We start from the raw sequence: 144,179 nt of genomic DNA on the forward strand, positions 1-144,179 counted from the left end.
GGAGGCAATTCAAGACGTTACTCGATTGAGTACCCCGATGTTCACAGCATCATTATTCACAATAGTCAAAGGGTAGAAACAAGCCAAGTGCCCATCAAGAGATGAATGGACAAAATGTGATATATACATACAATGGAATATTAGCCGTAAAAAGGAAGGAACTCCTGTTGCAGGCTAAAACGTGGATGAACCTCAAAGACATTATGCTCAGTGAAATAAGCCAGTTGCAAAAGGACAGATAGTGTATGATTCCACTTATAGGAGGCTCCTAGACTAATTCATGGAGACAGAGACAGTAGAAGGGTGGTTACTGGGGGTTAGGAGGAAGGGAGAAATGGGAAGTCATTGTTTACTGAGTACAGAGCTTCCATTTGGGAGGATGAAAAACTTCTGGAGATGGGTGGTGGTGATGGTTCCACAACAATGTAAATGTGCTTAATGCCACTGAATTGTGCACTTAAATAGTTAAGTGGTAAATTTTCTGTTATATTTCACCACAATAAAAAAAAAAAGCTTAAAAATGTTCATTTTAGCTAGGTACGAGAAAAAGAAACAAATAACCAAATTTTGCAAGGGGCAACAGGCTCTTCTTTATTTTTTGTTTTGAAGGTCTCTTCTTCCTACAAATCCAAGAGGAAGAATGTCTGGAGACAGGGAACAACACTTTGTTATGGAAGCTAATTTCATTTTATCTCAGTTCAGGCCAACCATATAAATAACCATTTGTACACTCCGTTGGACCCCAGGTGTCTTCAGTCTCGTTTTCTGTTTTTCAGCTTCCATTCTTGGAAGCCCTTTTTGAAGGTGGAGGAGGGGAGATGGGGGACAAAGGATTCTATGTCTTGCAAGTTCAAGTGCTTAACTATAGGTAAATATAAATGTACTTCATACCTGCATTTCAAAGTTATTTAATCAGGGGCACCTGGGTGGCTCAGTTAAGTGGCCAACTCTTGATTTTAGCTCAGGTCATGATCTCAGGGTTGTGGGATCGAGCCCCTGAGTCGAGCCCTGCGTTGAGCCCCAGGCTCAGCACAGAGTCTGCCTGAGATTCTCTCTGCCCCTCCCCCCAACTCATGCTTGCTCATTCTCTAAAACAAATAAATAAAATCTTTTTAAAAAAAGCATTAATCATCGACATGTGTAAAACACGACATTTGCAGCCTTGAGGAAACTGCCTTAAAGTTAGGTGTGCTTTCCTAGAAGATTCTGCAAGCCTTCCAAGAATGTGATGATTCATGGTTCCCATTTAATCAAAGGCATTTAAACAACCCTGTGACTCATTTGATCAGATAACAAGAATTTTTCTTCATTAAGTAAAGCTATATGAATTCTTAACATTGCTGGGTTTTTGTTTTTGTGTTTTGTAGAATGACTTAGAAGCAGTGTAACCATTTGATTCTGTCCAAGTTATTTTTTTAAATGAGAAAAGCTCAATACCGAGGTCATTGAATGCATCCAATAACTGGCATCTCTTATTATTAATTATGTACATTGTGTATTTTTTCAAAAATCAAAAGAATTTAACATTATGTCTTGAAATTGTTTTATCTCTCAAACACATAATGGTAATTTTCACACAAAGATCTAATTCTTGAAATTCAGTTACCATTTGGGGAAAAAACAATGTGCAAAAATACTCAGTTTATGGGGCGCCTGGGTGGCTCAGATGGTTAAGCATCTGCCTTCGGCTCAGGTCATGATCCCAGAGTCCTGGGATCGAGCCCCACATCGGGCTCCTGGCTCGGCGAGGAGCCTGCGTCTCCCTCTGCCTCTCTCCCTGCTCATGCTTTCTCTCTCTCTCTATCTCTGTGTCTCAAATGAATAAATAAAATCTTAAAAAAAAAAATATTCAGAGTTTTAAAATAATTTTAAATTATAAAAAAATAACTTCCAGTTATCTTTAAATTCTAAATATGCAATCATATATATGCAGAGAAAACTTTACATCACAGCAATATGACTTCATGACAAAAACGTTCCATTTCAGCTTTTCTACACCCAACGTGGGGCTCACACTAACATCCCTGAGATCAAGAGTTGCATGCTCTATGGGCTTGAGCCTGTCAGGTGTCCCTCCTACTTCTCTACATGTTATTTAAAATAACAACTTCCCTACATTTTATTTAAAATAACAATACTTTGAGTTTCCAGAACATGCAAACTAGAATCTTTTTTTTTAAGATTTTATTTATTTATTTGACAGAGCACTAGCTGGGGGAATGGCAGGCAGAGGGAGAGGAAGAAGCAAGCTCCCCACTGAGTAGGGAGCCCAATGTAGGGTTCAATCCCAGGACCCTGCGATCATGACCTGTAGCCAGAAGCTTAACCGACTGAGTCACCCAGGAGCCCTGGAATCTTTTAAAAACAATTGAATTAGGGGAACCTGGCTGGCTCAGTCAGAAGTGCATGCAACTCTTGATCCCAGGGTCACGAGTTTGAGCCCCACACTGGGTATAGAGATTATTTAAAAAATTTTTTAAAAATCTTTAAAAAAAAAAACTAAAAACTAAAAATAATTGAAAGATTCTCTGGTCTTTGGTGGGAGGATTTTTAAAAAAATAAAAGCAATCACAAAAAATTGCTTGAATAAATTGAATAAAATTTTTGAATTTATTATATCATAAAGCATACTGATTGAAGAGCATATATCAAGTTGGGAAATATATTGGCAATAAATACACCAAAGAACTTATGTCTTTAACATTAAAGGTACATAGGGGTGCCTGGGTGGCTCAGTCGTTAAGCATCTGCCTTCGGCTCAGGTCATGATCCCAGAGTCCTGGGATCGAGCCCCGCATCGGGCTCCCTGCTCGGCGGGAAGCCTGCTTCTCCCTCTCCCACTCCCCCTGCTTGTGTTCCCTCTCTCACTGTGTCTTTCTCTGTCAAATAAATAAATAAAATCTTAAAAAAAAAAACATTAAAGGTACATATATATTGTTAGGCTATATATATATATATATACACATATATACACATATGTATATATATATTTAATTTCATGATATCAATTAAAAAATATGTCAATAGAAAACTTGGGAAAAATATAAAGACATCTCACACAAATCTACTCACTAATATCAGAGAAACAAATGAGCATTTTCAATCACATTGGCAAAGAACTTCTAAAAGATAATAGTGCTGGCAAGTGTCTACTGTAAATTAACATAATAATTCTAGAAAGTAATTTGGCAATGTGTATCATGAGTGTTAACATTTTCAGAGTAGTAAATGAAGCCAACTCTTATCAGATTTTAAGATAAAAACTCCAGTAAAATAAGGATTTGGTATGAAAGAAGGGATAGGTCAAATGATCAATTGAACAGACTGGAGTCACCAAAAACAGATTCTTATTCCGAAGGGAATTTAGAATATGAAAAGGCAACATTACAAATCAGGAAAAGAAAGATTATTTTAGTAAGTGATGTTGGACAACTAGCTAGCGATTTGAAAAAGAAAACAAAACCATATAGCTTTCCTTATTCCTTACATCAAAATAAGTTGTAGGGTCGCCTGGGTGGCTCGGTTAAGCCTTCGGCTTAGGTCAGAATCCCAGGGTCCCGGGATCGAGCCCCGCATTGGGCTCCCTGCTCAGCAGGGAGCCTGCTCTCCCTCTGCCTGCCATTCCCCCTGCTTGTGCTCTCTCTATCAAATAAATAAATACATCTTTAAAAAAATGAAAATAAAAATAAAAACAGAACAATCCACAAAGACAAAAGGCAAATGGCAAACACATATGACAAGCTGATTTCCAAAATACAGAAACAGACTGTACAAATTAACACCAAAACATAGAAAAATGGACAAAGGATATAAGCAGTTGACAGGAAAAAAATACAAGTGATTAGTAAAAAAAAAAAAAAAAAATGTACATTTCACCCAAAATTAAAGAGAAACAAAAATTAAAAAGATACATTACTTTTAAACTATCATTTTGGCAAAAATTAAAGACTTTGATAATACCCAGCATCTGAAAATATATAGGGAACCAGCATTCATACAATCATGCATAAAGTAGAGCAACCCTTGTGTAGAACAATTTGGGAGTATATGTCAAAATTAGAAATTGCCTAACCTTTGGGGCACCTGGGTGGCTCAGTTGGTTAAGCCTCTGCCTTCAGCTCAGGTCATGATCCTGGGGTCCTGGGATGGAGCCCCATATCAGGCTCCCTGCTTAGGAGCCTGCTTGTCCCTCTCCCTCTGCCACTCCCCCTGCTTGTGTGCTCTCTCGCTCTCAAATAAATAAATAAGATCTTTAAAAAAAAAATAAATTGCATAATGTTTGACTTGGAAATTACACTGCCAAAATCTTATCTTGAAGATGGAACCAACAAGATATATGTACAAGGATGTAAACTGCAACAAAATTGGAGTCAACCTAAATATATATCACTAGAGAATAATTTAAATAAATTATGGCATATTCAAACAATGGAATACCACATAGCTCCTACAAAAAACAAATTTATGTACCTGGGCTGATAAAGAAAAATGTCCAAAGTATAGTGTGAAGTGGAAAAAATGTTCTAGAACAGTATGGATAATATAATCAGATGTGTGTGGGGGAAATGGCACATACATGTATGCATGCATATTAAATTTTCAGCTAGTAGGGGTGCCTGGGTGGCTCAGTCACTTAAACATCTGCCTTCAGCTCAGGTCATGATTTCAGGGTCCTGGGATCGAGCCCCACATCAGGCTCCCTGCTTACTGGGAAGCCTGCTTCTCCCTCTCCCGCTCGCCCTGCTTGTGTTCCTGCTCTCGCTGTCTCTCTCTCTGTCAAATAAATAAAATCTTAAAAAAAAAAATTAAAAAATTAAAAAAAGAACAAAAATTTGCATATAATGAGGCTTATAAGTTACAGTGCTATTTATAATAGCAAACACTAGAAATAACCTAAATGTTCAATGACACAAGACTAGCTAAAAAATTATTGTATATCCATGTGCTAGAATATTAGACATTAAGCATATTTTCCAAGATTTTTAATGACATGGAAGAAATCCCACATTATCATGTTGAGTGGGGCAATGCAGAATATAAAGAAATTATCCCAATTATGTGAAAAAAATTGCATGTATATCTGCAAAATCCTATTAGAAAATATAATTAGAGTGTTTACCTCTGGGTTCTAAGTTTATAGGTGACACTCATTTTGTTCTTTAAACTTTTTTTTATTTTTCTAATTTTTCTATAATAAATATGTATTTCTCTTCCAATGGAAAAAAAAAATAAGTCAGGGAACCTGAGTTGGGAGTCTGTCTACCTAGAACTTCTAGGCAGGTGGTAGAGTTCAGTAATAAGGTAACTTCTTCTAGCAACAGCCACCCAAAATTTGTAACACCCCATACCCATATCTAAAGGAAAGAGAAAAAAGCAAACTTAAAGAAGCAGAAAGAAAACAAAAGAATTCAATGAACCAATTCCGAAAAACTGGACAGAAGAGGCAGTTGGCAGTAATCTAGACAAAATACTCAGAAAGCTAAGAATCCCAAGTACAAAAGTATCAGTATCACTTACTTTTAAGGAGATTTTAAAATGAAATATCGATGGCAGAAAGCAAAACACACTACTGTTACAACTTTTAAATGTGAAAAAGGAACAAGAAGACTAAGGTAGCTTTAAGAGGCAACATGGATAATCAGAACCAAGAATCAGAGATAATGAAGATAAACCTGCTCCATAAATTCAAATCCCAAGTGACTTACACAATCATGCTAATAAAACAAAGTGAAATATCTAGAAAACAGGTGCTAGAATGTTAGGGAACACCACAAGATCCAGAAACATCCTGTGGGTAAACAAAGAAACAAACATACAGAAGTAGTAATAAGTGGGGAAAAATATATGTATATAATGCATTTTAAAAGCCATCATATCATAAAGACATCACTTAGCAGCAAATCCACCAAAGTGACACACAATGTATAACTGCTCAGGTTTGTGAACACTTGAAAGAGCAGAACAATTTTCCATATTGCATTACCCTATTTACAGCCTCTGTGAACTGAGGGTGGGACCTGCTGCAAAGTTATCTCTTAAGTTCCCAGCCTCTGGCTCAGGGACTGGAACGTTATTAAATGAATAAAAGAATAGTCACTTAAAGACGGAGAGACCAAACTGTATGCTGAAGGAGGAGGAGGAAGAGGGAGAGAAAAAAGTAGAAAGTACACCTGCACAGAAATGTAGATTTTTATCACCTAGCCAAATGTTCCCGCCTTGGTACAGTTTAATGAGTGAGATTTGAAGTCAGAGGAAGTGAGATGCAAGCGTGCCCCCACCACATGCTCTCGGATCTTGGACCCACCACCAGCTTCGCGCAGGTCTCTGTTCCCTCAACTGTAACATTTAACTTGGTTCCAGGCTGACTGTTATAAGTAGGGTCCAGAGTAAAATGTTTTGTTTTGTTTTGTTTTTAAAAAACAGTTCTAATTAGAAGGAAACAAAAAATGGATTTATCCCAGCTAGGGATAGTGAAACTCATATCAGTTAAACTTACATCACCACTGAAATCAGAGGAGACTCCTTAAACATGTTTTTTGCTGAAAGTTAGACTATTTTAAAACATTTTTATGACCAAATATAACCCCCCAAATGGCAAAAGAAATGTGAACAGAATATGAGAGTGTGACAAATGTCACAACAAAGCCTTACTATGTTTCATATACAAAGAATTAATGCAAACTTACAAATCAATAGCTAAATTACATTCAAAAGATTAAAAGAGGTTGCAAATTATATATAAGAAATTAACATCACATAAAAGTCATTGCATAAAAGTACTTTCTTGATGGAATTAAAGAAATATAAATTAAAACACTGTTGAGGTACATGATGCATGAATTGCATCCCTGTACACATGCCTTTTCCCCATTCATTTCTTAGACCCTCAACACACTGAGCGTGGGCTTGGACATGTGGCTTGCTTTGGCCAATGGGACAATAACAAACTTAACACAAAAAGCAGCTTTAAAAATTTCTTGTGCATTCCTGCTCCTCTTTTGGACCTTTGCCATCATCATGAGATTATGCCCAGGCTGGCCCACTGACAGGTAAAGGAGGGATGTGGGAGATGTGGGAAGGAGTGTGAAATCTGCCCATTTAGGGTCCCTAGGCCAGCCAATGCCCAGGCAGCCGGCCAACTAACTACAGACCCTTGGGGAAGCCCAGCTGGGATCAGTGGGGGCTACCTAGTCCAGGTCAGCCAAGCTGCCTGTCAACTGTTGTGTCATGAAAATTAATAAATGGTTGGGTTACTGTTTGCTTCTGGCCTTTGAAAAACGGCTTTACAATAAACCAAACTCATTTCATGTATATAATTTGTTAAGGTTTAAAACGTGTATGCACCCATGAAACCATCACCACGATCAAAATAATGTCCATTACCTGCAGGACTCCCCGATGGTCTTCCCAAGTGGCTGTACCATTTTGCATCCCCCCCACCCCCCAACAGCAATGAATAAGAGTTCTTGCTGTACTTCCTTACTGACATTTAGTGTTGTTACTGTTTTAGATATTAGGAGTAAAGTGGGGTCCCATAGTTGTTTAGCACATTCCTTTTTACCTCTGAGTAGAATTCCACTGTATGAATGTATCATTGTTTATAACTGAACACTTGGGGGGCGCCTGGGTGGCTCAGTCGGTTAAGCGCCTGCCTGCCGCTCAGGTCATGATCCCGGGGTCCTGGGATCAAGCCCCAAGTTAGGCTCCCTGCTCCACGGGGAGCCTGCTTCTCCCTCTCCTGCTGCCCTTCCCCTTGCTCATGCTCTCTTTCTCTTTCTCAAATAAATAAAATCTTAAAACTGAACACTTGTTTTTTTTTTTTTCCAGTTTTTTACTAAGATAAATAAAACTGCTATGAACAATCACATACAGGTCTTTGTAAGGATATGGCTTTCTTTTCTTTTGGGTAAGTACCTAGGAGCGGGATAGCTGGGTCATACGGGAGGTGTATGTTTAACCTTTTAAGGAACCACCAAACTGTCTCAGAAAGTGGCTGCACCATTTTATATTACCCTTAGCAGTATATGAGAGCCCCAGTTCCTGCATATCCTTGCCAGCACTTGAAATGTTCACTAGGTCTCATTTTAGTGATTCTAGCAGGTAGGGAGTGATATTTCATTGTGATTTTGATTTGTACATCCCTAATTACTAATGATCTTGAGTATCTTTTCAGGGCTTACTTGCCATCCATCTAGCTTTTTGGTGAAGTTGATGCTGGCCATCAGCCAGGGGGGTTCAGTTCTCTCCATGTGGTCTTTCCATATGGGCTACTTCAGGCTTCCTCATAGCATTCTGGCTCAGTCTCATATGTGAGGGTCCCATCCAAAGAAAGAAAGCAAGGCAGCAACTCCATGCTTTTTGGCACCAGCCTCAGAAGTAAGCCCCTTTGGACTGTCCTGTATGTACCAAGCCCAGAGTCCACGTGTGAAGTTCTGGGGCAAAGGACATGGATACAGGGAAGCCATTACCTGGGATATTAATGTAATTAATCTTATCACGCGCTGAACGTTTTTTTCAATGGTGATGAAAAAACACGTAAGATATGCCGTCTTAACATTTTTTTTTTTTAAGATTTTATTTATTTATTTGACAGAGAGAGACACAGCGAGAGGGGGAACACAAGCAGGGGGAGTGAGAGAGGGAGAAACAGGCTTCCAGAGGAGCAAGGAGCCTGATGCGGGGCTCGATCCCAGGACCCTGGGATCATGACCTGAGCTGAAGGCAGACACTTAACGACTGAGCCACCCAGGCACCCCCGTCTTAACATTTTTAAGTGCATGGTTCTGTAGTGTTAAGTATATTACCATTGTTGTGAAACCGATCTCCAGAAATTGTTTCATCTTGCAAGTCTGAAGCTTTAACACACCCATTAAACAACTTTTCTACCACCACCCCCCTCAGCCCTTGGTAACCACCATTCTATTTTCTGTCTCCATGAATGGGACCACTCTTGGTACCTCATAGAAATGGAATCACACAGTAGTTGTCTTTTTGTGACTGGCTTATTTCTCTTGGGATAATGTCCTTGAGGTCCATCCATGGTGTAGCCTGGGTCAGAATCTCCTTCCCTTTTTAAAACTGAATGATATCCCATTGCACATAACACCACATTTTGCTTATCCGTTCACCTGTCAGATCTTTGGGCTGCTTCCATTTTTTGAGTATTGTGAAGGCTAGCCTTACGAATGTGGTTGTGCAAATATGTCTTCAAGAGCCTACTTTTAGTTTTTGTGGATCTGTACCCAGATGTGGGATTGTTGGATCATATGGGATTCCAGTTGTAATTTTTTGAGGAAACTCCATACTGCTTTCCATTGCGGCTGCACCGGTATATGATCTCACCAGCAGCGCCCAGGGGATCCAGTTCCTCCACACCCTTGCCAATGCTCATTATTTTCTGTTTTGTTTTATTTTTATAGTAGCCATCCTAATGGATGTGAGGTGATATTTTATTTTGTTTTTTATTTTTTTAAAGATTTTATTTACTTATTTGATAGAGAGTGAGAGAGGGAACACAAGCAGGGGGAGTGGGAGAGGGAGAAGCAGGCTTCCTGCCGAGCAGGGAGCCCGATGCGGGGCTCGATCCCAGGACCCTGGGATCATGACCTGAGCCGAAGGCAGACGCTTAACGACTGAGCCACCCAGGCGCCCCTGTGAGCTGACATTTTATTGTGGTTTTGATTTGTTTTCCTGATGGTTATTCAGCATCTTTTTCATATGCTTGCTGGCATTTGTGTATCATCTTTGGAGAAAAGTCTCTTCAAGTCCTTTGCCCCTTTTTTAATCAGGGTATTTGATTTTTTTGCTGTTGAGTTGTAACAATGTTTAATTTGTATTCCCAACAGGCACTTACAGGGCCAGGTGCAGCCCTGAGCTGGTGCTTCAACCTGATGAAAGCCATGTTTCCGTGTATCTCAGGCCCAAATTTGTGACAATCATGGCCAGGGGATCTCGGTGGCTATGCTCAACCCAGAGCAACTGCTATTAATAGTAATACTTTGCCCCTGTGCCTTCCTGGTGGCCTATCCTCCAGACATGAAAAAACAACAGACACACAAACAAAAAAAGCATAATAATGTCCTTATGTGACATCACAGTGTAATGGGTTGATTTATAAAATGTTTGAACCTTAGGGTGTCTCAATGCTTTCCTGCTTAAAGACAGTTCTCAAAAAAAAAAAAAAAAAAAAGTCCAGAATCACAAAAGAAATAATGACCCATAATATCTGGTCTTTAACAAAGTTCTATTGAAAAAGGTCACCCAAGAGTTAAATGCCAAGATCCCTATCCTGTGACAAATACTTCAAATTCAGATACACTGAGCTGCTCCGGAAAACCTATAATTATCAGCACCGGTAGACACTGTCCTGCCACAAAGGGTCTTGCTCCAAATTCAAAGAGCATGAATCAAGAGCTACCATCATCTGAGAACATTGTGTGTTAGAACTTCACTGGGACACAAATGCCATTCTCTGCAATTTAAAGCTGGGGAAATGTGGTTGTTGGTACTGAGTGAGTCCCTCCACTCCCAGGCCAAACCCAGTATTCTGGGAATGGGTGGGGCTCTATGTCGCCCTGATCCTTAATGGACCCTCTTTAGCGAGGCCTGACTTAAAGCCAGGAAATACTCAGCACGGCTTTGGGCACTGGATCAGGGTCTCTGAGAACATAGATCAGAGGACAAAGTGCTGGTACAGGTAGAAAAGAGAGAAAACATGTCATACTTTAAGGAAATGGCTTTACCCATGGCTAGGCATATACATAAACCCATTGTGAATGTGTCCCTTTAAAATAAAGCCCACTGAACATGCACAATCTGTCAGACCATTGACCTTCTCAATAGCCCGGGTACTGAGACGCTGTAGCTCCCAGTGGCTTCTCACTATAAAGAGAACAAAGTCCACATATCTTGGCCTTGAAGTCTAAGCTTCAGTCTATGCCCACTTTATGTTCCAATCTTATTTCTCTCTTAATATCTCCAAATCAGGCCCTCTGCTCCAGTCAACCTGTTCCCTCCCCACGGACTCTGAACACCTCGTTCTGGACATTTTTTTCTCCTGAGGCCCTGCTCCAACTGCCTTCCTCCCCCCACCCCCCCAACATCAATATCACTCCCGTGGACACTCATCTAGCCCCCCCAGGACCCCCTACTCATTTGTATATTCATCCTCATAATTTCGGCTGCTTTAATATATGATTTTATCTGGCCTTCCCACTCTGATGACTGAGCATGGTACCTGTTACCACGGTGAGCAGACCAGGGCTCCGCCAGTGGTCAATGTTCCGAATCTTGCTGGGAAAGGAGCTTGGGGATCATTGTGGGCAAGGCTCGGCAATCTTTAATCTGCGTAGGAATCTTCTGCAGATCTTGTCAAAATGTAGATTCTGATTTGGTGGGTTTGGGTGGAGCCTGAGCTTCTGCCTTTCTCACCACCTCCCAGGTGAGGCCAGTGCTGTGGTCCAGGTCCCACACTGCAGGAGGTTGCAAGGGCCAAGGCCCACAGGACTGAGATGACACCCATGGGTGAACAGGCAACACGGGGCACAGCAGAAAGAACAGGGTGGTGGCAGATTAGAAGGGTTCGGGGTAGTGGCCACTCAGCTCCAGCAACAACGAAGAGCTGAAATTGATAGGTCCAATTTCCAGAGAAGCTGAAAATCTGCATTCATCTGTAGAATTCCCCAAATTTTATATGTGGGCAATTAATTCAAATCCATGTTTGAGAGGACTTGTACAGCATCCCCCTGATCTCTTTAAAGGGCCCTCTCTGTGACCGAATACTAGTCTCAGTCTTTGCTCTGTTGGAAGTTTTAGCTTTCTTTCAATAATAGGCTTTATGTATAGACCAGATTTTTCAAACTGAAAATCATGTTTTAATGAAACAAAAAAAAAATCTGTAGCCCTAACAAAGCCCTAACAATCAATATTCGACTTACTAGTTTGTGTGTAATTAGAACAATGATTCCCAAACTTCGGGATTTTATAGGCAAAAGAAAAAAAAAACAACCAAAAAAAAACCCAAACAAAATGGGGGGAGACCAAAACTAAAGTACCAACATTTCACTTTGTTCAATAAGGATATTAAAAAAGATGGGGCGCCTGGGCTCAGTCGTTGAGCGTCTGCCTTCGGTTCAGGTTATGATCTCAGGGTCCTGGGACTGAGCCTCACATTGGGCTTTCCGGCTCTGCGGGAAGCCTGCTTCTCCTTCTGCCTGTCGCTCCCCCTGCTTGTGTTCTTAAGCTCTCTTGCTCTCTCTCTCTCTCTCTGGCAAATAAATAAATAAAATCTTAAAAAAAAAAGTCTACTCCCAGTATCTTATTATATGAAGGACATTATAACACCAAAACATGTAGGAAGAACATAACTCTTAGATCAAAGGAAAATTATTTAAGAGGAATGAATTGTAGCTCCAAGGGAAAGCTACACTGTCCTTGTTTTTCTAACTTTGTGATGGACGAGTGCAAACTTTGATTCAAGTTCTGGTTTGGGGGAATCATTGATTATTAATCCCTTCTGTTTATAAGAGATGAAACAGAGATGCCCAACAACCATATGACTTGCTCAGTGCCACCTGCCACTGGGCTTTGCGCTCCACAGTTCCTGCTGGTGGGGTTACAATTTCGTGACAGTTCATCTCCATTCAGCATGGTGAGATGGCAAAGTGTTGAGACCAGTTTGAATCCCAGATCGGCAACTTATAAGCTCCATGGTCTTGGGTCAATTATTCAAACTCTGTGGTTGGATCTCAGCTTTTTCATTTGTTATACTTACTTCAGGGTTGTTATGCAGATTAAGCAAAATACATTTAAGTCTTTTAATACATTTTAGCTAAATTTAAATAAAACTTAATTAAATAAAAAAATTAAAAATTAAATTAAATAGCATATACAAACTACCTATCGGTGTTAAGAGGCTCCTGTTATGAAAATTGGTCAGCTTCCTCCCCAGCAAAGAGTTTTGCATGGTGAGGCCTATGTCATTGATACAAGTTACTGTTAACATTATAACAATTACCGTTAAGCATTAAGTATCAGAACAATGGAGTCTACTCACTACATTTATAGAACTAAAGGGAATGTCTCAAATTATTCTATACAAAACAAGAATGATCTGCTTGGGGGGTAATTTTTCTATCCTCAGTTATCCCAAGAGGCAGCTAGAAACTTCTCTCACTAAGTAAGAGATAAATATTATTTTTTTTTTAAGTAAAAACACCCAATTTGAACCCATTACCCTGAGATCAAGAGTTGCCCGCTCCACCAACTGAGCCAGCCAGGCGCCCCTGTCTTGTTTCCACTTGTTAAAATATATTTGTTTAACTTGAATGATAAGACCCTGAGGGCAAGGACTCAGCTCTTCTAAATTTTACTGAATGATGGTACCTTTACTTGAATCATCATGGATCATTTGGAAGTCCTTAATTAGTAACTTGCTTTAAATCAGGAGAAATGATCTGATTTTAAGGAGCACCTCAAATTTTATAAATTCCAGTCATGGATGTTGGTCGTGTCCTTACCTTCTACTACTCACAACCCAAAATGGAAAATTGTGAGACTAAATCTTCAACAGGAGTTCATTTGGTTTGTTGGAATGTTTTAACAAGAATAATGGTCATCTTTCATTACTTGTTCAAATATAAAAAAATGTGTAATCTTTTTTTTTTTTTAAAGATTTTATTTATTTGACAGAGAGAGACACAGCGAGAGAGGGAACACAAGCAGGGGGAGCGGGAGAGGGAGAAGCAGGCTTCCCGCTGAGCAGGGAGCCCGATGCGGGGCTCAATCCCAGGACCCTGGGATCACGACCTGAGCCGAAGGCAGACGCTTAACAACTGAGCCACCCAGGTGCCCCCAAAATGTGTAATCTTATAGCAGGGTAACCAAAGTAAAAGTAATACCTACTATTTGAATTTCACATTTGTTACTAAGGTTACTTTTGTTAACTAAGGTACACTTTACCAAGCAAAGTCAAAATCAACTATGTGAAATATTTTGTAAACCAACTTGAACAAATATCTTCATATTTTCTAGAAATTAGATTTTTGTATACCAGTTAATCATATAGAGTCCCAGAATATGCATACCCTGATTTACTGATCTGGAGACTTTCTGACGAACATTTCATTATTGTAAGGGAGGAAAATATCTTTTTCCTCTACCTTTTTAAGGTTTCGACTGAGACCCCCTGTAACAAAAGACAAATTAATAAGAGAAAAGCATACATATATATTTAATATAAGTTTTATGTGATGGGGGTGCCTTCATAAGGAAATGAAGACCTGAAGAAACAGCTAAGCCTGAGTGTTTTCATGCTAGGTCTGATAAAGAGTGGAAAGTCGTGGGAAGATATGAGAGGGCAAAGAATATGAGGGAAGTGTGGTAATGCGGGGAAACCCAGCAAAGCTAAATTTTTTTTTTTTTTTTTTTTTGCAAAGCTAAAATTTATTCAGATTCCTCTCTGTGTCCCTTTGCCTTGCAAAGATAAGGATGTTCCTTTTCTCCGGATATGGTGGGGTGGGGGAGCACTTCTCACAAGAGGGTCTTTTTTTTTTTTTTTTAAGATTTTATTTATTTATTTATTTGAGAGAGAGAGAGCATGTGCAGGGGGAGGGGTAGAGGGAGAAGCCGACTCCCCGTTGAGCAAGGAGCCCAGTGTGGGACTCCATCCCAGGACCCTGGGATCATGACCTGATCCAAAGGCAGATGCTTAACGACTGAGCCACCCAGGCGCCCCTCACAAGAGGGTCTTACTTTACTTTTTAGGTAATCTCTACACCCAACATGGGGCTTGAACTCACAACCCCAAGATCGAAAGTTGCATGCTTTACCAACTGTCATGGAAGGGTTTTATGACCTGCTTCAGAGGAAGGTCAGAAAGTCTTTCCTGAACATGCCATTTCTTAAATTCCTCCAGCTTGAAATATGCAATATGCCAACCTGCCATATTTTGGGGTAGCATTTCCCGAGTCCCACTGTTATCATTCAGTATTAGTTTTCTTCATAGAAGTACCTAGGTTATTTGACTATATAAACTCTTTGTCACAACAAGTAACAGATTTATTTTGGGGGGTATTTATCATCTACAGCCAGGGTTGGCAAACTCTGTCTCAGGTCAAACCCAGCCCAATACATGTTTTTGTAAATAAAATTTTATTAAAACACAGCTGCTGTCATTTGTTTGTTATCTGTGGCTGCTTGCCACAGCAGAGGAGCTGAGAGATAGAGACCATGTGGCCCTCAAGCCTAAAATATTTATTCTCCGGCCCTTTACAAAGTTTGTCAACCCTAGACCTATCGAATAAAGACAAATAACTAAATATGTGAAGGGATCATTAGAAGAAAAGTTATCACTCCAAAAGCTTCAAAGGATGCCACCCTCAGCTTATACACCTTTGTACCAGCGAGGCTGGTCTTTGCTTAAAAAGTAGACTTGCCCTTTCCTAAGCACGAGTAGATGTCAAAATGAAAGTCATAATTACAAAGGAGACACTCTATTTTTGTGAGTAGTAAATGAAAGGGGTTTTGGTTTTGGCAATGTTGCATTCGTGAGGATGCCATGCAAAAGGAACCACTCTAAACTGTTACAAAACCATGGCTCTTGAAGAGAGAAAATCAACCATGGTGTCTTCTATAGCTGCATTTCAATATGATCTTAATTCCTTTTATAACATTTTATCTTATTATTATTTTGTAATACAAACTCTATGCCCAACATGGAGCTTGAACTCATGACCCAGAGAAATGAGCAGCATGTTCCACTGACTGAGCCAGACAGGGGACCCTACAATTTTTTTTTTTTTTAAGATTTTATTTATCTATCTGTCAGAGAGAGAGAATGGGCACAAGCAGGGGGAGCGGCAGGCAGAGGCAGAGGGAGAAGCAGGCTCCCCACTGAGCAAGGAGCCTAACATGGGACTCGATCCCAGGACCCTGGGATCATGACCTGAGCTGAAGGCAGACGCTTAACTCACTGAGCCACCCTGGCATCCAGCCCCTACAACATTTTAAAGTTATGTTCTATTGATAAGTCTTCCTGATTGTTGAGGGAGGCAGCAGATGGGATTATACAATAAAATGGCCTTCATCAATTTATATTTATTGATATCATATAATTCGGCCCATATGAATGGATTACCTAGCAAAGCTTCCTCCTCATTCCAACCCTACCCTCATTCCCGTAGCTGCTTAAGAAAACCATTAAGTAAAAATCAGATAGTAAGTACATTCATATATACATATAAGTACTATATAAATATATAAATAGCAAATCCCTGTTGCTACTTACCCTAAGCAGGTCACTTGGAGGGACCCCTTGTGAACAATAACTTGGGCCATAAAATTTGGAGTATTCTTCTCTGGTGAATTTCATCTCAAGTTTGTATCTTTTAAAAAACGTTAAAATGAAAATAATGGAACATAAAACAGATTTGAAAAAATTTTACAGTGAATACCCACAAATCCAAATCTACATTTTTTTCTTTTAGTCAGATTAATGGGGTATAGAATCCATACTTACCACTTTTAGATGTGTAATTTGATGAGATTTGACAAATGTATAGTTATGTAACCACCACCACAATCATGAGCTAGAACTGTCCCATCATTCCAGAAAGCTCCCCACGTCCCTCTGCAGTCAATCCCCAGCCCCTGGCAACAACTGACCTGTTGTTACTATAATTCTGCCTTTTCTTGAACTTCAGATAAACGGAATCATACCGTATGTAGTCCTTTGTGTCTTCTTTCATTCAGCAGAATGCCTTTGAGATTCACCCATGTTGTTGCATGAATTAGTAGTTTGTTCCTTTTCCTGTGAAACAGCATTCATTTGTTTGCATGTGGTTTATCCTTTACACCAGTTGATGGAATTTGGGGGTGTTTCTAATTTTGGAGTATTATAAATGAAGCTCTTGTAAACATTCCTGTACAGATTTTCATGTGGACATATGTTTTCACTTCTCTTGGGTAAATACCGAGGAGTGGAATTGCTGGGTCATAGGGTTAGTATAATATTTAAGCTTAGAAGGGAGGTGGTTTGTTGGAATGTCTGAACCAGAACAGTCAGAGCAACTTTGATAGAGGAAGATTAAGTTGGAAGATTCATACTACCTGATTGCAAGAATTACTATGAAGCTACAGTAATTAAAATAATGTGCCAAACTGTTCTCTAAAGTGGTTGGACCTTTTTACTTTCCCATGGGCAATGCGTGAGCTTTCCATTTGCTCCCCATTATCACTGACAATGGGTGATGCCAGTCTTTGTAACTTCATTCTAGTGAGTTGTAGTGGTATTACAATTTTCATTTCCTTGATGACTAATAACTGTGCATTGGTGCTTACTAGCCACTTGTTATATCTTCCTTGGTGTAATGCTTGTTCAATTTTTCAATTATCTTACCCATTTAAAAAGTTTGTTTATTATAAACATGAGTCCTTTATCAGTTAGGTTTTGCCTAAGGCTTGCCCATTCATTTTCTTAACAGTGTCTCTTGAAGAGTTTTTTTGTTTGTTTTTAAGTAAGCTCTCTGCTCATCATGGGGCTTAAGCTCACAACCCCGAGATCAAGAGTCGTATGCTCCATCAACTGAGCCAGTCAGCCACCCCTCATTTTTTTTTTTGATGCTGTTGTAAATTTTTTTTCATTTCAATTTTCAATTGCTTGCTCCTAGCATATAAAAATAGAAATATTCTAGTACATTGACCTTGTATCCTGCGGCCTTACTAACTTAATAGTTGTATTATTTATAGGTTCCTTATCAGTTTCTACTTACACAATCGTATCATCTTCAAATAGACAGTTTTATGTGTCTTTCCCCCCAATCTGTATGTTTCTTGTCTTGTTGCACTGGCTTAAACCTCCAGTCACTATGAATACAAGAGGTGAGAGCAGACATTCTTGCCTTGATCGATGTATTAGAGGGAAAGTATCAGTCTTCTACTATTAAAGATGTTAAGTTTAGGTGTTACATAGTTACCCTTTGTCAGGTTGAAAATAGGTTCTGAATTTTGTCAAATGCTTTTTCTGAATGTTATGAAATATGGTTTTCTTTTCTCCCTCTCAATGTTGAATCACATTCGTTTTCAAATGTTTCCTCCATTTCATAGGCATAAAATTCTTCACAATATTCCTTTTTATAAAAGTCTGTAGGATTGGTGTTCTCCCCTTTCATTTCTCATACTGACAATTTCTGTCTCTGTTTTCTGATTAGTTTATCAATTTTATTCATATTTTCAAGAGCTAGTTTTTTATTTGATTTTTCCGTTTTTTCTTTTACAGTTCACTGACTTCTGTTCCTATCCTTCCTTCCTTGCACTTGTAGTTACGGCTTAGTTTGGAAATTTAAAGTTAATTAGAGAGCTTACATTCTTTTCCATATAAGTGTTTAAAGCTATGCGTTTCCCACTAAGCATTGCGCCTCAGCTGCAGCCCCAACATTTTGGTATGTTGCGATTTTCATTTTCATTCTGTTCAAGGTATTTTCTAGTTTTCCTTATAACTTATTCTTTGGCATGTGGATTATTTAGAAGTGTGTTGTTCTTCTGTTACTGATTTCTAAGCTAATTCCTTTGTGGTCAGAGAATATGTCTTCTATGATATCAATTCCTCATACTTAGTGAGACTTTTAAGAAGTAGGGGAACCTTTTCCTTGCTCACTTTCCCCTTCTGCTGACTGGATACAGAGGAGCACAAGACTCTGGGGGGTGATGTAGCCACAAGATGGAAAAGGTCTCAGACTTGAATCACCATGCGGGAGAGAGCGGCTCACTCACCGGGAACGCTTGTTCTGGTGTGCGCATAAGCAAGAAATGAACTTCTAGTATTTGAACCATTACAGGTTTGGTTCTGTTTATTGTAGCAGTTCTGCTCACCCTGATTACAATACTGCTTATCTTTTTAAGGCTCCGCTTTCTCCCCAATACCCTGAAAGTGAATTTTTCACAAAACATATTATATTTTAGTTCATACCACCCAAAGCATATCCAACCCATCTATTCAACTATTTTCATATGTTCCCATTAACAGACAAAAACTTCATATAAACATAAATATATATGAAGTTTATTGGATCAGCCAAGGTTCCTTTTTTAAAAATAAATTTTTATTGAAGTATTAGCATACATACATATATGCACACAAATACACTATCTCGATCAACATTCTACAGGATCCATAGAGCTGCTGAGATTTACAAAGCTGTCTACACGTGGGCCGTTCTCTTCCTTCCCATCACGTCTTGCTGTTTTCACAGCCCTGGTCACAGAGGAAGTCAAGAAAGCAAGAGAGAAGAGGCACCCTGCGGCGGAGCATGCCACAGAGACACCCTTCCAAGAGGACCCAACTCAAGGCTCAAAGTCACAGCTAGTCCGTTCCCGTCACCTGCCTGCAGCTGAGTTCCTCTGCCACAGAAGAGGAGAAGCTACGCTGTGCTCCTTCCCCAGAGTGAACGCAAGACTCCAGCCAGGGCCGCTGCTAGACCATTTACTTGCACCTATCAGATACTGATTGCGATGTAATGGTACTAATTTTATTTAGTAAGAACGCTTTCCTGCATCTTGACCCGTGGCCTGAAATGTAAGCATCCTTTTGGACACTGCACTGTTCTGCTCTGTCCCATCTCTAGGCTGTACTTGGCCTCAGGCTGTCAGCCTAGTGATAGTTTTGACTTTTTTTTTTTTTTAATGTATTAGGGTTATTTTTTATAAAAATGCTTTTTAAGAATCACATACATACAGGATGAATAAGGGAGATGTACCTAAAAAGAGTAAGACAACCAAATAAACAAAAACAAGAAACCACCAGTTTTCACAGACAGAAATGTAACAAGTTCAGAATTTCAAAAATGCATAAATGATACAAGAAACACCATAAGCAAAACCCCCACCAGAAATCTGCATGTACGCGTAGGAATGGGGTCAAAGTAAAAACTTAAATTAGCCGAGTTATACACAAGTGATTGGGCCAATATGAACTTTCTTTCCTATTTTACGCTGATGGAAAACAAGAAAATGATACTGAAAATCTAAGAATATTTCTGAGTGGTCCACTGTTTTACGTTAGAGACAAGTGTGGAGTAGGGACCGGCTACAACATCAGAAAGGGAAAAGGTCATTCCAATTTTGGGGAAAGGTAAAAAAATGATGGCAACTTGACACTAACCTCAGGGAAGACCCCAAAATAGATCCTTCCAGTGTTTTCTAATTCTTCAGGAAAGAGAACATCTCTATGAATCAACAGGCGTGACTTCGTGAACTTTTAGGGGCAGTTGCCTGCCTAACATTTGGGAAATGCAGGACTTCTACAAGGAATGTAAGCTCCCCCAATATCCTTTATAACCTTGAAGAGCTATGGGCTCATCAGTAAGTCGCTGCATCCTTACCTAATGGGTGTTGACTGATACCTTGGTCAATTTGTATCCCACTGAAAAGTTTTGGAGGCCTACTATAGGCCCTTATCCTCAGACTTGTTTCATTCAATGGACAAGGTTTACATACGAAACTCTAGAGTGATCAGAAAAAGACAGCAAATAGATCTTACATGAATCCAAAAACATCTCAAAAGGTTAATGAATCTAACACAAGAAAACTTAATAGGAAGAAATGCAAGTCCTGCAAACTAGGTTAAGCAAAACACCAACTCTACAAGTGCAGGATGGGGGAGAATCACTTAACAGCAGTAAAAAATCATCAACCTCTGAAGACTCACACGGTATCACATGGGTGCCAGAAAAGCTAGTCCAACATCTGGGTGCTAACAGATGAAGAGTGTTAACTAGGACATAGGAATGATAGCTCTGCTACTTATAAATGTTCAGCTTTGGGTTGTGTACTTTCAGAAAGCCCTAGAAAACCAGAGCATTTGCAGAAAAGGGTCTTGGATGGTAAAGACAACTGAAGCCCGTGACATAGGATGAGTGAACTGGGGACAGAAAAGAGCAGAGGCTGGGTGTCATCACAGTAGCTGCTGTTAAATGTTTGGTCTCGAGCTAATAAGACAAATGAAGGGAAGAAACAAAGAACCAATTGGGACAGGTAGAGCTGCCCAAGATGAAAGTAGATTCTGGTTCCTGGAGTCAGACTAACACTGCCAAATGTTTTTTCCAACTTTGAGAATTCCATAAATACATACTTAAAGATCTGACCAGCTACAAAATTTATTACTCTATTTTTGAAGAACACACAAATGACAATTCTTCAGAACTATTATGTTAAAACTTCTGAGGACATAAAACTACAAGTCATTCAGAATTTGCTTTTTTGGGCCACTTTTTATCTCTCAAATGGACAAATGTGGGGGTGTTTCCCCCTAGTTTTACTGAGATACAATTGAAATATGTATCGTTTTTTTTGATGTGAAATCAGTCTAGAAAATGTAATTTATTTAGCCCCCCTCCCCCCACTAGTGTTAAAGCAATCAGCATTGTATAAATTTTTCATGGTATACTTCACTAATATAGTGTAGTAAACTTTTATACTGTAACAGGGAATATTCCATCTTACCTGCTACAGTTATGCGTGTTCCACCCTGAAAAAAGCAAAAAGCCCTAAAAAAAATCATACATACAATACAAACATGGGTTATTAGAAAGGAATTCCTTCCTTTTCGAAGACAATTTTACATAGCCAATCTTCTAGGTACATTTAACTTACGGTTTTATTTATATAATTTAGGTTACCCCTAACTATCTGGAAATGTGTGGTATGGTATAAACCTAATTCTAACCAATTCCAATTCTGTCTCGAAGGTATGTCTTAGTACACTATCCTTAAGCTCTAGAAATAACTTCTGCGTAGCTGAGATTGCCATAAATCCATTTCAACATTCATTCTCAGAGATTATGCAAAATATGGATAAATCCATGGAACACACTAAAGAAATATCTGATCTACATACTACATCACAGCATTATCCACAGATCAAAACATGAAACTTTTCCATGGTTCTCCCTAAAAGAAATGATCTACTGTCTTTCAAAAATTTTGCTATACTTCCTAGAATATTTATACCAGTTCTTTGGAAAAGCAAGAATTAACTTTGGCAGTCTTTGTGCTCAAGGACGAAACAAGGGTTCCTTTTTTCTTATCATTCTTTCTTGCACCTTTTGGTCTTGGAGTGGAAATACAATCTCTCAGAAAGAGAATGTACATACTGTTAGAGTCCTAGTCATTTATGACTCTAGTATATAAAAGTAAGATAACAAATGGAATTGTGATAAAAGGCACAAGAGGGAGCTTACTTAGGTGACATGTCGTCCAACAGTACAATTTTTTGGCCACTGGGAAAAGTATTTACGAGACAATACCTGAGCTGGTTTCTTGTGTGCCAAGATATCCACTACCTCCTATATTCTTAAACACAAGTCTTTGACATCATCTAAATTAGTTTAAAAAGTGTCTAAGTGGGTTATTAAGTTTTGTATTCATGTAGAACAACCGGGTTACAAACTTACTTCAGGAATTTCTGTTGACTATAAACACTGAATCTCATTTCAGAACAGATCTGGACAGCACAAATACCAGAATCAAAGAAAGATGTTCTTACACGGACATTTAGAAACCTGGTAACTTCTCATTTAAATGGTGCTTTTAAGAGAAAGGAAACAATAGTGACAGAGTAAAGCCTGCCTCTAACCATGAGAATCCCAGGAATAAAACCAAAATGCTCCCCAAAGCCACAGGTGTTTATCACAGGGACAGAGAAAAATATGATTTTGAAAGGCGCAGGGACAGTTTTTCTCTGCCTCCACTAATGGGCTGTAAGAGTACTGGTTAATAGCAGTATACATAATACAATTACATAATGTTGGCTTCATTTTTCTTTCAGGCTTAAAAAAAAAAACCTTCATGTCCTTGTACTTTAGGGGCTTGGAAGGTCTGCCAGCCACTGTCTTTCTTGTCACCAGAGCCCTCGGCAGGTTTACAAATGGACATGCCCGAGACTGCCATCTGGTGGAAATGATAGAAATTGAAATGATTTTGTTGTAAGTAATTAAGCCAGTCGTCTACAAAGAAGGTAGGAATTAAAAATATATGGGGGGGGGGGGAATGGTTCATTCATGACAGCAATAAGAAATATAAAATAATAAAGAATTAACTGAAGAAACATGTCAAGCATACGGAGAAAACTATAAAACTTTACTGGGGACATAAAAACACTCATATCATAGATACAGCATTTTCCTGGAATAGAGCTCTTCTCTCAAGTTATCAATGACCCCCTCCCCTAATTATTCTAAAGTATATCACAACTCAACATTAACAGGATTTTTATTTGGCAGGGAAATCTTGGCCAAATTAGTCAAAAGTTCATCTGGAGGAATAAACACTGAATTTTTGTTCAAGTAGAGTAATAAGGGAGCACTTTCCCTACCAGATAATAACACATATAATAAAACTATGATACTTAAGACGACATACTGATACATAATACAAAGCAATGAAATAGAATGCCCATAAAAATACAAGCATATACAAGAATATACAGTAAAAGGGCATTTTCAAATAAATGAGAAAAGACTGGCTTATGTATTAGCTGGTTTAAGAGGATAACGAAAAATATTACATTAGATTTTTGCCATGGAGTAATACCCCAAAATAAGTTTGACTAGTATTTATAACAAAAAAACCAGTCATAAAATATATATAAATATTTACTTACTCAGAATGTGAAAAGATTGTCTATGTATACAACTGAAGGCTGAGACTGTTAAAGAAAATAATAAAATTCTAAAACTTTTGAAGCTTATTTATTTATTTAAGTAATCTCTACACCCAACGTGCAGCTCAAACTCATGGCCCTAAGATCAAGAGTCACATGCTCTTCTGACTGAGCCAGCCGGGTGCCCCAAATTCTAAAATTTTTTAATATAAACAACCAAGGGACACTTCTCAAAACTCATCAAATTAAACACCTAAGATCTTTGCAGTTTACTGTATATAAATTTTACTTCAATTTTTCAAAAAAGTAAAACATAAACCCCACTATATCTGACTTCAGATGGCATATGGGAGATAAAAGGGTTATTTTTTAAGTATTTCTGACCAAAGAGAGCTATCCAATACTCTTTCAGATCAGAGCATTTTAGCTCTCACCTGTGCATCTCCAATTATAGCAGAAAGACTCTATTCTTACCGTAGGAAAAACTGGCACAGAAACAAAAAGTTACTGTGTTAAGAAAAAGCACAGAAATAAAGTATCATAGCATAAGATTTTTTGGGGGGAGAAAAACCCCATGTTATTGAGCTTGCAGTTTTTCAGGAACTAGGTCATTTCCATATTGTTAGACGTGCTTTGTCCTTAGTCCCAACCCTCAATATCCTTATTTAAAAAGACAAACAATAACTAATAAAATAATTCATGGTGTATTTGAAAGAATGGTTGAACACCTAAATACAAATACAAAGAGCTCTCACAAATCAATAAATAACTGTATTAGAAAATAAGCAACACGTTGAATAGGCTTTAATAAAAGATATAAAATTAGCCAAAGTGTGAGAAAAAAGTGTTCAATCTCACTAGTAATCAAATAATTGAGAATTAAGTCAAGAAAATATCATAAATTACAATATTTTACCTATCAATTTGGCAATGCACAACACAAGAGAAAGCAAAAGACACAGGCATTTTTGTATACTGTTGGGATTATAAATTGGTACCCCCCTTCCCAAAAGGCAATTCAGGAACACTAAATTCACTTTAGTTGGTTTTTTATTTTTTAATTCAAAACTTTATAAAAAATTCAAACATACAGAAAATTACGGAAAAGAATGTAAGATACCCTTACCTACCACCCAAATTTAACCAATGTTAACATTTTGATTTGTTTTGTGGGGTTGAGGGATGGAAAGAAAGATCTCACACTTTGCAATGCTTCTGAATAAACGCTGTCCTAAATCATTCCTATGCATGTTGTATACATATTATTTACCTATAAATTATATATCACATATTCCCTCATCCCTCAACTCTGAAGATTTCCATTTTGTTCCGTGCCACTTTTCATGCATGATTAAGAAGAAAATGAAACAATGATGATTTATAAGATTTTATTTGAGAGAGAGAGAATGAGCAAGCGAGAGAGAGAGCGCACACAAACGGGGGGGGGGGGGCAGGAGGGAAGGCAGAAGCAGGTTCCTCGTTGAATAGGGAGCCTGACATAGGCTGAATCCCAGGACCCTGAGATCAGGACCTGAGCCGAAGGCAGACGCTTAACCGACTGAACCACCCAGGCGCCCTGAAGTGGTGCTTAATAACTTAGGATTATTTTATACCTCTTGTAATATGGTTGGGTTTGGTTTTTAAGCAGGCTCTACACCCAACGTGGGGTTGAACACAAGACCCTGAGAACAAGAGTAGTACACTCTACCAACTGAGCCAGCCAGGTACCCTGTAACAGGTTAAGAGACTTTTTACAAATCTTGTCATTTGTTTTGCTTACACAATAACTTTGCTTCTATGTTAAATCATTTGTGATCATTTTAAAGAGATTTTAAACAGCATTGGACTTAACACATGTAGTCCCAACGATATGCAAAGCGCACTCATGGAACTGAAATAGGAATCACCATTAAGCAGCAGATGCAACTGTGCTTAGCCAATGGCAACTGTAAGATGCCACTGACCTAGGATGCTTCTCAATCGCAAAGAAATTAAAATATGAAAAAGTGCATTTCGGAATAAATTTTGGAGATTAAAGCTGTCCAACGACATCCTTGTAGAACTTGGTGTTTCTTTCAGCGTTATGTTCTTTGAGTATTAAGAGGGCTCACTGCCTAAGGAGGAAAAGCCAATAGCAACTAGTTGCTGCTGGAGCACAGGATTCTCAGCCCAGCCTCGCCAGCATTTTCACTAAGCACGCCAGGAAGAACTGTTTTGTGCTAAAGGGTACTTACTAGTAGCTTGAGTTATTCCTCCTTGGCAACATCTGCCTAAAATCAGGAAAACGGTCTAGAGACAGTCACTTCAACAGCCCAGAAATTCACACACTTATCAGCTGAGCCTAAGGTGCCGCCAGTGATATACTTGCCTTGGAGCCCAAAGATTCAGTAACCAGGAAGAATACACGAACGCAACATTTAAAAGAATCAAAACTAATGTGAAAACCATGACAAACAAAATATCAGGTATTAAATAAAGACAAAATCGCTATCGCTGAACTTTTCATTGAGCGTTTTTCATTTCAGTGAGCGAGTTCATTCACTGGAGTCTCAGGCTCCAACATAGCAGGTGGGGCTCTGTTCCCGGTCCAGCCGGCCCTACAGGGGAAGGCAAGGGGTCAGTGACCGCTGTGGGACCACACTAGCTTCACGTGTAAATGTGCAACACACTCATTTTCATAGGTAGGGTGAACAGTTTTCAATACTAGGTGCCAAAATGGATGCAGACTACTAAGCAGCGGAGTGTGGTTATTCATCGTATTTTTATTAAAAGGAATGGAAGTTTGGAAGTTTATGAAAGATGAAGGCGATGCCTACCTGACAGGTAGGAGCATAAATGAGGCCACAGTAACGAAAATGGTGCGTTATTTCACAGGGTTAGATAAAAAAGACAATAGAACAGAATGGAGAATGAGAAATGGATGACCTATGTAGGAAATTGGTGTGTGACAGGGATGGCTTGGTGTTGGCACAATTAGCTAGCGGAATGCAAAAAACTGGATCCCCGACTCCATACTGTAAAAACCAGTAAATTCAAGATGGATTAAAATCCCACTATATTATGCACTCGGGAGGTAGGAAGAAGACTCTAAAACTACTGGAAGAATATATAACTTGAGATGGCGAGGATTCCTTGAACAAGAAAGACAAAAGTACAAGCTGTAGAGACTGATAAATAAATCTCATAGGCAAAGTATTAAAAAAATTAGGTTTTGCAATACATATACACAAAGGATTAGTATCCAGACTATACATAAAAAACTACAAATAAGTAAAAAAATGGCAAACCAAAAAGAAAAATGAGCAAAGGATATGAGCAATCATTTCAGAGGAAATTCAAATGGTCACTGAGAAAAAGAGGTTTGCCTCACATGTAACCAGATAATGCAAATTAAACTATTTCTTGGTCACATATAACTGGCAAATCTCAAGTCTGACAATTATCTGCGTTAACTGAGAATGGAGATAAATAAACAGGAATTTCTGTACATTTCTAGTGGAAGTGGAAACTAGGATATCTTTACTATAATGCATTTGCAATATTAACTTGATGGTATGCATACCTAATAACCTAATTTTATTTCTAGGCAAATACTAGAAAAACACTAGTACATGTGCACAAGGGACATATGCCAGGAAGCCCACTGCATCAGTTGTTTTTCTTTTTTAGTAAATAGTTACAAATCCTCTAAATATCCCTCAATGGAGAAATGGATACATTGTGGTACAGTCATACAAAGGATTATATCAGTTTTTCTTTAACCATTAGCTTGTTTTATAGAAGAGGGGATGTAGAGGTAATGTGAGCAGATCAATTCAAACCCGAGGCTGGGAATAACATCTTTTCCTCCCCCTAATACCCTAGGCCAAAATCAAAACTAAACAAACGGGGGATGTGCGAAGTAAGGGGTAATGAGGTGGCTGACCCCTTGTGGTGGGCGATATTTGACTCTTGGTGCAACTTCATTCCCCTTCCCCACCTTCTAAATAGGTAAATCTTAATTCTGGGGTAGATCGCAAGTCAAAACCATGGCTCAGCCAACATTCTTCTGAGTTTCCTTCCTTGTAGAAGAGTGTACTGTCTAGTTTCATCCACCAAGTCATATATGTATACACTCTCTGAGCCTAGTGATCTTTAAGCGTTCCAATGTCATAAAACCTTTACTCAAATCTTAGATGGAATCCCAACAAGTAACACAGAAAAAAGCAGAACTGCTCCGGAGGTTGAAAAATGGCACCCCTTGTAATTGTAACACTTTAGGGAGTTTGAACTACATGAAAATTCTTAAGACTATTAGTTTATTTCTGAGTATGTATAATTTCAAAATGTGAACTCTTCCTGAAATGCTTTTAAGGTTCCTAAAGAACCTGTAACTCCAGGATTAATAGAATCCAGTTACTCTAACAGCATCGAAGTTCTATAATGATTGCCAGTCTTACCTGAGATCAATTGCAATAGCAAATATTAAATATAAGTATTTAAAATAAGATTTATACTATATCAATTGGCTTAGAAGATGCTTACTCAAAAGCAACAATCTCATGAAAATAAACGCGGTCCTCTAAATCATGTCACTGTGGAATTTTGCCAAAATAAATTGCACCTCCTGACTGGAAGACTTAGTAATGAAACAAAACTCCTCTCCATAGTGAATGTACAAGTGAAAAGAAGCACAAATGACCCAGGAAAGGGAAAGAAGGTATCAGACCATTACATTAGAATAATTCTTGGATGGTACTGGTCCTCTTCACCTCAAATACATCCCCACGTATTTTCATTAGAGTAGATATGATGAGATAATATGTAAAATACTAGAGATAGTAAGAGAGATAGAAAATAGAAAATAAAAGAGATAAATGTAAAATATATTTGTTGTACAGATTTAATTCCTAAAGCAATCACTATTGCCATTATAGACTATGGTTATTAGTCAAGGGGGAAAAAAAAATCCCAAAACTTTGATTCCACCCATATTTGAAAGGTATGGTGCTTTCTTGCTCCACTAGAACAATAAACGATGTATTTAGTTAATAGAAGTGTTTCCCAGGCAGAATAAAACTAAAAATAAGGGGCGGGGGAGAAGAGACCACAGCCAGGAAAACCAGCAAGGAGAGAGAACCAGCACTGATGGAGTCACAGCCTGAAAAGAAACCTATTCTGTATTAGTAGCTATCCTGGTTTACTTCTAGACCACAAGGTAACATACATAAACCAAAACAATGGGCAAAAGTAAACACCTGCTTAGCATTTCCATTAAGGCTTATAGAAAAATTCCCCAAGTTGAATAGAAGAAAAATCTTAACTGAACACAGAAAACAATGCAAATCATTATAATGCCCACTAAGAGTTTATTTGCCAAAGTAAGTAACTCTGCGAATTGCTTTGAAATAACTTAAATTTTAGTCGTAATGATTATTACATTAGTATTTCACTATCTCACGAATACAATGGATTTTCTGCATTGTGCATTGTGTATGTGAAAAAAAAAATCACAATATGTGATTCTTTACTATTTAGTCACCCAAAACAAAATGTGTTCTAAAATCTTCTATCAAATGCAAACACAAAGGCAACTTAGAAGAGGAAATGTGAATTTAAGAAGTCACAAAAATGGGATCTAAATTCAAGACAAGAAAGTATGATTTGGCTAGCAAAAGAAATTCAATGGGCAAGTTCCGGTTCATTTCTGTGACTGAAGCTGAATAAAAATTCAGTTTAACTCCAGCAACATAGATCGATGCTCTGGTTTGACCGTATACTTTCCCACATCCGGAAAACACACACATTTGTTTTCTGATGACCAATTTGTTGTCTGAAAACAAAAACGCCGTTCATAACATCAAAATACTTATTTACTTATTAGTGCATGGTCTCATTCCATCAAGTATTTCAGGTAATTCAGTTTGGGATATAAACTAGTGAGACTAAATTCTGGCTCAAATGTTGGGCTAACATTATCAAAACATCTCTCCCCAACTGATACCATTTCCCTGGTCTTTAAAAGACATTTTGAAGGCTAGCTAGGAGAAAAACAAAACAAAAACAGACCTCACAGCGCATGACAGCACCCTCTTTTCACATAGGAAGATTGATTCATTATATGGAAACTTCATCTTAGTATTAAATTTTGCTACAGTTTCTTATGAAGACCAAGTGTCTAGTTAGGTGGCTGGAGAGCCTGCCGAGCACTATGAAAAGACATCAAAACCCAAATGAATCCCCCACATCTGAAAACGAAACTGACTTAAGGACTGAAGAATTCAGAGCTGCCGTCACTTTTTAACTAGACACATTTAAAACAAAAAGCTCAAGTAATAAGTGGGTTTTTTCCAAGTATTAAGTGTCTTCAGTAAATATTTTAATTACCAAGCCTCATAATTGGACAAGAAACATGAGACAGAAATTATGAGTGCTTTTTTAATGCCTCCAAGGCAACTTTACTCAACTCTGTTGAATGTCCAGAAAATCGAAAAACCTAACAGCAAAACTTCAACATAAAAGCCCTGATTTATTTAATGGTCATTAAAAAACGAAAAGTCCTATCTTTATCTGGCCAACCCAACTTGACATCTCAAATCGTTTTGTGGCAAAACGATTTTATTTCAAATAACACGAATCTACATTGAGGACATCTTAAGAGACTAGAGTGATCTGAATATATGCAATATGAAAACCAAACTCTCTTGTTAACTTCAACCTCAAAACAGGAGTTTCCCAAGTTGAAACCCATCACAGTAATTTCCTGACAAAATACAAAATTAAAAGATTCCACCTTGTTCATCTTGCTAAGCAGAACAGTGACCAGTCACCATCTCCCCCCAGCTAAATTTCATGCCGAAGTGTGATGGCTGTCGCTTACACTTAGCGACCTGTGCGCTGAACCAGGCGCTTTCATGGAGCACCACATAAATCTTTCGCCTTTTACCATTTCTACTTGAAAGAGTGACTGACAGACTATGGTGATTCAGCATACATTTTCTCAGAAATAAATGAAGTAAGCCCGTCACTCAAGGAAAACAACTGACAATATTTGGTGCCAGCGACAGAATCTCACCTTTCAAATGAAAATTAGAATTTTGAAAAATCTGTATCCATTGCCGTGAGCTTGACAGCTTCCCGATACTTGAAAGATTTTTTCTGATGAGATCAGTTACATTAAGAAAAAAATTTTAAACACTGTATAATAACATGTCAATATTCTGAAGAATTGCATAATTCAATGAACCAGTATTTTCCAAACGATCAATGCATGATGTTACCAAATCATGTCGAAGTAGGACATCCATTCAAAACTCCCGACAAGATAGATCAAATGGGTTTTAATGTAAGAGTACAAAGTGGACTGACAGTTTCAGACTGCACCTAACCTTTAAGAAATGAATCAAACAGAATAGTCACAATTACCTGAAGCTATTAAAATACTCTTTTCCAAATATGCACTTGTGTGAGGCCAGATTTCTTCATATACTTCCAACGAAGCACCACATTGCAACAAAATGAATGCACAATCAGATATGAGAATCCAGCCCAACATTAAAGGGTTTACAAAAACGAAAACCACGGCTACTTCTCACACTAAATTTTTTAAATTTGGAAAATAACTATTTTTCATAAAACAATGCTATTTATGTTACCAGGCAATGGTTTCATTTTTTCATGGATTGAAGTAGTATGTAAAATTTCTTGGCTTTAATTTCTAATGTGATAAATAAAATAAATAAAATAAAACCCGTAAGAGCAAAAGTTCTTTGGGATCTTTAATCCTTAAAAAATATAAATGGAAAAAAGAATATAAACAGCTGGACTAGAAGACTGAGATTAGTAAAGACTGAGTTCAGATTTTCTTTTGCTAATTCACACATTATTTGTATTTCAAGGGTCACTAAACCACCTGAAAAAGGTTTTTGGAAGCGGCAAAAAAAAAAAAAAAAAAAAAAGTTTTGGAGTGAAGAGGGGGTTAATTAGTACTGTCCTATACAGTTTGGTTAATTCCCCTCTGGAATTACAATTCACCTACATGGTTTTGTATGAAACATTTCACAATAAATATTCCAACTATGTAAAATGTTTAAAAATTACATTCAAAACCAGACTTTTACTTTTAAAAATCATACCAAATAGTAATATGTCACACTGTTTTTATCAATTCTTTATTTAGGTAACAAGTTGGTTATGTTCACTGCATTGTATGAAACATCACAATATCATACTGGAAAGGTACTATCAGTACAGGGTTGGATCAGAGTGGACAGTTTGAACAATAAACCATTTTGCATTCTTCATTCCCTGTCTTTTTACAACCCCCCAAACCCAGTAAAGGGACAGATAGCTTTTAACATCATCATGTAAAGCACTTTAACTTACAAGGCTAAAATCTAAAGAATAAATAAAATATATTGTGGCAATAATTCCTTTTAGACCAAAAATCAGGTGCACGATAAATCAAATGGTCAGGAAAGCTGTCTGTATTCAAATGTGTGGCTCTCCAGAAACAGCTTCAGGAAAATGTTACAGAAAATATCATGAATTCCATTTCACACAGGACCAGATGATGACTCATTTTAACTACACACAAGGGCAATTACATCCTGCTGAAACACAATTTCAACATATAGGGAAATGTTTACAAAGCATCCACAACATGTAAACCATGTACAAATGGATACATTCATTGCTTCTCTACCCCAATAGCTTCTTTTCGATAAATATTTTACTCTTCATGTTCAGCATTAATTGGATTTACTACATGCAAAACTCAAAAAGAATTCAAGAATTCAAGGTTATTGTAAAAATAGAATTAAAATAATAATCTTCAAGTACCTTGTGACAGCCACTCTGTACCGTGCCCAATGTTATAAAATGAAAGGTTACTGAACCCATGAAAATATCTCTGTAATATTTCCTTAGATCTAAAATAGATAATTTTAAATGTATTTATAGTCATTTCAATGTGATATTCTGAGCTTTGAAAATAACGTAAACAATTAAAAATTATACCAAATTACACACAAAACTTGTATCTTAAAAGCTGAAAAATTAAAACTATAGAAACCCACATGTAAAACAGAAATCACAATTTACATTATAAAGGCAAATCTCATCATTTAAAAAATTTGCAGCAGTGAGATGTCAAAGCAAATTATAAATAGCCATAAATTAATCCATTTGGTTTCAAAAGATTTTCTAGTGAGAGTGGAAGGATGTAGTAGGTACATGCAAAAAATTTGTAAGGGTTTGTAATATTATTGCCAAATACACTTTATCTTGAAAAGCAGGCAACGTTACAATTTGGACATTATTGGAGAACCCAGTTTGGTAATACAGGTAAAATTAGAAAAAAAATTAAATAACAATTAATAAATATATATCCTATAGTAAATTGCTCAAAGAAAATTTCAAGCCACAGAGCTGCAAAAAGGCTTCCAACTTGGTGAATTGAGAAAGGAACATCCCATACAATTCTTTACTCTTACATGCTTATATGTTGTGTGTCTTGTCTAAAAACAAAAAAACAAAAACAAAAACATAATGTATCTTCAGAGTACGGCTAACTATATTCCCATGCACCTCAGGCAGAGTTTGGGATTTGTGGTGAAATAACTCCCGTTGGTTCCTAGGGCCCAAAGTTCAATGCAGATGGAACCAGTATGCCTGAGGTCGGCAAAAATACTGCAGTACAGGCAATGCTACACGTGGCAATTATCAGAAAACACAAATATAAACAAATGATGGGAAATGCTAATGATTCTCTGCTCATATCACAAAACGCTGGGAAATCCACAAGAATATTTTTCCCTTGTATTGAAGAAAATTGTGATTAAAAGTTTTTTTTTTCCCCCAATTTTCAGAATCAAAAGCATTTTAGAAGGTTTATAAGGCTACCATGGGTCTTCTAGATCTCCAGCACCCTACAGGAAGAGAAAAGGAAGAATATTATTATTATTTACCTCCACCACTTCCAGGTTGGATTGAATTTCAAAAGAAAACAAAATCAGATGAACAAATTACCTTCCTTTCTTTGTTTGAAAAGGCACTTTTACAGAGAGGTGTGTGTAATGTATACTGTGTGTATATACATGGATCTACCTAATACAGATAGATAATTGGTTGGATTTTTTTCCCTCCCCTCTCCACCAAATGCCTTCCTCTTTCTCAAACCACTTAAAAATATTCCGGCATTGGAGAAATAGATCAAAAACATCAGCAACATCCAAAGATCCAAAGTTTCAACTTAGGGCACCTTAAGCAACTTTAGATATATGATAAATATAAACATGAATCAGAAAAGTTAATGTTCTACATTCACAAAATATTTAAGAAATATCTTCCCATGTGACTGATAGCCACCTGTATCTTAAAAACCTATTTTAACAAAAACAAAACTCATATCTGCCACTATTTAAAAGATCCTGTAATTCTTGCATTTCTTACTATCTTATGACGACTTATAGCAAAGAGGACTGTCTTGCAATCCTTAAAACGCCCATCATGGCGACTCTCTGCCATGTCTATGTGTGTCCATACTGACCCAGGATTAATATTTTGTATCACAAAAAGGGGATAAGAAACAGAATGGATTTGAGTAAGCAAGACTTCTCAAAATGTTTTCTTTTAGTTAACGACAAAAGCCAAGCCAAAAGTTTTCTAAATTTTCTACCAATACAAATGAATTTCTACTGGGTATTTTTCCAATATACCAAACCTGGTTTTTAAAAAAATTTTTTTTAATTTAAAAATAAGTACAACATGCATAGATTATTCCACATCACATGCTTTATTTGGACTTGAACACTTATAATTTCATTCTAAACACTTGGTTGACACACATTTTGATGTATGTAGTTAGGCTATACAGAATATACAAACCAAAGCTGTAATAATACATAGGTTTTTCAAAAATTAGGTTTCAATAAAGAATACAGAGAAAGGAAAAATAACCACACATCCAACAGCTCAGAACGTCTAAAAATAAAACTACAGAGATGTAAAATATAAACAAGTCAAAGAACACACAAATTATCATCCTTGGGGAAAAAAAAAAATACAGGCCAGCATCTGCCATTCTTTGATGAACTAAAATCACTAAAGAAAACACAAATTTTTTACAAAGCTAACTATGAGTGTACTATGTAAAATAATGTGAAGCAGTAGAATTCTACATTTACAAGTTTTTCCACAATATAATGTCATCTTGCTTATCAGTAAGTAATCTCTAATCTTATCCAGTATGAAGTTAACTACTGATTTGAGTAACTAGTAGCCTCATTTCTGGCATACAATATGAAACGACATATAATTTTATTAAATTCAACGTACTATAAATAGTCCATTTTAAACTATCTGATAAAGGTGTATGCAAAGCCCTTCTTAAAAAACAAGGCTATATGAATGTAACAAAACTAGTTTACCAAGATTCAAATAACAAAACGGTTCTATAAATGCATACATTCTACTTCCTAAGTAAAAACCAGCAAATCAAAGATCACAGAAATATCACCACGAAGTCAAGTCATATTTGTTCACCACTCATCTTTGTCCCTGCATCTTCAGTATAGCTCTCTAATTCAGCAAGAGCACTGTTTGATTCAGTACGGCTTGCCTGCATTGTCACTGGGCTTCCAGCATCACTGTTCGAAGAAGTAGCTGAGGCAGCTGGGTCAGCAGGGCTTTCTTCTCCCTCTACTTTAGCTAGCCTGTAACTAGTCAGCATCTCCTCCAGAAGTTGTCGGTAGTTTCCCCTATGATTAATTCTCATTTGCCTGAGAGCTTCCACCAATTTTCCCTGTGATCCACTTTCCTCGGCTTCCTCGGAGGCCTTTTTTTAAGATTCAAGACCCCAGTGTCAGTAGACAAACTAGGATATATCACATGTATTTCATAACATAATCACAGCAACACACTCATTTCTCTACCACGAGTAATAGAGTCTAAGCATGAGAACATTTCATTAAATAAGTATCAAGTCTTACTTGTGTCAATAAAAATTTCCACTTGAAATATCAAGTTAATTTTAGCAAATTACCATGAACTAGTTTACATCTTATTTCACACTGGCATTTGAAGCGTCCTCTGAAATTTACTCCGCTATTAGAATTCGACAGCAACACAAGCATTTCCTAAAACTGACTTGCTTAACAGAAAAAAACAGTAATTGGCTAGAATGATTTAGTACAAAAGGAAATTAGTGTTTAAAGCAACAGGAGAGGACAGAAAAGCAGGCCATTAGAACATTAGTTTCTTCATCACTGCTGCTAAATGACAGGTAAGGAGAGGAGGTACAAAATGTAGAACTATATAAATTTAAACTGGATTTTCGGGAAATTTTAATGCTTTTGTGGGTAAAACTTTAATTTCCTCTTTATTCTTACATATTTTAATAAAAACATTTCTATATCAAAATAAATTATTTAAACATAATAAGATATGAACAGGAAACTACTCAATCCTTTTATATTTTATTAAATTTTGGAAAACTTACAGGTTTCTACAACAGCAGCTACTTAATCTCGTTAGTAGAACAAGCTCTTTAACATCAAGCTTAACAACACAGTTAAGCTGACAGTTGAAAAGCAAGACAACCTTACACTGTGTGCCTCCTGATGTGATGCGTTAAGGAGTGCAGAACCATGTCCTATGTTCTTGCCAAAAAATGTTTAATATAAATCTAATAAAGCAAATTCCCAATTTACAGGAAAACAGGGAACAGAGGATCGCGTTAAAGGACACAACAAGAAAACAATCATGATCCAGAATGTAGGACATCCTATTCAAAGCTGGCTCAGATTCTTCTTTTTCAGTGGCAAGGGGAAAAAAAAAAAGTGGGGGCCTGATTACAGACTTCATTAATATGCTTGACTGATAACCTGACTGATCAAACCATTATTCAAAATAACTACTATCAGTCTTTCTAGAGACAACTGGGAATATCTGGACTTGGTACTAGATGATAATCTTAATTTTCATTGGTATGGTAATAGTATTATGGTTATGTAGAAAGATGTCCTCATTTCTTTTTCTTTTTTTTTCAACTAAGCTCTACGCCCAAAGTGGCTTGAACTCATGACCCCAAGATCAGGAGGTGCACGCTCTACCAACTGAGCCATCCAGGCGCCCCCCCCCGCAAAATGTCCTCATTTTTAAGAGCGGCATGCCAAAATATGCCAAAATGATGCCTGTAATTGGCTGTCAAAAGGTTCAGTGGAAAAAAAGAAAATAAAAAAGTAGTGTATACACACACACACACACACACACACATAAAGAGAGATAAAGCAAATACAGTAAAATGTTAACAATTGCTGAATCTAGGTAGAAGGTGTATAGGTGTTCACTATGATCATTTCAATTTCTCTAGCTATTTGGAAGTCTCATAAAATGTTGGGAAAGTAAAACTCAAAAGAGGTTACTGATATAGATGATCTGACACAAACTCTTAACCATCTCTGGAGATGGCTACCCTACAATTCTGCAACAAAGAAACAAAGATAACACGAATATAACCACATAAAATATGGTAATGTTTGTAAGAAAAATGAGAGCATTTGAATGCTTTGGGGGAAAAAAAATAGTGCCTTTATGGCAAAAAGCAAGAGATGACAGTGTGCATAGTGTATGTTTTACATGTATGCATATGTTTATGTATCCACTGGCTTTAGGATATTATTTGTAAAATGCCTGTGGGGAAAGGAAATTCAGCAAAATACAAATAATGATAATGGACAGTGAAGTTTTTATTTTCTTTGAGTTCTCCAATTTTCCACCTCATGTATACTAACTGTAAAGTAACTCTTCAAAAATTTTTTAAATGTTTTACGTTTTTATTTATTTAAGTACTCTCTACACCTAATGTGGGGCTCGAACTCACGACCCTGAGATCAAGAGTCGCATGCTCTTCTAACTGAGCCAGCCAGGTGCCCCAAATAACTTTTTTTTTTTAATTTGCAAAATTATCATATGGGGAGATCATAATAAAATGCACTCTCTGTTAAGATTTTTCTTACCTTTCCCTTTATGCTAAATAAATATGTTTCCCCAAATAAAGTTTCTCATTTGAATCTATTCAGGAAAGGTTAAGATGGAGCAACAAGGTGAATGCTTGCTAATCATAAACCCTATTCGTCTTTAATCAGGTTTTCCAAACGGAAATTTTCTACTTGATGGTGTATCACAAAGAACTTTTAATAGAGGGCATAAAGACTCCTCCACCTCACTCCCTGGCCCCCCCCCCCAAAACCTCAAACCAACAACTCCCTTTTTATTTAAAACAAAACAAACAAACAAAACTTCTAGGACTTTGAAACAAATTCTGAAGTGATTATCAACCTTGGTTTCATACCAGGATTGCCTGTGGAGCTTTTTGTTTTGTTTTGTTTTGCCAGAGAAAGAGCACAAACAGGGAGAGCATCAGGCAGAGGGAGAGGGAGAAGCAGGCCCCCTGCAGAGCAGGGAGCCCAATGTGGGGCAGCCGCTTAACTGACTGAGCCACCCAGGTGCCCCAACCTGTGGAGCTTTTAAGATTCAATAGATACCAAATGGGACACCTGGGTGGCTCAGTCGGATGAGCATCTGACTCTTGATTTCAGCTCAGGTCATGATCTCAGGGTCATGAGAATGAGCCCTGTGTCGGGTTCTGCGCTAAGTGGGGAATCTGCTTGTCCGTCTCCCTCTGCTCCTCCCCCTCCCCACCCCCCCAATAAATAAATTAATTAATTAAATAAATAAAATCTTTTAAAAAAATTATATAGATACTAAAAGTTCTATCAAACAATACTCAGATGCACTGGGTTGGGGTGAGTTTTTTAAAGCCTGACAGGTGATTCTGATATACAGAAACTCTACTTACTTGAACTTATTGATAAAAAGGTTGTTATATTGGTTGCCTTTCAATTTTTGTGAGTTCAAAAGATAAAGGACCTCTCACTCTCCATCTGACACCTATTATTACAGTAAGCATCTATGGGTTCTGTGAATTCTGTACTAGTGGTAGTTGGGGAGGAGCAGGTGCTTAAAAAAAAAAACACATTAAAACCAAACCTGTAAATCAAATCAGGATGAATTTACAATGGCTGGTATCACAGAGCCACTGAACTGAATAGAACTTAACCTAATGACCACATTTAAAAGTCGTTTTATCTCAAAGCAAATTACATTTTCCTATTGTGCTGGATAAAAGATGGATGGGTGAGACCTCTTCCCCAGCCATTTCACCTGACTCTTCAAAATTCTGTTCCACAACTGTCTTATGCATTTTCATTAACTGATATCAGAAAAGGAACCTACTTACTGTTCAGCTGCACTTTTTTTTTTACCTGAACTATATACACCACATCATGTTTACACATCTATTATAGCATTAATTCCACCTTGCAACTGTTCTAAGTCTTTTCAATTAGATTGAAAACTCTTTCAGGTAAACAGAATTTCACATTCCTTTCTGCATCCTCCCTACCCGCTACGGAAGGAAAATTAATGTTTCTGCTTAGAACTTTATGCACATGATCTCATTTAATCCTCACAGGTACCCTAAACGTAATAGGTACCACAACCCTAATTTTTATAACTGAAGAAATTTACAGGCTCAGAGAAATTTAAGTTGTCAGGGTGACAATGCTAGTAATAAGGGACACAGCTCAGATTTCTGTGCAGGTGTAATTAACATCAATGTCCCTCTGAATGTTCTTTTGAATACATTATGGTAGGTAACATAGTAAGTGCCCCATATAAAGAGACACTTACTAAAGAAATAGTGCTTAAAATTATTGAAGTGGGCCACAAATTATTTCCTATTCAAATCTACAATGTATTTCCTTGATATAGAAAGACTAATGAAATTACAGGACAAAAAAATATTAGATGGGATGGTTAAAATTATTCTGCACAACAGACTTAAGGCAATTATGGAGATGAGAATATAGAATTCTTTTTTTAAGATTTTATTTATTTGAGAGAAAGACAGCGAGAGAGGGAACACAAGCAGGGGGAGTGGGAGAGGGAGAAGCAGGCTTCCCACTGAACAAGGAGCCGGATGTGGGGCTCAATCCCAGGACCCTGGGATCACGACCTGAGCCGAAGGCAGATGCTTAACAACTGAGCCACCCAGGCACCCCGAGAATATAGAACTTTTTCCCTCTGTTTAATTTTCAAGGTTTCACTGTCATCTAGACACAGTTTAAAAGAATCAAATCTCTCATGAAAATACTGCCTTATCCCAAATAAGATACAGCAATCTAGATAAATCAGACAGCAAACAGAAGGGAAAAATAAACATTTTAAAAGATAAATTTTAAAAGACAAAATTTAACTAGCTAGTATTTACTTGCAGCATTTTTTTAATGCAGTTGCTGTAAGCAAAATGCTTCAAATGATTAGCTAAAGCAATGGAGAAAATAGTGAAGAATGCTAATATAAACATTTACAGTGTTTTTGGTGGAGTCCTATCTTCTGCTTTTCAGCTAAAAATAATTTTTAGAGATGAAAATCCTCAAATATGCACTCATGAGATAGAATTAACAGTGACCAATGAAGAATCTAATAAGCTGTTATTTGCTAGGATCATGTAAAATCTAATGAATTTGAAGTAATTTTAAAGAATCACTTAGATGGTCGAGACCACATAGCTAAGAGAAGTGGTATGTCATACCATCCTTAAAAATAAAGTTTAGTGTATTTTCAAATAGTATAGATCTTCTCTATAAAAATGCTTTGACAAGTGAAAACGAAACAATCTACAAAAAAAAAAACACTAGTATTCACCTAGTCCTGAAACTGTAATATAAAACCGTCAAAGCAGCTATGTTTATAACTGATCTATCTGAAATGATCAAAATAAAAAGACTATATATAAAACTTAATGTGAAAACACAATATGGAGACTTTTTTGGGTTTTTGTCCTGCCTTTCCTCCCTTCTTAAAAATCCAAATGCCTTAAAAAGATTTTGGATTAGGATTCAGATGTGTCCTATTTTAAATGAAAAACAAGTGATAAAAAACTGTGGACTTGACTGCTTAGTTTCAAAAACTTTATGAAATAGTCTTCATTAAAACCAGAGTATCTTAAGACTACTAAAGAGGTTCACAAAAGGACAGGAAATGATTTTTCGTGGATAGAAGACAGGTGGGGTACAGACGTATACGTAATCTCTAAGTAACTTAGACAACAAAAGAACCGTGTAAAGAGAATAGTTTTCAGAGTTCCCCTGACTTAGATTCGCATTCTGGCTGCACGATTTGTTTAGCTTTGCAACCTAGACAAACCACTTCCTCTCACTGAGTCTTAGTCTTACCTATAAAAAGGATGTTGAGGACATCACCTATGACTTTATATATATATATATACAACAGCTGGTAATTACAAGTCCCCCTTTACTACCCTTGGAAAATCAGCGATGTATATGGCTACTTGATTAGTGGGTATATTTTATTTATTTTTTTAAGATTTTATTTATTTATCTGACAGAGAGAGACACAGCGAGAGGAGGGAACAAAAGCAGGGGGGAGTGGGAGAGGGAGAAGCAGGCTTCCCGCGGAGCAGGGAGCCTGATGTGGGGCTCGATCCCATCATGACCTGAGCTGAAGGCAGACACTTAGCAACTGAGCCACCCAGATGCCTGATTAGTGGTATATTTTAAAGATCAGAATCTAAATCAGTGTAATCTCTACACCCAACACGGGGCTTGAATTCACAGCCCCAAGATCAAGAGCTGTATGCTCTACTGACTGAGCCGGCCAAGTGCCCCCAATCTAGCACTGTAGAAGTAAAGGGCCATGATCTCAGAGCCCTGCCTAATGTAAGATCAGCGTAGAGCAAAAGGCAGTTTTATTTTTTCTGGTCCTGTAGGTGATTATTCTCTTGGGGTCACAGACTCCTTTGAGGAACTGATGAAAACCACGCACATACTACACTTCTCATTAAAAACTGCTTATGTCCACAAACACATTTTCAAAAACTTTCTGGGGATTCACAAACCACCTAAGAATCCCTGCTAGACTCTTTTCCAAAGATTTTAACAGTTGGGAAAATGTCAATATTGCTTGCATTAAGAAGTCTGAACATATTCCAAAAGGTTGAAAAAACAAATTCAGTAAACAACTTCAGAAGACTCCCCTAAATAGTGAGCTTTCTGAATATATTTTAAATGTTTTAATTTCTGACTTACAGGGGCACCTGGGTGGCTCAGCTGGTTAAGTGTCTTGATTTCAGCTCATGCTCCCAGGGTTGTGGGATAGAGTCCCGTGTTGGGTCCCATGCTGAGCATGGAGACTGCTTGGGATTCTCTCTTTCTCTTTCCCTCTCCCTTTGCGCCCCCCCCCACCCTGCATGCACTCTCACTCTTTACCTCTAAACTAAGAAACAAAAAGGAATATTATAAAAACAAATTCTGGCTTACATTCCACTTGGCTTTCTGAAATACGTTATCCAAAAGATTTTCTTTGAATATAAGAAAAATGAATCCCTATTTCTAATGGTATTACCTGTAGGCACTCAGAGCAGGGTAATTCTCTCTCTGATATAAAGCAGACATCTTAGGAACCTAAATATGTCTCGGATTAACTCTGCCTAGCATTCTTGTTTCTTTTTTTAATATCTGTACAAAATTTTATTTTTGTTATTAAAAAAAGCCCAACTATCAGCTCCTGCCACTGTACTTCTCGGCCACATCTTCTACAACACGGCACAGACCTAAGCTGAGAAAGTTACGGAACACATTTGTGCCTAATCCACTGCTACAGCAGCTCAAGTTAAGAGCTAAGAATTTAATTAAATATCTATAATTACTTCATTTTTTCCTGCTTCTTTTTTAGTACATTTCTGCTAATGTACATTTAGTATATTTCTGCTTCTACTATGGCTCAACATTTTTCTAAGGTTGTGATTATTCTGAAAGGGTAAAGAAATATTTTCCCACATAGGATTCTGGGCTGCAAAAGTTAGTTTTTACAGTAAATAGGGAAGTTTCTCCAATCCATGTATCTGTCTAATAATGAGTTTACACTTATCATCAGATCTCTATAATTATTTCACTAGTTCACTGCTAGCATCTCTTTACTCTAACACTGCACATGACATGTTCCTAACAGATTAAAATACCACAGCTATTCCTCTGAGTGTACCATTCTTCTGCTCCAAACATATGGTGGCTCCTCACTGTAAAATATAAAGTTCAAAAGGCCTCTCCAGTCTCTCCAAAAATACGTCTGGCATCCTAAATTCTTATTTCTCACCACAGCAGTTCTCTGCTCTAGTCAAAATGAGGTCCTTTCTTTAAAGATAGCTCATATTTTGTTCTTGCCTCTCCCATCCACTTGAACTACATGGATCATCCTCCTCCTTTCATTTCTGTCATTCTAATCATTCTTCAAATCTGACTTTCCCAGCACTGTTCAATTCACATGGCAATTAATCACATTCTGTATTTTATCATTTCTTTCTAACTTGTGTGTTTACCTCTACATGGTGAACTGCACTGACCGTGGAGATGGGACCATGTCTAATGTTCTGTACAATCTCCTCCCTACGTCAATTCACCACGTGATAGCTTGTCCGTGTTTGATCTGCTGAGGTTACTAGAAAGCTTATATATAAACGTAATTAAGTATGCATCTCCTTAACTTACAGAGTCACATAATAATCCTATCCAAGGCCAGTTTTTTATCCTGAGCATTTCTCTTCAGTTTCATGGCTCTGCTGTTTATTTATTCACTGTTTAGAGAGCTACTGTGTATAGTAAGTATTTTCTATTTTTTAAAAAATGTTTAAAACATTAACCTAAACATTAACTTAGGGGTGTGAAACATTTTTTTTAAATTGTGGCTGCTCTGCCAACTTTCTTGAAGGACCTTGAAGAGATTCAGCAAGGCATAATGAGATAATTTTTCAAATTTACACCCCAGGCTTACATTTTCAAGGACATGAAGAAACATGAGCACTTATATGGTTAGTACTGAATCAGTAACACCTTCTGAGGGCTTATTTCCTCTAACCACGTGTGGAACCTAGGATCTAGCTGAAGGAATCAGCCTCTCTTCACGCCACCACCCAATTACCATGGGCTTTTCAGTTGTGTCAACATTCTTTCCTTGTTTGTCTGATTTAGGGTTTGCTCTAAATGTAGCACATGACGTATTTTTATTTTTAAATGAATTTTCACAGCTTTAAGATATAAGTCTTAATACTTTGAGGTCCCGGACACAAGACTCAGAACCACTGCTCTAGACCAAGTTATAAAACCTGTTATTAACAATATACAGTATCATTTTTATTCAACTCACTAAAATGTATTAATTGTAAACTTTTTCTTTTTGCAAGGATACTTTTATTGTTAAGAAAAAGGAAATGACAGGACATGGCTGTGCAATAATGAATCCTGCAAAACGGCTCAACTGATAGGATACAACATTTCTACCAACGGTTGATGTCTCTCTCAAGACCTGCCCCGAGGAGCTGGAGATTTGGAGGGTGAGTCTCTCTTCTTAATGAGTTTCATTACTAACTTGGGCTCCCTTAAAATCTTTCAAGCCTATGGTTAAAAATTGTTATTCATTTACAGATATCCAAAAACTTTAAAACCCTACAAGGAAATACTTATTCAAATTACTGACTCTGAAACGTAGGGCAATTAAAAAAGAAAAAAAGAAGGCACTGTTTTGTCTCTCGGTACTAGTGCGAAGATAAAAACACTACAGAGGTGCAGCTGACAGCTCATCAGTATTTCTAAGGAAGGTAAAGGGATAGAGTTTTGCTCTGATGAAGCACAGCAGGGTACAACAAAAATGGTTATCTAGTTCAACACAAAACACCTACAGTGGCAACGTTAAGGTTAAGAAAGAAGTTATCCCCAGGTATTCAACTGGGCACACAGGGGCACTGAAAGTCGGGTCTTTAAAATAATAGCTCATTTCTCTATCACTAAGTTCTAGTGATGGTAGCAGCCTGCTGAAGGAGAAAGTGAGATATTTAAAAGGATGTTCTTTGCTTCAAAATTAAGATTCAAGGGAGAAGGAGAAGGAAAAGCAGACATACAGGGAGGAAATAAGTACAGCCCAACAAAAAGGTACTCGATGCCCATTACGTGACAACAAACAACTACAAAACAGAACTGTATCTCTACCTCCATTTCTAGACATTTCCTTAAACTGACTCCTTAACATGAAACATAGTATAATTTATTACAGATTTCATTATGTGAATGTATCATATCTAGTATTTACATTACAAAATTATTTTAAATGCTTAAGAAATAAAAGAAAACTTACCCCATCGCTTTCTCTATGTGGATTCAGCCTACTATAAACAGCTTCAATAACATTGCGCCTAAAAAAAATTATGCTTTAGTTTTATTAAATTACATACAATTACTAAGCTTCTGAGTATTTAAAATAATACTTCATCTTGAATATTCTCAAAAATTAACTGCCACACTAAATGCTTGCCAAGAACATAGTTTCTACATTTCATTTAGAATTTGATTCAGCACAAGCCATTTGTTCTTACTCACAAAGTAAGAGAACCTTCACCTTTTCAAAACACATAAGTAATTCCCTTAAAAAAAAAATGCCTTTGGATGAAATTTTAAAGTTCTTCTCTACTATAAGAACCACCAACCCATCTCATCTTTAGATAATTGATATACTTCTTCCCCAAAATTACTTAATTACTAATTATAAACGAACTCAAAATTAGTTCTTTTTGTTCTACTTACTTGCCAGCAAGACCTCCCCCAGGAGGCAAATTTGGGATATTTTCTGCAGACAAGATGCGCATGACATGGGCAAGATCAGGCATTCCTTCCTCACCAGACTTTTCCATAATTTCTGCAGATTTTTAAAAAGAATTCCTAAATTAATGTGTTAACTCAGGATTCAGAGAGAGTGAAACAAGGGGAACTATTTGATAGTATCAATTTTATTTATTTATTTTTTAAATTTAAATTCAAGTTAACAGTATACTATTAGTTTCTGTAGTATCAATTTTAAAATGTAAAAAAAAAGCAATTATCTTACGATCACACAAGGAATAAAAGTAATATAAAGTTATTTGCATACATAAAAGCAAAAACTAGAAGAAATGAAATGTTCAACAATACAGGGACAGTTAAGAAAATTCTGGTATAGCCACTGAGTGAAATGGTTTACAATCACTAAAAATGATCCCTATGAACACAGGATAGCTACCTGGAAAAACACTTTGATCTAATTTTATACAAGAATAATACAAAAGTTATTAATACTGTAATTCCAAAAAAAAAGTGACAGATGAATAAGGACTGTAAGGAGGAGAAAAATTAGGAATTGTTTTATAAAATTATTTAACTGAAGAACAGTTGACAAATACTATTAGTTTCAGGTGATTCGACAATTACACACATTATAAAACGCTCACCACAGTAAGTGTAGTCACCATACAATGTTAGTACAATATTACTGACTATATTTCCTATGCTGGACTTTTCAGCCCTGTGACCTCTTTGATAAGTGGAAGTTTATATCTTAGTCCCCTCCACCTAGTTTGCCTACCCTTCCTCTGGCAACCATTAGCTTGTTCTCCACACCTATGAGTCTGTTTCTGCTTTGTTTTTTAGATTCCATATGGAAATGAAACATTGTCTTATTTCACTTAGCATAATACCTTCTACGTCCATCCATGCTGTTTTATAAGCTTTTTGATCCCAAGGTAGTTATGTTCCACAACAATTTAAAATACAAAAGGAGGAGCGCCTGGGTGGCTTAGTTAGTCAGGAATCTGCCTTTGGCTCAGGTCATGATTCCAGGGTCCTGGAATGGAGCCCCACATGGGGCTCCCTGCTCAGTGGGGAGCCTGCTTCTCCCTCTGCCTCTGCCCCTCCCCTGTACTCATTCTCTCTCTCATGAATAAATACAATCTTTTAAAATAAATAAATAAAATTAAAAAAGGAAAATAAATCAGAGAACTTGCTAAGGCTTAGAACAAAATAAAACATTTACACGTTCCATCTATATTTACAACTCATGAAAAACACATCTTTACAGCATGATTATTTGGCCAGTATTAAGACATAAACTCCTCGGGGCGCCTGGGTGGCTCAGATGGTTAAGCGTCTGCCTTCAACTCGGGTCATGATCCCAGGGTCCTGGGATCGAGCCCCACATCGGGCTCCTGGCTCAGTGGGAAGCCTGCTTCTCTTTCTCCCTCTGCCTCTCTCCCTGCTCATGCTCTCTGTGTCTCAAATGAATAAATAAAATCTTTAAAAAAAAAAAAAAAGACATAAACTCCTCAAAAATCAGAGGATGCCAACTTACTTTTAAGACAACAAAAAAGCAGTGTCCTCAGCAGCCACCATGCCTCAAGAGGCCCTCGCCATCACCGTAACCTCACCACTCCCATTTGACTCTGCCCCTGACTCCCCTCTATCTCCATAAAGACTCTATGCAGAGAAGCCTTCTCCTACTTCTAGATCTTCACATGTGCCTTTCCTTTGATTTGAAACACAATTTATGCCATTCCAACCAACCCATTTTTTGTTTTTTTTTAAAGATTTTTATTTATTTATTTGAGAGAGAGAGAATGAGAGATAGAAAGCATGAGAGGGAAGAGGGTCAGAGGGAGAAGCAGACTCCCTGCTGAGCAGGGAGCCCGATGTGGGACTCGATCCCGGGACTGCAGGATCATGACCTGAGCCGAAGGCAGTCGCTTAACCAACTGAGCCACCCAGGCACCCCCAACCAACCCATTTTGTATAGTTCGCTCATATTCAGGTTTCAACTTCACGCATCAGTTTCTCAAATTCTTCTCCAACCCAAGCCTCAAGTCGGTGCACTGCTACATAATTTCCACTGTAGATGCTGTTTACTCTATCACAGATTGCAAGCTTCTTGGAGGCAGGACTGTCATCTTTCTGCCTTATACTTGTATCTCTATAGTACAGGATTTCTCATCCTTGGCACAACTGACATTTTTGGATCGGCCACATCTTTTTTGTTTTTGTTTTTTTTTTTTTTTGGTGGAGGCCGTCTTGTGTATTACAAAATGTTAAGCAACACCCGCGGCCTCTCCTCACTATAGGCTAGTGACACCCTCTCAGTTATGACACCAAATATGTCTGCAGACATTGCCACAGTGAAAGAGAGAGAGAGAAAAGAATGAGTGTGTATGTCATAGAAAACAGAGGAGTCAAATGAATTGTAAACAAATGGGAAATCTAGGTAAAAGGTACTACATTGTACATGGGAGCTCTCTATATTTTTTCAACTTTTCTTTAAGTTTAAAATTACTGCAAAATAAAAAGTTAAAAAAAATAAGTACAGTTGATCCTTGAATGACTTAAGTTTCAACTGTGTGGGTCCACTTATATATGGCTTTTTTAATATTTTTATTTATGGCTTTTACAATATAGTACACTACCGTCAATATATTTTCTCTTTATGATTTTCTTAGTAACATTTTCTTTTCTCTGGCTTACTTTATTGTAAAAATACATACATATACATATATAGCATATATAGGACATACAAAATATGTGTTAATTAACTGTTTATAAAGCTTCCGGTCAACAGTAGACTACTGTAAATAAGTTTTGGAGGATGTAAATGTACATTTTCAACTGAGGGGGAGAGTGGGAGGGGAAGGTGGGGAGAGTGGGTGTGTTTGCAGTCCCAACGCCCATGCTGGTCAAGGGTCAACTGTAAAATCAATTCTCTCTCACAACATCAATGCTGCCTCTTACCAGTAAGATAAAAACATATGGTATAATGAATTCCTATGATTAACTTGGGAGAAATTAGTGTTAGTGGAATTAGAGCACTTGATGTTCATGATAAGCCCTGAGGCAAATTTCACTGGACTCTTCACTACTAAAAGTATAATCAGGGAAAGAGGAAATAAAATGGCAAGATTTAACAGACTGTTTTCAAATGTTTCTCTTTGGTGGTATAATAGACATATTTGTTCTTTTTGTTCTACTATCTTTGGTGGTATAATAGGCATATTTGTCTTCTCCCTGCCAATAAATTCCCACACGTTGGTCCAAGATGTGATAGTAAATCTTAGGCAGAGAGATGCTTGTTTTTTAAGGCCTTGTTTTGAAATACTTAATCGTTTTCTTAATTCTAAAAGAACTATTTGATAAACAAGGGAGAATACTCTCCCTTTCCTTCTAAATGAAAAAAAAAAAAAAAAATCACCTCCTTACTTACCTTCAACCCGTGATTCCAAGTGCTTATCCAGCTCTGAATCTTTTCTCACTGCTTCATCTGAGACCTTGGGCGCATTTGAAAAGCAAACTAGTACAATACTCATGTTATCTCGGCTTCCCTGTATTTTAAAGAAAGAAAAAGAAAGAATTAGATTTCCATAGTCCAGCAACTTTCTATTATTTCATTCACAACAGTTAATTACATTAAGCAATTATAGTTTATTTAAATCACCAGAATGTACACATTCAACGCATTAATTTCCATTCTAAAGAACTATTTGAAGCATTCCCTGAAGAAACAAGATCTCTAGATATGGGTAGATCTGTAATTATTTTATGACTTTTAATTCTGTGTACCTATTCTTACCCACCAGCACTCTACAACCTAAGAAATGAAGATACCTTCATATGTATTACATCTTCTAAACTCTGTTTCCCACTCAACCTGCATATTCCCAAAGTGGCTTACGCCCAAAAACACATGTTCTCAAACAAATGTGCCATTTTCACCTAGCTAATTAACCCGCATCAGAGCAATGCTAGCAAAACTCTACTGAATTTGACATAGCTGAAAATTAATGATCATTTAGGATACCCAAGACACTACTGAACAATTAGAAGCAGAAAAGAAAACAGATTGTAAACTGTTCTGAGGATAAAGCAGCAAACAATGGAAGGTAACTGGATGGCTGAGATAGTGTAGTCAGATATAACTTGTGGAGAAAAGACATCAGATCATTATATAGAATCAAAAATTGTGTCAGTCTGCAGAGGGGAGCCAAAACTGCTAACTTAGGGACAAATTTTACTGTCGCCTTGGTAATCACACTACTATAGACAAATGATCTATATTTTTATTTATTTATTTTTTAAAAAAGATTTTATTTATTTATTTGAGAGAGAGAATGATATAAAGAGAAAGAGAGCATGAGACAGGGGAGGGTCAGAGGGAAAAGCAGACTCCCCGCCGAGCAGGGAGCCCGATGCGGGACTCGATCCCGGGACTCCAGGATCACGACCCGAGCCCAAGGCAGTCGCTTAACCAACTGAGCCACCCAGGCGCCCCCTGTATTTTAAAAGTAGCACTATTACCGTGAGATTACGAGAAATAAATTTAAAATCTTCTCGTAGCTTTTCCTATAGGTATATTACTTTAACTAAGTTTCTTAGAACAGTGACTGTTTCAACTCCCCCCACCCCCAAAATAAACTAAGTCAATGGAGGTGGTAGGCTACTTTTGTCTGATGGTGCAGTTTGTCAACCCAAGTGAAAAAAAGCTAAGGCCATACCCATTCTAGTCTTTTCAGTCATTATGGCCAGAATCTAGGCAGGCATTGTCTGGTCCAGGCTTGCCACCTTTCTGGAACCCATGTGACACAGCCAAAAAGACACAAAGGCCTTGAAAAACTTTTGCCACCACCTCCTAAAATTCAATGTAGCAAAGCTTGAAGACAGTGGAGGTCAGGCCTTAAGAAGGCTTCAAAAAGAGTAACTCTTTCCACAGACTCCCATGCTTTAGTGGGAGAAAATATCATGAGTATATAACCAGATTCTCCATATCTGAAAAAAAAAAAAATCAGGATTTCCAAAAAAATCAGAACTGGCCCAAACTAATTTCATTCTTTCATGAAATCCACCAAGACTTTCACAATGACTTCGTATTAGAAAATATGCACTGGCTGTATGAACATATATACATATCCACACAACCACACTATGGTTCCAAACAGCATCCTCCCCCCGTCCCCCAAAAGAATCAATACATTCTACAGGGATCAGGATTGACCATATAAGTTCAGGTCAGGCGAAAGCTTTATACCAGAGATAATTAAAGTTACACACACACACACACAACACACAATTTCCATTAGGTTTTTATGTTACAAAAATTACATCTTATCAATTGGGAAATTAACTGAAAGATAGTTTCAGGAAGTTTACATAACAAAAAAATAAAGGAAATAATTTACATTTACACCTCAGCTCTGTGTGATTCCAATGATGCTTCTATTTCTACATAAAGATGACTTTCAGGGGCGCCTGGCTGGCCAGAGAGTTGAACAACTGACTCTTTCAGTTTCAGCTCAGGTCATGATCTCAGGGTTGTGGGATCGAACCCACCCATTGCTCCAAGGCTCTGCACCCAGCCCTGAGCCTGCTTAAGATTCTCTCTCCCTCTCCCCTTACCCCTCCCCCAACCCTACCTCTAAAATAAATAAATCTTTAAAAAAAAAAAAGCCCCAGAATGCTACAGTGTACTCACAGAGATATTAAAAATGAGGGGAAACAGAGTGATACTCCACATTTGTGGCTACCCTGCAAACTAGTGTGAAGTAGTTCAGTTTTAACATCGGATAACACTATATTCCTCTCAAGGACATCCAATCTTTTCAAAGCCGGGGTTTTGAGAGTTGCTATGATAAAAAGCAAGTCCCATAAAAAAAAAAAAATCAACGTGATACAGGAAATGAGGGTGGCTGTGCCCAATGACTCCAAGATCTGAGAAGCTGTGCAGCGAACAGGTACACATTATCTTGTTAGTATGTAACTGCAGTATCTCTCTTTCTTAAAGATTTATTTATTTTAGAGAGAAAGAAAGAGAATATGAGCGGGGGGGGGGGGCAGGAAGGGGCAGAGGGAGAGGGAGAAAGAGAATCCCAAGCAGACAGCCCACTGAGCACACAGCCCCACGCTGGCTCAATCCCACCACTGTGAGATCACGATCTGAACTGAAACCGAGAGTCGGACACACAACCAACTGAGCCACCCAGGTGTCCCTGTAACTGCAGTTTCTTAAAGAATGAAATAAAAGATTTTTTCAATGTATATGTATTATTTTGTTAAGACATATATATACTCATTAAGTTTGGCTCTAACCATATAATACTTGTATCTGCTAAGTATTAATATGGCTAAGTAGCACTACGAAAAAATTCTGAGATACTCGGGCACCATGGGACCAAGAAAGTTTGAGAACTGCTACACTATAGACTATACTTTTACATTCAGTCCTTCCCTTCCATACTCCAAAATACCCAACCACACTCCACTCTAATACTATTTATGTCTATTTTTGTGTTATTTAGAATTATATTTTCTGAAAGCTATAACAGAAAAACTCCTGAGTTTAGAGCTAAACAATTTTAGGGGGTATATGGGTACATTTTTCATGTTCTATTACTAATCTGGGTATATGGGTACATTTTTCATGTTCTATTACTAATCTGGAATGGCGCGGCCTTTGGAAAATAAGCCAAAAAGACACAAAGGCCCTGAAAAACTTTTGCCACCACCTCCTAAAATTCAATGTAGCAAAACTTGAAGACAATGGAGGTCTTGACTCTTGGTTTCAGCTCAGGTTGTGAGCTGAAATTTTCCCTCAATTTTATCCAACTATCAGATACTATCTCATGTCTTAAAATAAATAGGCTTCTGGTAAGTGTATATAAGCTGAATTCAGGAAAATCAAATAGTATTTTAAAAGAAAAAATAAAACAATTTAAAGGAACATTGACTTTTACAATTTAAGAAAAAGCAGGTGGCAAAGTAACATGCATAATATGATCCATTTCTGTAAAAAACAAAAAACAAAAAGGAAGGGAAAGAAAACCCTATTTTTATATTTCTATATGTTTGTATGAATAAACACAGAATTATGTGGAAGAATATGTGGCTGCTTAAGGGGGACGATATTTTTAAAAAGGACAGAAATACAAACATCTTCGGATTTGCTCACAAATGTTCTTATTAATCTTGTAATTATTGAAAAAAGAAAAGAGAACTCTTAGTATTTCCATTCGGAAAAACTTTTTCATCAAACCCTCTGTGAAACATTGGCAACGGACACATCAAACTTGAATCAGGAAATGTGAGTTCTAGTCTTGGCTTCAACACTCATCAAAATATGATTTAACAGCTATCTTTTAATGTCAAACCTCTATTTCCTAACTTGCAAATTAGAAATGGATTTTTATTTCGTTCATCTCAGGCTACTAGGAGGACAAATGAGTGTTATTTATAAGTTATGAAAGGCTATGCAAACAGCAGTTATGTAGTCTATGCAACCTGAATTAGCGTAAATACCATGAATGCTACTAGCATTGGCAATAAAATAGGAAGACTGCTTTCTTAGGGACTATTCTCTCCTAGAGTTACGTATCTTAAGAGAGTAATGCCTGAGTGGAGTCATCCAACACTTATTGCTTCATATTCCTAAGTGGCAATCCTGAAAAAGATTATCATTAGCAATAATAATGCTAACTACCTTTTTTTTTTTTTAAAGATTTTATTTATTTGACAGAGAGAGACACAGAGAGAGAGGGAACACAAGCAGGGGGAGCAGGAGAGGGAGAAGCAGGCTTCCCGCGGAGCAGGGAGCCCGATGTGGGGCTCGATCCCAGGACCCTGGGATCATGACCTGAGCCAAAGGCAGACGCTTAAGGACTGAGCCACCCAGGCACCCCAATGCTAACGACCTTTTATAGTTGTGAAAATTAAATGCATTACGGTATGTGTAAAGTGCTTAGAATAGCATCTGGCTCATAGAAAGCAATAATTTACTAATGTTATTGTGATTATGACGATTATCACAATCTCCCAAGATTTCATGAGTTAACATATAAATGCTTGTAAACTATTAGGGCATGACAAGTGTTATAAGTGTTAGAAAATATTAACACATCATTTAAATCTATTATCAGGGAATCTTCTACTTAAATATCAGACCTACTCTCTTTCCTCCTGAAATAGCTAGCACCTACTGAGTAATCGCTAAGTGCCAAGCACTGAGCTAAAGTGCTTTCCATGGATTTTAAAATTTTGTATTCAATCTTTCAAAGTTCAAAGCAATCATACCCTATTTTAATCATATTGTTTTATAACACTGCTAACCCCTCGTTTTACACTACAAACAAGTGACAAATTATGGAGTTAGAAAAAGAAATGGGTAAGAAGTTCTAACATGCAAAGGTTCAAAATATTCATAGGTCTGTTATGTTTCAACACAAAAGTTAACTAAGCTTCTCAAAACTGATTCAATTTGGGGGCACCTGGGTGGCTCAGATGGTTAAGCATCTGCCTTTGGCTCAGGTCATGATCCCGGAGTCCTGGGATCGAGTCCCGCATGGGGCTCCCTGCTCAGCAGGGAGTCTGCTTCTTCCTCTCCCTCTACTGCTCCCCCTGCTTGTGCTCTCTTGCTCTGTCAAATAAATAAAATCTTAAAAACAAAAAAAAATGATTTCAACTTGGGGCACCTGAGTGGCTCAGTCAGTTGAGCATACAACTCCTGATTTCAGCTCAGGTCATGATCTCAGGTTGTGAGAGGGAGCCCCACACCCCACCTGAGACCCCGCACTCGGGAATCTGCTTGAGATTCTCTCCCCCCCCCTCCCTCTATACCCTCCAGTGCACACTCCCACTCTAATTAAAAATAAAACCAAAAAACTGACTTCAATTTGAATGCAGCTTCATTCTAAGGAACTATGGTGGCCAACTTCCACTAAAATTGAATGACTCATGGGTTCCAACCTCTTGTCCCTATTACTGTCATTTATCATTTCTGAGATTCTAGGAATCCAGGATATTTAATACCATCACCAGGAATATTTAATTACTGATCAAAGATGTCAAGCAAAGATCCGCCACCAGAATCATTTGACCCCCTCCAAAAGGGTGGGGTCAAAATTCCTGAAAACGAACATCCTTTCAATGGAAGGGAGAATGCAGTTTATCCACAATACAAGCTTCTCTTTTACTCCAAATTGATTTTTGGCTATTCCCTTCGAAACAACACACCATTCTTTCAACAAAATACTATACAATCATGACAAATGATTTAGACTGATACCTACAGACATGGAGATCTCGCTACAACGTACTGTCGCACAAAAAAGCATACCATAGAATAACAAGTATAATGATCTCCTTTTTATAAAAATATACATACTAACAGGCAGGCAAAAAAGACTGGAAAGATATATACCAATGAATGGAGCCAACTTCAGTGAGTGGCAAAATTTTTGAATGTTTCTTTATATGTCTGGGATTACCTGGAATTTTTTTTTAATAGCTAAGTATATACTTGTTTTATAATCAGGGAAAATGCTGTCTTCATCTGCTAGTCAGGCAAAAAAACATCTGCTTGCTTTTGTCTCAAAAAGCTGCAGGTCAGAATCTCTCCACGTGGAGTCCAAAGGGAAGACATTTTTAGAGCCTATTCGATCACTGACAACCATCAATACTTTTGTAATTAACCTATCCAGAGAAGTAAAAAAAAAAAAAAAAAAGGTATACAGTATGCTTAAGGGAAAAAAGACAAAAAAACCAAAAACCAAAAACCTTTGAAAAGCTAAAGGAACCATCATTTAAAATCCTTTCAGAAAAAAGCTGCCAACTGGAAACACGAGCCCTTAAATTTTCTCTATCTGAAGTTGTCTCTTCCCATTCTATGAAAAAGAAGTAGACACTTCACCAAAATCTGGGTATTTCCAAAGACTCAGAGAACTTCCGAAACTTTCTGGCTGTGTCTGTACCTCCCAAAGAAACTTATGTGGTGGGGAGAAAGAACAGCTCTAATCTAGACAGAATAAGTAAGTCAAAACCTTTATTTCATATAGCCAAAGGTTAGTTTTGCCTTGATATCTTTTTAATCAGAGTCATACAATACTCACATATTCTAGGCACTGGCCAGATAACTCAAATTTTAACTGATTGCTATACAGGCACTGTCAAAAACCCACCTGAAACTACTGAATATTTTAAAAACATTCAAGGGAATTGCTAAATGTCTGTTAGTCTGGATTTGCTTTCTCTATTACTATCTCAAGTTAAGATTCACAGGACCTTACAAAACTAAACTAAATGTTACTGATCCACAGGAATTCTTCCAGCATTATATTTTATACTACTCTTTGGTTTTTAATCAGTGACGACAAAAACATCTATACAAAAAGAATGCTGGTATCTTCTACAAAAGTTAAGATATGCTCTACCATGTCATGTAACACTTAGATAAAGCCACATGTAAATTCTTTTTTGATTTTGTTGCTAGGAAAGAGCTTCTTTTACTAAACATAAGAAATACACAATTTACACTTTTACTTCAGTTTCCATCTTAGCTGCTAGGAGGCTCAGATCTAAATTACAAAACCTGACCTAGCCTAGGTCTCTGGTTTATCTTCCAATATTATACATGGCTTTTGATCTTTTGTATATTTATTACAGAAATATATCATATACATAATTCATTAAACTGCTTCAAAATTAGGCATGAGACCTCTGTTGCCAATACTGAGAATTTAAATCAAAAGGCACAATTCTATATAGATGCCTCAGCCACAGCAACAAGCCATAAAGTACTTAAATGACAACAAATGCCACAAATTTATTAATCTTCAAACTAGAAGGTTGAGGCAAACAAGGCTGGCCAAAAAAAAAAAAAAATTCTGGTGAAGAAAGTAATTTAAAAATATACAGATTTTCCCTAATGAAAAGTTTTTTTTTAAAATTTAAGTCTGGTTAATTGTACTTACCGTGCCTTTTCGAAATTAACAGGGTATTTTAATTATAACAAAAAGACTTACATACCTTATGTAAACAAGTGTCCACTACCCAATTGCACACATTTTCCAGGTCATCAGATACCTCAAGCCTAGATTTAACAAATTCACAGAGCTCCTCATTACTCATAACATCCCAGATCCCATCACAAGCCAAGATGATAAATTCATCCTCTTCTGCTCTTAAAATTTCATAAACCTCAGGCTCTGGAGAAACAAGTTGTTCTGTTGGGCCCTTGCCATCAACACACTTGTAATCATAGTCCCCCAAAGCACGAGACACTGCTAATGAACCATTAACACGTTGTATCATTACGCTGCCTCCTGCATTTTGGATTCGCTCCTTCTCCCTTGGATTGCAAGGTTTGTGATCCTGGGTAGAAAAGCAGACTTGTCCATTCCTATACAGAACAGCACGTGAATCACCACAGTTGATAAAGTAGATATGCTTAGGTGAAATCAGGACCCCCACTGCGGTTGAACCACTTCTGTCCATTCCGTTTCTGAGGTCTGAAAAGTTACGCATGTATTCATCAATTTTCAAAAAGCCAGTTCTGATGCCATTCTTGACATTTTCCACGGAGGGCTCAAGAGCAGATCCTGATTTTCCAGCTGCCCTAAAGTCTTCATTATTAGTGATGTGTTCTAATAAATGTGTTGAGCAGTAATTTGCTACTCGAGATCCAGCATGACCATCATAAACTGCAAAAAATGACCAGTCTTCCAAGCCGTGAGGAATACCTACAACAGCTGTGTGTGCATCTTCCATTTCTACTCTCCATCCTTGCATGCTGCTCAGGCCATAACGTAAACCATTCCCAGCACCATGAGCATTATGTTTCTCAGTTTTGGGTTTATCCAAAAATGCACCCATGTTTAATAATGAATCTGAAAGAAAACAAAAATTGTCAAGGGTTATATGTTTAAATCTGTCAGAGGATTATCTACAATATTCCATCTATTCTCTAGTAACGCCTATCTCAAATATATTTTTCAGTATTATCTGAATTTACTGAACAAAAAAGAAACCAAGAAAATTTCCCCATACATCCTTATTCTAGAACAGTGGTTTCTCAATCCTAGCACATTAGAATCATCAGACCAATTAAATCAGAATCCCTAGGGATGAGACCCAGATATCAGTATTTTTTTTTAAGCCTCTCTGGTGATTTCGATGTGCAGTAAGCTGAAAAGCACTGTACCAGCAAAGGAAAACTAAGAAACACAACCTGCTTAAGTTTTCTTAAATATTCAATTTATAAGAAAATTCAGGGTTCAATATAGAAGACTGAACCATCAGAATATTCAGAATGGTGTTGCATCTTTTCTAATACATTAAGGTACTATTTAATATATTTCATAAAGACTTCCAAAAGCATGTATTGTGAGATACTTTCCCCCAGTGATCCGGACAACCCCCAAATTTAATCAAAACATAAAATCTCCATTCTACAAACATCTGATTTTATCAAAGCTTTACTGTTTATCAAATTAAAACCTTTACTTGGATTGACTGAAATCTATTACTTAGAGTCTGTTAAAACAATATAAGTTTAATGATGTGCTACAGAACATACTTAACATTGCTGTGTTTTCTAATCCGTGAAGTAGCATTAGGACAACTTCTACTCAGTGCTGACAGACTTAACAATCCATAGACAGGATTATAAAGTACTCCTATGCATCCCTCTCCCTCCTGACTTCACTATTATTTTAGAATAAAGCTTTTCCAATTTCAAATGACCTGGACTAGAGTGGTGGTTCTCCAAATAAGCATGCAGATGCCCTGGTAGTTTCCCACCTACAATCCTGGCCCTAAAACTCACTAGCCGTGTGACCTTGAGTAAAGTGCTTAATCACTTTACTTCAAATTCCTCCTGTGAATTAATCAGTCACTTTTCCCTTCTCCTCCTCTCTGGCAAATGGGTATCACAACAATAATACCTACACTTCACAGGGTTGCAGTGAAGAATGAGTTGATGTAGTGCGCTTAGAACAGTACTTGAAACAGAGTAAAACCATAAAATGTTTGTTATTTGCTCAAAATGCAGATTCCATAGCCCATCCACACACCCAAAGTTGTTTTTTTCCAGTACATCTTTGATGGGGACCTTCGAAAGAGCATGCTGGCGGGGCGCCTGAGTGGCTCAGTCATTAGGCGTCTGCCTTCAGCTCAGGTCATGATTCCAGGGTCCTAGGATCGAGCCCCGCATTGGGCTCCCTGCTCTGCGGGAAGCCTGCTTCTCCCTCTCCCACTCCCCCTGCTTGTGTTCCCTCTCGCTGTGTCTCTATCAAATAAATAAATAAAATCTTAAAAAAAAAAAAAAGAAAGAAAGAAAGCTACAGGGAACATTAAGAATCAAAAGGAACCTGGAAGTCCAGCTTTGGAAAACCATCAAATGAGCACCCACCCCCCAACTCTCATAACAAACAAGGAGCCAAATACTGTGAAAGTTACACCCAGAAGAGCCTTGCTTGCTTGCAGGTACTCTCACTGCTAGGATTCCTACCTGCTGTCTGTTTCCTTCTGAAGTTTCTTGCTCAAGATTCAAAGTCCAGGAAATGAGTATCTGACTGAGCTTAGGTCACTAGTACACTGTCTGGCTTTATCGGGGACTGCATTCTTTCACAAATAGGTCATTTTTTTTTTAAAGATTTTATTTTATTTATTTATTTAAGTAGGCTCTACAACCAGCATGGGGCCCAGCGTGGGGCTTTAACTCATGACCCTGAGATCAAGACCTGAGCTGAGATCAAGAGTCGGATGCCTAACTGACTGAGCCACCCAGGTGCCCCTAAAGATATTATTTATAAATAATCTCTATACCCAACGTGAGGATCGAACTTACAACCCTGAGATCAAGAGCTGCATGCTGTTCCGAATGAGCCAGCCAGGCACCCCACAAATTGGTCGTTTTTAAGTCCCAAATTGATATTTTAAAGTTGGGGTTGTCCCTTAATGATTTTGTATTTTACTTATTTTTAAGTAATCTCTTACACCCAATATGGGGCTCAAACTCACAACCCCAACATCAAGAGTCAAAACACCTTCTGACTGAGCCAGCCAGGTGCCCCTGATTTAATTTTTCAAACATGAAATATCACATATATGAGAGTTTACATAATGTATACATTTGGCCAAAGAGTAATAAAATGAACACCTATGTACCCACCATACAATTTAAGAAGTAGAACATTATCAAGACCACCGAGGCATCCTATTATCCTGAATGTTATCATCAGTATTCCTTGTAGTTTAACCATCTGAGGCATAGTTTTAATATGTTTGACACTATACATTGATGTGAAGTACAATAAATGTTTACTCCAGTATTTTTGGTTTCGGCTCCCCACTATATTTTCTGAGCTTCATCCACATTGATACAGAGCCATAGTTCACTATATGCCACTATATGCTCATGTATAATTTTTATCTATTCTACTATCAATGAATATGAGTTATTTTTCATTTTTTAAAATAAAACAGTGCTATTGTAGAGTTTTCCTAGAATATATACCAACATTCCCAAGTACTTAAAGTATGCAAATCTGACAGTTACTATACATGATCTTTTTTTTTCCAACAAAGATCACAAAACAGGGGCACCTGGGTGGCTCAGTCAGTTAAGCGTCTGACTTCAGCTCAGGACATGATCTCAGGGTCCTGGGATTGAGCCCTGTGTAGAGTCCCGCATCAGGCTCCTGGCTCAGCGGGGCATCTGCTTGTCCCTCTCTATCTCCCTCTGCCTCTCTCCCCGCTCGTGCTCACGTGTGCGCTAATAAATAAATAAATAAATAAATAAATAAATAAATAAAATCTTTAAAAAAAAAAACAACACAAAACCATTACCTTTCCAAAGTTTTATTTCCCAAATGCTCATTTGCTAACACTACTTTCTTTAAAATAGTTACCTTCTTGGTAAGTAACCTTTATCCTTAATGGGAAGATTGTGTGTGTCTGTGTGTGTGTGTGTGTGTGTGTGTGTGTATTCTCTTTTATCTAAAAGTATCTGCATACTGCTGTGGAATTAGCAACTTCTATTTTAAGTTGTATTATTCTTCAAAAGCAAAGAACTTTGCTATGAGATAATCAGCAAACTTCTATGCAGTAAAATGTACTTCTTGGTCATTTCTCATATAAGCACTGTAAAAACTAGATTTATTTTTTTAAAGATTTGAAAGAGAGCGCGCACACGTGCCAACAAGGAAAGGGGGAGCGGGGGGGAGGGTGGGTTGCAGAAGGAGGGGAGACAGAGAATCCCAAGCAGACTCAGTGCTGAGTACAAGGTGGGTGGGGCTTAATCCCCCAACACTGAGATCACAACAGGAGCCAAAAATCAGGAGTCCAACACTCAACCAACTGAGCCACCCAGGTGTCCCCAAAACCTACTGTATTTATTTTAAAGTTAAAGGTCTTGTTTTTATAAAATTAACTACATTGATGGCACACTAACAGCCCTTTATAAACTCCTGGTTCAATTTCTTTGCTGCAGTAATTTACCTATGAATGATGGAGTAAATGATTTTTACCTTAAGTAACTATGACTTTCTTCCATAAAAGGTTGTCTTTGTAAAGAAGTCATTTACTACTGAAAATATACATTTGCCTAGCATCTCTTTGCTTTTGCTACTCACCCCCCAAAAACAGTCATTATTACTGAAACACAAGTTAGCAAACACTAAGGAGAAAGTATGTTACAACATCTATATTTTATTAAAATAAAATCAATCGTAAAGCAAATCTTCTACAATGTACAATTATTCTGATACTGGTTTCTTCACACCAGCACTGTATACTGAAATACTGCATGTTTCAAAGGCATTTGATGACAAAGAAATGTGTTTTAATTTTTTGCCATACATTCCATGTTATTTCTGTCATTTTGACCAAGACAGAAAAAACAAGGGTTTCCCCAGTGACATTGCTATCTTTTACTGTTCAAAAGAAACCTCAAAGGGCCTTGTAAACATTTATAATTTAGTGCAGTTTTGCACTCTACTGATGGCTTTATCAAACATCTCTGGGGAAAAAAAAACTCAAAGGTTTTTATACTCAGGATGCCTAATTTTTAAATGACTTGCTAACTTGTTATGATTTCATGCTATCATTTAGTTACATGTCAAACAACACTGTACCTCAGGCAAGGTACAGTTCCAATAATATAGATCCATATTTCAAACAATCTTCCTCAACAATCTCAGAGTTTTTTGCACTTGATATTTCAATCTGATTGTATCATAGTTTTTACCCCAGAATGAGAGCTTATACTGGTATTAGGAGTTCTAACATTTTTTATGTGTATGCCTGTGTGTGCTTTATTATAACTACAATCAATCTTTTTTGATAGGAGTCTTTTTCAGTCACTTGCTCACTTTTTGAAGCAGCTTCATTAAAACCTAATCATATGAAAATCAACATAATCACAGGTACACTTCAATCACGACGATGACGAATATAAGTGAGGAAGTGAAAATTCCACCCTTCCTTAGGATCTCTCATCAGCACATTGGACCTACTAACAGTGTGGGAAGCCAGGGCCAATCACCGTATTAAAAGCAATTTGCCTTTTTCAAGATGAAGGACTATAATAAGGAGAAGTTCTAATTTTTAAAAAACTTAATACTGATGGCTTGTTCTGTGAACCCACATTCAGAGATCAGTGATGTATACAACTCTGTGGGCACAGACTTTTTACGAGATTGAGAATGTATGCACAGCGAGCATTATCTAAAGACTGAACACATCTGTCTTTTTCCATTGCTGCCTTTGAGGAAAATACATTAGTGAAACCACAGCAGCAGCATATGACTTTTTCAATCAATATATCATAATTGTACTATGAAGTAAGAATCTGACAAATGATATTTTAAAAGGGGTTCTCATACTTGGAAGATTAGGGACTCGTCTTTTATTTATTCTAAGTAATTTGCTTAAATCACTCTAAGTAATATTTTTATTTCTATTTTTTTATTTTTACTATGACTTTTTTTTAGGTAAACTCCAAGCCCAATGTGAGGCTCAAACTCACAACCTGGAGATAAAGAGTCACATGCTCTACTGAGCCAGCCAGGTCCCCAAGTAATCACATTTTTAAAATCACTTAAAAGGTTTCACATGTGTTTACATATTATATAGCATTCAATTCTGGGATGACCCTACAATTTCTCATTTATAATTAGTGCTTAAGTTCCAGCAATAAATTATACATACTTTTAATGTATCTAGCAAAAGAATACTTCAGCTTCTTTCAATCAACTGAAAATTACAAACAACAACAGTACAACAGTTACTCATTCAAATATTTTCTTTCCCCCCTCCCCTTTATTATTATTTTTTAAAGTAAACTAGCCCCAATGCGGGGCTTAAACTCATGACCCCAAGACCAAGAATCACATGCTCTACCTAATGAGCCAGCCAGGTGCCCCTCATTCAAGTACTTTCTGAGTACATGCTGCATGCCAAGCACTGTATCAGGTACTAGGAATAAGTTGTCCCCTTCCCTAAAAGAACTTCTAGTCTGGTGGAAGATAAAGACCAGTACACAGATTATGAAGGCACCCAGTGATATAGGGTACAATGGGTATGCCAACAGGAGGTGTCAAAGATAGCCTCATGTATTTAAAAATTTTCCAGGGACACCTGGCTGGCTCAGTCAGTGGAGGATGTGACTCCTGATTTTAGGGTTTTAAGTTTGAGCCCCGAGTTGGGTGTAGAGATTTCTAAAAAATAAATCCTAAAAAAAACACAAAGATTAAAAAAAAAAACTTTTTTTCTAAAGGAAGAAGCCCAAGCTGATACTTACATGATGGAAATGGGAGAAGAAATTAGCATATACAAAGACCAAAAGAAGAGTAGGAGCACAATTAATTTGGTATAACTGATATGTGTATATTTGTATGTGAGTATATACATGAGCATTTCAAGGGGGAAAGCAGAAGCACTGAAATCCTAAGAATAACATTATTTTCACTGAAATGTCCATTATCTACTTATCTTAGAATCATGGATTTGAGAACTCAAAAATGTGTCATCCTCTTCTTGCCTGAGAAAGTAGTAAACCCATCTGACAAGTGTGCTTTTTACTGAGAAGAACAAATACGGGAAAAAGTTCTAGACGTCCTAAAATTTAGATGAGTTATCTATAGTTTACATTCTTCTGTAGAATAAGCCTCCACATAAAAAATTCTGATACCTTTGAGTTTGCTTACAAACCAACCCTGAAAGGGAGTAAGCGTGGAAGGTGGGCAACTTTTAAATATAACAAATCAAATTTCAGAGAGACTTGAAGGGCTGTTCAAATACACCACAATGTTCGAAATAAGGTCAAATATATGCAAATACACATAGTCAAAAGGTACTCACAGTACCCATCACCAGATAATTAAAACAGTTGCAAAACTGAATTTCGGGTTCCCTTTTTTCCTAAATCCTTCTTCGGCTCATTCACAATCATCTCTCTATTCCTTAGGTCCAATGAATCCATAGGACAGAGGCTTTTTTCTCCCTTTCCCCATGAACATGTCTAGGGACTAGAACTTCATCTAAAGAACTGGATTCATAGTTGCTGGAGAAGAAAAAAGCCTAGTCTCTGATTACAAAACACCCAAGATTCAATGGATTGTATTTACTATTATTTCTAAAAGCATTAAATATAGTGCACTTAGTTAACAATTATTCCGATGATAAACTCTCTAACAAGAAAAATTATCTGAAGCATTGTTCCTTAAAAGTTTCTCTGAATTTAAAGTTCTAGGTCCTTTGCCTTAGCTGACAGACCATGGTTGATTTGTTCCCATCAATCTTATTTCAAGAGGGATACAGTTACTTCAAAGCCGCCCACAGTTTACAATCAAGCCCAAATACATTTCACATTTATAAACAAAAGTGAGAGCACAGTAGGAAACACTTAATAATAGATCAAAGAATATAGCTTCATTTTTTTTAAGTATTTATTTATTTGACAGAGAGAGATACAGCGAGAGAGGAACACAAGCAGGGGGAGTGGAGAGGGAGAAGCAGGCTTCCCGTGGCGCAGGGAGCCCTATGTGGGGCTCGATCCCAGGACCCTGGGATCATGGCCTGAGCCGAAGGCAGACGCTTAACGACTGAGCCACCCAGGCACCCCTATAGCTTCATTTTTTCAAATAAAAAGTAACTTATAAAAGTGAAGGAAAAAGCTGTATTGCACTAAACATTTGTAATAATGGATTCTAATACAGCCTCAATTCAAAAGCAGAACTATTCTACCATAATTTGGACACTAAATTTTTTTAAAATCGTGCCTTCCCCTCTCCTTAACTATCCTCACCTATGCAAAGTTACAACCTTCAAGAAATGTCAGATTTCAGTCTTACCTTTTCCAAAATCCTTTCACCATGGTACTTTATTAAACTTCATTAATAGTTACTTCTTTCCCATCCATTTAGTACCTGCTACTTTGCATAATTAATGGTCCCTCTGTGTTTACCTCCTACTTCCCAAAATAGTATGTTTATTTCCTTGCCAAAGAAGTACTGGAATAAATGTCAGAGGACTGACATTTAGTTTGTCAATAATTAGTTTGAAAGAAGTGGTTTAACAAAGCAACACTTCATTCCCAATAAATGATAAATAATACATCGTACGGCCTTTACCATAAGGCCTTATCCTCCCTAGAACTGAAGTAGATTTGATGAAGGATATAGACGTGCGTTGTATTATACTGTAGAGAGAGGCCACAGGCAAGAAAAAGAAAACTCAACTCATCATTCCAGTGTTATAGAAGAGCCTCATTCTGTCAGAGAAAGACTTCCAGGGAGGATAGCATCCAGGTGTGGGATCTGGGTTAATGGATGCTAAAATGGTGTCCACCACATTAAGGCAATCCAGGGTTTATACCATATGAATGAAACTGTGCATTCCAGAAGACAAGTAATCAACTAAATTATGTATTTGGTTATTGTACTATATGCTTATTTCCCCTTGGATTTCCTCTATCTTTAAACACAGTTTAAAAGTTCTTACTTTATCTCAATTATATTATGTCAAATTAAGGGGGAAAAGTCTCACGCCCATGTTCTAGAGAGGGCTTTGAAGTCACAGTGAATGCTCTCTGTGTCCCTTAAGTCAGAAATAACAAGAAGCAGTAGTAATAAGGGATAGTCTCCCAAAGGGGAGAAAAACTTTGGCTTAAGCAAAAGAGCTGAGAATGAGAGTTCTGGCCACTCCTACCTGCTTGGACCTGTTTTTGTTTTTAAAGAAGTAATAGTTGGGGCGCCTGGGTGGCTCAGTCGTTAAGCATCTGCCTTCGGCTGGGGTCACGATCCCAGGATCCTGGGATCAAACCCCGCATCGGGCTCCCTGCTCAGCCGGGAGCCTGCTTCTCCCTCTCCCACTGCTTGTGTTCCCTCTCTAGCTGTCTCTCTGTCAAATAAATAAAATCTTAAAAAAAAAAAAAAGAAGTAACAGTTTACTCACACATGATAGTCATAAAGTCATTTTAACAGTTCATTTCATGGGATCATCTATAAGGTTTGGCCATGGAAATTTTCTCATGAGTTATAAAAACATCTATTAGAGCAGATTATTATGACCAAGTGCCATAATTTATTGAAATAATCTGGGAAAGCTTCATCCAACAGAAAATCCAGAAAACTAGCTACATGTTTGAGTATACATATATCTAAATCTCAAAAGACTAAAATGGTCCCAAAAGAACCAAGAAATCTGTCGTGGGCTAGAAGAATTAATATTTTCTGATAATAAATAAAAGCATATTAACTTGCACCCAAAATACAAGTACATGTAATAAGCATACCATCTTAAGACAATGAACTGAAGGAAACAAGGAAAAGAATGCCTAAACATTGGGTTTGATTCCTGGCTCTACCAAGTATCTGTTTTCCTAGGGGGAAAAAAAAGAAAAGCTGTACAATACAATACTGAGCATTTCTTCCTGTTCTGAAATTCTATGTGGTTAGAGCCTGACTAGTAAGTAAACTACCAACTGCTGCCAACAAATATAACATTATATGACATCGTAAGACCAAAATACAACTCACAACGGATAGTTCAGTACCACTGGGCAAGTTTGTATTTCATTTGCAGTATCGGGAAAAGGTAAGTAAAGTAAAATAAATTAAGTAAATGAATTAAGGATTTTAACCAGCTTTCTCACTTTAAAGTTGGAGAACTTACATAGGCTTATTGCCCAAGGCTCCCAAAATGATTGCAACCATATCCTCTTTTCCAACTTGAAAACAAAACCTCAATTAAGTCAAGCATGTTCTCTCCTATGAAATCTTACAAACTACTCCAACCAAAAGTATTTATCACCTTTCTGAACTCCTAGAAGTAGTGTCACACACAAGCCTTATATTAAATGGTATCATTTACATCATTCCAAATGTATTTGCCTATGTCATATGGTACCAAATTTCAATTTCAACCTTTTATTCAAACCAAAGGCAGTCTTCTTACTGAAATTTACCATTAAACAGAACTAAGCTTGCTTGTTATTATGTTTTCATTATTCACCCATGGAGTTTACTTATTTTTTTTAAAGATTTTATTTATTTATTCATGAGAGACAGGAAGAGAGAAAGGCAGAGGCAAAGGGAGAAGCAGGCTCCCCACGGAGCAGGGAGCCCGATGGGGGGCTCAATCCCAGGACCTCGAGATCATGACCTGAGCTGAAGGCAGACACTTAACGACTGAGTCACCCAGGAGCCCTACCTTTTGTGGGTGTTTTTTTTTTTGAAGGAAGAAGTCACTAATTTGTCACGGTTATCTTTTTGAGAAGTTTAGTTTTACACTCTGTGTAAAGAAAGTCAATGCTGGGGCACCTGGGTGACTCAGTTGTTAAGCGATTGCCTTCGGCTCAGGTCATGATCCCGGGGTCCTGGGATCGAGCCCCGCATCCGACTCCCTGCTCAGGGGGAAGCCTGCTTCTCTCTCTCCCTCTGCCTGTTGCTTGTGTTCCCTCTCTCGCGGTCTCTGTCAAATAAATAAATAAAATCTTTAAAAAAAAAAAAAAAAAGGGAAGTCAATCCTTCTCCATGTTCCTGGGCACTGTCTGCCTTGAAGAATGACCGTTGACTCAAGAAGGGAGTAACATTTTGGTTGAGAACATCTCTCTGAAATCCCACAAGACTATGATAAGGGACTTTTAAATCCATGGAGATAAAATGAGTGAGAGCAGAGACAACAGTGAAGCCTGGGAAGTGGCAGAACCAACACTCTGACTTAGTTAAACATGAAGCTAACTGTGAGGCAACAAGCAGCACACTCATTGAAACTGCAGACTGGAGGCACTGCTGGAAGTGGAGGTGAACGTGGGGCTAACAACAAGAGGACCGACTGAAAGTCCACTGGAAGAGGCAAGTGGACTTCCCAAAATCCTCCTCTCTGGGTCAGCATAGCTGAATGAAAGAATACCGCTCCCTCACCCCAGAAAGATGGAAGTTTATTTCTGAAGAAGGTAAAACAGAACATTTAGAACTGGAGAATACCAGGGAGAGATTAAGGCTGGAAACTAGCCTTAAAACATAAAACTCAGTAAAAGTTTACTCTAAGTAAAAGATGAGAAGAAGCTTATTTATACTCTTTTAGAATCTCACTAGTTCTACAGGAAAGGTCTTAGGTACTGACACTGGAGGTTACTCAAAAAAATAGGTCAAATCACCCCATAGTGAACCCCACAGCCAACAAACCCCATAGACAGGCACAGAGCTTCCAATCAGCTATTCAATGTCCACTTTAAAAATATAAGCAGACAGGGCGCCTGGGTGGCTCAGTTGGTTGGGCGACTGCCTTCGGCTCAGGTCATGATCCTGGAGTCCCGGGATCGAGTCCCGCATCGGGCTCCCTGCTCAGCAGGGAGTCTGCTTCTCCCTCTGACCCTCTTCCTTCTCGTGCTTTCTATCTCTCATTCTCTCTCTCAAATAAATAAATAAAATCTTTAAAAAAAAAAAAAATATATAAGCAGACAGTCCATGCCCAAACATAGAAGAATTTCCCTAAAAAAAGAGAGAGGGGCCAAAACAAGCAGAAACAGGCAGCTTGGAAAAGAAAAGCCTAGAAAGGGACTAGGCTGGGCAAAGAAAAGTTAATCACAAAAGGAGGAGGAAGGAAGCATGCAAGCAAACTCCTTTCAGAAAGGTAAGAGAGATTTTGAATCCATGAAATAACAGGATGTTATTAAAAGGAAAAAGAGAACATTCAGAGGACTAAAAGATCTCCTGTAAAGTAAAAACAGAATCATAAGAAGAGAAAGCTGGGAAAATGAAAGTTGAGGGAAATGCCCAGAAATTATAGCTACAAGACATATGGTACAATAGGAGAGGATCAGCCCAGGAGGTTCAAGAGCCAAAAAATGGGAGTAAGGGAATACAGAAAATTGAAGAGAAGAAATGCAGGCACACCTTGGAGATATTGCAGGTTTGGGTCCAGACCACTGCAATAAAGCCAAGTATCGCAACAAAGAGAGTCAAATGAATTTTTCAGTTTCCCAGTGCACATAAAAACTACGTTTATACTATACTATAGTCTATTAAGTATGCAATAGCACTATGTCTAAAGAAACAATGTGTATACCGTAATTTAAAAATACTTTAGGGGCGCCTGCGTGGCTCAGGTCATGATCCCAGGGTCCTGGGATGGAGTCCCGTTATTGGGCTCCCTGCTTAGCAGAGAGCCTGCTTCTCCCTCTCCCTCTGCCATTCCTCCCCCTAATTGTGTTCTCTGGCTCACTCTATCTCTGTCAAATAAATAAATAAAATAAATAATAAAAATACTTTATTGCTAGGGCACCTGGGTGGCTCAGTCGGTTAACCATTTGCTTTTGGCTCAGGTCATGATCCCAGGGTCCTGGGATCCAGGCCCCATGTGGGTGAGTCGGGCTCCTTGCTCAGTGGGGAGTCTGTCTTCCTCTCCTTCTGCGCCCCTCTCCAGTGCTTGCGCAAATAAATAAATAAATAAATAAGTAAGTAAGTAAGTAAAAATACTTTATTGCTAAAAAATCCTAACCATTATCTGAGATTTCAATAAATCACAATCACTGATCACAGATCACCCTAAGAATTATAATAATGGGAAAGTTTGAAATATTCCAAGAACTACCAAATATGACAGACAAAAAGTGAACAAATGCTGTCAAAAAAATGCTGTGGAGAGTCCAGCTTAATGAAGAGTTGCCACAAAACCTCAATTTGTAAAAATCACAGTATCTGTGGAGCTCAATAAAATGAGGTATGCCTATAGTTTATAAAAATAATATAAGGAAACTTCCAAACTGAAGGGCGGGCATGAATTTCAAAATTGAAAGAGCTCATCCTGCAACAAGCACAATGGATGGAAACAATTACCAAGGTACATTAAAAATTTCAGAACACCAGAGATAGGTATAAGAGCGTATAAGCCATCAGAGAGAAAAAGGTTTAATTCAAAAACTGAAGAATCAGAATGCCAACTGGTCCCAACTGGAAGTAATCCTATTTTGAAAAAATGAGGAAGTATGGGGGAGTATGCATATGTGTATGGTTGGGGTAGTGGAATGAAAAGAGCTACATTTCATCTTCAGTAATAGCATAGAGAATTCCCAGATCTGGGCAGGGTGGGGGGAGGAAATCAGGGACGCCTGGGTGGCTCAGTCAGTTCACTGTCTGACTCCCGGTTTTGGCTCAGGTCATGATCTCATGGATTGAGAGATCGAGCCCCATGTCAGGCTCTGTGCTGGGGATGGAGACTGCTTAAGATTCTCTCTCTCCCTCTCTCTCTTGCCCCTAACCCCCTGCCTGCACTTTCTCTCTCTCTAATAAATAAACAAACCTTTAAAAAAAAATCAAAAAGCACATTAGAGATTTAAAGATAAATTCCAAAGCTATGTAAGAATTTGAAATGGTTGGTTCTGGGGAATCTTCTCCAAAGAGAGGTGCTCACAAAACTGTTTGGTTCTTTAAACTATGAAAATGTTTAATTAAAAAAAACAACTAATTTAAAGAAGCATAAAGTAAAACAACAGCACACTATGAAATAAATTGCATTCCAGGGGCGGCTGGGTGGCTCAGTCGTTAAGCATCTGCCTTCGGCTCAGGTCATGATCCCAGGGTTCTGGGATCAAGCCCCGCATCGGGCTCCCCGCTCTGCAGAGAGCCTGCTTCTCCCTCTCCCACTCCCCCTGCTGTGTTCCTTCTCTTGCTGTCTCTGTCAAATAAATAAATAAAACCTTAAAAAAAAAAAAAAGAAATTGCATTTCATATCATGAGCTAATTTCCCTAATACATAAAAATGTCTCACTAGGGATTAATAATCCAAAATATATAGAGAATTTCTACAACTCAACACCAAAAAAAAAAAAAATCCAATTAAAAAATGGATAGAAGACCTGAATAGACATTTTTCCAAAGACATACAGACGGCCAACAGACACATGAAAAGATGCTCAATACCACTCATCGTCAGGGAAATGCAAATCAAAATCACAGTATCACCTCACACCAGCTAAAATGGCTGGTATCAAAAAGACAAGAGAGGCACCTGGCTGGCTCAGTTAGAAGAGCATGCAACTCTTGATCTCAGGGTCATGAGTTTGAGTCCCACAACGGGTGTAGAGAATTCTTAAAAATAAATAAAGACACTATGATACCACAGGTTTAAAAAAAAAAAAAAAAAAAAGGGGACAAGTGTTGGTGAGGATGTGTATTCATTCATTTTCTGTAAGTGTACACAGAACTGGAAACCGCACAGAAGAGAAATCAAGCAGTTGGAAGACAGGAGTGAAAATGTACCCTTTCCATTTTAAAACATACAAATGTAATAAAATCAAATTACATAAATTTAATGCCATTAAATGAACGCTAGTTCAACAAGGAAAATTCCTTTAGAGTGAATCCTCTTTTAGCAATCAAAAGCTCTAATTCATAAAAATCTAAACCTTTATAAATATCAATATATTGACACCCAAAGGTTTTTTTCCTCTGCAAACAAATCAAAGAGACAATCACCTACATTAACAGAGTGAGCAATTAAGACCCAACAGATATATCCTGTTCCATTTTAATATATCATTTCCTTGAAGAAGTAAACTCATTGGTGAGTCCCACTATTAAAAAGAATAAAGAAAAACCATAAATCCTACACTCAATGCATGAAGAAAACTGAGGTGTAACAGTATGTAGGAGGTTACATCAAGCTATGATAAAGCATATCATAAATTTATTTAAAAATGCAGATACCATGTAACTAAGGGAAAAATCCTTTTCTCCAAAGAATTTAGAACAAGCGTAAATATCTAGTGCTGCTACATTGTAAATACAAGTAACAAATTCTACCTAAATGAATTGCACTTCTGTAAGAGACCAGATTAAAAAAAAATTCGCATGGTGCATTTTACAAATTTATAGATATAAGATTAACATATCCTTCATCAGACACCATGAATATAAAAGCTATACTATGAGGCATGTTAGCAGAAATTCAGTATTTCCGATAACTCTTTCAAGACATTTCTTTGGTCTAAGACTGTAGTATAAGCATATTCTGAAAGCATTTGAAACAAATTCAATATTAATACAGATTTTAGCTAGCAATATACAGCTACACAAAACAATTTTTCCACATTTTCACAATGGCAGAAAACAAATTTACAGATGCCCTTGAAGAAAAAAAAATTACAAAGATACAGTTAAGAGAATAGAATTGCATCTATTATAGGGATTGGTGTATAAACTCAGCATACGGCTAACATTATGTAGACTCAAAATTACCCTTGCAAAACCGTTAAAATAATAAAAGCTAACCTTTATATAGGCCCTTTAATATGACCAGGCACTGAGCCTATATTAACTCCATCTATATCACTCAACTCATTTAATCTCTGCCAACACCCTTATGAGGTAGACATTACGGTCCTCATTTTATAGAGGGCACTGAGTCACAGAATGGCTGAGCAACTTGTCCAAGGTAAGGAACCCAGGTTGTCCAAACTGTAATCCAGGCTGTCCGGCTCCAGAGTCCATGCTCTTAACCACCACCAACATACAATATAGTTGATATTAAAAGTACACCAGGTTTGTTGAGTTGAAACAAATCTGTTTCTTCACATGAATAAAAACATCTGCATGTCAGAGCCTTGATTCTGCTTTCTCTCACACACACACTATTTTGAATCATTAACAAATCCCATCAATTCTATCTCCAAATATAGCCCAAATCAGTCCATATCTCTCCATCTGTAGCTGCACCAGCCTAGCTTAAGTCATCATCACCCTTTGCCTGCACTACTACAATAACCTCTTAATGAGCGGTTCCATTTTTGCCTCCCTATAATTCATTCTCCAGGGTGATCTTTCCTGAAGGTAATGAAATCATGTCACTCCTGACTCCCACTGAATTTAGAAGAAAACCCAAACTTAGTACAGTACTCTACGATCTGACCCGTCTGGTTCTTGAGCCTTACTTCCAGTAATTCTTCCATCATCACTGACTGCTGGCTAGCCACAGTGGTTTTTTCTTATTCCCTCACTACGTCACACTTGTTCCCCATCTCTGGACTTTTGTTTTTCCTGTTTTTTCTTCTTGGAATCACCCTTAACTCTACACCCCCAGTTGCATGGCTAATTCCTTCCTGACATTTAGATCTCAGCCCAACTGTCAACTCAGAGAGACGTTCCCTGACTACACAATCTATTCTCCAAACACCATCATGGCTCATTTTACTGTTTTACTTTACTCATAGCCTGCCAAAATTGTTTTTCATTAAATTCTTTATTTTTTACCCCAACAAGAATGTAAGTTCCACGAGTGGAGAAACTGTATCTGTCTTATTCACTGTCAAAATGACTATAACTAGTCATGGAACATAGTAAGCACCCAATAAAGTATTTGTGGAATGAATGAATAAATGGGCAAGTGAGCACCAAATGAAGCAGCACTGGGTGATGCTCATATTATGGGAGGTGTACTGCAATTGAAGATGGCTGAGCCATAGTTCACAACTCAAGCTCATTAAAGCTAGAAAATATACACACCACAGTCTAGATTAACCTAAGGTTCAATACTCTAATTTGCCAAACATATGAAGTACTGCATTCACTAAGAACCACATTTTAAGAAGGACTCTGACAAAACATAAATATATCCCAAGCAGAAGAATGAAAATAGCTTAAAAAACACTTGAAGAACATATAAAGAACATTTGAAAAAGCTGATATTGCTCAGACTAGAGAGGAGGTACAGGGCTGGTGCTGAATACTGAATTCTTACAAAAGAAGAAAATGCTTATCCATTTGTTCCAGAGGGCAGATCTAGAATCAATGGATGGAAGATAGGTGTCTAGTTAACATTAACACATTTTTAAAAAGATTATGTTATTTATTAGGGATACTGAAAGGATGCAATCAAATTAAAAATTTGGAATTTCAGTTGACATGCACTCCCACCCCCCCCACAAACGAGATTTTAAAAAAGGCATCTCTATATTTGAAGATGTCAATTGCTTATAAATACATGGAAACCAAGATGCATCATCATCTTGGTGTAAACTGCAACATAAAAATGTCAGTGCCCCTTCCACGCTAAAGTCAGAAAGAGAATATAGAAAGAAGAGCAAATGAAGGAGAATGAGGAACATAAAATAGAAATTGTGATCCCCACTAAAATGATTATCACTGAGACTACTTATAAAAAAAAGTAACACGAAGAAAAACAAAAATATTTGTACTCTTGTTTAATAATGCAAAATCTCTGTATATAAAATATACAAAAATTAAAATGGTTGCTATTAGAGGCACCTGAGTGGCTCAGTCGGTTAAGCCTCCAACTCTTGATTTCAGCTCAGGTCATGATCTCAGCTCAGGTCATGAACTCAGGGTTGTGAAATCAAGCCCCAAGTTGGGCTCTGTCCTCAGCACTGACTGAGTCTGCTTGAGGATTCTCTCTCACCCTCTCCCTCTGCCCCTCCTGCTCTCTCTCTCAAATAAATAAATCTTAAAAAAAAAGGGGGGGGTCGCTATTAGACTGGATAATATTATAAGGGTTCACCACAATTTAAAAATACTCTCTTAGGGGCACCTGGGTGGCTCAGTCAGTTAAACGTCTGCCTTCGGCTCAGGTCATGATCCCAGTGTTCTGGGATCGAGCCCCACATCAAGCTCCTTCCTCAGCTGGGAGCCTGCTTCTCCCTCTCCCTGCTGCTCACCCTGCTTGTGCTCTCTCTCTGTCCAATAAATAAATAAAATCTTTAAAAATAAATAAAAATAAAAATACCCTCTTAATGCCAATACTACCGAAGTAAAACAGGTACGTGGGGGCTCAATATATACTATTATTTCTACCTTTATGTATGTCCAAAATTTTCTATAACCAAATTTTTTTTAACTAATTTAATGCTGTCTCTCTAGGTTCTACCAAAATTAAGACCACTTCTTCCTCAACAACCATACTCGGATACTGGTGATCGTAATGAAATTTAAACTGCAGGACATGCAGAGAAGATCCTGCCAGAACAATTTCATTCTCCCTCTATTCCCTCATAATTATAAATGCCAAAACCACTCATACTTCCATCAGCCCTAGGCCAAAGATAAGAACCTTTAGCTGTCTCAACGGCACAAGGGGGCCAACTGCAAAGAGGTTTGGTCAGAAACCAAGCCTCTTCAGGGACAACCAGGTGACTAATTTGAGAGGGTTAATGGTCCTCTCACCTCTTACTATTTCAATTAATTTCTGCTCCAGAGACTCATTATAACAAGTAATCACAAAATGCTTTTATCTTATTTGAGGCACTAAGGAATAGGCAAATACTTCCATGGTGCTCATTCTGTTGCAGGCACTGTTTTAAATGCTTCACAAACATTCTACTCTTTACAAAAACAAATATCTGAAAAGCAAACAATTCGCAAAGAGACCTTCAACCAAAAATCTTTAGACACAGCAAATTATAAAATTTCAACCACGGATCTTCAGATACTGCAAAAGTCCCCCGCTCCTTCCTACAGCTGGCACACTATTTCAAAGAGGAGACACAGGGACATTGGCAGCCTTGCTTACGAAAAGCACAATCTGTCAATCCCATCTGCTTCCCATCAAAAGGATAAGGTGGTGTCCCTCAGGCCCATGGACACAATTTTTTTTAAAGATTTTATTTATTAATTTATTTATTTGAGAGACAGCACGAGCCAGGAGGGGGTTTGGGAAGTGGGAGAGGGAGAAGCAGGCTCCCCACTGAGCAGGGAGCCTGATGCAGGCCTCGATTCCAGGACTGAGCCAAAGGCAGATGCTTAACGACTGAGCCATCCAGGCGCCCCTGTATTACTATTTTAAAAGATTAAAAATAGTAACAAATAGAATCTATCAGCATATCAAAAATATGTTCCTCTATAGCAAAACAGAAATAGAAAAATGGTTATGGGGCGCCTGGCTGGTTCAGTCGTTGCAGCATGAGACTCTTGATCTCTGGGTTTTGAGTTTGAGCCCCACATTGGGTGTAGAGATTACTTATAAAATCTTTTTTTTTTTTTAAAGATTTTATTTATGTATTTGACAGAGAGACAGCAAGAGAGAGGGAACACAAGCAGGGGGAGTGGGAGAGGGAGAAGCAGGCTTCCCGCTGAGCAGGGAGCCCGACGTGGGACTCGATCCCACAGGACCTGAGCTGAAGGCAGACACTTAGCTGACTGAGCCACCCAGGCGTCCCTAAAAATAAAAAAAAAAACTAGTTATATATTTGGAAATCGGTAATTCACCACAGTAACATCAAAAGAGAAAAATCTTTGTGTATAATGATGTTCGTTACAGTGTTATTTAAAATAAGAATAACTTGCACTTCTAACAATAGAGGAATGGCCAAATCTATAGCAGTAGTTCTCAACCGGGGAGATTTTGGCCCCCAGAGGACATCTGGTAATATCTAGAGACACCACTGGTTGTAACATGTGGCACAGGGAGGGGATACGGCATCTAGTTAGTAGAGGCCAAGTAGGCTGTAAAACATCCTACGATGCACACACCCTGGCAGCAAAGAATTAATGGGTCAAATGGCAACAGTGCTGAGGCTAATAAACCTTCATCTATAGAAATACTATACACTCATATCTACTAAGAATTGGGGGGAACATATTTGTAGTTTAGGTTGGGGGGGAAGCACAGTATGTTTAAGCTATTCGATTTTAAAAGCAATGAAGAATCCCATGGGAATTCAATCTTTCTCTCCTCCAATCACTCTTAAATAAAGCCACTTAAAGCAGTAGAGTAGACAAAATCAGGCTACTCCCAGTCTTCCAAAGCATAATGCAGAGGGAAATGGAATAAGGGTAAGTAAAGACTTCAAGGAAGCAAAGCACAATGCAAGTGTTTTATCTCTAAACTGTTATTCTTCCAAACATGTAAAGGGATGCAAGTTTATCACAGTGGCATAAAAATTATTTTTGTACTGAAGACATCTGAAAATCAACAGATGCTTTGAAAGGCTTTATCTCAACTCCACACCCCTTCTCTGCCTAAAAAGCAGAGTCCTCCAAAAGCCTTGAACAGGACAAAAATCACCCTTCAAGGAGGCTTCCAATAACAAGAAATTTACACTCCTATCACCTGCAACAGAAAGTCAGCACTGGGATGAGAAATCAAACAAACATTGTCATACCTCTCATCTACTCTCCTAAAGACCTAATTTGTCTTTCCTAAAAGTCTTGTTTTTCCATGAGAGCCTTTTTTCTCCTTCCCCTTCCCCTATTAGGGGGAACTCTAAATTCTAAACTCTAAATTCTAACCACTTGTTTAACCTCCCCTGTATATACACAAATAAACTCTGTCTTTTCTCCTGTTACTCTGTATTTTGTCAGTTTGATTCATAAGCCCCCAACCCATGAATATGAGGGTAGAAGGAAAGTCTCCTTCTATTTCATTCTTCTAGGCCCTTTCTTGGAAAAAATTTTGAGAGCAAACTCTGCTAAACGAGAAATGACTACAGAAGAATTAGTGATGAACATTAATCATAATGAAGCAGAAATAGTAAAATAACTAACACAGACTGGAAGGTACTGGAAAGAACTGAAAGTAAAAGGAAGCGCATATGTGTGAATTTCTTCTTTCATGGGAACAATGGTCATATGTGTTTGGAGCTATTAAATAAAATGACGGAGGTTAGGGCGCCTGGGTGGCTCAGATGGTTAAGTGTCTGCCTTCGGCTCAGGTCATGATCCCAGGGTCCTGGGATCGAGTCCTGCGTTGGGCTCCCTGCTTCTCCCTCTGCCTCTCTCTCTCTCTCTCTCTCTCTGTCTTTCATGAATAAATAAATAAAATCTTTAAAAAAAAAATAAAAAAAATAAAATGACGGAGGTATACATTAAAGAGAAGTAATTAAAGAATCAATCTGGTGTCAGAAGACAAGGTACTAAATATTAGAAGTAAACTAATTTCCACATCTCTGAGATATCAAGATAGAATTTCAGATTATACAATTACAAACAAACCATCAGAGAAATACTGAGATTTTAAAATATCTAAGTCGTAGCAAGAAAAAACATGCCCAAAAGAAAGACGGCAAAATATTTTAAAATTTTCAAACATTTAAAAGAGAAAGCAAACAAAGACAATTCAGAACAAAGACATGTCATATTAAAAGTATAAATTCAACTATTTAAAAAATAATTCTCAAACTGGAACACAAAACAAACTCATCTATATACTACATTTTAAAAAACTCACTCATGGGGCACATGCGTGGCTCAGCTGTTAAGCGTCTGCCTTCGGCTCAGGTCACGATCCCAGGGTCCTGGGATCGAGCCCCGCATTGGGCTCTCTGCTCAGCAGGAAGCCTGCTTCTCCCTCTCCCATTTCCCCTGCTTGTGTTCCCTCTCTCGCTGTCTCTCTCTCTCTGTCAAATAAATAAAATCTTAAAAAACAAAAACAAAAACAAAACCCCACTTATAACAAAGAAACCCAGAAAGATGGAAGATAAAAGATCAAAAAACAAGGGCAACAAATGCAATAATATATTAATTAATAGCAACCTAGGTCAAATTCAAGGGGGAAAAATCCAATTTAAAAGACAACAAATATAATCCACAAAGAAAATTTAACTGTAGTGATAAACTGAATAACACCAACCAAAATATATTAAGTGAAAAAACACTTATAAGGTAAGACAACAGAACTAATTTGCCACTCTTAGGTTATGGTAGATCAAACAATTATTATTTTTTTTTAATGGGCAAAGCTGGAATAATCTGAGCAACAAAATAAAGTGGTACTGGATTATAACCCAAAGTATAAAAATTCCATGAGTCCATACTGATAAAAATGAATGACTGAATAAATGAATGGGAGAGAACAAACAAATCTCCAGTGCAGAAGAATTCCAAATAATTTATGCAGATACATCATACTCAAATAGGTGAACCATCACTTTCCGCCCTTTCAGGGTGGTCTGGGCATAATGACTTCCTTTTCAAAGAGCTCAAAATTGGTGCTGGGGCCCCTGGGTGGCTCAGTCGTTAAGCGGCTGCATTTGGCTCAAGTCATGATCCCAGGGTCCTGGGACCGAGCCCTGCACTGAGCCTGCTTCTCCCTCTCCCTCTTTCTGCTGCTCTACCTGTGCTCTCTCTGTCAAATAAATAAAATCTTAAAAAAAAAAATTAAATCTAATATATATTAAATTTTAATAATTAAAAAAATGAGGAAACCAGAGTAAATAAGTATGGGTTTAAGTTTATAATAATGTATCAATACTGGCTCCTTAATAGTAAGGGCTCAACTAACTGGGAAGTTCCCACTTGGGGTTTCTCACATCATTGTGCAGATACTGACTAGGGAAACAGTCACCTGAAAGTTCATTTAATGGTTGGCAGTTGATGGTTACTGCTGGTGAGAATTCAGCAGGAACTGTCCCCAGGAGCACCCACATGTGGTCTATCCAGTTTGACTATCTCTGGGCAGTCAGACTTCTTACATGAGAGCTGGCTCTCCCCAGAGGGAATGTCCCACGGGAACCAAGCAGAAGCTATGTGTCCTTTTCTGAATGTCACCAGTACTGCATTCTGATGGCTACAAGCAAGACACTAAGGCCAGTTCAGATTCAAAGGGAGGGGATACAGACCCCACCTCTTACAGCAGAGACTCCATCTTTTAAAAAGGGAAATTAAAAAAGAATTTACAGGGGCACCTGGGTGGCTCAGTCAGTTAAGTGTCTTCCTTCAGCTCAGGTCAGGATCTCAGGATCCTGGGATCGAGTCCTGCATCAGGCTCCCTGCTCAGTGGGGAGTTTGCTTCTCCCTCTGCCCCTCCCCTCACACACACACACACACACACACACTCTCTCTCTCTCTCTCTCTCTCTCTCAAATAAAATCTTAAAAAAAAAAAGAATTTACAGACATATATTAAAACTACCACACATGGCAGAAAGACTGAAGGTTTACTTTGAAAAAGCTGAACTATGAAGACTCTGAATTTAGAGACAGCATATTTAGTTGAGAGGCCAGGGCAAGAAACTTTACTGAAACCAGAGATTTTAGCTATGAATGCTGAAACCCTCAGCCTTCTTTCCAAATTTAATTTCCAGAAAGATGTTTACAAATCTCAGGAAGGTAACTGTTCTGCTCTCTGAGGAAATTCAATAGTCCCAGAGAAAGTACTTACAGATTACTTACACACAGGATCCTCAACAAAATGGTCAGGTCACCCTATGAGCAGGACTACCAAGTGAAGGTCCCTGTCCATTCGCACAAGTTTCCAAATTTAAACATGAATAGACACCTGAAGATTACCAGACACTGAAGGAAAATATACAATGTGAAAAACAGAATAAATCAAAAGAATGAAACAAAAAGTAATCAGAAAGAAAAACAAAGTAGGAAAAAAAAATCGTCAAGAGAAATAAGAGTATTATATTCATGAAACAAGAATGAAATGTCATTTAAAAAAAAAATCTGGATGGCTCAGAGGATCATGCAACTCTTGATCTCGGGGTCATGAGTTCCAGCCCCACACTGGGGAAGGGATTACTTAAGTAAATAAATAATTTAAATAAATAAATAAATGCCACTAGCATATATGTTAAAAAAAAAATCACACGGGGGAAAAAAAGTGCTCTTTAGGGCTTAAAATGAGGACAGCTATATTTTTAATAAAAGACTGCAAAATTAAGTCAGAAAAACAACCCCAAAGTAGGATTCTCTATACCTCTCTCATCCCCCACCCCTTCCCACACACACATACGCACACCCAAAAAAGGAGAGAATAAAACTAAGTTTTAGGATCAGTACTGGGTATAGCATCCAACTAACAGATATTCCAGAAAGAACAAGGAACGCAAAGAGAAGACATTTATCAAAAAAATGATTCAGAAAAGTTCCCCAGCACTAAACCTAGGTATCAAGACTGAAAGTACCTGGCCAAACTGATGAAAGCAGAACCACAACAACAACAAAAAAAGATAACTGAAATTTCAAAACACCGATAAGACAAAACCCCTGAAAATTCCCAGAGGGGAAAAAATAGGTCACACAGAGAGAATCAGGAACCACAACAGCATCAGAAATCTCAGAGTATTATCTGGCAAAGTAAAGATGCTCATAATTTCCTGTGGAGTTGTTGGGTTATGAGAGTATCCACCCTAGAGAAATTCTATACACGAGAGAAGCACATGATGACACTGATGCAATGTAATACTCTACAGAAGTTAAAAATATGGGTTACAACTACATGCATCACCATGAATAAATCGCAAAAACAAAGCCAGCTGGGAAAAGATACAGAGAGTGTGATGCTATTTATGTAAAGTTATAAAATGTACAAAACAATAAATAGATTAGTTTAGATAGGTGAATAGCCAGCCAAAGTATTAAAAACATGCTTGATTAGTATAAAAACTAAAGCTATTGAACTACTAAAACCAACTGGATAATAGTTACTTCCAAGGAAGAAGAGTCAGAAGAGATGGAATGATAGTATTTAGAGAAAGTTGGTAACATTTTCTTTCTTTCTGAGAGCAGTTTGAAGCAAACAGAGCAAAATGTTAATGTCCCTTAAATCCTGAGACAGGCACATGGATCCTCGTCAAGAATCAAATTCTCATGCTGCAAGAAAACGTTCATGCTGTTCAAGAAGCTGCATATACTGACATAAAAATTCAGTACAACTTCATTTCAACACAATTAATTCTGAACCAATTTCTTTTACAATTAAATGGTCATTAATACCCATTTCCTTGACAAATATTATAGTAAAATTTAGTCAACCCAAAAATATGAGTACTTGCTCTGTTCAATTTATGGAGTGTGAAAATGCTATGTAAACACATATGTAGAACAGAAACTGTTTAGCCAAAATAAATGTCACTTCTGTTTTAACAGACGCCTGGTCTAACACTTATAAATAAAGGATCAACTCATTTAAATTTATCTGCCTACTGAATTTTGAGAGTTCTTCTAAATTACTTTCAAAAGAAAAATAAGTTTTAAAGAATGGAACGAAGAGGAGAAAAGTTTCAAAAGTGCTGAAAAACAAGACGTGAGATTTACAGATTCAATATATTCCCCAAATCTATGTCTTTAAATTTCTCTAGACTTATCAAATAACTATATGTACACAAATAGTTATCAAATATCTGTACACAAACAAAAGCCCTAGGGTAGTGTAATCGTCAGTGAAATGTTTTTTTGTTTTGTTTTGTTTTGTTTTTTTAAAGTAAACTCTAGGGGCGCCTGGGTGGCTCAGTCGTTGTTAAGCGTCTGCCTTCGGTTCAGGTCATGCTGGGATCGAGCCCCACATCCGGCTCCCTGCTTGGCGGGAAGCCTGCTTCTCCCTCTCCCTCCCTGTGTTCCCTCTCTCGCTGTGTCTCTCTCTGTCAAATAAATAAAATCTTAAAAAAATAAAGTAAACTCTATGCCCAACGTGGGGCTCAAACTCACGACCCCACGATCAAGGTTTGCATGCTCTACCAATTGAGCCAGGTAAGCGCTAGTGAAATGCTTTGATGATGAAAATAATCGTTCACATTTATATATTAACCCATGTGATAAAGGATTTTCTCATTCAAGACAGAAGGAACACAGCCCATTTATCTCTAACCCTTCCCAATACACCACCAAAATGTTAGTAAAGATATTTAAGTATAAAACAAACAACAATGAAGGAAGGAAGAGGCATGCCATCAATGGGTAGAGATATCAAAAATCTTTGGAAGGTGTAAAAGATGGAAGCACGGTGACTAAGTAATGAAACAGAATGCAAGAATCAGCAGTTCAGAATATCCAAGTAGTAAATTAGAAGTGGGAAGAGGACTCCTAGCCAGGTTCAGAACTCAAACATAGCATGGTGCTTGGACACAGTAAAATGGGGAGAGAACAAGAGAATGAAGACAAGGGAAGCTACTGAAAGTTACAGAGAACCATTAATCTCACCCCCCCACCCCCAGTTCACATCCAGAAAAGCTTCTGCCAGACTTTTCACCCCAAACAAAAAATAGAAGTGTTCTTTTCTCATGAAATTTAAAATGAATTTCATATGCATATCTAAGAAGCAGTATGAACAGACAAGTCAAGGATAATCAACCATGTAAGGAAACCCAGCAGCACGAAAGGCAAACAGTTGGAATGATACCACTGTTGTGGGAACTTCAACAATGAAGAGAATTTTTTCTAAATGAGAAATCAGAATCGTCAGAGATTCAAAAAGATACTGTCGAGGCGCCTGGGTGGCTCAGTCGGCTGAACGTCCCATTGAGTGTCAGAGTGTTGATTTCGGCTCAAGTCGCGATCTTGGTGTTGTGAGGCACTTAAGCAGGGCACGGAGACTGCTTAAGATTCTCTCTCCCTCTCCCTCTGCACCCACCCCCTGCTCATTCTCTCTCTCTTTAAGAAAAAAAAAAAGATACTGTATCTTGCTTCCATTAAACAGGAACAGGGTGCTATGAAAATGAACACAGAATGAGAAACAGCCCTTCAGATTTAAATACATGACTGCCCCTACCACTCCCCCTGCCAAAAAAACAAAACACACACCTCGCTCATTTCGGAAGTTTAAATAACTCAAAGCAATCTCCCAGCCTGTATAACAAAAACAAAAATAAAAGGTAAAAAGGTGAACAACACAGAGGTTCAATCCCGGTAGTGCCACAACAGACCAAATACGTATTCCAGAAACAGAACAAGAAAATAAATTATCAAAGAAATAAAGAAGAGAAACAATTTCTTGGAGCGGAGGGAAGATAGAAGCAATCAGACTCAAAGCCCACTGCTTGGGGGAGAAACAGGGTGAGGGGAGGGACCCATGTTCAGACAGATCACTGTGAATTTTTAATTTCTTAAAAGCTTTCAGGGACAATGTGGTGGCTCCCCAGAACGCAAAAATAAATCTACCGAATGATCTACAATCCCACTTCTGGGCACATATCCTAAAGAACTGAAGCAGAATCTCTGAGATATTTGCACACCCAGGTTCGCAGCAACATTTCACAACAGCCCAGAGGAGGAAGTAACCCAAGTGCCCAATGACAGATGAATGGATACATAAAATGTGGTATATACACATAGTTATTATTCAGCCTTAAAAAGGAAATTTTTTGAATCACTACATTGTACACCTGAAACTAACATAACACTGTATGTTAACTACACTAGAATTAAAACTGAAAAAAGGGGGATGAGGGGGAGGTAATTCTGACATAAGCTACAACATGGATGAACGCTGAGGACATTACGGTCAGTGAAATAAGCCAGTCACAAAAAAGACAAATACTCTATGATTCCACTTATATGAGGTATCTAAATAATCAAAATCCTATAAACAAAAAGTGAACTGTGGTTGCCAGGGGCTGAGGGAAGGGGACATAGGGGAGTTGTTTAGTGGGTACAGAGGGTTTCAGTTTTGCAAGATGAAAAAGCTCTGGAGATCTACTGCACACCAATGTAAATGTACCTAACACTACTGTATATTTAAAACTTATTAAAAGGGTAAATTTTATGTTTTTTTAAAGCACAATTAAAAAAAATGTTTAAGCGTTTAGGGATATGAATGAGGCTAGAAAGTCATCTACACAAAAATAAGAATCCAGGGGCACTTGGGTGGCTGTCGGGTTAAGCATCTGCCTTCGGCTTAGGTCATGTTCCCAGAGTCCTGGGATCGGGCTCCCTGTTAGGCAGGGAGTCTGCTTCTCCCTCTCCCTCTGCCCCTCCCCCTCTTGTGTGGACTCACCCTCTCTCTCTCTCTCTCAAATAAACAAATATTTAAAAAAATAAGAATCCAGGGCACCTGGGTGGCTCAGTCAGTTGAGCGTCTGCCTTTGGCTCAGGTCCAGGGTCCTGGGATAGAGCCCCACATTGGGCTCCCCCTACTCTGCGGGGAGCCTGCTTTTTCCTCTCCCTCTGCCTGCTGCTCCCCCTACTTGTGCGCGCGCGCGCGCGCTCTCTCTCTCAAATAGATAAATAAAATCTTTAAAAAAAAAAAAACTAAGAATCCAGGGGCGCCTGGGTGGCTCAGTTGGTTAAGCGACTGCCTTCGGCTCAGGTCATGATCCCGGAGTGCCGGGATCGAGTCCCACATTGGGCTTCCTGCTCAGCGGGGAGTCTGCTTCTCCCTCTGACCCTCTTCCCTCTCGTGCTTTCTATCTCTCATTCTCTCTCCCTCTCAAATAAATAAATAAAATCTTAAAAAAAAAAAAAACTAAGAATCCAAATGACAGTGGACCTATCAGCAAAACTAGATGACAGAAAATTCCTTTGAACTTCCATCAAATGATGGAAATCAAATAATTTCTAACTTTAAAGTAAAATCTTCAAGGCCCCTGGCTGGCTTAGTCAGTAGAGCATGCAACTCATCTCAGGGTCGTGTTCAAGCGCCATGTTGGGCATAGAGCGTGCTTAAAAAAAATAATAATAAAAATTTAAAAAATTCAATAAATAGTTGTATAAACATGCTAGTTAAAGATAATAGAAATAATTACCAGAAAAGCCCACAGATATTACAAAAATTGTTTCTGGAGCATCTGTCTTCAGCTAGGTCATGATCCCAGGGTACTGGGACCAAGTCCCGTGTTGGGTTTCCTGCTCAGTGGGGAGCCTGCTTCTGCCTCTCCTCCCCACTCATGCTCTGTCACTATCTCTGTCCCTCTCTCAAATAAATAAGATCTTTTTAAAAAAAATTTGTTTCTGGACGGAAGTATTTATTTTCCTCATTATAAGCCTTCTATACAATTTTTTTTAAACCAAGCACATATTTTTTAAAAAACCTGAGCACATATTACTTATTTGTTATATATAAAATTATCTTTGAGTTTTATAGACTGCTCACTTAAGAGATAAGGAAAATAAAGTTAAATTATCCTTATTTTCTTATTGCCTTCCATTATAAAATCTAAAGCATAGGGACACCTGGGTGGCTCAGTCATTACTCGTCTGCCTTCGGCTCAGGTCCTGATCCCAGGGTCCTAGGATTGAGCCCTGCACTGGGCTCCCTGCTCAGCGGGAAGCCTGCTTCTCCCTCTCCCACTCCTCCTGCTTGTGTTTGCTCTCTCGCTGTGTCTCTCTCTGTGAAATAAATAAAATCTTTTTTTTATTTTTAAAGATTTTATTTATTTATTTATTTATTCAAACAATATGCAGCATGTTTCTCTGAATAAAAAAAAAAAACACTGTCAGGGTGCCAGGGTGACCCAGTTAAGCATCTTTTTAACTCCTTTTTCTTTTTTTTTTTAAAGATTTTATTTCCTTATTTGAGAGACAGGGAGGGAGAGCACAGAGGGAGAATGAGAGAGAGAAGCAGACACCCCACTGAGCAGAGTGCCCGATGTGGGACTCTATCCCAAGACCCTGATATCATGACCATGAGCCAAAGGCAGATGCTTAACCACCTGAGCCACCCAGGCACCTCAGTTAAGCATCTAAGTCTTGATCTCAGGGTTGTGAGTTCAAGCTCCCAGTTGGGCTCCACATTGGGCATGGAGCCGACTTAAAAAAAACTGTTAAAAAGTCAACTGTCCATGTTAACCATGGAGCCTACTTAAAAAAAAAAAAATTAATGATAGTATGGGGTACATGGCTGGGTCAATCCATAGAGCAGATGACTTTTGATCTCAGGGCTCTAAGTTCGAGCCCCGCCTTAGGTGTACAGATTAAAATTAAAATTTTTCAAAAAAATAAGCAAACAGGGGTGCCTGGGTGGCTCAGTTGGTTGAGTGACCAACTCTTGGTTTTGGCTGGGGTTATGGGATCCAGCCCAGCCCAGTGTAGGACTCTGCACTCAGTGGGAATCCACTTGAGATTCTCTCCCTCTCCCTCTGTCCCTCCTCCTGCTCGAGTGCACACACTCTCACTCTCTAAAATCTTAAAAATAAATAAACAAAATGATAGCAGTAATAAAATCCATAATCAGCTCATGCTCAAATGATGCTTGAAAAGTTACATGGTACTAATACCAATCCAGAGCCTTCAAGAGCTTATTCTTTCACAAATATCTGCTTCAAATCCTAAATACTAGTCTCCACTTGACTGAGAAACAAAGAATACTTTTCCCTTCACTAAACTCACAGAAACAGAACATCTGGCTCTCATCCTCCCTTCCAATTCTTAAATCTTTCAGAATAAAATCAAAAGTTCTCTTCTTCCAAATCAACTCTGCCAAATTGTAGTATTAGTGGCATTCACTTAAGATTTCTGAAATAATAACAGATATGGAAAGTTCACAACTGTTGAACAATTTAACAACTGGATAACTGTTAAACTGATACTTTTAACATTTTTTATTATAATAGTTGGATAACTAGGCACTGACCACACCCAGTTCCAGTAATAAAGAGATGTAACTGACAGGAATATCAATTAATCTGGCTGCAAAGCTAGCGTTTGATTTGGAACATTCATGCATGGTACCCCCAGGTCTTTCCAACTAATTCTAATAAATATCTGCTTGCCTTCCAAAACAAACAAAGAGACAAAGATTCTCCCAAAGGTTGGAAACTATAGCTCTGGATTATATTGTGAAAACAAATCAATTAAGTCACAGATTTTGTGATTTTATAAGGTTCACCAGATCTGAAAATAATTCAGATCTTCTTATTCTAATTCAAAAGAACAGCTAAAAATTTCAAGCTTTGGGCAATGGTACCACTTGTTAATCCCTCCTCTAGTCCTTCAATAAAGAAAAGGTAGGTCATGAAATGGAAATAACTTTATTGACAGTGGCCTTTTGCTTCAGCTACTATTTTAATGAGGAAAAAAAAACCTAACACTCTTTGGATATGTATAGCATGGGCTAAATATTATACTACATGCATATCTGAACTGCGAATAATATGCATTCAGGTTATAGCCCATGGTCAACACTGATGACAATGCTCTAATTCAAAAACAGTGGTATTTAAGATATGCAAGAAAATATCTGCCACAGATTTTATATCCAGCAAAACTGATTTCAAGTATAAAAGAGTGTAAATGAACTCTTACGAACCTGTAAGAACTCAGGGAATATTGTTACCATGAGGCCGCCTTCCAGAAGAACCTGACTTGAGATAATGATAGAAGGATGTTAGGAATGAGGAAGACAAGAAAGAAGAAAAAGGGTCTCCTGAGGGCAAAGAGCTGGACTGTTGGATGAATGACCCTGGGAATGGCAGAAACCTCATTCCCAGTGGCCATCATCGCCATTAGCTCAGATCCATGAGGCACTGCCTGCCATCGTGGGCTGTCAAAAGCTAGAAATGCCAGACTCTCTGGTACCCAGGATCTATTTATTATGGGTCACAGAACCCAAAGAAAGCCAAGTCATGCCCTCTTCTTTTAAATCGCCACCAAGTTATGAGCTTTAGCACAAAATAGACTTGAATCAAATGCAAGCTCAACCACTTACTGTGTGACCCTGACCTAATTATTTAATTTCTAAGGCTATGATATGTTCATCTAAAAGACAGGAGTAATAAAAGCACCTACATTACAGAGTTGTTGTAGTAAATGAATGAGATAGTGCAGGTTAACTGTGTAGGTCAGTGCTGGGCATAAAGTAAGTGCTTTCAAAGTATGAGCTATCATTACCACTACTATCCATAAATCAACCTAGTCTATCATAACCAACCTAAAGCATAAATAAAATCAGGTGTAGTCAAACAGCAAAATAAGTTATAATTTACATCCCAGATCAACTATCCATATATAAACTGACAGAGAAGAAAGTATCCGATGTTTAGAGGATGATTATCCTGTGGATAACATTTTGAACTCTCAAGTTTTTCCAACTAGGCTCAACTACACTTAAATATTCCTTAAAGGCTTTTTCACTACTGAAATCCTTTCAGTGACTTCTGAAACCGACAAACCAGAAAAAAAAATTATTTAACTGGATATTACCAGAACATTTTAGTTGATTATATGTATGTTTACTTATATTTCAAATGCAGCAAAATCACTGCATTAATCTGTTACATTCTGTTACATATAAACTCCCTGTCAGACACATCAAGGGGTACCACCAGTATTAGATGTCTTAACTGTTAAAAAAAAAAAAAAAAAAGTCAATTCACGATAAGAACCTAAGATTATAGAGTCCAATCCATAAAGTTCCATTCTGTCATCCAACTTGCTCCCATTGGTGAAGACCCCTGGCTGTTGTTCTTACATATAATAAAATGCACCTGGGACGCCTGGATGGCTCAGTCGTGTTAAGCATCTGCCTTCAGCTCAGGTCATGATCCCAGGGTCCTGGGACTGAGTCCCACACCAGGCTTCTTGCTCTGTGGGGAGCCTGTTTCTCCTCTGCCGGCCACCCCCCCTGCTTGCGCTCTCTCTCTCTCTGACAAATAATCTTAAAAAATAATAAAAAATAAAATGCACCCATTCTATGTGCATAGTTTGATGAGTTCAATGTAGACACTTGGGTAACCACAACCGCAATAAAGACAGAGAACATGTCTATCATTCCAAAAAGTTCCTTCATGCCCCTCTGAAACCAATCCCCCCTGAACCTCCAGACTTAGACAACCATTAATGTGCTGTCCATAGAGCAGTTTTGCCTTCTCTAGAATTTCATGTAAATGTATAGTATGTACCCCTTTCTGTCTGGCTTCTTTCACTTAGCATTATGTCTCCAAAATCCATCCACATTGTGTTTATCATTAGTCTGTTCCTCTTCACTGCTTCCATGGCTTTTAAAATTTGGGGGTCCTAATATTATTTGGAAGAAGACTGAGAGGCAAAGGCTAAGGGGAGTAGTTAGGCCTATATAAAGAATGCATCACCAGCTATCTGCAGGTGTCCATTAAAAGTTTAATATTTTAAGATAAAAGAATTATTTCCCCTTGACCATAATACTAAATTTTATAGCTAATGTTGCTGAAATCAGAGGGAGTTCATGTCCTATCTTTATCTGACTATATAGATGATGAAATAACGGCTAAATGTACCTTGAACTTTGTCATGATCTATGTTTGTTTTACTACAAGACTGATTTCAAACATACTGACAGATACCACCTTTTTAACTTCAGCAAAAAAGCAGCCCAGAACTCAAATAAGTGCTCTTCCTAATCCTGATAGTTTTTCAATTAGCAATGACAATAAAACTGCAGGGCTACATGATTGACTTCTAGTTGTCCTCTGTCCTCACCTCCCTCCCAAATAAATGGTTCCAGGTTACAAAAAGCAAATTACGAAAAAAAAATCAGACAGCAAAAAGTTTCAGGAGGCTTTCCGAGTGAATTTTATTGATAGGTTTGATTGCCTTTAGTGCCATGTTTATGAGTAGTTAGTGAAGTGGTACAGAACATGGCTCTAATGCATCATTATAGCCCCAACACCCACAAAAGTGAAATTTACTTCACCCTAAAGGAACAAGAGTATGACCAACATTTCTAGAATATTTCATATGGGGAATGTTTCTTATGCTATAATATATAACTATATCATTACAAAAATCACCAAAACAACTCAAATACTGATGTCTTTTTTAGAATTAGCTACTTATTCTTCAGTCTGGTCCTAAAAGGGAGGCTTCTCAAGATAAGGTACTTTGTTGCACTTCACACTACCAATAACTCCTCCCCTTTCCTGAAACTCTTTCCACTTCTGCTGACTTTCAAAACACAAAACTCCCAATCATTCAAGCCCATTCTTTTTCCTTCAGCCTCCAAAATTCAAGAGAGAAGTAGGCTCCCCAAAATAGTAATTAGCCTCAACCCAAAACATAGTATCTGCCCTTTGATCCAATCTCATTGCTTCAGCTATCACTTTTTTAAGACAGTTTTTTAAATTTTTTTTAAGATTTTATTTATTTGACAGATAGCACAAGCAGGGGGAGCGGCAGGCAGAGGGTGAGAGAGAAGCCGGCTTCCCGCTGAACAAAGAGCCCAATGTGGGGCTCCATCCCAGGCCCCTGGGATCACAACCTGAACCAAAGGCAGACACTTACCCAACTGAGCCACCCAGGCGCCCCTTATTTTTTTTAAGTAATCTCTACACCCAACGTGGGGCATGAATTTACAACACCACGATCAAAAGTCACACGTTCTACCAACTAAGCCACCAGTGAGGCACCCCCTTAGCCATCACTTCTCAGATTTTTAATCCTTAAGCTTGGCTGCTCTACCTATCTCTTCAAACAGAACATAACCCAAATCTTCCCCTCTGCATGCAAACCACCTTTATATTCCAAATCTATTTGTATTCACTACCTATTAATCTACCTATCCATAATCCTTCTTCTAGTAACTCAGGCTAGAAACCATTAATCTTTAAATAAATCCAATCACTACACACCAATCACTATGTTCCATCAAATCTCCATTGTAAATGTCTCTCTTATCCTCCACGCTAATCTGGATTATCTAACTGCCTCCTAGTCGGTCTCCCTGATTTCAATCTCCCCTTCCTTCAAGCCACCCTGCAGATTTATCACCAGCTTCATTTCCCTAAAACATACCTTAAGTGTCCCAGAAAGATGCAGTGGCCTTCCACTCCCCAAGTTACACTGAGTACAAAACATCTAGTATGGAACCTTCCTCTTTAACCTGCTCTGCCTAGGCCTTACACAGGCCAAATATATCATTCTTATTCCCACCTTTATCAATTTGCTCTACCTTCTTTAAGTGAACTAACCAAATCATTCAAGGTGCCTAAGAAATAATACCTCCTTTTTGTCACCATCAGTAACCCTTCATCCCAGCCTCTCAGCACCCCTATATATACAGTCATCCATATTCCTTTTGACATTTTTGTCTTCCTTATCCTTCCTACCTAACTTGTGACTCTGACACCTAGTACGTACTACATAAAATACAGATTAAGCTAAAAGATACTTCTTCAAGGAAGGATATCCTAGTCAATCATTCCAAAGTTCATAAAAACAATAACTTGGCAGAGACCCAAAAATCTATTGGAACACCGATTAACCTCTGTCATCTACTGTAACATATATTAAGTACAAGCAGTTCTTATTTCCAGCAACCTTTTAAGATGTTTAAAGTCATTTTATTATTTTTATGATTCCTATCTTTTATTGCTTTTACTTTCCAAATCAACCAACATTTCCAGGAATGGCCAATTCCACCATGGTGACTAAGCATTCTCCTCAAGGGCTTTGCTCATACATGGGAGCTTAGGTTTGTACGTAGCATGTTACACCTAGTGATGTTACTTGGCCACCCTGTTAGGAAATCTCTTATCACTGCCACCACAACACACCAGAACCTCCACACACTCATGCACTTCTTCAGGAATCTGTCCATCTCAGACATGAGCTATATTTCTGTCACTGTCTCCAATGTCTGTGTAAACTCTCTGACAATGGAGTCCTTTCCAGCTGTGATTTCCAGCAATTCTACCTTTGGGGTTTCACATTTAAAGAACCCAGTCAGTCATACCCACTTACTGCAGACAGAGGGCACACTACTGAATTTATCACTTGGTTAGTTTCCAAACGCTTTACATTAAAGCACCCCCACCTCCCACCTCAGTCTAGCCCTATAAGCCCGCCTCCCACCTCAGTCTAGCCCTATAAGCCTGCCTCCCACCTCAGTCTAGCCCTATAAGCCCTGCTTGAGAACATCTTTGGCTCTAGACCAGAAGCCATTCAGCTTAACTCTTCCTACGGGTCTTTGGGCTTAGAGTTAAGGAGGAGCAAGACTAAACTAGCAAAGGGAGGAAAAGTATAGAGGAAAAGAAATATACACAAAGGATTATTTACCTCAAGTATAAAGCAATTACCCTGTCCCCCACCCCCCATATTACTATTCAAGTACTACCCTTCCTAACATTTACTTCAATCCAAATTTGGATTTTAAATTTTAAATTTTAATTTGGAAATTAAATCCAAAGGTATTTTAAAACTACCTTTAGGTTAAAAATGGGGGTGGGGGTTTTTTGGTTTTGTTTTTTAAAGATTTTCTTTTTAAGCAATCTCCACACCCAACATGGGGCTTGAATCCACAACCCTGAGATCAAGAGTCACATGCTTCACAAACTGAGCAGCCAGGCGCCCCTTAAATGTTTGTGTCATTTTATAGACACACCATGTAATTAATCCCTAAAAACTCTTAAACACAATTAACAGAAACACCAGCATTCTAATGGCAAAGAAAATCTGTTATTTATGCCTACAAGATTTTGTCATTAAGAAAAAAACCAAACATGGGGCACCTGGCTGGCTCAGTTGGTGGAGCTTACAACTCTTGATCTGGGGCTTTTAAGTTCCTGGCCCCATGTTGGGGGCAGAGTTTCCTTAAAAATAAAACCTTAAAAAAACAAACAGGAAAACAGAAAACGGACCAAATGAAATGCAAATACACACAAAGAGAAATTCACATGGCCACTAAACATATGAGAATGTTCACCCCCAGGAGTAATGGGAAAATGCAAATTTCCTAATAGGGAAAATGCAAAATTAAAGTCGCAGTGAAATAGCGTTTCTCTCATTAGATTGAAGAAAAAAAAATTCTCAATACCAAATGTGGACAAGGACATAGAGCTGTGCTGTCTGATCTAAGACCTAGTAGTCACATGTGGCTAGTAAGAATTTGAACCATGGCTAATCCAAACTGAGATATGCTGGTAAGTATAAAATACATACCATATTTCAAAGAATTTAATAAAAAATATAAAAATATCTCATTTTTATTGTTTTCATACTGAAATGGTATCTTCAATATACTAGATAAAATATATTATTAAATTACCTTCACCTGCTCCTTTTTGTTAAAGTAGCTACTAGAAAATTTGAAGTTATGCTTGTGCGTGCTCTCTGACAAATAAAACCTTTAAAAAAAGAAAGAAAGAAAATTTTAAGTTACGTGTATGGCCAATATTGTATTTATATAGGACAGTCTGATATCATTGATATAGAGCAACAGAAACTTTTGTATACCATTGGTAGGAGCATAAATTGCTACAACCACTTTGGAGAGAATTTTGGAAATACCTTGGTAGGTTGTACGATGAGAAAAGCCTACAATTCAGCAATTATACCCCTAAGTATGTGCTCTAGAGAAACTCTTACATATATATTATATAATATATATATCAAAAGAAATGTAAATTATATTTTAACACCAGTGTTTACAATTACAAAAATAATCCAAATGTCCATCCAGAGCCTAGACTGTGTTATAATCATACAATGGAACACCATATAATACATATGCAATACTATGAGAGGAATTAGAGCAACAAGGAAGAACTTCACAAAAATTAAGTGAGAAAAGCCAATTGTATGAAAAGGTATTCCATATATGATCATGCACAAAAACTATAAAATCTCTTACGAGCTTGACCTAAGAGCAATGTATGCTATTTAGACACAGATACACACGCAGAGACCATATGTGTGACGGTAGGCACAAAATTCAGGAGTGGGGAAAAAGGATGGAATCTGTAAAGGCAACAGGAGGGTTCAAGTATGCTGGAATGTCCTATATCCTAAACTAAGCTGTGTAGTGGGTACTTTGGTATTCATTATTCTTTATAACTTTCTTACACCTGAAATACATTTGTGCTTTTAATATGATTTTATGGACCATGCCCAGCACCATACTTTATGGTTTTGGAGATATAAGCAAAAACTTCACAATTTTCACCATGTTGGAAGCAGTTATTCCTTAAACAACATCAGGGGGCAGAAGCTACATATAAATACCAATTACGTGAATACCAAATATATAAACACCAATTTTATACCTCTACTACCATTACAATGAGACAAAGGGAACAATATATATATACTAAATCAAGGTTCAGCAAAACTTTTCTTTAAAGAACCAAAAAGTATTTGGGGCTGTACAGGGTCATATGGTTTCTGTCACAACTACTCAACTTGCCATAGCAGTGGGAAAGCAGCCACAGACTCTATGTAAACAAATGAGCATAGCTGTGTTCTAATAAAACTTTATTTACAAAAACAGGCAGTAGACAAAATTTGGCCAATGAGCCATAACTAGGTGACCCCTATCTAGATCCATCTTCAAAAAAGAAATCATGGGGTGCCATGTACCTCAGTTGGTATAGCATGTGACTCTTGATGTCAGGGAAGTGGGTTCAAGCCACACACGGGGTGGGGAAATTACTTAAACAATAAAATCTTAAAAGAAAGAAACCACTAAATCCATTAAGTAGAATTCTGAAGGAGAAATGGATTTGCATGGTAACAAAATATGCCACGATTTACCTGATAATCACAAAAGAGAAAATGTTCCTTGTCCACGGGGACATCTAGCAATCATCAACTTCACCTGATCAAACTTAGCCCCACTAATCGTGTTAAATCAGGCATTTTGTGCCTCCTGATGCGATGTAATACGAAGCAGCATCAACTATGAAGTATCCTGGCCAAAATGTTTAACCTGAATTTAACTGGTCTTTAACAGCCTACAGAAGACAAAAGAGTAAATTTTTAAAAAGACCTGAAAGAAACAAACAAATTCTGAATACAGGACATTTTACAAGATAATCAATCTCTTCAAAAAGAGATTTTGAAGTAGGTATTTAGGTTTAAATTTAAAAGAGAACTGAGACACAACAGCAAATACAGTATAATAGTGCACGATCCTTCAATGGACCTTGGTGTGGAAGGGAAAAGCTATCTAAGTCATTTTTTACCTAACTGGGGAAATCTGCACATGGATTCGGGATTAGGTGACTTCTGGCGATTAGATAATTGTGTTATGTATGATGACAATAGTGTAGGTAGGAAGAAAATGTCACTTTAGGGGGAGATTCATATTTAAGTATTTAGAGGTGAAGTATTAGAAGGTGAAAAATAATTTATTTTTAAATGGTTCAGCAAAGATTATATAAAGCAAATATGGTAAAAAATATAAATACTGTTGAATTTAAGTGGTGGGTAGATAGGTACTCAGTATACTATGACAACGTTCTGTGGGATTACAAATTTTCATAAACTAAAAAAAAAGTTCATAAATATAGCATTATATGTCAACTATGCTTCTACAAAAGAAATTTTTCATAATAAAAAGACAATGATGCATTGAGATTATTAGTTTATTAAATTTTATTCATCACTCTCCTCCACAAATACTAGTTTTAAGTGTCCCCCAGAGTTCTCAAGGTTACATATCAAATTTGACCCAAAAGAAACTCTTCTCAAATTCATGACCCTGATGCTTTTTCTGCTTTCTAAAAGCAAGAACAAGTCAATTACAAAATAATTATACTGCCCTTTGAATTTTATACATTTTAGAAAGATTCTTAACATATGAATATACCTGTATTTCCTTTATAGCATTTTTACTTACTACCTTGTATAATTAATCATATACATTAAGTTTTACTCCCTCCTCCAGATGGCAGATTCAAATAAACTTTGTTCCCCAAAGTGCCTAATGCTAGCAGACAATATTTACCAAATAAAAATTGAACAGAAGGCAATTTGTACTCATACCTTTAAAAAGTTAAGCATCTAGGGTTTGTTTTTTTTTTAAGTTTACTTATTTACTTTTAAAGAAATCTCTACACCCAATGTGGGTCTTGAACTCACAAGCCCGGGATCAAGAATTCCTTGCTCTTCCAACTGAGCCAGCCAGGCGCCCTTAAGCATCTCGTTCTTGAGATGGAATGTAAACCTCTCTCCCCTCTTCCTACTCCCTAGTCTCCTCTCATTAAAATATACTGTTTCTGGGCGCCTGAATGACTCAGTCAGTGGAAGAGGTGATTCTGGATCTCCCCTGCATGAACTGGAGCCCCAGGCTGGATGTAGAGACTACTTAAATAAACAAACTTAAAAAAAAAAAACAAAAAAAAAACTTTAAAGATATTGTTTCTATGGAAAGCTTTACTCAGCAGGTATTTACAGATACAACAAATACAATGTAGATACATGGATAAAGCAGCATATAAAACTAACACAGCTGTTGCCCTTAGGTAGCTTACACTCTAATAGAAAATGAGAATCTGGGGCGCCTGGGTGGCTCAGTCGTTAAGCGTCTGCCTTCCGCTCAGGTCATGATTCCAGGGTCCTGGGATCGAGCCCCCACATCGGGCTCTCTGCTCAGTGAGAAGCCTGCTTCTCCCTCTCCCTCTGCCTGCCACTCTGCCTACTTGTGCTGTCAAATAGATAAATAATTTTTTTTTTTTTTTCACAGAGAGAGTGCGAGCGAGAGAGGGAACACAAGCAGGGGGAGTGGGAGAGGGAGAAGCAGGCTTCCTGCCAAGCAGGGAGCCCGATGCGGGACTCGATCCCAGGACCCTGGGATCACGACCCGAGCCGAAGGCAGACGCTTAACGACTGAGCCACCCAGGCGCCCCAAGAAATAAAATCTTAAAAAAGAAGAGAAAGAAAGAAGAGAAAGAAAGAAGAGAAAGAAAGAAAGAAAGAAAGAAAAGAAAAGAAAAGAAAAGAAAGAAAGAAAGAGGAAGGAAGGAAGGAAAAAGAAAGAAAGAAAGAAAGAAAAAAAGAAAGCAAGAAAGCAAGCAAGCAGGAAAGAAAGAAAGAAAATGAGAATATTAGAACAGAACTCTCAATTTGAGTCTTGGACCTCAAGATATCATATGGTCCAGCCCTCTGCCTTAACTCAGGTAGAACTATTACATTGCAAATTAAAACTACTAAATCCTAGAAAGAATAAGTAACTTGCAAAGTCATGGAATCATTATTAGTTTCTACGTGAACCTCAAACTGGGTCTTCCGCCTCCTAGGTTAGGTACTCTTTGAACCTACGATGTATCATGTAGTGGTATAGTAACAGCAGTAGTAATAGCAATAGAAAGCACTCGAATGTTAGTGACTATATGTGCCAGGCTCTATAGTAATGGCTTTCCTTGGACTGTCTCAATCTAACAATTTTATGAACTCTATTATTATTCTGGGGCACCTGGCTGGCTGTGTTGGTAGAGCATGTGACTCTTGATCTCAGGGTTGTGAGTTCAAGCCCTACGTTGGGTGCAGAGATTACTTAAAATCTTTTAAAAAATAAAATAAGAATTTTTTAAATATACATATATTATCATTCACTTTACAGATGAGAAAACTGAGGTTTAGAGACAGTAAGTAACTTACTTTAAGTTACCCATCTATGGAGTGATGGGAAGGAATTCAAATCCAAGTAGTCTGACTTTAGCGTCAATGCCTCCAATCATCATCCTCCTTTTGCAGCTTTTTCCAGAAACATAATCCACTCCAAGTCTAAAGCCTTCTTACATTTAATATACACTTACACACACAAATAAACCGTGCTAAGCATCCTACAGCATTACCTAAATGTATAAAGTAGCAAAAAATTCAGAAATACGTATCTATATGTGTTGACAAGAAACCTCATGCACGTTTGAGAACAAGTAATTCTCACCTCGGTCTATGGGTATAGAAGGTTTTCATTCACATGTGACTAAGAAGGATTTTATTATTATCAAGGCATTACTCTGAAATAATAGAATTAAGGCCTAAAAACATAAGTCTCCTAATGTCATGACCATTTGGCCAATTCCTCTGACCATTTTTCAGTTGGTATACTCCTGAAGCTACTGCTATATAGCATCTCCCAAACTTTGTTAGCAAAAAATATCTGACAACCAATCAGACTTACCTTTGTTAGACTGTTTTCAGTCCTCATAAACAGGCACAGTCAAAGTTATTCCAGCTAGCTCTCTAAAATTAACTATGCATCTCTTCTCCTTTCTATTCAGAATATACCTTACACTTGACTCCATACTTTACCCATGCAATATATGCCTGAACAAAAACAAAAGACCCACCTACAAGAATTCCAGTCTGTAGGGTGATCAGAAAGTCCGAAAACATAGGTATTATTTTAACATTCTGTACTGGAGTATCAACAAACCATTTATTGTCTATGCATCTGTGCTTCCAGATCTGGTGGCCACCCTGTACTTAAATAAAAATCAAGAAATCACAGAGGCAGAAAAAGCAACGCAAACCAGAAGCACAAGAGAAGGGCAAATAACCTGAACTAAAAACAAACCTATCACTGAGAAAAAGACTCAAGACGTAGGATAACAGTAATAATGCAATCTAAATCATCACGAATCCTTCCAAACTTCTACTTCCCTTCCAAACTAGAGTTAGATTACATAAAACAAAAGCAGAGTATAACTGAAAACCATTATATATTAGGCAAAAGTTCTCATTTCACTTTCACGTTTTGCTTCAAAACACTCAAGAACAGATGAATAGCAAGAAATTAAACTCGGTTTCCTTACATTTAGGGCCGACAACCACACAAGCTTTAATTAAATGCTGTACTATATATAAATGAAACCAGTTACAAGAGATAATTTAAGATATCAAGTAAGGCTTTGTTTTTTATTCCAAAATGTTGAACAGCTTAGTGAACCTGGTCTGACTTGCAGCACTAAATTTAATATATTCAAAAAGTTCAAATTCTGGGACGCCTGGGCAGCTCAGTCAGTTGAGCATATGACTCTTGATTTCGGCTCGAGTCATGAACTCAGGGCCATGGGATCAAGCCCCACAATGGGCTCGGGGGTCTAGCACTCTGCATGGAGTCTGCTTGAGAGGCTTTCCTTCTCCCTCTGCCCCTCCCCCACTCACTAAAATAAAATCTTTTTTAAAAAAGTTCCAATTCTTCTGCACATCAGCACTTTGATAAAAGTGATAAATACAGGCACAAAAATATAGTAAAAGTGAAACTAGTAATTTGAAGGCTTAATTTGGGTGCTATAACTGAAGTCTCTTAGGTCATGAATGGAACCAGTGTTCATTTTTATGTTGAGACACTGAAATAAACACAAGTTGATTTGCTTTAAAATAAAAAAAAAATCTCAATTTACTGCAGCAAGCAAGATCACATGAGAGTCTGACTCAATGTCTCACAAATGAAAGCAAAAGACCGTTATGTATTAAGATAAAAACAAAGATCTCTCATGCTTATCTTAAATGTGCAATGTTTGTGTAAACTCAAGAAGAGACATTTTTACCAAACTGGATCATCACTAGGAAAGGTACATAACAGAAAGTAGAAAAATTAGCACCTGCTTCATATCATGCAGTAAGACATCCTCATGCAGAAATTTACAATGCAGGAAAAACAAAGGCACAACTTCAAGTTACACACCACAGCTCTAGACTTAAGGGAAGCAGTAACAAATATACAGACCAATTTCAGCATAATAAACTGAGACAGATTGGCTCCATCAGCTATCTTAACAGAACTGTCAAATAACCAGAAAACAGAAGTAGCAGTCACAAATCAGTGACAGTAGTTCCAGACACTAATAGCCAATCACTAATCTTTCAGCTATACTCACAAAAGAACCCAAACAGCAATTTTTTTTTTCTAAACACAAATGACAACATATATTTTATAGGTGAATCCCAAGTTACTTAAAGCAGTCTTGCTAAAAAGTCCTGTTTACCCTGCTCCCATTAACCTACCTTCTCCCATTTCCCTGTCCAAGAACTCATTCATCCAAGTTTGGGCAGTAAATGGAAACACCTGAAGGCCTCAGCTTCCCTCATGCCTAATACAGGGATCTCTTTTCTATCTTTGGCTCACCTTTTAATCTTAGGTACAACAATAATTCCCCCTTCCTACTTCCTCTTTCCGTTTATCAGTCTTTGCCTAGTTACAGAAAAACTCTTCTTCCCTCTTTGATTTTTCTTCCCTCTCTCTTGTTAAAAATAGTAATGCTCTGTGCGCCTGGGTGGCTCGGTCGTTAAGTGTCTGACTCTTGATCTCAGGGTCGTGAGTTCAAGCCCCACACTGGGCGTGGAGAGCCTACTTCAAAATAAATAAATAGATAGATAGATATCTAGATAGAGAGATAGATAGATAGTAAAGCTCTAGGGACTACCGACTGACTCAGTCAGTGGAGCATGCGACTGTTGATCCCAGGGTGCTGAGTACATGCCCCACCTTGCATGTAGAGCTTACTTAAAAAAAAAAAAAAAGTAAAGCTCACAAATGACAGCATATATTTTATAGGTGCATCCCAAGTTTCTAAGTGTAGTATAGGAAACACCATATACCCCAAACTGTCCACTCCTAATTTGAGTCATCCACAAAAGAAGCACAGTTGTAATGTACACTGAAGCAAGTGCGTTTGCTATCCGAATGTAAAATCTGTGAGAGCAGGGATTTTTGTCTGTTTTGTTCAGTCTTCAGCCATGAATGGTGCCTTACAGGTTAGAAGGCACTCAGGGAATGCCAAAATGGCTGAGGATGGGGTGGCTACAGACTAAATACTATTAACTACGTGGAATTCTTTACTTCTCAGTGGGCTGGTAGCCTACAGTAAGTAAAAGTAAAGGGAAGCCACTCATATCTGAACTTGATCTTCCATACATTCTATCACTTAGAGTTGCTTTGAGTTCATTATTTCCTCTTTGTAAGGGACTCAGAAGAAGGGCCACCTGTATTTAATAGGTAATACCAGTTCATTAACTCAGAATTGAATGCTTTCATGAGAAGAGGGGAAAAGAAACATTCTTTCCCAAAATAGGTTAAGTACCCATGAGCAATATGGACACTCCTAGATTCTCCTACTTACGACATCTATTAACTCTCCCTTTTCCATGTTAAGAGTGCACCTATACATACCTACAACAAGAAAATAAAATGCAATTAGACTTAAGAATCAGTGACATTACTCTCAAGCTTTAAAGTGTTTTGAAATCCTTCAGAACTTCACAAATTATACTTTATCAAACCTGCTTCTCGGGTCTATACTATTTAACAAGCAAAATCTATTCACTTAGATTTTTCTTATAATACAACTTGATTATACCTGATAATAACCACATTTAAAAAATAGTTTCCCACTAAGGAAAAGCTTTTTCATGTTTCTGTCACAAAAATGCACTTAACATACAGAACCTATTTCGAAGTGGGGGACAGTCTATGTAGACAAAAAGCACAACAATACTAGACACAGGTCTTACCCTGCTTATACCCCTGCCAATATTTGGTTCCATCTCTAAAAGTGAGACAAGTTCCTTAATATTCAATAGAAGTCTTCCAACATTCATCTCTCTCTCCTCTAAATACCAGACCATGTATTTAATAGTCTTTCGTTCAAAGGAATGTAAAACAAGTTTTTCAACAAGGGTTATGTTTCCAAACTTTAAGGTCTTTAATTTTCAGAAAGAAATCAATTTAAAGCCAATAACTGTTATACTGATATTTCAACATACTAAAAAAAAAAAACCTTTGACTCCATTTTTAGTAAGTTAATAAACTAGTAAACGAAAAAAGCTTTGAATTGGTGAACTGTGCTTTAAATGTTACAAACCATGTTAAATTTCCCTAAATATACGAACAAGTTAAAATACCACAATTGTTAAACTACTGGGTTCTTAAACTTAAATAAGTTATTACATACAAAGGGTATCATTATAAAAGGTATACGTCATGCCAAGAAATAAGCCGATATTGTAGATGTGGTCACAAGTTAGCTGTAGCTAAAAAAGAAAAATATTTACTTGAGAACTCCTCTATGTCATGACTTACCATAATCCAGAACAAAATGTTTATGTCTGTTATTAACATTAAATTGAAAAGGGGGGGGCGCCTGGGTGGCTCAGTCGTTAAGCATTTGCCTTCGGCTCAGGTCATGATCCCAGCATGCTGGAATCGAGCGGGCTCCCGGCTCAGCGGGAAGCCTGCTTTTCCCTCTCCCACTCCCCCTGCTTGTGTTCCCTCTCTCTGTCAAATAAATAAAATCTTAAAAAAAAAAACAACATTAAATTGAAAGGGAGAAATAACACACCCTGAAGTTTGAATGAAACTTAAAAAAAAAAAAAAAAGAATGAGCTACCGTATGGTTTTTTTTTTTCTAGGTTGCCAGATGATGCTAAAAATGAAATCTCACAATCTTTATAAAATCTGAGAATTTTTTTTTAAGATTTTATTTATTTATTTGACAGAGAGAGACACAGCGAGAGAGGGAACACAAGCAGGGGGAGTGGGAGAGGGAGAAGCAGGCTTCCCACCGAGCAGGGAGCCCGATGTGGGGCTCGATCCCAGGACCCTGGGATCATGACCCGAGCCGAAGGCAGACGCTTAACGACTGAGCCACCCAGAAGCCCTAAAATCTGAGAAATTAAACTACAGTATACAGACTACACTTTTGGAAAATTTCATTCCATCAAGAATTTAGTAAAGACTCTTTTAATCATAATACTGATTCAACTACCTGAGCAAATCACTCAAGTTAGTCTAAATGGCGGTTTTCTTTGGCGGGGGGAGGGGGGGACTATAGCTTAAACACTGAAAAGTGTAACCCAAGTCCAGTCTATGCAAAGAGGTTAAACCACGTTAGAATTGTTTCATTTGAAAAAACATTCCAAAATGGCTAATCAGAGATATTAGCATACTTAAATTACTCTCGAAGATCAAGTCATTTTCTTTTAAATGTTTTGTTATAAATATCAACAAAAATAAGGTAAAACAAAGATTATGAAGTATCTTTTTGTTCACCTATACTTGTTAGATCAGTTGCTAGAAGATGACAGACCCTGTCATTTTATAAATTTTAAAGTCAAGCAAAAACTACAAAAACCAATATTCCCAAACTCTACCCTATTTCCCTTCACTGTTTAGTCGGAGTACAAAATAGTGGGATGGAAAGTAGTCAGATTACATTTCCAGCGTTTACCTAGTATCTGAGAATTTTACCTCATAGCCCCAATCTGTCAATTCTTTTAATCCACAATTCTACTGATATGATAAATAAAATGTTTCTACCATAAAACTTTAAAGCTACTAATAATTTGGTTTCAACCCAAATTCTGAAATTAGTTCACTAAGAAAAAATAAGAAGAATCAAGTACAATGTGGAAAAAAAAAACAAACACAATGGATATCCAGAAGTAACCATATTCCCCCAAATTCTCTTACCACTAACCATAATTTTATATTTTATGCTAAGTATTACTTGAATAAATTTTGCTATTCAAATTCTGGGATTTAAAAAAAGTTTAACTATTCTAACTCTGACCCTGTCAGTTGTTTCCCAACTAATTTTTTCTTAAAAATCAGTGAACTGTGAAAGGCAAAGTTCACAGAAAAAGTAAAATACCATGTGTTATATTTTAATAAGTTAATTTTATTCACTTTATCTTATGAAAGACCACTTATATCTTATGAAAGACCACTAGGGAGTTAGAATTATACTATTTTACTACTTCTTATCCTAGGTAATGTCACAAGATACTTTAAAATAGTTACATGTAACATACAAGTTTTCATACAATGTAGATAATATGTGTAACTAACACCAATGAGTGGTGGGGGGAATTCACTGTATCATGTGCAATAAAAGAAATGTTTACCAACTCATTTACAAGGGCATGTTTAAAAACTGAGCCAATGGTGAAGGGACTGTGATGAATCTCCACAATCACTAACCTACACTATGGCAAATTCTACTCTTCCAAGAGTGCCAAGAGAGTCCATCAGCATCAAATTTTAATGGAAAAGACTTCGTAAAAAATGTACATTATAGGAAAATAAATTTTCAACAAGAAAACCACTTTTTCTGACCTTTTCAACTTGTGAATCAGATATTCTTAGAAGCACAGCTATTTAGACATGCCATTCCTTCAGATGATGCAATCTTAAGGGATTTGGTAATTATAACATGTTAATTACTAACATAAAATAATATTTATTGCCATGACTATCAGACAAACTTTAAAAGCTTTCACCTATTCCCGAGTCTTCACAGAAATCAGACACCTGGTATGAGAAAATAGGTGTTGAAAGCTTTGCTGGTCACTTCTAAGAGAATCATTACAACCTGAAGAAATTCAAAGGATAATGTACAAAAACTGAGGAAATCTTAACTAATGGGTATGAAACATCACATAAAAATATTATTCCATGCTGACAAAGCAACATAAAAAGCCACTGCAGAAACCGTGATAAGACTTTATGAGAGCAAAAATAAATGAAAGGGAAAAACACAAACAACAACCATTAAAAGAAAAAAAGACACAGAGAAACAAAAAAGCACAGTAAAAATGAGGATTATCCCTGGAAAAAAATGTTGATAAAAAAAAACCCTGTTCTAAACACTATATTTTAAAAGTTCAATTGAAACAATACATTGCCCATTGAAGAGGCCTACAAAAATATTTCTTTAAAAATTACCATTTTAAAAATAGTATAACTTCAACCATATTTTTTTTAAAGCCTGTACACTTGGAAAAGACTATTATAATTAGAATAACTTGTCTCCATTTAGAAATTCTCTATTTAAAAGTAGGCCAACAATAGGAACTTTGCTATTGCACAACAGAGAAAGTAAATGAAATAATGTCCATTAACATTCAGCGTGGATGGCATGTTTCTCTATCTCCCAGAACATACCAACTTACGTTATCTGCCCGGAACAATCTACCACTTCTACATCCGAGCAGTAGCTCAAATAAAATGAGTTCCTGTGTTAATCCCACAATAAACCTCAGTAATTCTCACATTACAGTTGTAAACGTTTGTTAACAGAAAAAGAATGTTTTTCCCAAAATAGTTACATATCACTAAGACTACTCAAATTCCTAAATAATCCTTTTACAAGACTCCTGCCAACTTTATTTTGATACATTAAACATGTGGTGCCTATTTTAAAAGGTCTGTAACTGTGACTTCATGAAAACAGCTTCCTAGTTAGCTGTTCATAAAATAACTTCTTTTTAAAGTTTTCACGTTGTTTTTAAGCCGACTTGAATACTGATGAATCTGGGCCGGCTTAAGAAGCAGTTTTGCCAAATAAGATGGGCAAATGTTCTAGATCTGTTAAATCCGACATTAGAGGTCAGGCAACTTAAAAAATGAAATAACTATTTTCAACATTCACTGAGTCCCTCGTTTTTAAAATTACCTCGGTGTCATTTCCACATTTGACGTTTAAGAATACAACCTTTTTGGGCGCCTGGGTGGCTCAGTTTGTTAAGCGACTGCCTTCGGCTCAGGTCATGATCCTGGAGTTCCGGGATCGAGCCCCACATCGGGCTCCCTGCTGAGCAGGGAGTCTGCTTCTCCCTCTGACCCTCTTCCCTCTCGTGCTATCTCTCATTCTCTCTCTCTCAAATAAATAAATAAAATCTTTAAAAAAAAATAATACAACCTTTTTTTTTTAAAGGTTATTAGGCTCAGTTAAATTACAAAACAAAACAAAAACTGATCTGCCACAAAAAGCTGATTAGTCTATTCTTAAAGGGTGTCTGGAAGATTTGGGTTACTGGCGGTAGAAGAAGTTCATTTTAAAACTTCTCTGTTAAAAAGAATGACATCCAAAAAGGATCGCTGGGGAAGGAAGGGAAGAGAAGCCCGGAGTCGGCTAAGAAGCGACTTAAAGCCACTAAGAAGGAAGGAGGTGGTGAGACGCACAGACAGAAGAGCGAGAAAGAAGATTTAACAAGGAAGTGAAGTGGAGCGCAGAGTGGGGCAGAAGCTGATGAGGAAACAAATGGAAAAGGTAAGGTTTTAAATAAGCACGATCCAGGAAGGGATGAGTTAAGGCCTGGGGTAGCCCCAGTGTTTCGGTGTGAAAGAGATGCTCGCAGACTGAAGCAGAGAACAGGGGAAAGCAGTTTACTTCCAGGCGTTGGAGCAAAGTAAAATTCCCTGCCCCGAGCCTCTCCCAGCCTGGCCGAGCGCGGAGGCGGCGGCTGGGGAAGGGGCCTACCCAGGAGCCAGGCCCGGCGTTCTGCTCCCCCAGGCTCCACGGCAGAAGAGGCGAGGATTAGGCAGGCAGGGCCCACGACCTTAGCCCGGCAGCACCCCGAAAACGGTCCGGGGCCTCGGCGGTGCCCGCGAGCCGTTTCCCCTACGGCGGGGCGCGGAGCGGCCTTACCTGGGGCGAGGGAGGGAAGCGAGGTCTAGGGCGTCCGCTCTCGCCCGCCGCAGAGACCCCCTGCTGTACTCAGCCCAGGCTTCCGACCGAGGCGCGACCCTGCCTCAGCCGCCGCTTCCCCTTCGGGGTCTCGGCCACCGCCTCCGCCGCCTCCGGGGCTGTTTACACCGTCGGGCCCCGCACGCCGCCGCCGCCGCCGCTGCCGCCTTCTCTCCACCCTAGCGCCGTTGCCGATTCGGCCGCCGCCACCTCCTCCGCCGCAGCCTCGTCTCTCTGGAGCATCTTCCAGCCACCGAACCCTGAGAAACAGAGACTCCAGCCGCGCCGGCAGGAAACTCCCCCGCAACTGCTAAGGGGACCAGGCGGTCAGAGTACCGGCGGCTTTTCCGCCATTGAGCAGCAGCCGCTCCGCTCCTTCTGCAACCCCCTCCCCGCACCCTGTCCTCCCCGCCCCTCGGCGAGCCCCGCCCCCGGCTCACACCCATTGGGACGGTGCAGCCTCTTGCTGCACCCAGTTGGCTAGACGACCCGTCAATCATCACCCTCCCTCCTACTTCGGCTGCTCTGTACCTCGGTACTTAGTTTTCACCGCCCACAATGCCCCGCCTCTCAGTTCCTAATTTCCCATTGGGCATCAGCGACCACCTTCAATTGGCAAGGTCAACTATCCATCAAACACCGCCCACTGAGTGAGACCCAACCCTTCATTACCATTTACTTCATTCAGCCCCGCCTCTGGGCGTTAGGGACCAACCCACCCCAACAGCCATAAGTAGAGATCACCATCAATCAAATAACGCCCACCTGCACTCCGCCTCGCAAAGACCGAGCCCTAGCGATTCTCTTTTCTTATTGGTCCAAAAGGTGACCCGAACCCTCAATCATTGGCTTTCTGTCCGTGTCCGTCACTGAACCAATTTCCAAGTCCGTCACACTGGCTTTTTTTAAATGAACGCGCAAAAGGCGGGGAAGTATCCGAATAGCGATTGGCTAGTGTTCGAAAACGGTCAAATCCAGAGTGTATGCGGATCCTTCCCGTCCTACGAGAACCATGCTCCTTTATTTTTGACCTCTAAGCCTTGCGTAAAACAGGCTCAATAAAGGAGCCAACGCTCTGTCCAGTTATAGGTGTGGAAGCCTAGTCCCACCCGGAATTGCAGGGGGTTGGCTGCTGATTGGCTAACAAAGTCCTGTTAGGCCCTCATTGGAGGACATAAACGCCTCTCTTTGGCGTAGAGACGGGAAGGGATGGCGCAGGCGAGGATAAGAAGCGGTCCGGGGAGAGGCAGTTGTTTTGCTTCAGCCAACGGGTGGGGCGAACGCGGGAGAGGGAAGCTAGGAACGCAGGGCCCTGGGGGAGGTGTTGCGGGGGAGGGAAAAAGCCCGGATGTTTCCTAACAATGAAATCATCGCCGACCAATCAGAGCTGCTGAGCTGTGCTACCTGCCTGACCTGTCCACAGTAGGGAAGAGAATGAGTTAGTGAGCGGGAAACTGGGGTGTCAGGAGATGCTGGAAAGCGAAGTGAGAAAATGGAACAGGTGATCCCTTCAAGAGGACTCTGTGCTGTTAGGGGTTATTTTTATTCTCTCTAGGCCTGCAACGCCTGGCATTCAGCCCTTGACATTTCCGTGTTTTGTTTCTTAGTCAACACTGATTTTTAAAACTCTCGGCCTAGTCTTTGACATTCATTTGTTCGTTCCACAATTATTGAGCGCCTGCTGTTTGGCAGGCACTATTCCTAGAACTGGAGTTACAAAACTAAATTAGGCAATCCCAGTACAAGATGATAGGTGCTATCACTGAAACATGCAAGGGATGGGGGTGACATAAGGGATCGTCTCTGTGGATAGGTTTATCAAGACGGCTTCACAAAGAACAGTATGAGTCTAGAAGGAATAATGCAATAAGCAGAAGAGGAAAGTGGACAGGATTCCTTCAGCAATCGAATTAGACTAACAGGTATTGCAAGTTAATTCCCCTCCAAAGAAACAAAACTTAAGTGTAATGAAAGCATTCTAATACCTTAGGATACTTTTTTTTTTTTTTGAAAGTGCCCTGTTAAAGGATTTAAACCTTATTCACACTTTTGTGTAAACTGGTTTGGACAGACAAGTTAAGCTAAGACCCAGCAGAGTGCTATTCAGCTAAAGAGCTGTGGATGTTTTAGGAATAAGGGCAAATTTAGGAATAGGACAATTGCCCAAAGTCATGGTGAGGATGGCAGAAATAAAGACTTGATTGCAGTTCAGATTTTTTGTCTATGACCCAAATTTGCATAACATTAGTGTTTTTTACAGTAGGGTGGCTGGACCACCAGGGCGGTACTCACCTGGGGTGCCGATTCCTGGGTCCACTCACACCTGTAATCTCAGGGACTCTGAAACAAGACTTAGAAAGGTGAATTTCTAAATTCTCCAGGTGGGTTTTCTGCACACCCATGATTGAGATCCTCTAGTATAGGTAATGGAGATACCATAGACTAAAATTCAATTTCCCCACTTCATGTTGGGAGGAAAAGTAATGAAGAAAAAAGAAGTAGGCCCTTTAGACTTTGCCTTTCTCTTGTCCCCTTTACTATCAGTATCAGTTCTTAGGAAATATTTCTTAAATAACTTATAGAATACATTCCCTTAAATCACACTTCTTTGTCTGACACACTTTATACAGGGCGAAAGGAGTCTAGGATCCCAGCTTCCAAAATAGGAATCTAAAGATCATAAAAGTGGAGACATTGTAGGACCCTGGTCTTAAGAATCCAGGCAATCTCAGGAGGGCATCAGAGAAGTTTCCTGATCTGCTGGATTTCCTTCTCACGTTCCCTTGGTTGAGCCTAAAACTAATACAAAGCACAATCATTTAGGTGGGCTGATGATTGCATATCATTCATTCTTTCAATCTCTAAAAATACAGATGCACTGAATGCTGTTCTAGGGGCTAAGAATACAATAGGGATCAAAACACATTTAGATTAATTTTGTCGTGTGCTTTATTTGATTAAAACTCTAAACCAATAAAGAAGGCCCAACAAGATTCACAAATTTAAAAGGTAAATTGATGTGTACCATCATAAACATATAATGTATTGGGCGCCTGGGTGGCTCAGTTGGTTAAGCGACTGCCTTCGGCTCAGGTCATGACCCTGGAGTCCCAGGATCAAGTCCCACATCGGGCTCCCTGCTCGGCAGGGAGTCTGCTTCTCCCTCTGACCCTCTTCCCTCTTGTGCTCTCTATCTCTCATTCTCTCTCTATAATAAATAAATAAAATCTTTAAAAAAATTTAAAAAAATAATAAACATATAATGTATCATAAACATTGAGTACCATCACCACGGGCTCTGTTACTGTGTGGATGCAGCTAATCTAAGCACTCTGAGGCTTGTTTACTTGTTCTGTAAATAGGAATCACGGAAATCTTCGGAAGCCAGGTGAAGAGCTTTAGATGCTGTTAGTAATGCAAAGCACTCTCCAAAAGACAGTGGAAACAATACTAAATGTAATGTAGAAAAACTCTTGATTTCTCCAATGTTGGCTTTCATACTCTGGTGTTCCTTTTTATTTTATTTTTTTAAGATTGTATTTATTTATTCATTTGAGAGAGAGAGTGCACACTATCTCAAGTGAGGGAAGGGCAGAGGGAGAGAGAGAATCATGGAGCTTAATGTGGGGCCCTATCTCAAGACCCTGATATCATGATCCCAGCTGAAACCAAGAGTCAGACATTTAACCGAATGAGCAACGAAGGTGCCCCTATTTTTTATTTTTTTTAAGATTTATTTGTTGGGGCCCTCCATGTGGCTCAGTGGGTTGAGTGGTGGACTCTTGGTTTCGGCTCAGGTCATGATCTCAAGGGTCATGAGATTGGGCCCCACGTGGGGCTCGGTGCTTAGAGGGGAGTCTGAAGATTCTCTCCCTCTGCCCATCCTCCTGCACGTGTGTGCTCTCTCTCTCTCTCAAATAAAATAGACAAATCTTGAAGATTTATTTATTTGAGAGAGATGGAGGGGGCAGAGGGAGAAAATCTTTCAAGCAGATTCCCCACTGAGTGAAGAGCTCCACGTGGGGCTGGATCTCATGACCCTTGAGATCATGACCTGAGCTGAAACCAAGAGTCAGACGCTCAACTGACTGAGCCACCTAGGCACTCCTGGTATTCTTTTTTAAATAAGACATTAGATATCAATTGTCTCCAAAGTTTAGTTGCCTCAGTTTTGCTGGTACCCTAAATCCACACCTGATAATCCAGTACTGCCTACTTCATGTAATTATTATAAAGATGAAATGGGATGTGGTATACAATAACACCTAACACATTGGCTGTCACAGTGGAATCATAATTTTTATATGTCACACAGAAGAAATTTCACATATTCATTCAGCATATTTATATGCCGGTTATGTGCAGACCATTATGCTCTTTCTGACAGGGAGCTTTGGTGTCAAATTTCAAGTAGTCCAGTTTGAGCAGATGGATCCACACCCCTCTTCACCACTGGAAATATTCCACTGATAAACCTCTTTTCTTCATAAAAAAAAATTTTTTTTCACCAGTTCCACTCTACACTTATTAAGCATTCACTGTGAATCAGGTACCAATAATCAGGTAAATAATAGGCACTGCTGCCTTTGAAATTAATTAACTGTGATATTGTGATATAATAAGAAATCTATATTTAATCTTCATCCCAGTTCCTGGCAGGGAGCTCCTAAAACCCTTACCATTTTTTGTGTGATAGGGGTAAGGAGAGCATTTTTGTTATTAACAAGAAGCCTTTTTTTTTTTTTTTAAGTAAGCTCTAGGCCCAACATGGGGCTTGAACTCAAGACCCTGAGATCATGCTCTACCACTGAGTCAGCCTGGTGCCCCTTAAGAAGCCTGTTTGAACTCCTAAAGTTATGCTAACGTGGTAACTCATAGAGAATAGTTGCTTGCCAAAGGAAGCAAGTATATAATAAGGTCAGAACTTTCAGCCTCACCCCCTACTTCTGGGGAGGGCAAAGGAGATGGAAATGAACTTAACCACCAATGGCCAATGATGTAATCAATCATGCTATGTAATGAAGCCCCCATAAAACCCCTAAATGACTGGGTTTGGAGAACTCCTGGGTTGGCATACACATTGAGGTGCTGAGAAGGCTGTGATCCTGGTGAGGCCAGGGACGCTCCATGCCTCTTCCCACATAGCTTGCCCTATGCCTCTCTTCCATTTGGCTGTTCCCAAGTTCTATCCTTTATATAAATGGATCATAGTAAGTAAAGTGCTTTCCTGAGTTCTGTGAACAATTCTAGAAAAATTATCAACCCTGAGGAATGGGTTGTGGGAATCCCCATTTATCGCTGGGTGGTCAGTAGTACAGGGCACAACCTGGGACTTGTGATTGGCCTCTAAAAATGGGGACAGGGGCGCCTGGGTGGCTCAGTTGGTTAAGCGACTGCCTTCGGCTCAGGTCATGATCCTAGAGTCCCGGGATCGAGCCCCGCATCGGGCTCCCTGCTCGGCGGGGAGTCTGCTTCTCCCTCTGACCCTCTTCCCTCTGGTGCTGTCTATCTCTCATTCTCTCTCTCTCAAATAAATAAATCTTTAAAAAATAAAAATAAAAACAAAAATAAAAATGGGGACAGTTTTGTGGGACTGAGTTCTTAACCCGTGGCAACTGCCCTAACTCCAGGTAGTTAGTGTCAGCATTGCTTAAGGAGAGGAAAAGAGCCCACATATCAGGTCAAAAGTGTTGTGAGTAGAGTAGGAAACTTTTCCTTTTCACTGACCACCACTACTTTCCTAGAAAGCCTCAATCCTGATTTTAATGAAACCACAACATAGTTTCTCTTAAAAGTTTGTCTCAAACAGCTCCAGAGAGCTCTTTAGGAGGAAGGCCCTTTTATCCCAAGGTATCTGGGATTCAGCAAGAATTAGGCCACACAGGCTAAAAATTATCTTAAAAATCCATAAGAATATTGCCCTCTGCTCCATATTTAATACTTATTTCAACACTAAAATATTGTTTAAAGTTTTTATCATCATGAGGGGACAAGTTTTTTTTAAACCATGTCATAAAGTGCGAAATATGTTTGGCTAACAGAAAACCTAAACAGTGCCTTAAATTATAGGAGGGTGTGGGTGGCATATTCTTTCACATAACAAGAAGTTTGGAGGTGAGCACTGATGTCAGGGTCAGTGCTTCTACAATTATCTTGTTGCCCCAAGATTGCAGGACGGTTACTGTAGCTTCCCATAAGTTGCCCAAGTTGAAGACAGTAGGGAATGAGGGAATCACATGACTACCCCAGCTGTAAGGGAGGCCTGCAACTTAGGGAACTGTGATGTCATAAGTTTCTGAGAGTAAAGGTTCTCAAACTCGACCAAGCATCAGGATCCCCTGGAAGGCTTGTGAGAACAAGGATTGTTAGGCCCCACCCCCAGAGTTTCTGATCTAGTACTCTCTGGTGAGACTTGAGAATTTGCATTTCTTTTTCTTTTCTTTTTAAGATTTTTTATTTATTTGACAGAGAGAGAGACAGTTGAGAGAGGGAACACAAGCAGGGGAAGTGGGAGAGGGAGAAGCAGGCTTCCTGCTGAGCAGGGAGCCGGATGTGATGCGGGATGCGATGCGGGATGCGATGCGGGATGCGGGGCTCCATCCCAGGACCCTGGGATCATGACCTGAGCTGAAGGTAGAAGCTTAACGAATTTGCATTTCTAACAAGTTCCTTGGTAATGCTGCTGCTGCTGCTGGTCCAGGGACCACACTTTGAGAACCACTGACTTAGGCTAATCTGGATCCATTGCCTGGCATTGGTACAGTGCTGCCCAGGCACATGGACACGTTAGCATTTATCAATATTTTTGCAGCTTTATTTCTGTTTTATCTCTGCACAGATGAAAATAAAATCAAGCAGGGGCGCCTGGCTGGCTTCAGATGGTACTGTATGCAACTCTTAATCTCGGGATTGTGGGTTCAAGCCCCACGTTGGATGTAGAGTTTACTTTAAAAGTAAATAAATAAAATCAAGAAAGAAAGAAAGAGAAAGAAATAGAAAAGGTAAGGAAAGGATAGGAAAGGGAAGGATAGGATAGAAAAGGGAACGGAAGGGAAGAAAAGAAGGAAGGAAGGAAAAAAGAAAGGAAGGAAATAAGCTCAAGCAGAGGCAAAATCAAGAAGTCCTTGTAGACTCTAGTGGGTCTTCAATGCACCCAGCCTTCTCTTTCCCAACCATTAAAGATCTTAGGCCCTGGGACACCTGGGTGGCTCAGTTGGTTAAGTGACTGCCTTTGACCCGGGTCATGATCCCAGGGTCCTGGGATCGAGCCCCGCATCTGGCTCAGCAGGGAGCCTGCTTCTCCCTCTGCCTCTGCCCTTCCCCCTGCTTGTGTTCTCTCACTCTCTCTGTCAAATAAATAAATAAATGAAAATGTTTACATTAAAAAAAAACAAAAACAAACTTAGGCTCTGAGACACCAGAACTTTACAGCCTTCTAACTTCCATTAAAATCAATATGCAGGGCGCCTGGGTGGCTCAGTTGGTTAAGCGACTGCCCCTGGCTCAGGTCATGATCCTGGAGTCCCGGGATCGAGTCCCGCATCGGGCTCCCTGCTCGGCAGGGAGTCTGCTTCTCCCTCTGACCTTCTTCCCTCTCATGCTCTCTATCTCTCATTCTCTCTCAAATAAATAAATAAAATCTTAAAAAAAATAAAATAAAATCAATATGCAAACAATGAATCATGGAACACTACATCAAAAACTAATGATGTACGCTCGGCATCAGGGAAATCCAAATCAAAACCTCAATGAGATACCACCTCACACCAGTCAGAATGGCTAAAATTAACAAGTCAGGAAACGACAGATGTTGGCGGGGATGCAGAGAAAGGGGAACCCTCCTACACTGTTGGTGGGAATGCAAGCTGGTGCAACCACTCTGGAAAACAGTATGGAGCTCAAACAGTTGAAAATAGAGCTACCCTACAAGCCAGCAATTGCACTACTGGGTATTTACCACAAAGATACAAATGTAGGGTTCCGAAGGGGTACATGCACCCCAATGTTTATAGCAGCAATGTCCACAATAGCCAAACTGTGGAAAGAGCCAAGATGTCCATCGACAGATGAATGGATAAAGAAGAAGTGGTATATATACACAATGGAATATTATGCGGCCATCAAAAGGAATGAGATCTTGCCATTTGCAACGACGTGGATGGAACTGGAGGGTGTTATGCTGAGTGAAATAAGTCAATCAGAGAAAGACATGTATCATATGACCTCACTGATATTAGGAATTCTTAATCTCAGGAAACAAACTGAGGGTTGCTGAGTGGTGGGGGGTGGGAGGGATGGGGTGGCTGGGTGATAGACATTGGGGAGGGTATGTGCTATGGTGAGCACTGTGAATTGTACAAGACTGATGAATCACATATCTGTACTTCTGAAACAAATAATGCAATATATGTTAAGAAAAAAAAAAGAAGAAGAAGATAGCAGGAGGGGAAGAATGAAGGGGAGTAAGTCGGAGGGGGAGATGAACCATTAGAGGCGATGGACTCTGAAAAACAAACTGAGGGTTCTAGAGGGGAGGGGGGTGGGGGGATGGGTTAGCCTGGTGATGGGTATTAAAGAGGGCACATTCTGCGTGGAGCACTGGGTGTTATGCACAAACAATGAATCATGGAACACTACATAAAAACTAATGATGTAATGTATGGTGATTAACATAACAATTAAAAAATTATTAACAAAAAAGAAGAAGTGGTATATATACACAATGGAATATTATGCGGCCATCAAAAGGAATGAGATCTTGCCATTTGCAACGATGTGGATGGAACTGGAGGGTGTTATGCTGAGTGAAATAAGTCAATCAGAGAAAGACATGTATCATATGACCTCACTGATATGAGGAATTCTTAATCTCAGGAAACAAACTGAGTGTTGCTGAGTGGTGGGGGGTGGGAGGGATGGGGTGGCTGGGTGATAGACATTGGGGAGGGTATGTGCTATGGTGAGCGCTGTGAATTGTGCAAGACTGTTGAATCACAGATCTGTACTTCTGAAACAAATAATGCAACATATGTTAAGAAAAAAGAAAAAGAAGAAGATAGCAGGAGGGGAAGAATGAAGGGGAGTAAGTCGGAGGGGAAGATGAACCATGAGAGACAATGGACTCTGAAAAACAAACTGAGGGTTCTAGAGGGGAGGAGGGTGGGGGGATGGGTTAGCCTGCTGATGGGTATTAAAGAGGGCACATTCTGCGTGGAGCACTGGATGTTAGGCACAAACAATGAATCATGGAACACTACATCAAGAACTAATGATGTAATGTATGGTAATTAACATAACAATAAAATTTTTTTAAAAAAACTAATGATGTAATGTATGGTAATTAACATAACATTAAAAAAAAAGAAATGTGGGGCGCCTGGGTGGCTCAGTTGTTTAAGCGACTGCCTTCGGCTCAGGTCATGATCCTGGAGTCCCAGGATCGAGTCCCGCATCAGGCTCCCTGCTCGGCGGGGAGTCTGCTTCTCCCTCTGACCCCCTTCCCTCTCGTGCTCTCTATTTCTCATTCTCTCTCAAATAAATAAATAAAATCTAAAAAAAAAAAAAGAAATGTATGCCATATAGAAGCTGAGAAATGTAAGAATGAATAAAGAACATCAAAAAAGTAAAAAAAAAAAAGAGTAGTAAATAAGCCATAGAGGGCTAATGCACAATATAATGAATATAGGCAATAATATTGTACTATAATTATTATGTAATATAAGTATCACTACATTGGCCATCATATTACAATATATAAATTTATCAAAGTAACCTGCTGTACATCTTAAATTTATACAATATTACATGTCAAATTTATTCAATTAAAAAACAAGAAATGTAAAAAAAAAAAAATCAAGTGGCTACAATGCCATGGGCAATACTTTAACTGAAGTTTATCTTAAGGTCCTATAGCTCTCTCAGCTTGCGTTAGTCAGAGTTCCACAAGAAACAGATGATGCACTCAAATTGGGAATTTTGAGGAAGGTGTAATAATAAAGGGACTATTTCCAAAGGAGCAGGCAGGGTAGAGATAAATCATACAGTCTAATCTCCTTGGTCTAGTAGTTGGGAGGCACACTATCACACCTGTGCCTCAAGGGATGTGGGTCGGAAGGGTTCACAGGAACAGTACATAGAGAGGGTTGTGTGCAGAGTCCTGTGTCAAGAACTGATCCCCAGTAAAGGAGAGAGTGAGCCCTTTTCAACTAGGGAATAAATACCCCAACCTCTCTCTCCTCTCTTCCTTTGATCTACTGCCAGGGCTACCCCTTGGCCAAACCCAATGGTACTGTAGCCTACTGATATTATCCATTCAGGTCACAGAACAGAAGGGAGAAAGGTAGAGGGCCAGCTGGACATCTGGAGGCAGAACAAGAGATATCCAGCACAGACATATTTGAATTTTATACCATTTATTTCTAGTTATAGAATTAGTCTTTTTCTATGGCTAAGGGAAGGTCAAATTATAAAACAGAGAAGAAAAATATTAGAAGAAATCCCTAAATCTCAGTTCTTGGAGGATGGCCTGAAGACCCCCCTGAGGTCAAAAGTCAAAACTACTTTTGCAATAATAGTAAGACGTTATTTGCCAAGTTCACTCTCGTTCTTTGAGTAGAAGACAGAGAGCTTTCCGGAGGCTATATAACATGTACTATTGCAACATACTGCAACAGCAGATACGGAGCCCAACGGTCTTCCATTAAGCCAGAGATTAAAGAGATTTGCAAACACAGAAGACAATGTCTCTTTCCTCACTGATATTTTTGTTTTAGAAAATACAGTTGTTTCACCAAAAAGATTCTATTTAGGTGAACACATAACGGGCTTATTTTTTTTATGAATTAAAAAATATTTTTAAATTTCTCAATTTTAATTTCTAGCACAATAAGTGTTTATAGACATAGCCCACACAAACAAAAGCTCTTTGGGTATTTAACAGGTGGTAAGGGCGCAAAGGAATCCTGAGAGCGAACTCTGAGAAACGCTCTAACTCATACTCCACGTCAGGCTAGCTCCAAACCTAGTCCAGCTTTAGCTGGTTTAATGAGCTGGGGGTGAGGAGGAACCCAGAAGGTAAAATGCCTGCCTTTCTTATCTCTACTCTCTTTTCTTCCCCTTTACCTCTTTTTAAACGTACCTGGTCCAGGGACCACACTTTGAGAACCACTGACTGAGGATCCATTCCCTGGCATTGGCACACTGCTGCCCAGAAACATGGCTACATTAACATTTATAAATGTTATGTTATTTATAAATACTAACAATAAAAAATTTAAAAAAACATTTATAAATACTCTTATGGCTATATTTCTGTTCTATCTCTGCACAGATGAAAATAAACTCAAGCAGAGGCAAAACCAAGAAGTCTTTGCACACACCAGTGGGTCTTCAGTACACCCAGCCCTCTCTTTCCCACACAATGGTGTGTGAATCCCTACGGTGCTTTGTGGCTCCAGTCGTAGAACACTTATCCTGTTCGACCTCATACTATGATTATTTAGATGATTTATTGTTCCAACATTCGACCCTCTCTGAAGGACTTGTGTAGGAGCATGTGTGTGCACACACGTGTATGTCCATGCACAGGATGAGAAATTTCTTGACCTGGGGTCCACAAAGTCCAAGGGGATTGAATTCACGAGTTTATGAACTTGGACAGGACACAAAGTTACACATTTATTTTTACTAACTTCTAATTGAAAGTTAGCATTGCTTTCTTATAAATGTAGACAGCACCACAATAGCACTAGCAGTAACTGATTTTATCACCAACAGGAGTGATTGATATTTTCACATTGCATTAAAGTTGTTGCAGATCTCTTGAAATACATTTACACTCAACACTATTTTGAAATCACAGGACTTATTAGACTCATCACTAGATCTTATTATTACTGGCTGGCTCAGTAGGTAGAGCATGCACCACTTGGTCTCCTGGTTATGAGTTCAAAAAAATAGAAAAGCAAAGGATAAGGAAGGGAAGGGAAGGGAAGAAAAGTTTCCATGTTGGGTGTAGAGCTTACTTGAAGAAGAAGAAGGAGGAAGAGGAGAAGGAAGAAGGAGAAGAATAGGGGCGCCTGGGTGGCTCAGTCGTTGAGCGTCTGCCTTCGGCTCAGGTCATGATCCCGGGGTCCTGGGATCGAGCCCCGCATCGGGCTCCCTGCTCGGCGGGGAGCCTGCTTCTCCCTCTCCCTCTCTCCCTGCTTGTGTTCCCTCTCTCACTGTCTTTCTCTCTGTCAAATAAATAAATGGAATCTTAAAAAAAAAAAAAAAAAGGAGAATAGCAGCATACACATTACCGTATCACAGATTTGCTTGTTTTTTTTTTATAGTTTGATGACTTTCAATATAATTGGTTTCCTTTGAAACTTTGTGAACTTTATATATTTAAAGCCATTATTTGAGGGGCGCCTGGGTGTCTCAGGTGGTTAAGCATCTGCCTTCAGCTCAGGTCATGATCTCCAGGTCCTGGGATGGAGGGTCCCAGCTCAGTGGGGAGTCTGCTTCTCCCTCTCCCTGTGCCTCTCCCCCTTCTTGTTCTCTCTCTTGCTCTCAAATAAATAAATGAATCAACAAACAAACAAACAAACCATTATTTGAGAAGGAATCCCCAGGATTCGCCAAAGGGACACTTTGAAAAAAAAAAAAAAAGTCAGGGGAGTAATAACGCCCGCTGAGGCAGCAATCTTCAGTTCAGGGAGGACATTATTCCTTTGGTTGTGCGTTGTACATAGTAAATGCCCAATGCGTATTTACTGAATTGCATTTGGGGGATTTCAAGCAGTTGACTGGCTGTTTGCCTTTTCCTCAGTGTCAACCCGCCGAGGCTGGGCCGGCCCCCACCCCACTTCCTCCTGAGAGAGGAAGTTGATCAAGCTATCGCCATCCTGCATGCAATCCCCACAGCCTTGGAGGCCAAAGCCGGCTGCCTCAGAGTCAGATGCTCCTTTGTGTTTTAAAGTGAGGGTCATGCACAGGAGATGATTGAGATTAGGGTTACAACACAGTGGGTGGTATCAGAAATACTTTTCACTTGGAGCCCAACCATATTGATGCTGCAAAACTACAAAATGTTTAAAAGTGCTTGGCTGTGGGAAGCTCTACTCTCAGCCATTTATGTAAGCACTTTAGCATTTATGCCCAAGTTCATTTACATTATTTGTCCGCTTTGTTATGTTTTGTTTTCTTTTTACAATAAACTATACATTTCTGCCAACTCTTCATCTTTTCCTTCTTAGCAGCATTGCTATTTGCTTATGCAATATGGTGGTTTGCGCACGCTTCAAAAACCCAGAGGAAACCTTGTGCTACTTTTTCCTTCTTTTTCTTCCACATCTGCAACGACTCCTTTCCTGTTTACTTGTCTGAAAACTCTTTTTCTCCTGCTGTTAAAGCTGGGCATGAGCGCTGATCTAAGCAGCGAGATAGTTGTAAGAAAACTCCCAATGAAGAAGTCATGGTGAAAGGGACATGCAGGACTTGAGTGCTATACGTTTCAAAGGCTTCATAGTAAGGCCCGCCAGTAATGTCCTTTAGATAAAGGCCTTACGTTTCTGGCAAAGAGCAGAGACCTCAGCAGTCAGGTAACTGGTCTAGAGGCAGGTGTCTTATCAAGACCTGGCCACAGAAAGAGTGAAGATCAGGGTGGAGAAATTCAGGCTCTAAAGCCAAGTAGAAGTAGGGACAGGAGAGGAAGCCGGAGGGTCCCAGAAGAACAGCCAGAGCCCCAGAGCACACCAGCAGCTTAGAAATGGCTGGAAAGGAAACCTGTGAGAGGCCAAATGAAGGTTTCTTATATTCTTCCTGCTGGTGACTGGAACTTATCCCAAAGTATGGGCTGAGTTCAAACCTTGGACAAGGGTGAAGGTACGAGGCCACAGAAGGGTTGGGTAGCAAGGATAGGAAACGCCATCATAGTGAGTTTCCAAAAGCTCCATGGTTGTTTTGTACTTTTGTTTTGTTTTTCAGAATTTTTTTATTAGGGAAATTTTCAGACACACACATAAATAGATTGATATTATATAATGAGCCCCATGTACCTAGCACACAGCTTAAACAATTCTCAACATTTTGACTATAGTGCTTCAATTATCCCTCTCCACGATTTCTTTTTTTAAGATTTTATTTATTCATTTGAGAGAAAGAGAGACAGAGAACACAAGCAGGCGGAGAGAGGCAAAGGGAGAGGGAAAAGGTGACTTCCTGCTGAGCTGGGAGCCCGCCCTTCCTCAAAATTTTTTAAAGATTTATTTTTTTAGGGGCACCTGGGTGGTTCAGTCAGCTGAGTGTCTGCCTTCTGCTCAGGTCATGATCTCCAGATTCTGGGATCCAGCACTGTCAGGCTTCCTGCTCAGCAAGGAGTCTGCTTCTCTCTCTCTCTCTTTCTCTCTCTCCCCCCTCCTTCTGCCCCTCCTCACTGCTCGTTCTCTCTCTCTCAAATAAATAAATAAAATCGTAAAAAAAAAAATGTATTTATCTGGGGGGGGAGGGGCAGAGGGAGAGGGAGAAGGGAGGCAGACTCCCCGCTGAGCATGGAGCCCTTCGCAGGGCTCCATCTCCCTGAGCCAAAACCAAGAGTCCGATGTTTAACTGACTGAGCCATCCAGGAGCCCCTACCCTCAATTTTTTTAAGATTCAGTTTTTAGCCCTCTGATTTCTATACTTATCTTCCTCAGAAATGTGCCCCATTCTTATGACTCCAACTACTGTCTCAAAGCATTTGAGCCCCAATTGTGAAGCAACAGTCCCATCCTTTGATGTACCCTTAACGACCTCCTGGATTTGTCCATTTCAAGGTCTCAATGCACTTCAGTCTGTAGCAGACAGTGTTGGTTGCCTTCCGAGCAGCCATCCCACCTTGACCTCATGTCCTTTTTTTTTTTTTATAAAGATTTTATTTATTTGACAGGGGAGACACAGCGAGAGAGGGAACACAAGCAGGGGGAGTGGGAGAGGGAGAAGCAGGTTTCCCGCAGAGCAGGGAGCCTGATGCTGGGCTCGATCCCAGGATGCTGGGATCACGACCCAAGCTGAAGGCAGACGCTTAACAACTGAGCCACCCAGGTGCCCTTGATCTTATGTCCTGCTATAGAATCTCACTTAGTTGATGTATGAGGGGGAGGTTTAGTTACCTTCCAGCCCCAGTAATTAATCTTGATTAATCTAAGCTGTCCATGATAGTTTCATTCCCCCTTTTGGGTGACTGATTTAGGAATGTGCATATGAGTTTTCTTTAAAACTCTGTCATAAAGAGTTTTCCTTACTCTCATAAAGGAATATGAAAAAGGTGCTCTCTTCCTTTCTTGGAGCCAGACTACCTACAATTGTATCTTAGTGATGCCACTCACTAACTAGGTGACTCTGAGCAACTTACTTAACTTCTGCGTATCTCAGTTTTTTAATCTGTAAAATGGGGATGATAGAAGCAACACATGACGTTGTTGTAAAGAGCAAAGGAATTAATATATGCAAAGTGCTTAGGACAGTGTCTACCCTATCAATAGTGCTATTATTTAGCACTATTTATTTTAGCTATTATTATTATTTTGTAAGGATGTGATGCTTGGAGCTGTGGCAGCTATCTTGTGACCATGAAGAGGCAACCTTGAGGATAAAGACCGACTCACTATGCATGAAAGAGAAGAAATGTGGAAAGGAATTTAATCATTGATGATGTCAACTTACTAAATTAGACAACCCTGGAACCAGTCTCCCCCAGAATTTCTCATTAAGTGAGATATAATAATTTTGCTTATTATATGTGTCTCTTTGGTTGAATTTTCTATTACTTGCAAACAAAAGCAGCCTAATTAATGCATATGCCCCAAATTAGATTTCTTTTTTTCTCAAGATTTTATTTTCAAGTAATCTCTACACCCAATATGGGGCTTAAACTCACAATCCCAAGATCAAGAGTCACACACTCTACCAACTGAGCTAACCAGGTGTCCCCCCAGGTCAGATTTCTTTTTCCCTAAGCTTGCTCAAGTTTGTTGCCTCTGTCAAGGCATCAAAATTTCCCCAGTCTTCTTTATAACTCCTGATATCTAGCCAGTTGTGTCATTGTTTCCTTCCAACTTTTTCTTTCCCTTCATTAGCAAAGTTACCATTAGTGGCAAAACAAAACATGATGCAACTAATGCCCTGAACTGTCCTCATGAAAAGTGAGGGGCTCATAGAAAGTGAAAATATTGGTCATAGCCAATTTTGTCTTGTTCATAGCATCTAGCACATAGTAGGCATTCAATATATATTTGTTGAATGAATGGATGGAGGGATAGATGGATGAGGCATTTTCCAAGTGAAGATATTCCAGAGAATAATTTTTCAGAGCAAGAAGTCTTCCTCAGAGGCACCTGGCTGGCTCAGTCAGTACACCATGACTCTTGATCTCAGGGTCGTAAGTTCAAGGTCCACATTGGGTGTAGAGTTTATTTAAAAAAAAAAAAATTCCTCTGCCAAATAAGTTTGTTTATTTGATTAACCATTAAACAAAATTGCTTCAGGACTTCTCAGAGCCTTCAATATGCTTCTGTGCATTAAGAGAGGGACTTAACTATTTGGTGCCACCCCAGCTTAATTGGCCAGAGAGGCAATTCTTCTTGAGTTATCATTTTCTCGAGTTCCATAGAACATAGCTCGAGCTATTTTTGCCAATTATGGCTTTTAGGCAGGAGAGAAAACTCTAGAACAACCTATGCCCTATATTACTTTCCTACCTAGTCATTCTCATTTTCCACTGGAAAAAAAGTTGGGCATAACAATGAGGTATCGTCCTATGGGAAAATTGGGAGAGATTACTATGTATGCATCAATTTTTGCAATTCTAGTATGGCTTACTGATTGTTGAAATAATGCGTACATATCCTAAAGTCTAAATATTGGAAAATTCCCACACTAAAACACTATTGATGCAAATATATACTAGTGCATGTAGTAAGTTAATAAAAACCCCAGAGCAAACTGATAATGATAAGGCTTAATGGGGCATGAAATGTAAGAATAGCAACTTTTTAAAGCCATAACTAACCTAAAACCATGCTAGTGGAGCACTGATAATAAAAGTGTCCTTCCTGAAAACGATGGGAATTTCTACCAGCCATATATGCCCAAACATGCAGCTGTGCATGTATGCCATCTCCCCAGAAGAACACAGAATTAGTCCTCATTAAACTCTAACAAATCATAATTTTAGTTTATGAATACCAGAACTTCATAACCCTCAGTAACTCAGTAGGTTTCGAGTAAGCCTTAGTTTTATGTGAAAATGAATGCCATTGGAATTGGCTGAGCTAATACTCATAAGAACCAGAGACCGTACTTCTGAGAATCACTTCAGTGGGGCCTGTCTAGATTAGTACAATGTACAAAGAGCCCATCTGTTTATCTCCCTCAAATGTTGGAGGCCCTCATGGAGGGCCCAGATTAGCCTTTACCTCAGGCCTATTTTATTAGCTGCCATTACTTACTCTTACCAGATTAGTCCGCATCATCATCTTCTCACACTTGAAGGATCTAATATCTAGCAGCAATAAAAGTTACCAACCCCTAAATTAGCAGCTAGCAGTTTAAGGTCTCCATGCCTCTAATGGTACTCAAAAAGTTATCAAGGGAGGGGCTCCTGGCTGGCTCAGTCGGGAGAGCATGTGACTCTTGATCTCGGGATTGTGAGTTTGAGCCCCATGTTGGGTGTGGAGATTACTAAAAATAAATAAATAAATAAACCTTAAAGAAGAAAAGTTCATCAAGTGAACATGAGAGCTATTTTCAATATTTAAAAAAAAAAACCTAAAGGAAATCATGCATTTATTTGTCATACAGTTGCACTGGCCACATTTCGTGCTTCCGAGTCTGGAATTATACCAACTCAGCAAAGAAATACCAGTTATCTCCCAGTGATCTGAAGTTCAGAATGACAATTTTATATCTTTGGTTTATAAAACATGCTAAAGTAATCCTCATTTCATGTCTTCACTAATCGAATTCTCCCCACTTTTAAAGTTTAGGCTCAAGATGCCGCAGTCCCCAGAGATCTCCCTTTACTCTTGAATTCTCCAGCACTGGTTGATAATTTTACTATCCTAATTTCTTAACAAGTGCTAATCCTACTCCCAAACACTAGGTCCTTGCCTTTGCCATCACATCCGAATCAGCAGTGCATACATAGAATGGTCTCAGTTGTTAAGCGTCTGCCTTTGGCTCGGGTCCTGATCCTCCTGGGATCCAGCCTGGCATCGGGCTCCCTGCTCCACAGGAAGCCTGCTTCTCCCTCTCCCACTCCCCCTGCTTGTGTTCCCTCTCTCGCTGTGTCTCTCTCTGTCAAATAAATAAATAAAATATTTTTTAAAAAAGTGACAGATATCATAACACTTACCCCTTAAATACTTAAGTATGCTTCCCTAAGGAAGCTTCTCCTACCTAATTATAATGCCATTATGATACCCAGTAAAATTAATAATTAGTTCAATAATGTCATCTAATATCCAGGTCTTATTCAATTTTCGCTCATTTGTCCTAAGAATGTCTCTTATATCTGGTTTTTCTTTTTCCTGTCTAGGATTCAATTAAGTTTTATACATTGCATTTGGATGTTATATTTTGTAGAAGAGGAAAAATTTTTCCATCTTTTGGAGTAGCATGTCCTGGACATCATCAATCTCTTTACGTCCTTTTTTTTTTTTTTAATGTTATGTTAATCACCATAAAATTACATCATTAGTTTTTGTCTTTACATCCTTTTAATCTAAAAGGGTCCCCCTTCATTTTTTAATCACATCAATTTTTAAAAAACATAAGCAGTTCTAGAGACAGTTTTGCTAGTGTTAAATAACTATAGGAAAGACATTTTTCCGCTTCCTTTGTTTACAAAAAAAGAAGTTCCTGCTCTGAGACTCTGAGCTTTTAAAATTTAACCTAATTATCTGCTGATATGGTTCCAAATAAAACAGACACTGAAGAAAAAAAGAGAAAACTGTGAATTTATAAATAAACTTATAAATAAATTCGTTCCGGCAATCACTAGCTAGGACTCCTAGAGCAAGTTATTTAGCTGCCATGAGGTTCATTTTCTGCTGCATAAGAGGGAGATCATACCTACTTTGCAAAGTAAGGATTACCATGAGATAATTATGTGAATGCCTAGCATAGCAGAGAAGCTTAATAAATGCTGGTTTCATTCTCCTAAGTCCCTATTTGTTGTTTAAGAATGGGGTATTTCCAAATTGGTAAACTTCCCAAGTATGAATCTTTCTTTGAACATTTCAGTGCCAACTCAGTTGTAAAACATAAAGTCCATACTTAAGTTTTACACCACATTTTACCTTGCTTTGCTCTGGGTTGTGTTTTGAAAGTAGTATCTGTGCACCTTTTTTTGAGTGTATTTATTATGCAAATTATTTCCAAAAAGCACTTCTAAAAATAATTTAAGACAAAATCATTACATTTTTTTTTAAATTTATTTGACAGAGAGAGACACGCAAGAGAGGGAACACAAGCAGGGGAAGTGAGAGAGGGAGAAGCAGGCTCCCTGCCGAGCAGGGAGCCCAACAACGTGGGGCTCGATCCCAGGACGTGGGGATCATGACCTGAGCCGAAGGCAGACGCTTAATGACTGAGCTACCAGGAGCCCCCAAATTTTTAAATTAACATTTTAATCTAAATATGTTTTTGGTTTTCTTTATATTTCTGCCAGCATTATATCTTTAAAATATGACATTTAAGGGGCGCCTGGCTGGCTCAGTCGGTAGAGTGTGCAACTCTTGATGGTGGGGTTATCGGTTCAAGCCCCAAGTTGGGGGTAGAGACTACTTAAAATCTTTAAAAAAAATATGACATTTAAAAAATAATAGAATACAATTTCAGGGGCACCTGGGTGCCTCAGTCGTTAAGCCTCTGCCTTTGGCTCGGGTCCTGGGATCGTGCCCTGTGTCAGGCTCCCTGCTCAGCGGGAAGCCTCCTTCTCCCTCTTCCACTCGCCCTGCTTGTGTTCCCTTTCTCTGACAAATAAATAAATAAAATCTTTAAAAATAAAATAAATTTGGGCGCCTGGGTGGCTCAGTTGGTTAAGCGACTACCTTGGGCTCAGGTCATGATCCTGGAGTCCCAGGATCGAGTCCCACATTGGGCTTCCTGCTCAGCAGGGAGTCTGCTTCTCCCTCTGACCCTCTTCCGCCTCGTGCTTTCTATCTCTCATTCTCTCTCTCACTCAAATAAATAAATAAAATCTTTAAAAAAAATAAAATAAAATAAAAATTAAATTAAAATAAAATTTAAAAAATTAGAGAGATACATTTTGGACAAGTTTTACCATCTTGCTCGTATGGCTCTTATTAATAAACCAATAAATCTTTTATATGTCTTATTCTAAAAAAAATTAAAGTGATACATATTGCATAAAATTATAATTTTCTTTTTAAAATTTTGTTTATTTTAAAAGATTTATATATTTTATTTTTTTTAAGATTTTATTTATTTATTACAGAGAGAGAGAGCATGAGAGTGGGGAGGGTCAGAGGGAGAAGCAGACTCCCTGCTGAGCAGGGAGCCCAACGCGGGACTCAGTCCCAGGACCCTGAGATCATGACCTGAGCCAAAGGCAGACGCTTAACCAAATGAGCCACCCAGGCAACCCTGTAAAGATTTATATATTTTAGAGAGAGAGAGAGAGAGAGACATCATGAGCGGGAGGGGCGAGGGAAAGGAAGAGAGAATCTCAAGCTGACTCCATGTGGAGCACAGAGCCTGACATGGGGTTCAATCCCAGAACCCTGAGATCATGACTTGAGCTGAAACCAAGGGTCAGACCCTCAACCGCCTGTGCCATCCAGGTGCCCCCCCCCTTTTTTTTTTGGTGAGCAGCAAAGCAAATTTTATTGAGTGATAGTAAAGTTTATTGGGCCATAGTACAAAGCTCCCGAGGAGGGAGGGGACCCAAGAGGGTTGCCCTTAAGACTTCATTTTTAAATAATTTCTTCACCAACATGGGGCTCGAACTCACAATCCTGAGATCAAAATTTGCATGCTCCACTGACTGAGTCAGCCAGGTGCCCCTAAAATTATATTTTTCTAACAACGAATTTTATAAAAGCTAATTAATTATCTTTGAAGTAGAAAGATTAAATAAGTCACTAAAGATTACAAAAAAGAAAATTAGGGGCGCCTGGGTGGCTCATTCGTTAGGAATCTGCCTTCGGCTCGGGTCATGATCCCAGGGTCCTGGGATTGAGCCCCGCATCGGGCTCCCTGCTCGGCGGGAGGCCTGCTTCTCCCTCTCCCACTCCCTCTGGCTTGTGTTCCCTCTCTCGCTGTGTCTCTCTCTGTCAAATAAATAAAATCTTTAAAAAAAAAAGAAAAGAAAAGAAAATTATCCTTCTCAGAGCACCATTTTTAAAAAGTTACAGAATGGATAGAATGGATTGTAAAAATTCTCTACTTAGAATCTCTTACAGTTATCACTATACTTTAAAGTTAAACTTAACAGGGCGCCTGGGTGGCTCCGTTGGTTAAACGACTGCCTTCGGCTCAGGTCATGATCCTGGCATCCCGGGATCGAGTCCCACAATCGGGCTCCTTGCTCAGTGGGGAGTCTGCCTCTCCCTCTGACCCTCCCCCCTCTCATACTCTCTCTCTCTCATTCTCTCTCTCAAATAAATAAATAAATAAAATCTTTAAAAAAAAAGTTAAACTTGACATAGTAAATAGCTATAGAGGGGAAAAAAGGAACCATCTTTTAAAGCATAGTTTTCATTGTGTTATTTTGGAACGCAATCGGTCGTTAACAATAAATTAAATATAATTTTCAAACTATATCATCGTAGTCATTTACTCACATGGGACAACTATTTTGGTGGTTTTGTTAACACCAAGTTCATGCAATCAATGCCAAGGTAACACCAAATAAAGGTCATTGTTAATGAATTATATGGGTCAATTCCAGAATGATAATAATAACTTTATAATAAGAAGTCATAAAAGAATGTATGTATATTTTTGTTTCTTCCTTCCGGCTGTATTTTCTGTGTGTGTGTTTTAGAAGATTACATTCAACTACTGTAGCAATTTTCTTTTACTGTAACTTCCTAGCATTACTTATATTTACTTAATATAGGGTGATTGTATCATACGGTAAGGCACTTTGTGAATTTCAATTGCTACATGAATACGCACAGGTTTGCTCATATTTAGATGACTGTATTATGGTTTGTTATTAATCACCATCATGCAGGACAACATACAATAGGCAACTTGAGGGTTTAGACATGATTGTTAATGTTTGTTGCAAAATACTTCCTCAAGTAGGACAAATAGCTGATTGACCCCAGGAAACCTAATCTCCTTTTGTTAAGCTGAAGTAAGTGAAAGTAGACTGGTGCATTGAAAATGTTATAAGATTATAGAGAAGAACAATGTCAATTAAAGCCATGTGCTTTTATAATTTCCCAACATTGCAAGAGAACTCACCACCAACTAGAAGCTAGTAATCAGAAATAAAAGAACTATTTTTAAGCAAATTTCCTACCAATTAGTGACATGAATTTTCTTCTCTAGTCCTGCTGGTTTGCTCCCTATGGAACCCCCTCCCCTCCCCTCTCATCTCTGCCTATTACAGCCTCAAGGAGCTCACTCTTTCCTGAGTTATGGTACTGATGTTTCTGTGCCATGCAATTTAATGCTTAATTATATACTGTTTTGTGCTAGTCTTTAATTGTTCTAGGTGTGTTATGTATTCTCTTGTCAACTAGACTGTAGTCCCTGACGCTAGGACCATAGGTCATATTTCTTTGTTAATGCTTTTTATGCTAAACATGGTAGGCACTAAGTCATGTCTTGTAGAAAAATCTAAAAACAGCCATTGGTTTTATACAACTATGACTAGAACTCAAACGGAAAAAACTTCATGTCTGTGTGTGGGGTAAAGGACACTCACTGGGCACTGATGTTTTCAAATTCATTCAGATCCTCTGGTTATAGTGAATGTAAATCTACTCCAATTGGCTTAGCTAGATGGATACCAACAATAAGCAGACAGGATGATTTCATGGAACCCAATGGCAAATTGGTGATTAAGATGAAACTTAGGAATTAGAAGGTCAGAAACCAGGCAGTGTCTTTTTCTAAAAGTGAGCGTGGTTTCTCTTCTTTCCATTTCTCCATCCAGCTCTTTCTATCTCACTGTGTAGGTGGAGGCCAGTTTCCCTTGCCTGCATGGGTCTTAGCATGGTTTCTCCACTAACAACCTTCCATGGTCTTACAAGTCCAGGACCCTTGAGTAACTGACCCAGCCTTCACATTCCATTTCTAAATTTTGGACAGGAAAATAGGACTGGCCTGTGATGGGTCAGATAGTAATCCCTGGCCCAATCAGCCGCCACCTGGGTAGCAAGGATCATGTGGTTTGACATTTTTTTTCTCAGCAGCAGTGTGGGAAAAACTTTCAAAAAAGAGGAAAGACAGAAGGCAATTTGATTGATGCAACAACTACAGCTCGAAACTATGGGAAATTGCAACAAAAGTTCTCTAGGTATCTTCCCAGCTCATAACTCCCTTCCTCTGAAAATTATCTGACCCGGTTGGGTAGGCCCCTGACAGACACATTTGTACTAACTGACACCAGACTTCCGACCAGCTGACCAAACCAGGGTGATCACTCTTCCCAAGCCAGGTCAAACTGGTGTTCTCCTGGCAAGTTTGACTTGAGGCCAAGAAACTGCCCCTCAGGCTAGGCTGGTTGGTCTTCTGAGAAGAAAGGCTGTGGACTCAGAACTGTTTCAGGAACATCTTTCCCCTCTCTGTGCCCAAGAGAGAAGAATGAAGCAGACATCCTTAGGAGGCCGAGCTGAGCCATGGGGCAAGCCCCACCTGATTCTTAAAGGCCTGAATGATTTCCAATTCCAGAAGCCCAACTACTTTACTGCCCTTCAGTTCTAAGACATCTCCACATTATTTTTTTGCTTACATTAGCTTGAGTTGGTTTCTGTTATTTGCAACCAAAATACTTGTAACTGAGACATCCAGATTAAAAGTAAGAGTCTTTCCTATCTTTGTTCATTGGGACAAGTCAGTCACGTGAAGATGCCAATATTTTGTTGCCATGAAAAGTTTCTAAATTTATCTTGTAGACTCACATATATATGTGCCTATACAGGGCATCTGTTGGTGACTCATGAGGATTAAACAGTATGGGAGGCTGGTTCTCAGTTGGGTGTCATATGATTTCTTGAAAGAGAATAATTTATGAAGGAAAATTGGCCTTGAAATTTTTTTTTATCATTTACTGTGTGTCTAGTTTCTTTTTCATTTTTTTCCAAGTTATTATTTAAATTCCAGTTAGTTAACATATATGGTAAAATTGGTTTCATATATGTCTGTTACTATAACTGATGCTTGTTAACCATTTTCAAAGCACATTTACACACATTCTCTTATTTGATATTCACAGTGATCCTCTGAGAAAATAATCATCCTGATTTCACAAATGAAGAAGCTGAGGCACAAAGAGATCAAGTGATTTGTTTGGTATCATTAATCTAGGAAGGATACAACACAAACTCAAAACCAGTGATCTTTTTGTACTTCTGACCTGCATTCGCTCTGTCTTCTTACAGCCAGGGTACATATGTATGTATGCATGTATTTATAACATCTCTCTTTTCTATTGAAGTGTTAAATAGGTACAGACAAGTACACAAATCCTAAGTGTACAGCTCAGTGAATTATCACAAAGTGAACACACCATGTCATCACCAATGGGGCATGAAAGTGGATATGACCAGCACCTCCCTTCTGCCTCCGCACAATCACTATTCCTTCCCTCTTGCCACAAGGAAGTCTCTCTCTTAACTTTTAACACCATAGAGTTGCCTATTTTCAAACTTTATATAAATGGAACTGAGCAGCATGGATACTTGTGTTCAACATTTTTATTCATATGAGATTCATCTACTTTGTTGTATGTAACTGTAGTTCATACATTTCTATTCTTACATAGTCTTCCATTCTATGAATATACTACAGTTTATTTATCTATCCTATTTATCGATATTTGGATTGTTTTTAGTTTCGGGCTATAATGGATGCTGCTGCTATGAGCATTCATGAGAGTATCTTTTGGTGTACTACATTCATGCCCTATTGAGTAAATACCTAGGAATGAAACTGCTGGGTCAAAAGTTCAAATTTAATGGCTACTGCAAGGCAGTCTTCCAGTGTGGGTATATCAACTTAACACTTCTACTCCACTGGTAGAGGAAAACTTTGGCTGTTCCATATTCTCATCAACACTTATTATTTTCTACTTTTAATTTAAGCATTCTGGTGGGGCTCCTGGCTGGCTCAGTTGGTGGAGCATGAGACTCTTGATCTCAGGGTTGTGAGTTTGAGCCCCACGTTGGGTATAAAGATTACTTAAAAATAAAATCTTAAAAAAAAACAAAAGCATTCGGGATGCCCGGGTGTTGCAGTTGGTTGAGCATCTGACTCTTGGCTTCGGCTCAGGTCATGATTTCATGGGTTGTGGGATCTAACCCCGAGTCAGGCTCCGGGCTCGGCGGGGAGTCTACTTGAAGATTCTCACTCCCTTTCCCTCTGCCCTTCCCCCCACTCGTGCGCACGTGCCCGCGCATTCTCTCTGTCTCTCTCAAATAAATAAATATTTTTTTTTAAAAATTGTTCTAGCAACACTGGTTGGCTCTGTTAGTAAAGCATGCGACTCTTGATCTTGGGGTTGTAGGTTCAAGCCCCACATTAGGTGTAGAGATTACTTAAAATCTTTTTTTTTAAAAGATTTTATTTATTTATTTGACAGAGAAAGACACAACGAGCGAGAGCGAGCACAAGCAGGGGGAGTGGCAGGCAGAGGGAGAGGGAGAAGCAGGCTCCCCACTGAGCAGGGAGCCTGATGTAGGGCTCGCTCCCAGGACCCTGGGATCATGACCTGAGCCGAAGGCAGACGCTTAATGACTGAGCCACCCAGGTGCCCCAAGATTACTTAAAATCTTTTTTTAAAAAAAAAAGCATTCTGGTGAGTGTGTATAGTATACATCATTATGGTTTTATTTTTTTCCCTGATAACTAATGAACTTGAGTAGATTTTTATTATTTTTATTTATTATTTTTCTGTTTATTGGATATCTTCTTTTGTGAAAGGCTGATTCAAGTTTTTACCCATTTTTCTATTGATTTGTAAGAATTCTTTATGTAATCTGAGAAAGATGCATTACCCTCTGTAATATGCATTGCAAATATCTTCTCCCCCTCTGTAGTTTGCATTTTCAACCTTGAATTTTTGACATCAAAGAAATAGCATCTTATTTGCACTTCTCTGCTTCATTAAGAAAGGTAATGCTTTCAATTATTTTGGATAAAATCCAACCAAACAAGATGCTCAAATGGCACTTCTCTCTCTATTTGGCTTGGCCCCCCAAGCTCAAAGCAACACAATGGTTGATCAGTACTCTCTAGTCACTCTGGACCTGCTAAGAGGGTGTAAACACATCTGGCTTTCATGAACCCACGACTGACCTTGAAAGTATAAGGAGGTTGATGTAGAAAGGATGGAAGGGTGAAGATTTCTTTGGAAAGTGCTTTCTCCTCCTTCTACCTTCACAGGGGTTCAGGAAGGAGTGTGCACTCACTTAAACTCAAACCAAACGAGAGGTGCCTCAGACCTCCCAGAATTTGTCCCTTGTAGTTTCAGGCAGAAGGACTTGGGTCTGATCCTTGACAAATGTGAAGGTTGCAGAGTATGGCTGAAACCTCACCTGCTGCAGGACTACATTGGGTAGAAAGGGGACTTTCACTTACAGAAGGCAAAGGGGAGTAGGGCCCAGGGAACAAAGTGGAATCCATTACAAGCACTGGCCTGGGATCACCTGAAAAGGAATCTTACCTCCTGGCCCCACACTGGGTGAAGGAACCATCAGAAGCCCAGGTTTGAGGAAGTTATTAAAAACTGACAGCCAGGGACGTGTTGTGGGCATCAGGGAGCTAGAGTCAGTCTGTGGAGGGAGAGAGGGAACTTCTGAGAGAAAGTCTGGAGGGAAAGAGTCAACCTTGGAGAGTCTCCATACCCAGAGGGCACTAATGCCAGATGTCACAGCATACAAGACTATTTCCCTTTTCCCCCCAGCACAGGGTAGAGAGAGAGGTCAGCCTTAAGTGGGGGGGGGGGGGGGGACGGTGTCGGAAAAAAGGAGCAGCTGACGAGGCACATCCCCCACGCCCCACACAGGTTCTGAGGCCTCAGGCAGGCCTGAGCTGGGGAAGCAGAGGAAGGTTAGCTCAGAACATGTTTGGAATTTTGAAATTGCCCTTGATGAGACTGGGGTTATGTGATTATAAGCCTGGACTGGAATCTTCTCCAAATTCTCCCCTCCCCTGTTTCTATTCTGATGCTTCATCCGTCTACTGAGTTTTCAACTTCAATTCTTACAATTTCCATCTTCAGAAATTCTGTTTGGCTCTTTATCATTATCTGCTTAACCATTTTTTGTAGTCTTTCGTTCCTCACTCATAGTTTCAAGCGCCCTTTTTAGTCTTTAAATATGTGAAATACAGTGCTTTTATGTGGGGTCTGACAATTGCAATCTCTGAAATCTTTGCAGATCTGCTTTTTCTGTTTCTGCTGCCTCTTGCTTCGAGTGCCTGATTTCCTTGCGTTGTTAGATTTTTTCACCATGAGCTGAATCCTTGGCCTTGGCGTTTTATCTGTGGAATTTCTTTGAGGTCCAGGTTGCAACTGTAGTCTTCCTGCCTGTTGCCGGGGGGGAACTTCCAACCCTGTGAGGACTTCAAGTTCAATGGTCATCTGAGGTTTCAAACCTCGCAGGGAACATGCTTTTGGACTGAAAATCCACTTGGAGGCCAGTTTGTGCTATAATTGCTCAGGGGAGATTTTTCTACGGTATTGTTCTCAACTAGAAACAAGTTCAAGACAGGCAAGTTTCCTGCGGTCTACTTCTGAGTGATACATTTGTTTCTCTTTGGAATCTCTGCAGTCCCAGCTTTATTCAGATCTAAGTAGATGCTCTACTTGGGTAGGCTCTAGGCATTATTTCCTGATCCCCCTATGCTGAGCCGCCATCAAAATGGAAGCCTAAGGTCACCATAGTTCTTCAGAAGCCTTAAGGCTAAGCCAGCTTTGGTGCTTACTTCACCGCCTAGAATTCCTGCTTTCACTTCATTTCTGGCCTTGGTAGCTTTTCCTTGTAACATGCCAATCAGCATCACATTTGAAGTATTGTTTGTCAATAATTTATTCCAGGTTAAACCTCACGTGGGGGTTTACCAAACCTCTTACAGCCTTCTGTTTGCTCACCAAACCTATGTTACTTTCCTCCTGGGCGCACATACTTCTGGGAATCTGAACAAGACCTTTCTAGCTGAATCTGAATCTGAAAAAGACCAAAGGTGGGGGGGAGTTTGGGGGGCTCAGTCCCTTGGGCGTCTGCCTTCAGCTCAGGTCACGATCTCAGGGTCTTGGGATCTGCCTGCATCGGGCTCCCTGCTCAAGGGGGAGTCTGCTTCTCCCTCTGCCCTCTGCGCGCCCGCCCCCCACTCATACTCTCTCTCTCTCTCAAATAAATAAATGAAGTCTTTAAGAAAAAAAGAGAGGCGCCTGGGTGGCTCAGTCGTTAAGCATCTGCCTTTGGCTCAGGTCATGATCCCAGGGTCCTGGGATCGAGTCCCACATCGGGCTCCCTGCTCGGCGGGAAGCCTGCTTCTCCCTCTGACCCTCTCCCCTGCTTGTGTTCCTGCTCTGCTGTCTCTCTCTGTGTGTGTCAAATAAATAAATAAAATCTTAAAAAAAAAAAAGAGAGAGCGAGATCAAAGGATTTTTTGTTATCTCGGAGTAACTGGATATATGGCTGAGTTTTTCACCTGGCCAGGGACACTTAACTGAAACCTGTAATGACAAATAGGGCTACTTTCATAGTAGCTATGGATGCCTTTAACATTTCTAAAAAAACATTAAGAAAGTGATAGTACTTCACTGGGGCACCTAGTTGGCTCAGTTGGTGGAGCATGCAACTCTTGAGCTTGCAGTCATGAGTCCGAGCCCCACTCTGGGCGTAAAGATTACTTAAAAAAAAAAAAAAAAGTGGTAGGGGCGCTGGGTTGCTCAGTCGTTAAGCGTCTGCCTTTGGCTCAGGTCATGATCCCAGGGTCCTGGGATGGAGCCCCACATTCGGCTCCCTGCTCCGCGGGAAGCCTGCTTCTCCCTCTCCCACTCCCGCTGCTTGTGTTCCCTCTCTCACCATGTCTCTCTCTGTCAAATAAATAAAAATCTTGAAACAAAAAAAAAGTGGTAGTAGGGCTTCTAAGCTATTGAAGTAATTGTGCAGAGGAGTGAGTTTGAGGCCTCAGTGACATGGGACCCTCACTGACATATATTTAGTACAAGTGAAAGCTTGCCACTCTAGTGCAAACCAGCCCAAAACAACAGAGATCATCAATCAGGCTGGGGATGTTTAGTGACTGAAACTTCTCTAATATCCACAGTCTCTCTCTCAGCTTTTCAGGCAACCCCAAGAGGGTGGTTTACCAAACCTCTTACAGCCTCTGGTGGGGAGAGAATGGCGGCTCACCAAAGCTCTGTCGCTTTGTTCCTAGGCCACAGTTTCTAGCCTCTCTTGCAAATAGGTCTGATCTGAGTTTTGCCCAATGGAATGTGGGCAGAAGTGACATTTGCAGCACTTTCAGCCTGGACCATAAAACTTTCCTGCATAATTATTGATGAGCTACAGCTGTTGGCTAGATGTACTTGCCCTTGCTTCTCCCTTACCCTTGGTGGAAGTACTGTGTTAACTCTGTCCATCTGCTGAGCCTCTTCGCTTAACCAGACCATCAGCCAGGAAGGTTGGTGTGGCAAAGATACAGGACTTAGGAACACTGAATAACAGAGGGTTTAAGTGGCCCATTTACTGTGCTGATACCGTAACCTGACTCTGGTTTTCCACCTCATTCTCCTCCCTCTTGCTGTAGTGTTTTAAAGTTGATTCAATAAACCATGTAATTTGAAAACCGAAACCAAAACCAAAACCAAAACCTGCATGAACTTTCTCTTTTGCCACTGGAAGCAAAGGACTCTAAGCCTCTGGAGGATGGCAGACCATGAGATGAAAAAACAAAAATCTGAGTTATCAAATGGAAGGCCACTCATCAAATGCTAATTGGAATCTGACTGAAAGAGAAATGAAATTGTATTAGGACATCGAGATTTTAGAGTTTCTCCATTACTACAGCTATTATATTAGCGGATACAACCTAGGTCCCTCGGAAATTTCCACGAAAACCTAATGTAGTTGTAGAACCTGCATTAATAACCCAGGTCATCTGGATCCAGCGACCGGGACTTGCATAGAATGCTTTACTCTGCCACCGGTTCCATCTAGCTACATTGTCCACAGGGTTGTGATAATGACTGAGCATCACAAACACAGAGTTTCATTGCAACCAGGTAACAATGGTAAGTCCATGGGCATGTGTATCTTTTATCTATGAGGCCAAGAAGGGACTGAGCTAAGCAAGCCAGGCAAGGCCCACCAGTTATACATACTGATAAGAATTGTTTTTCTACATGTAACCTGAATAACTCTGGAGGTCCCATATGGAAGGGTGTTTGTGTAGTATATCAATCCCATTCAAAAAACAACACTCTGACTCTAGAAACCCTGAAAATTATTTTGATCTTTATCCCAGTGAAGTAGCAATTTTACACAATATTTTCTCACATTGAATGGGTCAGGGTACTTGGTGGAAAATAACAGAAGCCAATTCTTTTGAACTCAAGCAAAAACAAAAAACAAAAACAAACTCCTAAATTATAAAGAGGACTTACATACTCCAAAAAAAAAAAAGAAAAGAAAAAAATCTGGCAAACTATACTCGATAGTCAAGAACTACAGAAAGTTAAGTTAAATGAGAACTCCAAAACCACAACATGGGCCAGTTACATGTCTTAAAAGTATCACTCCAGGGACACCTGGGTGGCTCAGTCAGTTAAGTGTCTGACTCTTGATTTCAGCTCAGGGTCATAGGATCGAGCCCCACATCAGGCTCTACCCTCAGCTTGGAGTCTGCTTGTCCTCCCTCTGCTTACCCCCCACTCACTGTTCTCTCTTTCTCTTAAGTAAATAAAATCTTTGGGGCACCTGGGTGGCTCAGTCGTTAAGCATCTGCCTTCGGCTCAGGTCATGATCCCAGAATCTTGGGATTGAGCCCCGCATCAGGCTCCCTGCTCAGAGGGAAGTCTGCTTCTCCTTCTCCCACTCCCCCTGCTTATGTTCCTTCTCTTGCTGTGTCTCTCTCTGTCAGATAAATAAATAAAATCTTAAAACAAAACAAAGTAAATAAAATCTTTAAGAAAAAAAGTGCATATATTAAAAAAAAGTATCACTCCCAGGATTACTTCTTTTTTTTTTTTTTCCAATTTTAAATCCAGTATAGTTAACATGCAGTGTTACATTTGCGTTAATATTTGTTTTTTGTTTTGTTTTGTTTTGTTTTTTTAAAGATTTTATTTATTTATTTGATAGAGACACAGCAAGAGAGGGAACACAAGCAGGGGGAGTGGGAGAGGGAGAAGCAGGCTCCCCGCCGAGCAGGGAGCCCGATGCAGGGCTCCATCCCAGGACCCTGGGATCATGACCTGAGCTGAAGGCAGACACTTAACGACTGAGCCACCCAGGCGCCCCTGGGTTAATATTTGTTAATATAATAGCTGTAGCAACAGAGAAACTCTAAAATCTCAATGTCCTAATACAATTTAATTTCTCTCTCAGTCAAATTTCAATTACGGTTTAACAAATGGCCTTCCATTTGGTCACTCAGATTCTCAGTTTCTTCCATCTCGTGGTTTGCCATCTTCCAGAGCCTTAGAGTCCTTTGCTTCCAATGGCATAAGAGGAAGATCATGAAAGTTTTGGTTTTGGTTTTGGTTTTCAAATTACATGGTTTATTGAATCAATTTTAAGCACTACAGCAAGATGAAAGAGAATGAGGTAGGTAACCAGAGTCAAGATAAGGTATCAGCAGGGTGTATACTGAATGAACAATACAGTGATTCAACAATGCTATATATATATATTACTCAGTACTCATCAAAGTGAGTGCACTCTTAATCCTTCTTCACCTATTTCACACATCCCTTCCCCCCTCCCTGTTACATATTAACTAAAGAGGAGAAAAAAAATACTTTCACAAAGGAGAGATCTAGCACACACTATTTTAACTAAGTGATCTACCTTAATTATCACTAATAATGGGTCAAACTGACATCACCTGTCTTCTGAAGTGATAAAATGGAAGGATACAGCATCATCTGTGTAGTATAAATTTGTGAAAATATTTAGCCTGAAACTAACCGGGGGGAGCAATAAGGCAACTCCAGATTATGAGACATTGTACAAGACAACTTGCTGGTAATCTTCAAAAGTATTTTTTTTGTTTTAATTTTTTTAAGTAAGCTCTATGCCCAACGTGGGGCCTGAACTCACAACTGCAGGATCAAGGGTTGTACGCTCCTCCAACCCTGAGCCAGCCAGGTGCCCCAGTGGATAATTTTAAAAATCTGAATATGTATTAGATAACACATTGTAAAAACATTAAGTTTCTGGAATGAGATAATAATAATATTATAGTTATATAGCAGAATGTCCTCATTCTTAGGAAATATATACTAAATATTTATAGGTAAAATTTCATGGCATCTATAACGTACTTTCAAGTGATTTAACAAAGATTAAATGTAGCTAAGTAGACAGACACAGACAGAACAAGCAAATGTCTCCAGAGTTAATGATAGTTGAATCTAGGTGAAGGGTATATGCATGTTCATCGTACTTTTTCAACTTTTTGTAGGTTTAACACTTTCAAACTAAAAACTTTGGAAAGTTTCTTTTTTTTAGGATTTTATTTAGTTATTTATTTGAGAGAGAGAGAACATGAGCAGAGGGAAGGGGCAGAGGGAGAGGGAGAAGCAGGCTCCTGGCTGAGGAGGGAGCCTGATGCGGAACTCGATCCCAAGACTCCGGGATCATGACCTGAGGCGACCGGCAGACACTTAACTGACTGAGCCACCCAGGCACCCAAAACTTTGAAAAGTTAAACAAATTTGTAATGCTTCTGAATTGTGCCTAGGAATTTACACTGAAGGTATAGGTAGTAAATTCTACTAGGATGAGTCTGTGGGCAACCACCATGCTGAATGTCCATGTTAGTCTCTGACAAAACTCATGTAGCTTCTCATAGGTATGGTATAACTCAATAAAAAGTTTTAAAAATGAGAGAAGGGAAAGAAAATTACCAAAGGTCACATAGCTTACCAGTGGCAGAGCTGGGATATAAACTCATGTTCACACTTTTTTCCTCTCCGGACAGCAAAAAGTTCAGAGGCTTGCTATGCCCCCAAATCAAATAATCTACTCAATTTTGCAGAAGCCCAATCTTGCAAATAATTTTTAAATCATTCCTAAGTGCTAAAGATAGTTACAGAATAAAAGGAAAAGAATGCTTTCAAAATACTATATTATTAAGCCAAGCTTGAGAGTACGTTTGGGATTTATAAGAGGATTTAAAGAATTTAATAAAACAGTTATTTAAAAACAAGAACAACAGGCTCTTTGATATGGATTTAACAAAAGTTTAGGAAGAGTTAGGAAAGACTCACTTCCAGGGAGTCTAATTAATATGTTGGATTTGTTGGGGAGAAATTAATTGCTAAAGTAGAGAAATATTCTGAAAAATTATGTTTTTAGAAAAGTCATTAAGTCTTACAGTAATAGACCTTTGCATTTCTCCCAGTCTTTCAAACTTCTGTTCTCAGACCTGTTCTCTTTGCTTTTTTTTTTCTCTCTTTGCTCTTTGTCAGCACCTTCATCTGCTACCTTTCCTTTAGCCAAGGACTCCATGCAAATATCCTCTAAAATCTGGATCTCTGATCTTAGCCTCCTGCTAGGCCCCACCAGTACATTTTCAACTGCTTCTAGACTTGTGTGAAAGTAAGCAGTTAACATCTCAAACTCAAAACAAATTCATTATTCTCCCTTAAAATGTGGCCCTCCTTCTGATTTCTTTGTTCCTGACATCATCATCTTCCCAGTTACCTGCCTTACACCTTGGATTTTTTTCCAATTCCACCTTCTCCTCTGCCCTATAGATTTAGTCCTGTTCAAAATTCCATGCACTCTACTTTCATAGAACCACTTGTATCTGTCCTGGTCTTTCCCTTCTTGTTACCTGTTCTAATCACCAGTCACCCAGAGTCACTGAAGCAGGGTACTACTGACATTCTGGACCTGATAATTCTTTTTTTTTTTTTTTAAGATTATATATATTTGTTAGAGAGAGAGCACACGCACAAGCAGGGGGAGTGGCAGGCAGAGGGAGAAGCAGGCTCCCCGCTGAGCAAGGAGCCTGATAACGGACTTGATCCCAGGACCCTGAGATCATGATCTGAGCCGAAGGCAGACACTTAACCGACTGAGCCACCCGGGTGCCCCTGGACAGGATAATTCTTGTTGTAGGGGTTATCCTGGGCATCATAGGATGTTTAGCAGCATCCCTGGTCTCTACCGACTAGGTGCCAGTAACACTCCCTCGGTTATGAAAACCAAATATGTCTCTAGACATTGTCAAATGTCCCCCGAGGGGCAAAATCACCCCTAGTTCAAACCACTGTTCTAACCTAAATGATTGCCATAGCTTCTCTTAGAAACATCTTCCCATTGGGGCGCCTGGGTGGTTCAGTCAGTTAAGCATCTGCCTTCAGCTCAGGTCATGATCCCAGGGTCCTGGCATCGAGTCCCACATCTGGCTCCCTGCTCAGCAGGGAGTTTGCTTCTCCCTCTGCCCCTCCCCCTGCTTGTGCTCTCTCCCTCTCTGTCAAATAAATAAATTAAATTTAAAAAAAAAAGAAAGAAATATCTTCCCATCGACAAGGAGTCCCACCGCCAATTTATTCTAGACATTGCTACTGGTTTACTCTTCTTACAGTTTAGCTCTATTCATACTATTTCCTTGCCCATAAACGCTTAGTCGTTCCCTACAAGGTAATGCACAAATTCCTCAGCTTAGCCTTTAAGCTTCCCTACCATACGGCCCTAACCTAGGTCTCAAATATAGTTCCCACTGTTACTCTGTATATTCCTTGTTTCAGCTTTGTGCCCTCTGAAACTTTGCTTGTGTTTCACTCATTAGTCAGTCAACAAACCTTTATTGAGCAACTATTAAGTTTAAGTGCTATGCTGGGCACTGAAGCTATAGAGTGAGACACAGCCCATTCCTCATGGACTTTAGCACAGAGAATAGAGATTAACAATGATCTGGACACCAGGTGTTTTGGCCTGCCTAGTATTTCCTTCTACTTCTTCCAGCAACAGAGCCTCCCTTTGCTGTGGGGACCCTTTCCATGAGATTCAGATGGGGCTGATTCATCATCCACCATTTTGGAGATGAGGAAACTGAGGCTTAGAAAATTTGATGAGGAAATTCAGACTTGGGGGAAGTTCAGTGTCGTTTCCAAGTGACCAGCACAAGGTCACGCCACTGGTGAATCAGAACTTGAAGGCAAGTATTTTACTCTGGAGTCCACATTCTTGACCATTATGCTGCACTGATTCTCTATTAAAGAAATCAAAGGATTTTTTTTTAAGTCATGTGTAGTGTAACAACATCTTTTCTTTTTTCTTTTTTTTTAAAGATTTTGTTATTTATTTGAGAGAGAGTACACGTGTGTATGTGCGCAAGAATGAATGGGGGGGGCAGAGGAAGTGGGAGAAGTAGACTCCCTGCTGAGCAGGGAGCCCGATGTGGGGCTCCATCCTGGGACTCCGGGATCATGACCTGAGCCGAAGGCAGATGCTTAACTGACTGAGCCACCCAGGTACTCCTCAAAGGATTTTTTTTTAAAAGATTGTATTTATTTATTTGAGAGAGAGAGAATGAGAGATAGAGAGCACGAGAGGGAAGAGGGTCAGAGGGAGAAGCAGACTCCCTGCTGAGCAGGGAGCCCGATGCGGGACTCGATCCTGGGACTCCGGGATCATGACCTGAGCCGAAGGCAGTCGCTTAACCAACTGAACCACCCAGGCGCCACCTCAAAGGATTTTTTAAAAAAGATTTTATTTATTTAGAGAGGGCGCATGAGTGGGGGGAGTGGCAGAGGGAGAAAGAGAATCAAACAGACTCCACGCTCAGCTCAGTGTCCCACACGGAGGACCCTGAGATCAGGACTTGAACCGATATCTAAGAGTGTGATGCTTAACCTACTGAGCCACCGAGGCATCCCAAGAAATCAAAGGATTAATGTCATGTTTGAAATCAATACCTCAGCTGAGAGAAAGCTCAGGCCATGCTTGTTGGGGAAATATAATTAAAAACAAAATCTCCTCTCAACTGAGAAAAGCTCTCCACAAAAATAGAAAAAAGGAGAAACTTTAAATTTGAATAGGCAATAAATCAGAACACGATGCACAACACAGGTAACCCACTACAGGGATTGCAAAGACAGAAAGGGGTCTCCCTCTTTTGTACAGCTAAGTGAATATAATCCAGTCAGTACTATTAGATAGGTTTTGGAGTCTCATGACAAGTTAGATTCATCTGCTTCCAGGAAACTGAGAGATTGTATTTTATCTTCCTTGAGGATAAGGAAACATTCCTGAGTTGTGAGATTGGCCAAGGCCTTGTTTAGCCACTCAATAGATATACATACATTTGAAAAGGACAAAGAAAGAAATTCAGAAAGAAAAAAGAGAAGGGGAAAGTCTCCTCACTCAGTTTTCAGGGGGGAGAAAATTTGTATTTGCCCTCATACTTGTTCCACCATTTAAGAAGATCAGCCAATATTCTCAGGCTGACTATGCACTATGTTTTCACTCCATTTATTTATATTTAATTTTATGTTGCTTTGTAAATTTTTTGAAGTCATTTTCTTGAACTGATATAAACTTTCTTTCTACAAAGTCATTTTTTTTTTTTTTTTTGGCCAAGAGGAGGAAAGCAATAAGTCTTGTGAAATGATTGGTAGCTTTCAGCTCCAAGGACTTGGGAGCAACTGTGAAGCTGTTGAGGTTCAATCCATCCACCACCAGACAAGCATCAGGCAGGAGCCAGGCATCGGGGCCCAAAGATAATACATAAGTCAATAGATGAGTCTGCCCTCTTGGAGGTTGAGAACAATCATGAACCAAAGGAATATGGAGTAGAGGATATATTCAAGTCTAGGGGCGCCTGGGTGGCTCAGTCGGTTGGGTGGCTGCCTTCGGCTCAGATCATGATCCCCGGGTCCTGGGATCGAGCCCCACGTCTGGCTCCCTGCTCAGTGGGGAGCCTGCTTCTCCCTCTCTCTTTGCCTACCGCTCTGCCTACTTGTGCTTTCTCTCTCTGTGTCAAATAAATAAATAAAATCTTTAAAAAAAAAAAAGAGGATATATTCAAGTCTATCTTAATACTGGCTCTCAAGCTGTATAGGTAAACCTTGAAATAATGCTTAGAAAATTATTAATCCACTTCTTTCTTTTTATTGTCAGCTCTAC

General features: G+C 38.9%; 1 protein-coding gene across 7 annotated transcripts; it reads right to left on the reverse strand.

Annotated features, from left to right (window-relative positions):
• Positions 1–20,516: 20,516 nt before the first annotated feature.
• Positions 20,517–107,056, reverse strand: PPM1B (protein phosphatase, Mg2+/Mn2+ dependent 1B). Of its 7 annotated transcripts, XM_027622723.1 has the most exons (7): positions 106,609–107,056; positions 62,584–62,628; positions 56,401–57,260; positions 48,818–48,935; positions 45,349–45,460; positions 44,903–44,960; positions 34,412–35,468 (listed from the first exon to the last, which is right to left on the reverse strand). In XM_027622723.1, exons 3-7 carry the CDS (start codon positions 57,244–57,246, stop codon positions 35,163–35,165), a joined length of 1,440 nt encoding a protein of 479 aa, XP_027478524.1. In that variant the 5' UTR covers positions 57,247–57,260; positions 62,584–62,628; positions 106,609–107,056; the 3' UTR covers positions 34,412–35,162. The 7 variants fall into 7 exon arrangements, with proteins under 7 accessions (XP_027478525.1, XP_027478526.1, XP_027478527.1 ...); XM_027622724.1 differs by lacking the exons at positions 34,412–35,468; positions 62,584–62,628 and adding an exon at positions 20,517–22,941; XM_027622725.1 differs by lacking the exons at positions 34,412–35,468; positions 62,584–62,628 and adding an exon at positions 23,639–23,698 and having other exon boundaries at positions 106,609–107,055.
• Positions 107,057–144,179: the final 37,123 nt, after the last annotated feature.

The sequence above is a fragment of the Zalophus californianus genome, chromosome 8 (genome assembly GCF_009762305.2).
Source record: "Zalophus californianus isolate mZalCal1 chromosome 8, mZalCal1.pri.v2, whole genome shotgun sequence".
In the NCBI taxonomy this organism is placed as follows: Eukaryota; Metazoa; Chordata; class Mammalia; order Carnivora; family Otariidae; genus Zalophus; species Zalophus californianus.

Bases quoted from the DNA above. Each gene is read 5' to 3' on its own strand.
- PPM1B (XM_027622723.1), bottom strand. From the start codon at position 57,246: ATGGGTGCATTTTTGGATAAACCCAAAACTGAGAAACATAATGCTCAT. The intron at 48,936-56,400 runs GTATGTAAGTCT...TTTAAAATACAG, and splicing joins TGGACACTTGTTTACATAAG to GGAAGCCGAGATAACATGAG. The intron at 35,469-44,902 runs GTAAGTTTTCTT...TCTTAAAAAAAG, and splicing joins CACATAGAGAAAGCGATGGG to GCCTCCGAGGAAGCCGAGGA.